This window comes from Helianthus annuus, chromosome 14 (assembly GCF_002127325.2).
Source record: "Helianthus annuus cultivar XRQ/B chromosome 14, HanXRQr2.0-SUNRISE, whole genome shotgun sequence".
Taxonomy (NCBI): Eukaryota; Viridiplantae; Streptophyta; class Magnoliopsida; order Asterales; family Asteraceae; genus Helianthus; species Helianthus annuus.
Window position 1 is genome coordinate 116,389,562 of NC_035446.2, and position 144,179 is coordinate 116,533,740.

Consider the following 144,179-nt stretch of genomic DNA (forward strand, 5'->3'; position numbering starts at 1 on the left):
CAAAAGATCCAAAATAATAAAGTATATGCTTAATTATCAGAAGGAGTAGAATCAAGAAGCTTGTTAAATCAGTACTGCATGCTTATACTGTGAGTCATTCTCTTTTTACGAAATTTATTTTCAAAATCATATTTGTTTAAAAAGTTATAATTACAGGGATTAAGTCTTTGTAGTCTTTAATTACAGCCAATATGAGGGGTTTTGTATACATTACTTGATAATCGTCACCATTGGACAACGGGTTAGCCAATGGGTGATATGACCATAGTCACAGAAACGAGTCGAGTGACAAATAGTGTTGGATAATTGGTTGATATAAACAATGTAATCGCTCTTAATACTATGGATTATAACAATGTGTCGTTTTAAATAATAAGAATGAACTCACTCAGTATTTCCTGCTGACAAAACCTTTTAAAACGCGTTTCAGGTAATTACAGTAGATTGGAGTAAGAGTGGGATACGGCACCAACAAGACTTACAGAAGTGGCTCATTTTATCAATTAAATTAAGATTAAGAAAAGTTATTTCATGTAATCGGGTTTATCCCATATTAAAAGCTACCTTTGTAAAACATGGGTTTATCCCCATCTATTTAAATAAATAAAAATCCGATGTTTTCTAAACTATGATATTTTTCCTAACTCACGATCCTGATGAAATTTCCGTTGCACTACTTTTTAAAATAACCACCGGTACCACTTGGCTGCTCGCGGGGCCCGATTCCGTCCAGGGTGGGATCGGGGGTCGTGACAGAAGGTGGTATCAGAGCCACTGATATAAGCCAATAGGTGTTGTGATAATAATACCTAAGCCTAAATAAAAGAGTTAGGAACTTGATATTATCAGGTAGCACACATGATAGCATTTAGACTTGAACCTAAGAAAAGATGCCTTAGTGTAAGCTAAGCTAAATACTTGTGTAAATAAAGTGTGATAGATTTTTGGTATGCCATGAGTGATAACTAGAACGTTGCAAGTATAATAAATAAGAAATAACACTTGACCACTGTTATTTCTTATTTATTAGTACTACTTTATTCTAGAATATGATCCGTCATGTGAAGACTAATTTGGTTAGTATTTGTTGAAAGTCATAATGCACTTTCCAAATCATGATTTAAGAAAAAAGTTACTATTTATGGGAAATATAAATTTCTTCTCCGACAAGACTGGGTATGGTGTAGCAGACTCTCCAGCTTATCCGGATATAATGAGATTACCTCTCCGGCAAGAACCGGATAAGACGGGGTATATAATATGTCAAACAAGTGACAAGATTTCCCTAAATAGTATCATGAGCTGATATCTGACTTGCTTTGAAAATATGAATCTGCTAAATACATTTAACCTTATGAAAGGTATATATATTACAGCATGTGAAATATATGATTATATAGATATGTATATCTATAAGGAATTCCAAAAGTCAATTAAGAATAAAGCACAAGCATATGTGCCAATAATAAATCTAGATTCCTTTATCAAGAATCTCTTGCATATATCTTTAATTCCGATATCAAACATTATTTCGTTTGATCATCTACCTCGTAACTTGAGCGACAATAATAACAATGGAAACCCATTAAGTTGGGACACCATCAAAAGTATAAGACTTTCCAATGCGAAGCATGTAAAGTTGTGCTAGTGCACAAGAAAAACACATGAAACTTAAATTATACGTCCACAAACGTCGAAGTATATCACACACGACTTTCAAGGCAAGACCTTTGGAAAATATAATTGGCATGACGACTCCAATGTGAATCCTGTCAGTGGAAGAACTACTAATCAAGCAGCACTTGGCCACGTGATCCTACAAACAACATGAAGCTTGCTGAAGTACGTTGGAACAAGACTTCACAACCATCGGTGCACAGTCTAATCAGAGTCATAAGTATTGACACTGCAAAAGAAGTCACATACCTTTGCAAATCCCCTATTTCATTTTATTCGACATTCCCTGGTAATGTCATTTAACAACGGTTATTACATGAAATTCCAGATAAAATTCTTAAATTTCTTTTGTTAAAATTTTGACCTCTGTGGATAGACTTTTGCATTGCTACTCCTCCTAATGGTCATCATACCATGAGGATTTCTTTCATAGTAGCAAATATTGACCTATTTCATTTCTTGGTAAATCCACACGTTACACATGCACTGTTTGTTGCGCACGTGAATTGTTTGATTTCTGTAGACCACTAGAGGGCTTCATTCCAATTTGTTGTTATTTTATCCAAACTCAAATATCGTTTCACTATACTTGATCTTTGTATTTGTGAATCGTGTTTTTACAAAACGATGACCCTTTGATATCAAATCGATGAATTTTCGAAAAACTCGATTTCTTTCGAATGGTATACATGGTTTTTGTTGTAACCATGTCAGAACTTCCTTATTAATACATGAACTCGTTTTGTTTTAACCAAGTTCAATTGTTTGAACTTACTCGCATCACGTATTCAATTCAAAGTCCCATATGATGAAATTGAAGCCATCATATTCGAAATAATCCCAACAAGCACTTCAATTCTCTTGAACCATAACATGCTTGTTTGGTCTTCGACTTCATTAAATTGTTTCTTTGATCATGATCACCTTATGGTGACGTTTCCACAAAATTGAAGCTTGCGCTAATCTCGTTGCTCATACCTTGTTCGAATTTAATTATTTAATTATTTATTGTGTATTGATATTAAATCCGCTTGTTCGATCTATATATTATCAGTCTTAATGCAATTGTGTGTTAAGATAATGGTACCCCAGTTCGTGTTAAATATTCCGGTGTACCTCTTAACTGTTCTTTTACCATCGAGCGAACATTTCGTGATATTCATTGCCTTTCCTCTTCACTCAAAAATACTGTTTATTCGTTCCATTTTCAGTTGTAGATCCTATGAAAATTAATTGAAACAAATATTCAGATTTACTTTGTGAACCCTTCGCTTAATTTTAAAACACGGTGATACTTGTTTGATCGCTTCTATTATTCCCTTGTTTCAATCACTACGACACCTTGTGGTGTTGGTATGAACTTGCAACTTGTGCTAAATTACTTTCAGTCATTTTTATGCGGAACTATTTTTGCCTTTCGTTTGCACACATTATATACGGACTTAATTATTTATTTGTACTGAATCCGCTTTGTTGGTTTATCCTATCAAAGCAATCATAACACAATCGTGTGCTAAGATAATGATACACAAATTCGTATCACATTTCAGTGTATCTCTTAATGATTCTTACATCATCAATCGAGCATTTCGTAATCTTTATTGCTTTATCATCTTTGATTGAAAAACATTATTCAATTATTTCATTTTCAATCAAAAATCCTACTAGATTCTTTGAATCAAACATTCGGATTTACTTCGTTGAACTTTCATTTGATTTCATGAACTCATTCAGTCACCGCTATTATTATTTCGATCACTACGACACTTTGGAGTGGCGTTTTCTTTAATTTGAAACTTGAGCTAATCTTCTTTTCACACGTGATGTACGGATTTATTTATTTATTTTCTGTTGGTTCATTATCTTAAACAATCTTAATACAATTATGTGTTAAGATAAGAGTACACAAATTCATATTATATTCCTGTGTACCTCTAAAGATTCTTTCATTTAAAATTCTATGATATTCATTTGGTCTTTTCATCATCAAATTGAAAGTCCTATTCGAAATGAATATCCAAATTTACTTCATTAAAACTTTCAGTTGATTACCCGGTAAATTTGTTCGGTCACCGTAATTATTAAACTATTTCGATCCTTACGACACCCTGCGGCGTCGGTATAAATTTGTAGCTTGGCTAATTATAAGCATACGAATCATTCCAAAACTATGTATTTCTTTTGCTTAACTCATCCTTGAAAGTGGTCTTAAGACAACAATGTATTAAGACATTGATACACAAAACTTTGTTGTATATCGGTATATGCTTATAATCCAATAAATGTCAACCCATTGATTTTTCTCATATCCTAATTCAATAATTGACAAATCATTTTCGTATTTCTATTTCATTCGAGCTTGTTGATTCCGAGTCAGTTGACAATCAAAGTAAGTTCCCTTTGACAATGACTTCTATTGTTTCTAAAGTCATTTACAACTTGTAAATATTCACATCTATTGATCATATATCTTTTCGAATTGAACCTAATCACCTTGGAAACTATATCATTTCATCTCATTCATTTGAACATCTCATCTTTTGAAATTTCCAGATTCGTTTCCTTGAAACTCTCAGTTAATATCGAAAACGGTGAATTTATTCAGTCACCATAATTATTAAATTCTTTCCATCATTACAACACCTTGCAGTGTCCGTATAAATTTGTAGCCTGTGCTAAACCCTATTCATACGTCATTCGTTTAATTCATCATTTTAATAGCCCTGACACAGTTGTGTATTCAGACCATGATACACTAAATTCTATTGTCCAGTGTATCCTTACCATTTAAGTAAGCGATATTGATTTTTGGGTTGATCATTGACAAATCATTTTTCATACTTCCATTCACAAAATAGAGATTTATCAATTCAGAATCTCCCTCAATTGATCAAAATAAGTTCTTTTCTGACATTGAATCCTATTGTTTCTACAAGTCCTTTTATTTCAAATTTCATGCCTATCAAATATCTTTTGATTCATGAAACTTAGTCAAACTTGTTAATGGTATTATTTCATCTCATTTGGTTAACATCAATTCCTGAAACTAAAACTTTAAAACCATTGAATTCCAAATATCCTATGATATTGATCTTTTGATTCCATCCCAGACACCATGATATATTGTTTTTATTAAAAGAAGTAACGTAACCCCAAGAAGATATCATAGTCCAAATCTCGAGGACGAGATTTAAAACAAGGTGCGGAGGATGTAACGACTTGCCCAAAAATGTCCTAAAACGCTCCGTAACTGAAAACCCGGACCCCTGAAACCCTAATGTACATGAAAAACCAAGAAAACAAGAAATTTGGGTTTCAGGCGGGCCGCGTAAACCATAAGAGGATTTTACGCGGGCCGCGTCAACTTAAAATCATTCCGGATAAGTATGAAAGCTTCACACGTGCCGCGTAGGTGTTTCTCCATGTTCACGCAGGCCGCGACAGCTCAACGATGAGCGAAAATCTGGTGCTGCCACGTGTCGGTGACTCAGCAACTTTCAATCCGACACATACTTTCTCGCGGGCCGCTTAAAGATTAAGTGTGAACCCAAAAATAAACTATAAAAGGCTAGTCCATGAGCTGTTCCCCTGTGTTCGAAATTTCAATCAAAAAACGAAGAAAACTGCTCAAAATTCGAATTTTAAAGTAGGGAGACGCTGCTCCAAATCCAGGGTATTAACTCGATCATTGCTACGTTTCAAACTGTTCAATTCTTTTCTTTCCTTCAGCTTTTATTACTGTAGTTCGGGATTATGTCCTCTAAATCCCTAAACTCTGCCCGTTATTAGGGTAATAACTCTAATCACTAGTATGATACTTTATCCGATCGATTGAAACTATCCGATGGATGTTTAAGTGCTGCTCAAACTCGGGTTATACTTTGTCATTCGTCGTGAATTCGATTAATGTTTAGGTATCGCACTTTGTCATTCGTTGTGAGGGTTTTTATCTCGTGATTATCGTTATGGTTGAATTGATTTAGTACACTAATACGAGTTCCCTCGTATCTAGAAATTAGAACTCGTAAGCAAAGAATTGCTAGAATACTTAATAGCTAAGTAAACTTAGTTGTTAAGGAAACTTAGCAGTTAAGCTAATTGAGTAAATTAATTAATCTGCTAAATAAGTTAAGTAATCAACTAAGCAAATTATAAGAGTTAAGATAAATTAATTAGTTAAATAGTTAATTAATTAATTAAGTTAAGAAAGGTTAATTAAGATTAATTAAGCTAAGCAAGATTAATTAAGCTAAGCAAGATTAATTAAACAGCTAAGTAAGTTATTTAGTTAAATGGATAAGTAAACTTAATAGTTAAGGAAACTTCCTAGCTAAGGAATGAATCTACCTTACCTATAAATAGGAAGCTTAGGATTCATTTTCTTTTGTTCATTTCTTCTATTCTTTTCTCTATGCGTTAGTGTTCTAACCAATAATCACCGAAGCGATGTTCTGTCCGATCGATTCAAGAACCAACTAATGAATGCCAAAGTGTTGTACTTTGTGAATTTCGGTAAACGGAATCCAAAGTGCTATACTTTGTGAATTTTATTAAGGTTCGAATCTCGTGACTACCGTTAGGTTTGATTTGGGTTTTACACAAATACGTATTCCATTCTTTTAAACTATATGTTTAACCATCAGAACACTCCCAACTATACGCTTACAATCAAAATGGATGCTTAATCAACACAAGATCCAAAATAATAAAGTATATGCTTAATTATCAGAAGGAGTAGAATCAAGAAGCTTGTTAAATCAATACTGCATGCTTATACTGTGAGTCATTCTCTTTTTACGAAATTTACTTTCAAAATCATATTTGTTTACAAAGTTATAATTACAGGGATTAAGTCTTTGTAGTCTTCAATTACAGCCAGTATGTGGGGTTTTGTATACATTACTTGATAATCGTCACCATTGGACAACGGGTTAGCCAATGGGTGATATGACCATAGTCACAGAAATGAGTCGAGTGACAAATACTGTTGGGTAATTGGTAGATATAAACAATGTAATCGCTCTTAATACTGTGGATTATATCAATGTGTCGTTTTAAATAATAAGAATGAACTCACTCGGTATTTCCTGCTGACAAAACCTTTTAAAACGCGTTTCAGGTAATTACAGTAGATTGGAGTAAGAGTTGGATACGGCACCAACAAGACTTACAGAAGTGGCTCATTTTATCAATTAAATTAAGATTAAGAAAAGTTATTTCATATAATCGGGTTTATCTCATATTAAAAGCTACCTTTGTAAAACATGGGTTTATCCCCATCTATTTAAATAAATAAAAATCCGGTGTTTTCTAAACTCTGATATTTTTCCTAACTCACGGTCCTGATGAAATTTCCGCTGCACTACTTTTTAAAATAACCACCGGTACCACTTGGCTGCTCGCGGCGCCCGATTCCGTCCAGGGTGGGATCGGGGGTCGTGACACCGACGGTGCATATAAACCTCCCTTTTTGTTTTCTTCATAACTTCTTCGTTTTAGCTCCGTTTTACTCACCGTTTTCGCCCACGTACTCGTAATTCAGCCCTCTATCATGCCATCTTTTAATATATTCATTTTAAATACATTAACATCACCCAAAACACATCCAAACTTCGTGATTAACTCGGTTTTGTTCATTTCACATCCCCGGTTGATCCCGAAAAGCTCCCGGTGGCCTGTAAAGCTCCCGAAAAGCACCTTAAACTCCATTAAACCTGCAAAACACAAATCTAATTAAAAGTAGGCTATTCGGAATAAAAAGTCAAGTAAAAACTCAAACTTAGACACAACTGAACACCGTTATTCGACCACGTATCAAGAACCTTACTAAACCATTCCCTTAACCCCCGACCAGGAAGCCAACATATCTCTATATAGACCGTAGAGATATGAATGGTGAAAATATTTTACTTTATATAGACAGTAAAGTAATGCCAAGACACCAAGGACAAATGATAAAGAAGTTTCACCTTCAACATAAGAAACTAGTTATTAAAGTCATTAATACAAAACCAAACAAAAAGTGCGAAAAGATTAAAAATCAAAAGTACTACATTAAATGATTGTCTTCACCAAGTGATGTAAGAGACTTGGCCAAACATGGCCTTTGATTGACAAGAACTCTTACGATCAATCTTGGATCCCAAGACTACTACACACACTCTAAGGTGGATGATGGATGATGGTGGTGGATGTGGGTGTTGTAGTGGTGGTGGAGAGGTGGCAAAGTGGGAGAGAGGTGGTTTGCCAAGGGATGCCTTTTGAAATGAGCCAAGCACCCCTATTTATAGCCTGAACAGAAGCCCGGCCACGGCCCCGTGTCCACTGGACACGCCCCCATGGCCATCCTTTTTCTCTTCCTTCATTAATTGCTCTTGTCTGCATTAGGCCCCACACGGCCCCTTGTTTGCTGGGCACGGCCTCGTGTGCAAAAGCGTATCTGTACTATCAAGATTTACAAGATTCTGCAAATCTTAGCGTTGACCATTCCCCGCGCTGAGCTGGGCATGCCCCCGTGTCGGGAATAGAAGCTTCCACAACTTTGTCCATTTCTGAAGCCACCTGACCACGCCCCCGTGTCCGCTGGGCACGGGCCGTGGTCAGCCTTCTGTTTCTTGTTTTTGCTTGGGGAGATGCTGTCGAGGGGTCGAGCATGCCACGTTTAGTCCTTTTCTTTGTATTTATGTTAGTTTTTGCTGCATATTTGTTCCTTTTGTTCATTTAAGCTCGTTTGGTCCTGACAATACAAAAGGAAGACAAAAGCACACTTTTTTCCAACATTAGTACTAAAAAAGGGTTAGTTTTATGCCTTAGTTGATGTAATTTATATGTTGCATTTTACACACATCAATAGCATCCACCCACACGGAGTCGATCTATGTCTCCAACATCCACAAAGACACTTTAACACATGAACAAAGAAAATAAAACACACCAAACCCAAATCGCCATTTATTTGTGACAGTTCTTGTAGTTTCAAAAGAAGAAAGAGACTGATGACACTGAAGATTTAGATGATAAATTGCTTATATTTGTTTTTTTTTTATTTTCTTTTTCTGTTGTTTGTTATGTAATTTTCAGCTAAGAACAACAAATACATTAATCCTATAATGAAAAATATAATAAAACGTCAAACGGGCAAATGCTTGTGAAACGCCATCATGCCATAAAACGCCCCAAAAACTTCCAAACTATAATAAAATTACTTTGAACAAGTACTATTATAATAAAGAGTAAAATGCACGGATAGTCCCTGTGGTTTTGCAAAATAACACCTATAGTCCCCAACTTTTGGAAATTACACCGGTACTCCCTGTGGTTTGACAGTTTGTTACTCGGATAGTCCCTGGAGTGGATGTCCGTTAAGTGTATGTGAAATGACAAAATTACCCTTCATCTTCTTCAATCTATAAAAACAAAACAACCCCACACACACCTTTTACCCCCACCGTGGATCTGATGTTTATATTGTAACCATTCTGAATCCATTTCGAATCATACATGCAACTTCACTGCAACCATTTCGAATCATACTGCATCTCCGGTTCACCATCATCATTACATCGCACAGACCACCAACATCCTCATAACTTCCGATCAACCGCTGCAACGTGCACCCCAACGTTCACCTCCAGTAATCATCGTCGTTCAAGCATCACACTAGTTGTCACTTCCGACGAAACCTGCAACTCCGATCACCTCTTTCTTCATATTCGAAAAAGGTTATCATCACAACATTTCGAATACAGTTTCTGATCAATTACAATTCGAAAACACATTCATCCGAAACAACTCATTCGAAACATCATCCGAAACAGGAATTTCCGAAACATCATCTTCATTGTTCTCCGATCACCTCCTCCGGTCACTACCTTCCTTCTCCGATCACCATCACCTTCATCATCATCATCATCATCTTCAAAACCACACTCCGGTCGACCTGCTAATCTCCGGCAACCGTTCACCATCAACACGGTTTGTGTAGAGAGAGAGAGAGAGAGACAGAGAGAGAGAGACAGAGAGAGAGAGACAGAGAGAGAGAGAGAGAGGCGACTAATCTTTGACAGTAGGGTTTTGTGTATGGTAAGAAGCTAAAGAGTTTTTGTTTTGTGACAGTATACTATCAGGAATAAGAGGTAAAATGAGTATCAGGGTGCTTTTGTTTTTACAGGTTGAAGAAAATGAAGGGTAATTTTGTCATTTCACGTACACTTAACGGGGAAAACTAACGGATATTCACTCCAGGGACTATCTGAGTAACAAACTGTCAAACCACAGGGAGCACCGGTGTAATTTCCAAAAGTTGGGGACTATAGGTGTTATTTTGCAAAACCACAGGGACTAACCGTGCATTTTACTCTATAATAAATCTAAAAAAAGTTTAAAACAATGTGCAAAGAGAATAAAACAAAAAGTTCAATCTTTATCTAAACGCCATTGGAAAACAAAACGCCATAATTACAGTCGCAAGATTAGACGCATTACACAATAAAAATAGATGAATTTGAAAATAAAATACAACAACCTTCGAGAAACACCCCTAAACGCTCCTTAATACACCTCGTGTGTGAAAAATGAACCCGAATAACATTAATATTAATAAAAATCAAGAAAAACAAATAATCTGGGTCGCTCGCGGGCCGTGACCCAGTTAACCAAATGTTTCGCGGGTCGCGACAGCCTGTGACTTGCTGTTCCCCTGTGCTGCTACGTGTCGGACACGCATCGAGACTAGAGTGCTGACTCCCAACCCTATGACCGCATTTAGATCCCTCGCGGGCCGCGAAGGAAGAAGGAGAGGCTCTCACGGGGCGCGAGAGACCTCTGTCTCAGCTATAAAAGGGACGAGATGCGGCATTTCCAATTCGTTCAGAATCTCAAAATCTCTCTCAATTTCTAGAGGCTGAAGCTATAGCCTAATGCCCCCTATTAGTTAAGCTCTGCCTCGTTGTAAGTATTATAATCCTGCTATTACCCTACACGATCGATCTAGAATCTCCGTAATGCATGTCAAGGCTCTGTCTGACTCAGTCGTTGGAAATTTTGTCTCGTGTTACACCCGATTGATCCAGGACTCCGTAATGCATGTCAAGGCTTTGCCTGACTCAGTCATTGGAGTTCTGTCTTAAGTTGTAAGGTTAATGTGATTTGGGTTATTTTACTAACACGTGTGCATTATATATATATTCTTAGAAACTCAAGGAAATAATAACCAGGAGAAACAACAGGAAACTATAATATTACCAGGAAACCTGTAGGAATACCTAGGTCTACAAATGTGAGTACATCTGCTTTTTGCCACCTTTTTGTAAATCTTTTTGTGAGTCAAAATGTTTTACCAAAACCTCAAATGTTTTAAATTACACTTAATAGTAATTTAGTATTTGTGATTCTACAATTTCTGCCGGTATGTTGGGGTTTTGTATACAAAATGTGCAAGACGTTACCATTGGACAATGAGATAGCCAATGAGTAATATGACCCACAGGTCAGGTGTTGACAGTACTTAATGAGTAATTGAATAGATATAAGCAAATGTAATTGCGGATGCCCTCAATTATGTAAAGTTGTAAAACTGTTTTGATTAAACTGAGATGCACTCGCCAGTATTTCTTGTTGATAAAATCTTTTTAAAACGCATTTCAAGTAACTTAGTGAGAAGCCAATAAAAGCCAGCTGGAGAGCACTGAAGGCTTAGAAAAGTGGCTATAAAAGTTACCTAAATAAAAAGGAGAATTGCTTTCAATAATTAGGGTTTATCCCTATAAATATATTACAAATGAAAATCGGGTTTGGTCCCACTTGTTTATTATAAATGTATTATTAACAAAACTCGGGTTTTATCCCATTTATCTATTCTAAACATTTTGGTGTTTAACTCTGATAAAAATATTTCCTAACTACGGTCTTGATGAAAATATCCGCTGCCAAATTAATAAACACCGATACCATCTGACTGGTTCGCGGCTCTCGCTCCAAGGGTGGGGTCGGGGCTGTGACATAAAACACGGTAACTGCAAACTGTAAAATGAAACGACGGAAACATAATTACTAACATTTATTATATTGAAAGCCAAATACTTGGGGAATTGAATTTATTTATCTTTTTCAAAACGCCATAATTACCTGTCATGCGTGGGAAAAAAAAGTCATTATAAAAGTAGACCGTGAGAACACAAACTCAAACACGCCAAAAACATTGCCTAAGACGCCACATACTGTCCAAAACGCCAAAAACTCAAAAAAAATGGCTAAAGTTATTGCATGTAGGTTTGAAGGGAAGGAGAGATGATTCATCATAAAGTTCTCTGATAGGAGAAGGGTGAAGGTAAGGACAATCAAAGCCATACTTGGTATGGATGAAGGGGTTCAGATGGATATTCTGCCCATTGGGGTTTCAATGGGCAACAATTGTGAAAGAACTCGAACTGTAATAAGAAGATTGAAGAGAAAATTTCCGGCAGAAGATGATGATGATATTGACGATACTCCTCTACTAACACTTAGCAGTTGGGTGATGCATGGAAACGCAGGAACGGTTGAAGTGACTTATCAACACGGGGTGCAATATTCGTTGCTAATGGAGGAAATGTTGAAGACAGGTATCAACTCATAATTTCATTCATGATTCAATATTGATTACAAATAGGTTTATATATATTCTACTAGTTACAATAATAACCCTCTAACTTATGACAATTAAATATTTGGCTTAACATTCCCCCGCAAGTTGAGGGCGGGTAACGACCTGCAACATGGATCTTAAAAATTCAAATCTTTGAGTTGATAACGGCTTCGTGAAGATGTCGGCAATTTGATCATCTGTTTTAATAAATTGAACTTTCAGATTTCCTTGACTGACTTGCTCACGAACAAAATGGAAATCTACCTCCACATGTTTAGTTCTAGCATGAAACACCGGGTTTGCTGAAATATACGTAGCTCCAAGATTATCACACCAAAGAGTGGGTTTATTCAACTTAACTCCCAGTTCTTGTAGAAGAGACGTTAACCAGATTAGTTCAGCAACCGTATCAGCAATAGCCTTGTATTCGGATTCAGTAGACGACCTAGAGACAGTTTTCTGCTTACGAGCTGACCATGATACTAAGTTCGAACCCAAGAAGATAGCATAGCCCCCCGTGGATCGACGGTCGACCGGGCAACCAGCCCAATCGGAATCCGAATATGCTGTAATAAGAACCAACCGCTCACCCCAATGTGAATCAGTAAAGGCATGTAATGTAGAGATTGAGTTCGATGTAAAACGAAGGCCCAGTTGAGACGTTCCCTTGAGATAGCGAATTATACGTTTGACAGCCGTCCAATGGGATTCGTGAGGTTCATGCATGAACTGACATACCCTGTTGACAGCGTAGGCAATGTCGGGCCTAGATAAAGTGGCATACTGAAGTGCTCCAACACAATGGCGATATCTTGTAGGATCGGACATAAGTGGGTCGTCCTTGGTTATCGTATCTGTTTTGGCATTTGTAGGTGTTGCAAGCGGTTTCGATTCTTTTAACCCGGCTCGATCAATAAGTTCCTGAATATACTTCCGTTGAGATAGGATAAGACCCGAAGAGGTGTGAAGAACTTCAATACCAAGAAAGTAAGTAAGACGACCCATGTCAGTGAGAGATACCTGCTGACCAAGTGAGGTAATAATGCAATTAACTGTGTTGAGATCGTTGCATGTAATAATGATGTCGTCCACGTAAACTAGTAGGTAAATCTGTGTACCCGAGCGGTTAAGGATAAATAACGATGGATCAGTTTTGGAACCATGAAAACCAAGATGTTGTAAGACGTTTGAGAGTTTGGTGAACCATACCCTGGGCGACTGTTTTAAGCCATAAATGATTCAATATTGATTACAAAGAGGTTTATATATATTCTACTAGTTACAATAATAACCCTCTAACTTATGACAATTAAATATTTGGCTTAACAACAGGGAGGCTATTTCTCATTGAACAACTCTGTGATTTAGCACCTTCGAACGATACAAAATCTAGGGTTGCAATGATATTCAAGAATAGGTTGCAGCAAAGAAGAGACGAGCTAATGGCGTTATACACCAATCTAAAATTTGATGATGATGAATCTAAAGAAAGTGATGAACAAAGCGATGGGTATATCTATGATGTAATCCCATCCACAGAATACTATTAGTTTATTTTGATTTCGTATTATTGTAATCTTATAAAATATTAATCTATGGTAATCAATTATTAACAAAGACCCCGAACGCAAAAAAAATGACCTGGAAAACGCCATAATGCTAAAAAAATTAACTATGTGACACAAAAAGAATTAATTCAACGAGACTAAATCAGGGAAAACAAGTAAAATGCTAAGTAATTAATGATTCTAGTTAACGCCAAAATTATCTTGCACGCCAAAAATGAAGCAGCATGTCACACGCGAAAATTGGAAAAAAAGAAGAATATTGAAAAGACAAAAAAACCCCTCAGATCCTGATCATGTCCTGCGCCACGTGTTGGCCCAGGATGTGTTCTCATCGTTCTCACACTTTTGAGCGTTTTCTTCTGATCCGTACCTTTAAATCATTGCCACATACCCTCTCTATCAATCGATATCTTAAATCATGTGAATTTCAAACCATAGAAACATATTTAATTATGATCTTGTCCAACAAGTTGCAACTAGTTATCTATTAGATAATCATTTCAAGATCCCGTTAATGGATATTCATTCTTCATTGCTTCACTCGTGATTTACTAAAAAACAAATAATAGTGACATGTGGAGAAGAGCAGTTAAATAAGGGTCAATATCGATAAATAATGATAGGCTGAATTCGAACGCAACTTATATATTTATTCGCATAAGAGATATCAATTCTAACTCGGGCATACATAAAATGATAAAATTGTGTAGCATGAACACAAATTTACAACCTAACTATTTAAATGAGTCAAACTTGTTGATGGGTTATAAAAGGGTCAAGTTGTTGTAATCAAGTTGTAAATTTGTTAAACAAGTTGTCATGTTACAATAAATAAGTGAAACTGGTTGACGCCTGACATCTTTACGAACTGTTTAATAATATTTACTCAAATACGACTTGTTTAATTACACGGGTTAATAATATCAACATATTTATTAAATGCCTTAGATAGTAAAATTTAAAACCTGATTATTTTTGTATTAGAAATTGAATCCAAGTTAAATATTAAAACTTAGAAAAAGAAGGTTAACATGTAACAACTTATCCTAGAAAAAAAGATAATTGGAATTTAAAAAATGGGTCCTCAAAACGTCCAAAATTCAGTCCCAGAAAATATCTTGCTACTTTAAGGGACTTAAAAAATACTTGACGTGTCCTTGAAAGACACTGCACATGCTCGTGAAGAGACAATGATTTTTGTTTTTATATTTTTTAAATGTTTATTGTTTATAATCTTTTTGATAGGGGAAATGTCACAGAAATGTAACAAAGTTTGTCAATTGTTCCAATTAAGTCATTCAAACTTTTTTTGTCTCTCTAAAGAACTAAACTTTAATTTAGTGTTCTAATAGTATGTAATTACCAGGTCATAAGGTTATTATTTTTTTTTTCTTATTTTTTTTTCATTTTAATGCTTATATGGATATTATATAGGGTAAATGAATTTTTTACAAATCAAAACATATTATTAACCCTAACAACCCTGGAAACTTTGAACCTTCAAACGTTTCAATTTTGTAATCGTTGATCAAACTGTGTATGAACGAAACGTCATCTTCAGCCTATGTAGTACTTCGACGACCAACGAAACGTTCAATCATGTCTGCCTAATTCGTTCGATTTTGTGATTTTGATGGAAAATCGAGATCGTCGTTTCCGATTTCCATTTTATTTTATATGAATCTGAAAAAAAACTTCGTTTCACCTTTGATTTCTAAGGGGTCTACTTCGATTTCGATTTTCGATTTCTAATAGGGCGAGTTTTGATTCTCATCGAAGATTCACAAAATTTCAATAACAGACTACGTAAATGCAAGATTCAAAATTGAAACTCGAAATAAAGAAAATAAAACCCACAAAAATCTTTAACTATTTTGCACTTTTGCTCGTTAAGGCTGAATCTTAAAAAAAATAGGCATGCTTCAATGCTTGCAATATATTTCCCCTGTTTGTAATAGCAAATTAGGATGAATAAAAGTGCTCTGTTTTGCTCGTTATAGTGAAGAACACACAACACAGTAAAAACACTATACTATACACACACTAAAACCAAAGGAATATTGGGTTTTATGAATAATAAATGCGTTTTTCTTTAATTTTAAAAACTAAAAAAATATAATTTTATGATTTAAAATATAAAAAAAGCAATTTTTAAACTTAAAACCAACTAAATACAAATGATTTTATAATTTATTAATAAAAAAAGTGATTTTTAATTGAAAAATCCATATAATTATTTATATTATATAAAAAATAAAAAAAAATGTAATGAAACCTGACACGTCATCATTGGTAACCTGATAATTACATACTATTAAAACAACAAACTAAACTTCAATGACTTTAGAGAGACAAAAATAGTTTTGATGACTTAATTGGAAGAGTTGGTAAACTTTGTTACATTTCTACAAAGTTACCCCTTTTTTGATAAATACAAGTTTATTAGATGTGGAAGGATATGAGAGGAGACATTAAGCAGCGTTACGTGTCAGCTACGTCAGCAAGAGAGCGTGATAAAAAAAAATACGGAGTGGAAGGGGCGTAAAAGTAACGTTTTAAATAAATAAATCAACAAGAACAATCAAAACCAACCAATAAAAAGTCACCACCTCACACTCTACAATCCCTTTACGCCGGTAAAAACTAACCCGCCCCCTCTCCCACGTCGCCCTCCACGCGAGCCTCGGGCCCGGCATGAAGTAGCTTTCACGCCACCATATCACGCGCACTCAGTATGGTGCTATGGTGTTACTATGTATATGGAATCTTTGACATAAAATGCTTCACTGATAAAATTCTAGTGTGATAAAAGTTAGTTACTTCATCAGCACATGTAATAACCTTCCCTTAATTTAATATTAATACTTTGAACTGAAAAGTGTCGGTGCAATGTGTCCATACATTAAAGGTGATTTACAAATTTAACTTTCCATAAACATATATTATATATAAATATACTGATAAAAATGCGAATTTCATTTTCCAATCAACTTGTTATTTTATTCCACCACGTTTAAAATCTTTTGTTAAATTATATAAAGGTGATTTACAAATTTAACTTTCCCTTAACAACAATCTATTCTTTTTAACCATGCCAATCTCAAAACTCGAACCCCCAATTTTATAAAAAACATAATTTAACATACCGAATACCACTATATCAAAGTCTCTTTGATCGATATTAGAATGAAAAGTCTCTTTGATCGACATTAGAATGAAGATGTTGCTTTCAGAAAAAACCTAACCTCTAGCTTAAGAAAAACCGGACTAAAAAATATTTATAAAAAGTTATATTATGTTATTAAATCAAAGGTCTCTTAACCGTTACCAAATCTGTCAATATCAAATTACGTAACGGCAAATACCCAAATTTCTGATATTCGTATGTATATATGGTTCCTTTACCTGTTCAACTTTCCCCAAAATAAGTATTATTTCATTCATCTCTCTTTCTTTGTTTCCTAAATCAAACATCATCCCAATCCGATCTCACATAAACCCTGATCACATTAAATCATCATCTCTTCTTCCAAATTTGACCCTCCATAACAATCAATGGGTTTGAAAGGATTTGTTGAAGGTGGTATTGCATCAATAGTGGCAGGATGTTCAACCCACCCCCTTGATCTCATCAAGGTCCGGATGCAGCTGCAGGGCGAAAACGCCCATGTACACGCTGCACCCGCCCAGCTGGGTGCCCAGATCCCCGTCTCCGGGCCTCCACGGCGCGTGGGGCCCGTAGCCGTGGGGATGCGGATCATCCAGCAGGATGGAGCCGCAGCGCTCTTCTCTGGTGTATCCGCCACCGTTCTCCGCCAAACACTTTATTCGACCACCCGCATGGGCCTTTACGATATTATGAAGACGAAATGGACGGACCCCGAAACCGGAACCATGCGACTGTGGAAGAAGATCGGGGCCGGATTGATCGCGGGTGGGATCGGTGCGGCTGTTGGGAACCCGGCCGACATGGCCATGGTTCGCATGCAGGCAGATGGCCGGCTTCCGGCTTTACAGCGTCGGAATTATAAAAGTGTGGTGGACGCTATATCGCAAATGGCAAAAAACGAAGGTGTTGGTAGCCTGTGGCGCGGTTCATCGCTTACTGTGAACCGCGCCATGTTGGTTACCGCGTCACAGTTGGCATCATATGATCAGTTCAAGGAGATAATATTAGAAAAAGGTGTGATGGAGGATGGGCTTGGGACCCACGTGACTGCAAGTTTTGCTGCAGGGTTCGTGGCTTCGGTAGTCACGAACCCTGTTGATGTCATCAAGACTCGTGTGATGAATATGAAGGTGGAGCCTGGAAAGGCCCCACCTTACGCAGGCGCAACTGATTGCGCGCTGCAAACCATTAGGACGGAAGGTGTAATGGCGCTTTACAAAGGGTTTATTCCTACGATATCCAGACAAGGTCCATTTACTATCGTGCTATTTGTCACATTGGAACAGGTTCGAAGATTGCTTAAAGATTTCTGAAAGAATTAATGGATGATGAGGTCATTTGGTTTTGGTAATGGCCACTATAAAGGTTGCCATGCTTTATTGCTTTCTCTATATTGAACTTTATGATATTTAGGAAAATGAATAGTTATTGTCATGTATTTTAACATAATATAATAATAAAGGCAATAATTTGTTTGGAGCATGGGCGAAGCTTTTAAGGTGCGAGAGGGGGCGGCCGACCCCCCGAACTTTTCGCTCAGTAATGGAGAGTATGTAGTTTTCGTATAGAAATTTTTGGGTATATACGTTTTCGACCCCCGGTTTTATAGAAATTTTTAGGTCCAGTTACCAGGGTCGGCCCTAAGAATTCATGTACCCTGTTCGAGTTCGAAAAAACGTGCCCTTAGGGCCGCCCAAAATTCATTTTTTTATTAGTTTATAGAAAATATTTGGATATTAGGCTCATTAACCTAATGGGCTAAATAGTTAAGCAATATGATTATTTTTAAGTGGGCCTATGTTAATATTTTTTTGGTTATACCCGATTAAAATATTTTTTTACATATATAATATCGGATTTTTTTTTTAAAAAATTGCGTGCCCTACGAAATCATGGGCCCTGTTCGGTTGACCTCCCGCCCCTCCTTAAGGGTCGGCTCTGCCAGTTACTTCCGCCCCTTCGATCGGAAATCTCAAGCTTCGCCACTGGTTTGGATTATAGTTTGCTAAATCAAAAAATGTTACTAAATCAAAAAATGTTATATTTTATTTAATTATTATTTGATTATGTTTGTTTGAAATAATGTTATTGGTTCTTACTCTCTGTTTGTTTTGATTTGTATAAATTAAAGGTCAATCAATTATCACAATAGTTGAAATTATGATATAATGTTGTAGCATCAATTAAAAGTAGTTTTAGTTGTAAAAGTAATTTTATTAAAATATATTTGATTAGCACATCATGCATTTCTAGTATCAATTAAAAATATTCTTTTGAAAGAATATATAGAGCGAGAGATATTAACACGTGGCTATTATCAGTTGGACTTAAACATATAAATATAACTAGCTTATATCCCGTGTTACACACGGGTTAAAAAAATAGATTTAGAACATATTAATAAACTAGGTTATGGCCCCGTGTGTTACACGGGTTGATTAGTGAAAATGATATAATTTATTACTTGTAAATACTTATTATTTTTAATCTACTCTTGATAGTTTTGATTGAACATACATGATAAATTCATAGGTTGTCATTAATAACATTGAATTTCGGGACAAACCTCTAAGAACAATGAATTTCATGGGATAAACATCCTAAAATTATAAAATAAAAAACAAAGTCATTAAAATTCACACCAACAAAACTTGGGAAAAGTTGAATTAAAGAAAGTAATATTGGATTTTAATAATCCTAACTATTCGTCGTTGGCCGCTAACAGTTCCAATTTCAAAAATGACCACTGGCCGTCCCAACTATTAACATATTGGCTTCCAGTAGAACCTGACTAACAGAACCGTAACGTTGTTAGTCTTCGATCGCCAGAAAAACGTTTTTAGCCAGAAAAAGGTTCTTAAAGGTCCGATATAAGGTTACAAAAAGGTTTGGGATGAATATGTTGAGTTTTCCGGCCAAAAACTTGAGTTTTTCGGACAAAAAGCAGTTTCCTAGCGATGAAAGAATTTACTGCGACCTTAATAATTGGGCCTTTTAGTATAAAAATCTTCCTAAAATAAGTAATAAGGTTACAAAGAGGTTTGAGAAAAAAAAAATGAGTTTTCCGGCCAAAAACGTTTTTCGGCGACCGGAAACTAACGACGTTAGGGTTCTGTTAGTCAGGGTTGGAGGTCAATATGTTAATAGTTGGGACTGCCAGTGTGGTTACTTATTAGGTTGGGACTATTAGCGGCCAACGACGAATAGTTGTTATTATTGAAATCCAATATTCCCTAAAGAAACATGCAAACTATTTTGATTCTTTTTACTCACTTTTACCACTTTGTGTGCGTTAATTGAAAACAAAAGTCTTGGTATCAATACATGCATCTCAATCCAATGGAAAATGTCCCCATTTTATTTCTTTTATTATATAACCTTGTGTAGTGTACGGGTTGGATAAATGTAATTTTATATACCAAATAATAAAAAAAAGCTATATCTTTAAAAATCCTATGTATTATACAAGTTGAATAAATGTAATTTTGTATATCATTAAAAATCCTTTGTGTATTAATTTTTAAAAAGCTCGTGTATTACACGGGTTGAATAAATATAATTTTGTATATGTTATTCTTTATTTGAATCTTATGAAAAAATACCCAATTCATTTTGTGTTCTTAATAGAATAAATTGATTAAAATAATAAAAATTACAAAAAAAAGTATATTAAACTGTTTTATTATTATAGTTTGTTTTATGCGATTAATAATTGATTTAAATAACAAAAATTACAAAAAGTATATTAAATTGTTTTATTATTATAAGTTTGTTTTATACGATAAATCTAGTTGTTTGGGGTAAAAGATAAAATTTAGGGATTAAAATAATATATTTTTTATTTAAATCTTATTAACAAATATTATCTATAGCTATTTATTTAGGCGGGAAAACATTATTGACATCACCTTATAGAGTGCCATGTGTCCCCCATGTGATTTACTTTATTATATGTATAGATATGATGTATGATTTTTTAAAAATCAAAATAACATGTAACCAACTAATTTAAAATAACAATATTTTGACACTTGTCAGTTCCATTTTCCATTTTCTATTATGAACAATTTAGTAAGTTGTTCAGGAAATATAAGTAGACATCCGTTTTTTAAAATGTTCTTATGAAATATTTGTTTTGAAGCATTTCATAAGCAGCTTGGTTCAACATACGTACACACCTTCATAATCAACCAACATGTATAACTTCATATTAACATACGTACACACCTTCATATTCAACCCAGAACAAATATAACTTTGATTTCACAGTGTGACATGGTATAGAGGTTTTTTTTTTTTTTTTTTTTTTTTTTTTTGCATTAAAGTCGACCAACACAGGCTTCTCAGCCTTTTCAAGTAAATCATTCAGGTATGAAATTGTTTGCTTCTTTGCTACAACCTGATTCATCAACACTCAACATCATTATATGCACACTGCACAACAAAGATGTTACAGTTTACATTTGAGTATTTTGGTCTCTTGGGAATAAAATTAATTCACTAAGTGCCCAAAAGTTAACCAAAATTAGTTGCTATTAGTTGATACACGTGTAAATTAGAAAGTTTAAATAGCAAGTTGCGGAGAATCAGCGGCGATATCTCCGACATCGGTTTAGATAGATCTGGAACATCGATCGTCCACTCCGAAAGCATGAGCATCGGAGCCTTTGAGCCACGCCGCATGACAGATCTTGTCCACTCCGAAAGCATCATCGTTACAGCAAGTCACATAGCCTAAAGTAAAAAAGTATTTCTCAACATTGAGGTTGGTTTTCAAACATCTTGCAGAAAGTAAATGATGCCATTTTATTTCATGGGCTGAAAGTATACAATATTATAACCATCCTTTTTTGATAATCGAATTCATATGTTCATACACGTAATCGAATTTGACAACAAACACGAAGCAAAAATCTATTGAAATCGTAATTATTCGCAACGTTCATAAATGTAATAAGCTGAATGAGATGAATAAACTAACTGTTTAGAAGACCACGAGTACATTGCCGCCACTCGTTTTCCTCGAAGAGAATTTAAACAATCTATTACATCTAAAGATTTCAACAAATTTTCACAAAAATCAGTCACAAAAAATTGTATACGGTTAGTCAGTTAGGTTATCATTACGGCTGAAAAGAATTGAAAAGTTTACCTCGAAGATCCAGTCCATCAGAACAGGAGAAAGAAACATTAACATGCGGATGCTCAAGCTGGCCGTTACGGCAGAGGTAGTAAACAACGGCGACTCTACGAAGTTTGTTAGGCTCAATCCAGACCTTTGTGCGTTCAGGACTGCGTTGAATTTGATCCTTCCATTTCCGAGACACGTGGCGGATCTCCGTCTTTGAAACCTCCAATGAAACTGTTAACACGCAAAAATTTGTATACAATTAGTCTTCAAAATGAAAATAAAAATCTACATTAAAAGATTCATACAAGAAGCCAATAGGTGAACACATAACCGAGTTTTAGCCAAGTAGAGTAGAGAGGCTGCAATATAATGTATATTAAGCCTGAAAAACTGTGGGGGTCAGGTAGGTTTCGCTAACGGGTCAAAACGGGTTCAAGTCAATGTGGGTTTATGAGCAAAGTGAGCCCGGGTAAAAGGAGGTCATTTTAAAAACAATGTCAATTTAGTTCGAGTCAAAACGAGTTAAAGCTAAAATATTGTTTTACAAAAAAATACAACCTAAGTTTACACACTATATTTTTATGGTGGCAAGTGGTGACGACGGGTTCGGTATCACCTACTTTTACATGATATCTACCAATTTAGCTTAATGCTCTTACAAAAAAAAAATCTAACATTTTAACTAAAGCACATAACGAATAAAGTAAATAAAGAAAATGGGTTTGTGGGCTGAGATTTGTGATGTCATAATTAATAAAACTCGGCCAATTGTAGCTTTGTAAAACACGAAAGAGAGAGGAGCATGAGACCTTTGCTAGCATAAACCAATAACACAAACATTCAATGGGAAGAGTGTAGTATCATAAAAACACACAAATCTGATGTGATTAAGTTCAAAAACGTCACAAATTCATCATCGTTTGAGCAAATCACATAAAACTCAATCTGTATTATCATACCTAATAATATAAACTAACAACACAACAATCAGATGTGAAGAATACAACATCATACCTAAGTAAAACTAAAAAAACGCACAAATCTGATGCGATTAAGTTCATAAACATCATAAAACTCATCACTGCTAGCGCACATCATATAACATTCAGCAAATCTGATGTGATTAAGTTCAAAAACATCATAATATTCATCATCGATAAAGCAAATCATATGAAATTCATCATATCTGATGCGATTTAGTTCGTCAACAACACCAAAATTATCATCATTTGTAATAAGATTAATAGATCTGAGATGAAAGAATCTTACGTGATGAAGAGGTGCTCTGCGGCAGCAGGTTAGTTTTTAGATTGTGTGGAAACCCTAGATAAAATATCTTATATGTGGAACACAAGATTGCAATGATTTTACCCCAAATATATCGAAATCAATCAACAGAAATCGAACCTCCAAATAGCTGTTAGATTGCGATGAAGGTGAAGAGTAGAAAAAAAAGCAGATCTTTCATGTAGGAGAAGACATTTTACAATTGATTAAGAACAAAGGAGAGAAGAAAAATAGAGAGGCGGCAGAAATTTTGAGGAAATGATTAAGGTTAGGAAGAACACATGGAACATAAAAAACCCGGTTCAGCAAGAGGGAGACGTGGATAGTGTAAATGATGAACACGATAGTAAATGGAAGGAGAGGTTGACACGTGTTTCAAATAAATATGGAAGGGACATGTGTCCCAACCTTTGTTCCTTTATTAAAGATAAAGATAAAGATTTTATATATATTAAATAAAAAAACAATATATTTTTAAAAACCTCATTTATTACACGTTTTGAATAAATATAATTAATATATTAAATAATAAAAAAAGAATATCTTTAAAAACATCGTTTATTGTGCGAGTTGAATAAATGTAATTTTACATACCAAACAATAAAAAATTTATATTTTAAAAAATCCCTATGTATTCATGAGTGGAAGAAATATAATTTTATATACTAACTAATAAAAAAGTTATATTTAAAAAAAAACTTTGTGTATTGTACCAGGTTGAATAATTCTAATTTTATATAGCAAATAATAAAAAATGTTATATTTTTAAAAACCATGTTTATTACACGGGTTTATCTATTGTTAAAAAATTCTTTAAAATTATATCTTTAAAAACCTCGTTTATTGTGCGGGTTGAATAAATGTAATTTTATATACCAAACAATAAAAAAATATATTTAAAAAAAAACCCTGTGTATTCATGGGTGGAAGAAATGTAATTTTATATACTAAATAATAAAAAAGTTATATTTTAAAAAAACTCCGTGTATTGTACGAGTTGAATAAATCTAATTTTTTATAGCAAATAATAAAAAAATGTTATATCTTTAAAAACCCTGTGTATTACACGGGTTTATCTATTGTTAAAAAAAGCCTTTCTAAATCAAAATGGATTTATTATTTTTTAAATTAGGTTAATACTATTTTAAATTTTTGGTTTGATTAATAAGTTGTTTAATATAATTTAGTTAACAATAATAATATTAACATTAACAATCTATAATATTTATATTTTGAGTGAAACAATATTTTTTAGTTTAGATAATACATTACGATTTGAAGTTAAGTTTATGCCAATAATTTAGAGTTCCCAAATTTAATAGTTTTCAATATTAATATACAAACGATTTTTTTCCAAACGTGATAATACTAAACAACATTCGATTATTATTGTATAAACTATTCAGACATTTTGCATAAGTAAGAGAATATTATATTCTTGTGAGGATTTGTGTTCACGGAAATTGACTTTACAGAATTAATTTTAATAAAAAAAAAAAGATAATGAGTCGATAAGATTTATGTTAATTTAATTAATATTTAATAATTTAAATTAAATAATAATTATCTATAATTAAGGATGGTCTAGAATATTGACAAGTGTCCCAATATTGGTTTATTTTATTATATAGTATAGATAAAGATGCTTAATATTGAAAAACCATAGGTTAGTAGAGCCGGCAAGACTTATGAGAAAATTCGTAACTCTAGTACATTCAAAACTTGAAAATGGAAACTCGGAACATTCAAAAAGCTATCAGAATGTGACCACTAGATCTTGAGTTCGAGTCTCACAATGGGGTTGTTTTATCTTTTGAATTGGTGTATAGACATTATAGTCTAGTGAAGATAGATATGATCAGATAGTTTCGCTCGTGACACGATGATACTCTAGTGATACTTCAGTGATTTAAAATTTGCCTTTCAAAAAAATTCAAAAAGCTAATAGAATGTGTATTTGAATACTAAGAACATGTATTCTATTAGTTTTAATTTATTTTATGGGTATGTTGTTAAGTGGATACACACTCTAACGCTCTGTTCCTAAGTCTCATTTAATAGGGGGAGGGGAAGGAAAAGAGATGAAAATATGAAAAACCATGTTTTCGAGTTTCATTTAACAGGGGGGGGGGGGGGAGGGAAAAGGGAAGAAAATATGACCAAATATGACCTTATATTTATCCTTCTAAATTGAAGAGATTAGAACAGAAAATTTTCCTTCCCATCCCCCTGTTAAATGAGACTCAAGAACATAGTGTAAGTCTCTAGTCTCGTCTTTGCTTATTACCTAAACTAGTTTACCAACATTGAAACCGACAATATAGAATAACTAGAATTGTGGTTAAGGATATGATATTTATAGATTTATAGTCAGTTTAGACGAGTAAGTTTGAGAAATTGACATCTCAACGGCTAATTTTTAAATACATAAGACCATCCTATGACCATAGGTATACCCACAAAACTGATGAATAACGAGTAATAATACTGCAAGAATAAAACCTCAAATAATATATACATTTTTTTATTCAAGTATAAACAAAACGCATATCATGTGTGACTTATTTTAATCGTTATTGTGATAGTTATTAGGTTTATCTAATAGAAGATCTTTTTTTTGTACTATTATGTTTTATCATGTTTAAGCTATCAATATTTTTCAAAACATTTTTTTGTAACTTTACTGTTATATATATAAACTATTTTTTATATATAACTCAATACAATATTGCAGATAGTTGTTTTATTTGTTTTTGTTAATAATTATGTCATAAGCAATTTTTAAAACACAGATACAAATATCACATTGTGTAAAGAAGTGTTAGAATTATATTTAAAACTGTTAGTTTTATATATAACAGAACTTCTTACAAAAAAATTAACCTAAGCAGGACACAACACTATTTTCTAATAAAGTAAAAAAAATAGTAGTGCTATATTTGAGATGCATAATAAATACTTTGTTATCTATGTAATAAACCCTAAAAAACACCCCACCCCTTTACCTTCACTTGCCCCGTAACATAACATCGGACTCTCTCTTTATCATATCATCTTTGTCACATGACCCTCATCCATACGTCAAAATCTTCTCTACCTCTCTCACACACAATGTTGTTGCTCCTAAATGGGTACTAATCAATGGCTTGGGTTTAGGGTTGACCAAACACACACATACATACACTCTTAATCGCTTTAGTTAAGGTTTTGGTACGTGTTTCTCATACATACATACGGATTTCTTGTTTAGGTTTTTTAATTTAGTTTAAGTTTAGCAAGTTTTGGCTAGGGATTTCATGTGTGAGGTTCGAAGGAAAAGGTGTTGGGACTTGGGCAAAACTGGTGTGAAGCGTTGGCCGGTGATGATGGTGGCGTATAAATGAAGTTTTCCTTTTGAAAAAAAAAACCCCTCAAATAGATCATAGTTATGTAGTATTATAAAATTAAAAAAGAAAATAAAAGAAAACACACATTATGGCGATTACACATCAAAACAAAAAATGTACATCCATTTAAACTAAACAACCTTTTTCTAATGACTTACTCAGATTTTATTTGATATTTGTTTTTTATTTTTATTATAAGTTGGATTGTATATGTGGCAATGTTTTCTAGCTATGACTTTTCTTATAAAGTATCATTTCCCACAAAATTTTAAATCCCAACAAGTGAATGGTAAAAGTTGACCAAAAAAGAGGTTTAATTTAATAAAGAGTAAATTACGTTTTTGACCTCTGAGTTATATCAGTTTTACTATATTGGCCCAAAATAAGATTTTTTAACAGATTTGCTCTCATGGTCCCTATAACTAACCTTTTTGGCCCCTAAATCTAACCAAACCCCAACTCAGGTTAATTTATTGGTCACATGTTTAGCACATGATGTCTAATTTGGTCATTTTACCTCCCTCTATAAATAAAACGCTAAACCCCTGTTTTTTCACTTCATCTTCTTCATTAAATATAGACACCCACCGCCGGCCATTAATTTGGTCATCTTCTTCATTTTACCTCTCTCTACCATCTTTCTCTGTACACATATACACACAACTGTATAAATATAGACACCCACCGCCTGCCATATTTAACAAGAACATACGTGAACGGGATTTGATGAACAACAGGTTTATAAATTAAAATGGCCACTGTCTTTTGAATCAAGAGCAGGTTCAACAATTAGGCAAGAAAGACACAAGAAAGAGACACATCAGGTCATTTTTTTTACTAACCACAAATCGGCAAGATCTGGTGGCGGATCTAGAGAGGGAGCGCGAGGCGACGGTTTGTTCTTCACGAAGAAAAATATCAACCACCACCGGAAGTTGCAGGTTTCGCCGGATATGGCTGGCGGTGGGTTTTTTGTGTCGTGGTCCGGCGGATTGTTGATTTTTTCAGCACAGTCAAATCCCCTTCACCAATCGTCGTTCTTGTTGATGTTTTTCAGCACAGTCAAATCCCGTTCACGTATGTTTTTATTAAATATGGCAGGCGGTGGGTGTCTATATTTATACAGTTGTGTGTATATGTGTACAGAGAGAGATAGTAGAGAGAGGTAAAATGAAGAAGATGACCAAATTAATGGCCGGCGGTGGGTGTCTATATTTAATGAAGAAGATGAAGTGAAAAAACAGGGGTTTAGGGTTTTATTTATAGAAGGAGGTAAAATGACCAAATTAGACATCATGTGCTAAACATGTGACCAATAAATTAACCTGAGTTGGGGTTTGGTTAGATTTAGGGGCCAAAAAGGTTAGTTATAGGGACCATGAGGGCAAATCTGTTAAAAAATCTTATTTTGGGCCAATATAGTAAAACTGATATAACCACAGGGGCCAAAAACGTAATTTACTCTTTAATAAATGATGGATTGAATTGGTAAGAGGCCTTAACCTATATGTAAAGGCCATACTCTTAGGAGTTAGGATTATGTAAATCTTTTTTTAATTATATTGGCAGATAAGAAAAATAATTAATATAATCTGAGTTATTATTGTTATTCTTATTAAAGTAATGTTCTTTTAAACATAATAATCTTCTAGTATTGGAGCCCGTGCTTTGCAGCAGGATCGTAGGAGGATACTGGTGAGGTGTATTTGCAGTTTGCTACATGATATATCGATGGGTTATTATTGACAATGCAGGCTTTAATAAAAATGGTAGAAAAAATAAGCAATCAACATGGTTAAGTAAAAATGCCTAGAGTTAAAATTTAGCTTTAACTATAATAAGATAAATAAAAATAATTAAATTTGTTACCTGACATATTGAAGGGTTAAGTTAGACCATACGTGCTTTAATTTAAATGACGTAAAATAAACAAGCAACGCAACTAAATAACATGTTTATAGTTAAAAGTTAGCTTTAGTTATAATAATAAGTTAATTATATACTAAGTAAAATAAACAACTTCACTAAACTAAAAAGGTCATATGATAACGAGTTCGTTACAAGGATGGACCCTGTGGTTTATAGTGAGTTTCGCCTATGGGTACTAACTTTTTTTTTAACTTGTTAAGGGCAAACGGGTATTAAGCCTCACGGCTGTTAAATTGAAACGGTAGAGGCCCTCACGTGCACATCAGTGAGGGCATTTATGTCTTTTCCACCCATTTATAAAATCCCCAGACCCTTCGAATTCATCAGAAAACTCCCTCGTTCACTAAAAATCCCTGAATCATAAAATCCTGGCGATTACAATTCTAGGGTTTTGATCGATTGTCATATAATGATTATCAACTTGCACATTAGGCAAGAAGATGATGATTATCAATTGGATGTTTATCGTAAGTTTTAGTCTGGTTTTTAAGTTGATCATCATCTCATAGCTTTGTTTAAAATGATTGATTTACTTAAATTTTGTTGCTTTGTTGTGTGTTAGGTGTCTATGAAGAACTTTTTTCTCTAAAAGTGCACCATGGAGGATGGTTTACACAATCTCCAGATAGGATATACAAGATAGGATATACAAGAATGGTCAGATTTGTTATGTAGACTCGATATATGATGGATGAGGTGATTGCGGTGATGGTTCTTATAAATGTTACGTAAACATAGTGAATGCCGTATTAGAGTTGAGAGTTGAACCCGAAAATAAAAATATAGAACCAATAAACATTCTACCCTTAACTTTTTTAGTTTAATAAAATAAATAGATCATTTACATTACATTAATTTATATTTAGTGAATTTTGTTAATTTCAGGATAAATAATTTTGAAATCTAATAAATATTTCAAAATATTATATTATCTTCTATTCGAATTGTTTAAATTTATATTAAATTAAATTTTATAATTATCTTTTAATTAATATTAATTATCTATAATTAAGTAGGAGAGAGAGATGAGAAAACTAAAACATATATGGCTCCAATGAATGATATGTGTCTTCTTATTGGTTTATTTTATTATACAGTGTAGATTCAAAAATCAATTATGTTTAAGTAGGCCTAATATATAAGGGAAATTCAAAGTGACATTTAAAGCATGAATTATGTATTTATGTTCGAGGAAAAATAAGAGAAATCTAATTAACAAATGTGTCGTGGGTTAATTAAATCCATTTTCACATCACCGCTACGTCGCTGTCACATAAGAACTTAACTATTAAGTAAATTCTTGTTAATAGTGTGTTGTGGATTAACTAAGACTACCCGTAGTGGTAGAAATTTCAGCGTTTATTTCGCCAACCACGCTCGAAAACGCCGAAGACCTGCCCCCTGGGCGTTTTTGCTCATTTTTTTCGATTTGGCATGTTTGAAACCACGCTTGAACAATTTGAAACCAACCAATAAGGCCGTTGCAACGGTCAAAAGCAACAGATAATTTTTATTTTTTTTTCTTTTTTCCTTTCGCACCTTTATATATATACACACTACAAATCACATTTTTTACAAACAAAAACCTATACAATCTCAAATATTAAACCATTTTAAGAAAAAATGGATTCCCCTAGTTCCTCATCCATCGCAAATTATTACTATAGAGAGTTTTTAGCGGATGAAGGTGAATCCACCGATGAGGAGGTCGAGCAAGAGGCGGTTAGAGTGCTTGTCAACTAGCGGTGCGATATATGAAGCATTGTAGCCGGCCTGAACGTGAAATTAAAACAAGAGATTATATTGAACGAGACCGACGTGCGGCAAACGATCGGTTGATGAAAGATTATTTCGATGAAGCGCCAACATATCCGAACCCATAAGTTTTTAGGCGTCGTTTCCGGATGAGTAAGCGTTTGTTTCTACGCATCGTCGAGGACTTTGAAAACAACTTCGATTATTTTAAACAAAAAGTGGATGCGAAAGGGACACTTGGATTCACCGGTATTCAAAAGTGTACGTCGTCGCTACGAGTCCTTGCTTACGGAAACACGACCTGTTGGAACCTGAAGGTTTATGCATAGAGGGTTATAATAGTTCAAGGGCTGATTATGTGATATTTTGTTTTGTTTATGGTTTGGGTCGAAAACTTGTATGTTGGGTCTAGAAGGTTTCGAGTGGGCTTTAGGGGTTTCGACCCACTTATGTTTAGTATATAAGTTCACCTCATTCTCTATAATGAGGTTGATCACTTTGTGAAAGCTTAGAGCCAGCCGAAACCTAGAAGGAGTCTTGTATCAGTCACCGTTTACCGTTGAATGCAAGATATTCTGGTTTGTTTTGATTACATATTGTTTCGGTTTTATTATAAGTCTTGAATCATCTTGTGTTTGTTTTCCGCACTCACACAAGATCAAGTTTGATATCATTGAAAGATCCCTACGGGACTTACACGACCGACATCAACGACGAGTATTTAAAAATGATCAAGAAAACAACGCAAGACACCTTGGAGCATTTTTGTCGCGGTACATTCCTATACTTTACTATAAACATTACAAGTATTTTTATTTTTTTAGCTTATGGTTGTATACGTTTGTTAAAGGTATTATAAATTTGTACGGTGCGCGTTATCTGAGAACGCCCAGTTGGTACGACCTTCAAAAGATTTACGAGGTCCATTATAATGAGCATGGTTTGCCGGGTATGATCGGGAGCTTGGATTGTATGCATTGGCGTTGGGATAACTGTCTGACCGCATGGCGAGGTCAACACACACTGGGTGACCAAAAAGGACCTACTTTTATTCTTCTGGCGGTTGCCTCATGGGAACTTTGGGTTTGGTTGGCTTACTTTGGCGTGGTCGGGTCATGCAATGACATAAATGTTTTTGAACAATCTCCGTTGTTAGAGGACTATATTTCTGGCAGAGTTCCAAAAACGTCTTTCTACTCAAACGGAAACTACTAACCCCATGGATACTATTTGTGCGACAGAATTTATCCTAGGTATTTGATTGTCGTGAAGACTTTTAGTGATTCGTTCGATGAAAAAAGAGCACACTTTAAAAAGGTTCAAGAGTCTGCGCGGAAAGACATTGAGAGATGCTTTGGGGTTCTTAAAGAACGATAACAATATTTGAGAAATCCTTGTCGTGCATGGACCAAGCAAAAAATGAGAGATGCTATGTACGCTTGTATAATCATGCACAACATGATTTTGGAAGACGAAAGAAAGGCGATATGCCAGAATTATGTACCGGAGGCCGTTCAGGAGGAGCATCTGCAAGCGTCAATGGAAGAAATAGTGAATAATGCACGAGAATTGCATTACGAAACCCACCATTCCGCGTTAACGGTTGATCTGGTACAACACGCATGGCCGACTCGGTATATCCGAGCTGAGGAAGACGAAGATGACGAGAATGACAAAAGCGAAGATGAAAATTAATGTATTTTTTTAAGTATGATCGTTTTTATTTTTTTATTTTTAATATTGTAATTTTTTTATTTAATGAAATATTATTAGTTTTTAAATTTAAAAAAAATAATGATTATGTAATATTGGTTGGGGCATTATTGGGCGTTATTCCACTACGCCCTTTTGTAAAAACGCCCAATAATGCCCCCTTGCAGAGCCGTTACAACGTTTTTAGAGACCCCAAACGAACTACGAAGTAGAGGCCCTTTGCAATATTTGTTCGGTCCGGTTCATGTTGGGTCGGTTCAGATTAGATCGCCTAATAAAAAAATTAAATCACTAAATTTAAAATGTATAATGAGTTGTCTTTTGGTCCAGTTTTCAATTAAATCAGTTTCGGACATGTTCAATCCAAGCTCGAAAACTACTAAGAAAAGTAATCTAATATATATTGTTAAGAGTTGCATTGATAGCCATTGAACTTTTACTTGGAACTAGAATGTTTTTGACCATGTTTATTTTTCTTGGACTCAAAGTTTTCCATCCATTTAATGGATGTTTAACCATCGCAGCATTGATGGCTTTGATGACTCCATTCTCATTTCAAGATATTTAACCGATACAAATTATAATAATACCTTAATGGCTTTTACTATTTCAGTTTTTTTGAGTTCAATCTCATCATTATTTGGTGAGTTTTAAATGCGAATTGGGCTTTGAAACTAAGCCTTTTTTTTTCCTAAACTATATTTGTTTTGGGCTTCTTTAATGAAAAGTTGGTTTAGTTTTACATTTGAGTTATTTATTTGGGTCTGATATATGTACTATACATAAACACTTTCTAAAAATTTGAAGACCCTTATATTTTGGTGACCCTAGGCCCGTGCCTAGGCTGGAAAGCTTATTGGGCCGGCCCTGCCCCCTTGCTGACTAGACTAACACATGGCAGAAAACGCCCAAGGGTGGGGACATTATACACATGGTCTAAACACCCAATACCAATAACTAAAAAAACTTAAAAAATAATAATAAATAAATAAAGCAAGACATGTGATTGGTTTAGATTGATGTTGACCGACCATCATTACCTTCTTCTTCCCATTAACCAAATGTCCATCAATGGACCAGGTTAACTTGGTGGGGCGGTGCGACGGCCGTTAATGGCTTACGTGACACCGTTAACAGTGCCTTAGTTAACCTACAACAACCAACCTAATAAATATTCGTTTTTAAAATTAGGTAAATAGCTAGTAGACAATTTAATAGGGTTTGTATTGGAGCATGAAGAAGCCAGTGATTAAAATGCAGGGACCCTCTTCAATGGACCATTTAACCACCTCATAAACTACATCAAGTGCCGGTAGGTAGGGTTGTAAACCGTCTAGTCAACCTCGGATCTAAGCTATTGTTTGATCAGCTTCATGACGTATGTTTCAACTCATCTTGAGTACGAGGAGCATTAAGTATGGGCTTGATTAAGGGTATCAATCGTGTCGATTAAAGATCAAAAGATTTTGGGTTAATGGGTTGAAGAGGAGAATCCAAACACAAATCTCATATATTTATTTGAAAGAATTTCATATATCCTCCTCTAAACATTTATCAGGTCAAAGACATCAACCACAATCCGCATCAAGTCAAAATCGTGTCACGTCCAAAACCACATTTGTTTATCTCGAATTTGGAGTGCCTTGAATTGAAATTTGATTGACCGAAATGGTGGACGAAGGCAGCGACCATGAGAGGCTTTTCTATTTTCTTTTACCAAAACGGGTAAAATGATTATCGTTCAAACAAAAAACCACGCAAAAACCAAACGCGCAAATTCACTTCATGGACAAAAAGGGTGACGAGTGAGTTAACAACCAAGACCAAATAACTAATTTCTCAAAAGCCAACTTAAGCCTTGATGAGTGGGAGAGGTAGCCGAATTAGGATATCACTACTGGCACGGACTGCGCAGGAAGTAATATTTTGACTTGCCATAATAACCATGTAATTTACTTTTTCGATAATAAAAACTTCTCTATAACATGCAAAAATTAAATCTATAAGAAAAACTTAAACCACAAGTCAAATACCCTTTTTATACAAGAAAACTAAAATGCAATCTAGACCGCTATGAGAAAGATGATTTCAGTATCTCAAACGTCAATTCTTTGATCCCAGAACTTGCTGCTTAACCTCTTCTATCTTTGATGCCAATTCATCTCGGTTTCTCTACAAAATGTAAAAAGATCAATATAATTTACCAAAATTCCAGCTACATAAAAAAAAATTAAATGAAGTATTTTTTTCAAACAGTCAACAAAGTCACACATCCATGTCTTTCTGGAACCTTTAAAACGCAATTCAGCCACAGCCCACTTGATCTTTGATTGGTTATGTTAACTTGCACTGATGAAGACATATAGCAGTAGGATTACATACCTTGAAGAGCAAGTAACGTGTAGTGAACCAGATACTGTAGCCAAGACCAACCAGTTCCATCAATTTAGGAAACTGTTAATAGAAAATAAAAAAAGAAGATAAAAATAAATTATAAGACAGGTTATGATATATTAAGATTTTAGTTTAGCAGGCACAGAAACCAAATAACACACCAAAGGTATACGATCAATGGATCCGACAATGTTTGCAGCTAACCAGAGGGCTGTAACGCCGCCTACACCAAGCAAAGCAATTGAAAAAGAATCTTCAAGATCCAACTACAGAACAAAAAACGACCAGGCATGTTATCATTGCATATAATGTAACTAATCATCTTTATAATTCAGAAACAAAAGAGTTATTTCTAGTTTGCAGAAAGCCAAAAGCAAATGAAGCTATGAAAGCCGGTGGTGCTCGTCATGCAGTACTTGAAGAGATTATAACAAAAGTTGACGTTGTCATACGATTGGCTGAAGAACAATGGGGTTGGAAAATGACTAATTTTATACATGGCCCTTATCAGTTATTTCTTGATGCCAATGTAAGCTTCATTAACTCTTCAATTTTCTTCTTACATTTATGTAACGAATTTTATTTTCCATTAGTCATTATTACATGTCGTGGGATATTACATAGACTGGCCGTTGTCCGTTAACGAGCATGGCCATTAACGTGCCAGCTCAGCTGTTAACGGACGGAACACCGCCCCGCGTCACTAATGGCGGCCGTTGGCTTCCTCAATAACCCAATAACGTCGGCTGTGCATATTTTGGACCGTGAGTTTTGAGGAAACAAGTGCTGCAGCTTGTTGTGGTTGTGAGAGAGAGAAGGATAATAAGAAGTGGCGGCAGTTTTTGTTTCAAAATTAAGGGTTTCTGCATCTTCATATGCCAGACAGAATAGAAGTCATAGGCCAGGATAATTTTCGCTGTGGGCTTCGTAATTTTTTAAAAAAAGGGGGGCTTGAGCTGCAAGTGTTTTGGTTAGTCCTTAGTTTAGTGCAATTTTAGTTTTATTTTAATATGATGTAGTTTTATTTATTTATATGTTATTTACATTTAAAAAATATATTGAATAGAAAGTCTAATGATTAAATTTTTAATGATTGCAGTGTAGTTATTCCACAACGCCAAATTATTGAACAGATTAGTTAATGGCACTCTGTTGACTTGGCAGCACTTTTTGTTAGTTAGTGGAATCCTAAGTTAATCCACAACACATAGCCTTATGTATGAGTCCATTTGGGTTATGTTTTAATCACAAATGGGTTAAATAGGCTAAATAAAACCTTTTGACTACAAGGGTACCGGAAGCGTATTTAAATACATACATTCCCTTCCCAACGATACTATACATGTCAATTTAGGTTTTTTCAACTCGGGGGTCTCAACGGAAGCAGCTTCTGTATCTTCTAGGATAGAGAAAATGTTTGCCCCCGTCCAACCCTCCCTAGACCCTACCATATGAGTTATGATTGGGATAAATAGCCATGAACAACAAAAAGATAACACACCTCCATTTTGAGTTTATTCAGGAATTCAAAGTGAGGGAACTGATCATCTGCAGCATCAGTAGCATCATCATCAACTTTGAATAGACCAAATCCTCCAAACCCGCTATTCTCCTCAGATTGACCATCGTTGACCGGCCCCTCATCCTCGGTTTCTTCTTTGACATGTCGATTTGCTTCATTTGATGCGACCTCAGGAGTTGTTGCTTCTGTAGATGAGTAACTGACAACGTCCGGTTCATCTTTAACATATTGGTTCGCCTCACTTGATGTTTCCTCAGAAGCTGTTGCTTTAATGGATGAGTAGTAGTTATAGCGTAAGCCTGTAAAGCAAAACAATTAGGAACCCATTTGCTTCCACAGATTGAATTGGCACTGAATGAACATCTCTGACAGTAACATCTAAAAAATTGTTGATCATACACTTATTGTGGAAACGAATCATACTACCTGAAGAAAAATGGATGCAAACTGAAAGGATAATTCTTACTCCAAATCTAGAACAAACAAAACTGCTTACCAAACAAGGCAAATTGGATTTAAATTATCCGAACCGGCTCTTTTTTCCTAACTCAGTTATTTACTCACAGTAGTCCGAACTTTTTCATTTTTGGCCGATAATAGTCTGCCGTTAAAAATATCTTAACAGAGTTAAGTTTTTTTTTTTTCGAATTACAAACTGATGTTTTAGGGCTTTTGATCAGAACTAGGATACGAGTCGATTAATGTAAAATCCACCTCAAAACGGTGCTCCAAACGGCTTAATTTTTGTTAATTGGAAGTTTAAACACCCGAATTGAAGCACAGTTTTCGTCGTTTGGGCAGTATTTCGATGTAAATTTTACATCAATCGAATCGTATCCTCGTTCTAATCAAAAGACCTAAAACATCGGTTTGTAATTCGAAAAAAAACTTAACTCCGTTAAGCTATTTTTAACGGCAGACTATTATCGGCCAAAATTGAAAATGTTCGGACTACTGTGGGTAAATAACTGAGTTGGGATAATTATCAGCCAAAAAGAAGCGGTTCAAATTATTTAAATCCAATTTGCCACCAAACAATAATCAATCACAACAAAAAGTATAACATCAAATTACACATTCCTAAAATAAACTATTCGAAGAAATCAAGCCCTAAATACTCGAAATTGAGAAACTATTCAAACAAATTCTAACAATTTTCCACTAATAAACTGTATTTAACAAATTTAACAGCAACAAACTCATACTCAACTAAAATTTGAACGAAATCTAGGGTTTATAGTTGCAACAAAAAGTAAATAGTTAAGAATGCGATTGTGCACCTGCATTATTGAGAGCAATCGAGTTCGATTTCAATGGCAGAGAGGATTTCCATTGCAGACTGCTGATTTGAGGGGTTAAAGATGTAAGATTTGATAGACGATTTGGGAGACAACGGGTAGAAGTGCAGAGCTCCATTTTTGTAAAAGATTTTAGGGTTTTAGGTTTCAGCTGGGTTTTATAGTTTGCACCGAATTTTCTAGATGATAAAAATATAACGGATAAAAAAGAAATGAAAATAAAAATATACTACTGGGTTACGGCGCGAGTTTTAATAAATTTTTGAGTAAATTTACATTTTAGTCCTTAAGGTTTGTTCTAAATTACCACTTTAATCCAAATAAATTTTTTTCTCATTTGGGTCCCTACTTTTCCCATTTTGATCCAAATTATTAACTCAGTCAAAAAAATCCCAGTTAGCTCAGGGGTATTTTGGTTAGTCTACAATTATTTTTTTCTTTTTGCCATTTTCATTAATCCCTTTTAAATATATCTTTTTTCTTTTAGCTATAAATTATTATATATTAATAATTAACTAGTATTTTCCCCGGCGCGCGTTATGGCGGCGCGCGACGGATGGAAACGTATAGTAAGACAAAATACGATTTGTAAAACTCAGTGCGTAAAAGACAATTACAAAAAAGTGTAAAACACAAAGGTAGACGCAAAGTGCAAAACACAATGTCTAAGACATTTCATAAACACAATACATTGGCATTTGCAAAAGTAGGAATTATAGTCTAGGGGTTACAATTGCAATTTTTTTAAAGTTTGGCGGGTCTAAAAATGGAGTAATAATGCAATGGGTAAAAAAACAAAGTCTAAAAAAGACAAAGTGTAAAAGTATAGGGGTGGTGGCGGAAATGTGTAAAAGATGAGGGGGTGTTGGTGGAAATGTAAAAGAATAGGGTTGGTGCGTAACTATGTAAGAGCTAAGAGGGTGATGGATGAAAACCAAAGTAGAGGGTTGGTGCTGGCAAAGTTTGAAAGATGAGGTTGTTGACGTGTTGTTTTGAAAATTCAAAGTATAATGTTTAGGGACTAAATTTGCCATTTTATGAAACTTTAAAGATTACATAGCTAAGGGGCTAAAATTGCAATATCATGAAAATATGAGAGGCAAGGAGGCAAAGCCGGTGAGAAACCCACCGACTTTGTCCTTTAAGATTGTATAGAATATATGTTTACTTTAATATTATTCTTTAAAACTAATGTTTTTAATGTAACTTTTTTTACAGTATATAATAAATTTCCTTTTGCTTTTACAAAGAGTTGGTCATTTCATATATACTAGTTTTTTTATATCGCGCGTTGCGACGAAGCCGAGCAAATGATAACGTAAAAAAAAACGTGATTTGAAAATAAAGCATTTTGTTTAGAAAGTCAAACCATTAGAAAGATTTAGTTTAACATTGTACTGTTTTGTTTTATAATACCAAATATATACTTTATTTTGAGTACAACTTTAGTTTTAACAAAACTTATAAGGGAATACCAGGGAAAGTTTTTAGAAAAAAGTTATAAACATAAATTATTAAAGAAGTATCAAATTAATCGATAAACTAATATGTGTTCAAAAAAAAAGAAAAAAACAATTACTAAAAAAAGGTAAAGGAAATATATGTTACAAAAAAGAAAAATACATTGTTAAAAGTAATAATAATAATAAACTATTATAATGTATTAAATAATAAAATAATAAAAAACTATATATTATTGTAAAAATAAAGTTACTATTCATCAATCCTCGTCAACAATATATATATAATTAAAGAAGTATCAAATTAATCGATAAATTAATATGTGTTCAAAAAAAAAGAAAAAAACAATTACTAAAAAAAAGGTAAAGGAAATATATGTTACAAAAAAAGAAAAATACATTATTAAAAGTAAAAATAATAATAAACTATTATAATGTATTAAATAATAAAATAATAAAAAATTATTATTATAAAAATAAAGTTACTATTCATCAATCCTCGTCAACAATATATATATATATATAATATTGTATATATACAACAATATCTAAATACATAAATTACAGCCCCTTTTTATTCCACCTCCACCACCACCATCATTTCCACCTCCTTCGTCGCCATCATCACCACCCACAACCATCACTACCGCTACAACCACCACCGGTTACCAGTTTAGTCCCACAACTCCTCCACAACACCCAAACCACCACCACCACCATCACTACCCCAAACCACCACCACCGTCACTACCCCAACCATCACCGGCTACCACTATCCCCATCGTTCCTCCTGCCTCTGTGCACCAACGTCACCACCACCGTTCAATTTACTCTTTTTTTTTACAAAACCATAAATCGTAATTCCCCATAGCCACCACTCCCTCCATTAATTCAACCTTCCCCCATTGATAGCCTGTAAAAAAACCTCTAAAAACAAAGGCAAAAAACAAATCCTTCACTCCTTCGTCAACTTCAATCAGATTAATGACAACTAAATTAAATCCTTCTCATTCCCACTCAAAATCCAAATAATTTAACAATCAAAATCACAGAACCAAAACATTTTAATTTGGGTAAATTACATTTTTCGTCATTTATGTTTGTATCGGATTGTAATGGATAGCCTTTAACTTTAATAATTACAGTCACAATCATTTATTTGTAAAACTCATTACACCCTACGTCCTTTGGCCCTAACCTAGTTATTTTTCATAGTTAAATCTAGTTATGTGGACCTTACATGAGGGTAAATTTGTCTTTTATCTATTTAACATATATATATATATATATATATATATATATATATATAGGATTAGGATCATGAGTGAACAACTTCTTGAGAGTGAACTGAGTGAACTAATTTTGGCCCTTGATCATTTTTTAGATTAAAAGGGTAAGATTGACATTAGCCAATTACTTTTAATTAAAATCCTTTAATTTTCTCCTCTATTAACTCTCTCTCTCTCTCTCTCTCTCTCTCTCTCATTTTTTATTATTTCTCTATTATTTTATTATAAGAGATTGAATGGCTAATGTTTTTTTTTAAATAAACTGTTATGTTCCTTTTAAAATTAAATATTAAACCTAATTAAATTATGACTTTTAACATATGTGTATACAGGTCAGTATATACAAGACTTATACACTTGTGTATTATTACATCTTGTTTTCACGGGTTAGTATAAACCAGATTTATACACTTGTGTATTCTTCAAGTACATATGTGTATACGGGTCGGTATATACCAGACGTATACACCTGTGTATTATTCAAGTACATAGTGTATACATGTCGATATATATCAGACTTATACACTTGTGTATTACTACATATTGTTTCCACTATACATCTTTTCATCAAACATTGATCTAATACATATATGTATGGAGAATGTAATTAAATATTTTTATTTGTGTTCTAGCTGGAACAATATTTGATAATGTTTGTAGCTTTTTTAAATTATAAAATATTAAGTTAGGTAATATGTGAGAGAAAAAAAATATAGAGAATGTAATTAAATATTCTTTTAATTGGAAAGAGAAATTTGGAGAGAGAAAAAATTAATTAATTAAATGAAGATAGAAATATACAATTATACCCTTATGTCTATTAAAGTACTTGTAAGTTACAAAAGATAATTACAATCTTGCCATTATAGAAAAATCTAGATCTACAAAATCAATGGTCAGGATAAGTTCATTTTGTTCACAAATAAATCATTGTTCACTCATGAACCCTACCCTATATATATATATATATATATATAGGAGAAGGATCCGTTAGGAACCACCCTTTATTGCGAGAACCGCGAGAACCAGTGTGAACACAAACAGTAATACCTAAAAAAATCTAAAAAACACCCAATTTTTTTTACTGTTTTTTTTTTTGTAAAAATCGCTATATTTCGTTTATAATAAAAAAAAATTCGAGTCACAGTTATCCATGCACATGTGCATTTGTATCATTTCTTTGACAAATTCCGTAATTCATTACAAATATTAGACAATTGCACTTTCATTTACACTACCACGTGTAATACACTACTTTTTACGTTAACAATATTATAAATGCATATGTGCATCTATATGTATCAACATGAAATAAGGTGTGTTAGTACACCACTTTCTCGTTCATCTATCATTCCATCCATAATACACAAACATGCACATGTGCATTTTTGTCATTTCTTTGACAAATTCCGTAATTCATTACAACTATTAGACAATTGCACTTTCATTTACACTATCATGTGTAATACAATACTTTTTACATTACTAATATTAGAAATGCACATGTGCATCTATATGTATCAACATGAAATAAGGTGTTTTGGTACACTACTTTAAATACACTTTCCCTTTCATCTATCATACCATCCATAATACACTACCATTACCTCCTACCATCCATAATACAATACCATTACCTCCTACCATCCATAATACAATACCATTACCAATATTTTCACTTTATTACATGTATGTAAACACCATTTATACCATCCAATCAACATATTACATCATAAATTGACAACTATAACCAAACCATCAACCACTAGATATAACTAACCAAAAAACTTGTATATGGGCCTACTTCTCCATTCAAAATCACAAACTTTTTGTTTCAAAACACGTTATATCATGGTTATACCTAATGATGCACATGTGCATTTTGAATATTGGTAATGTAAAAAGTAGTGTATTACGAATGGTATTGTAAATTAAAGTGCAATTGTCTATTCTTGATAACGTATTATCGAATTTGTCGAAGTAATGATACACATGCACATGTGCATGGATAATTGTTACTCGAAAAAAAAGTTTTTTTTTATGGTAACGAAATATAGCTATTTTTTTAAAAAAAAAATTTGAGTGCTTTTTTTTATTTTTTTTAGATTTTATTTTGTGTTCACATTGGTTTTCACGGTTCTCGCAATAAGGGTGGTTCTCGCATTAACCTTACCCTATATATATATATATATATATATATATATATATATATATATATATATATATAGGTAGAGGATCCTATACATTAATTAAAAGTGTGAGAAGGGTGAGAAATATTGTGGTGATGACACGTGTACTCAATTTAAATTAATTCAAAAGGGTAAACAAGTAATTTTCTTATTGATTTAATTAATTGATAACCTTCCATAACCGCCACCCTTAATTATAGGAATACGAATTAAGAATTAATCTACGAATTTGTGTCATCTCGTTCAGAACTGTATAGTGTTACATGTGTTACATAGTGTTATATGGTGTTATATAGTGTTTCTTTGGTGTTATATAGTGTTATATGATGGATGTATAGTGTTATATAGTGTTATATGGTGTTATATAGTGTTATTTAGAGTTATATAGTGTTATAGTGTTATATTTGTCTAATAGCATGTCTATGATAGATGTATAGTGTTATATATTGACAATATTGTTATATAGTGTTACATGGTGTTATACGGTGTTATATGGTGTTATATGGTGTTATATGATGGATGTATAGTGTTATATATTTCTTGTAGCAGTTACATATTTCTGGGTTTTTTAGAATGTCCGAATTTTAAAATAAGTTTAAAATTGAATCGCTAGAATTTAGGAGCGAATCGCTAGAATTTAGGAGATGTTACCTAATTTGAAACATATACAAAGACACTATTACCCCTACAATTTTCAAATCAGTCCAAATAATTAAAACACAATTTATAATTTGGTCCATATTGATCTCAACCATTAGATCAAAGATCTAATGGTTTAAAACACTTCTCACACTTTTAAATTAATGTACACTATCCCTACCCTATATATATATATATATATATATATATATATATATATATATATATATATAAACAAAAATTTTTAGGGAAATTGGCATGTAATAATCCCACCTGGACCTTATTGGCCATTAATAATCCCACCTCAGAATATTCCCCCCACCAGTCCCACCTTTCACCTATTTTCCTACAATGGTCCCCCGTTAAAAAAAACTTAACGGGGTTAAGCTTTTTTCCAAATTACATACAGATTTGGGAAATTGACCTGTAATAATCCCACCTAGACCTTATTGGCCATTAATAATCCCACCTCAGAATATTCCCCCCACCAGTCCCACCTTTCACCTATTTTTCCTACAATGGTCTCCCGTTAAAAAAACTTAACGGAGTTAAGCTTTTTTCCAAATTACAAACAGATTTTTTAGGGCTTTTGATTAGAACGACGATACGAGTCCATTGATGTAAAACTTGCCTCAAAACGGTGCTCCAAATGATGAAAACGGCGCTTCAATTCGGGTGTTTAAATTTTAAATTAACCAAAATCAAGTCACTTGGAGTACCATTTCGAAGTAAGTTTTACATCAATAGACTCGTATCATCGTTCTGATCAAAAGCCCTAAAAAATCTATTTGTAATTTGGAAAAAAGATTAACTCCGTTAAGTTTTTTTAACGGGGGACCATTGTAGGAAAAATAAGTGAAAGGTGGGACTGGTGAGGGGAATATTCTGAGGTGGGATTATTAATGGCCAATAAGGTTTAGGTGGGATTATTACAGTCCAATTCCCCTACAGATTTTTTAGGGCTTTCGATTAGAACGACGATACGAGTCCATTGATGTAAAACTTGCCTCGAAACGATGCTCCAAACGATGAAAACGACGCTTCAATTCGGGTGTTTAATTTTTCAATTAACCAAAATCAAGTCACTTGGAGCATCATTTCGAAGTAAGTTTTACATCAATGGACTCGTATCATCTTTCTGATCAAAAGCCCTAAAAAATCTGTTTATAATTTGGAAAAAAGCTTAACTCCGTTAAGTTTTTTTAACGAGGGACCATTGTAGGAAAAATAGGTGAAAGGTGGGACTGGTGGGGGGAATATTCTGAGGTGGGATTATTAATGGCCAATAAGGTCTTGTTGGGATTATTACAGGCCAATTCCCCAAATTTTTATTCTGTTTCACTGCTAATCCTTCTTCCCCAACCAGCACCCAACCGAAAACCCTAACTTTTTGAATCCAAAACTTCGTGAAACGCAGGTAACGAAACAACGAAATTGATTGAGGGTTTTTGTTTCCCATGTAAAAACGACAAGAATAATGTAAACAAAACGTATGGGTTGCGAGGTTTAAGCGAAGACGAACAGTTTCCGATGATGTACGAACTCTGGCGAAGCTCTAGTTATGCGGAAACGTGGGAACAGAGGAATTTCAAGTTACCCTAAATGTTTTTAAAAGGGGATCAGACCAACTTTCTATTGGCAAACCTTGTTACTAGCACCATCAACAGAGATTGTAGAAAACTGTGTTTCGGCAGCCTTATCCAAGGAAATGGAACCTACAGGTAACATATCTGCAGGTGATACCTGCAATATGTACGTAATAAGTATAAGCCTATTGAAAAGAGGAGAACTGTTAATATTCTATAGCTTATCAAACATTTAGATTGTTTTCCTAAAGCAATTATCGCATATAACATTTGATTGACTATTTCTGTGATTGTTGCCTTTAGCAGAGGTAAGCTTTTCTAAAATCAAGTTAAAAATAAATTATTTACTATCTACAAATTCGCAGGAAAGACATAATTAATTAGCAACAATATCCATAAAAAAATGAAATTATGGAGAAGATTGACTTTGATTTGTAATGTTTGATTCTGAAAATGGTGGTTGGATTGGGGTTCTAGCAGCTCCTAGAAGAATAAAGAGAGAAGATGACAAAGAGATTTAGAAGAGAGAAAGAGATATATATATTATAAGTTTGTAATTTTGTTTTTTTATTTATAAAATATTTTAATTAGATTGGTTAAAAGAGTAAACTGCCCTTATATGAATGGACTTAACTTAAAATTTTAACCTAGTTAGACCCAAAGGACGTAAGGTGTAATGGGTTTTCTAAATAAAGGACCGTGATTATAATTATTGAAGTTAAATGTCATCCGTTGCAACCCAATACAAACATAAAGGACGAAAAGTGAAATTTACCCTTTTAATTTAGTAAATTTTTAATAATTTTTTTCAGTTGTTGTTTATACTGAGTATTATCCCTAAAAACTATATTTCTCTCAAATTGCATTCCTAATCTTACTAAGATCTCATCCATTCTATCCCAACCAATTCCTTCATGTACGGAAAACAGTGTGATTCTCGTTCTCGCAATTTGTCTCGCCAGAACCTCGTGTGGTGGAATCCGGTGACCACGCCAACATCAAACTTATTAGAATCATTGTTGACGACTTCGTTTCAACTTCATATTGACAATATTCTTCTTTCAGTATCATAGACCAATCTGTAACGTTGACTAGCTAAGACGTCTTTGATCTTCGATTGTCGTTGAGGGTATAACAGAAATAGAAAAGTCGTAGCTATTGATTAGAAAGTGAACGACGGAGGTGAAGTTGGTGCACAGAGGTGGAAGAGAAAGGGGTTGCAATCTATGTATTTATATATTGTTATATATACAATATTAAGTATTAATATATAATAATATATAACTATTTTTTAAATAAATAAGATAGCATGATATATAAAATACTGGCCGAGTTACATCAATATCGCAGGTAAGCGGGCAACAAGCTGCGCCGCTACCCCTTTCTGAATAGCAAACCCTAGCCTATTAAAGGCAAACCCCTGCCCCCCCATATTGATGAGCAACTGCTGTGGACAACCTTTTGGACCCTAGTCAACAAACGGATAGCTTCTGGCTAGGGAGCCAAAGGTGTCGAAGGCGAAGGGGACAAATGCATGTTGGTTATCAGCACATGCTTTAGCATGTTTATCCACCTTTATATAACTAAAAGAAAAAAGATATATTTAAAAGGGATTGGATGAAAATGGCAAAAAGAAAAAAGAAAATTGTAGACTAACCAAAATACCCCTTGAGCTAACTGGGATATTTTGACTGAGTTAATGAGCTGGACCAAAATGTCAAAAAATGGGAAAAGTGTCAATTTGGGCCAAACCTCGGGGACTAAAGTGTCAATTTGGGCCAAACCTCACGGACTAAAATGGCAATTCACTCTAAATTTTAAATGAAAAGGTAGACGTAACAGTAAAAATAACGTGAATGACAGAAATTCGATTGCTATCAATTTGGTTTGTTACGAAGGGAGCACTCACTAAAACAAACAAAAGAAACAAAAAATAAATAAGTTTTTTTTAAAGAAGGGATCCATAACTTGATAATATTATTATGAAAACCCAGTAATAATACAATGTTAGTAAAAAAACAATAAATAGTTGAATTAACTACTACCAATGGGGTAGTGGTGGAGTGGTTGGGGAAAAATTTGGTGTTCTTTGTGACCTAGGTTCGACTCTCACTCTTCCCATTATTTTGTGCGCCATCCAGGTGAAGGGCGAATACGGGTGGAACGGGTTCGTCTTGGATGGAAGGCGAGGTTTTACCGGTTATTCCACTGTCGTGCCTTCGGGTGGGTGGAGGTCGGGTTTCCGCACATCTGGGAGAGCCAAGGGGCTAGCGGCGGTCGAGTAGTTGACCTTGGCCACAGCGCCCGGTTAACACGTCATTCCTTGCCGTTCAAAAAAAAAAAGTTGAATTAACTACTATTATTTACAAACAAAAACCTCGTGTTAGAGTGGAAGGAGTATAGTAAACTTGTAATTCATTTTCTATTTCTATTAGTCATTATCTATACAACCTAATAAAAGCCTTAATTAGGGGACACATGTCACCCATCTAGAGCCTCAAAATCTCATTTTCCCGCCATTTTCCTAATCTCTTGATTTTCCTTATGTAATACCCGACGCGGGATCCGAATAAGCAATTTGGGTCACTTATTGTTCCTTCCATCATACGTCTCTCTTCTCCATCTCTAATCTTCATTCACATCCTAGGGTTTATGCAACTTCATTCGCACCTATATCCTTCTCATCCAATCGCATCCATTCGCACATCATTCTGCCGACATCTTCCGAAACCTAATGGATCCTTCAGTCGTTCAATCTGTCGTTCCATCCAAGCCTATACAATCCAATGTTCCATCAGGTTAATCTATTCAAGTATCTGGTTAATTATATGTCGTTCTATGTATTTCATCCATAAACTTTTGTATCTCATCGATTTGATTTTAACAATTGATAATCAGATATGTTTTGCCTCTTTCAGTCTTCACATAAACCCTAATATTTACCTCTTAATACTCAGATTAGATTTATCTCTGTGTATGTTTTTTTAACATTTTTTGTTTATTTTGCAATCTCTAATAGCACACATCACTAGCAGGTACGATTCCTTTCCTCACAAAACCTAATCCAAAAAATTATGCTCTGTCTGAAATGTCGCTGCCAAAATCTTATCAAGGTGAGTTTATATGATTTCAATTACAAAATCATCGTCACAAATCTCTTGGATTTTTCTTAATTTAGAACTTTACAACGTTGAATTTCACCGTACATAACGCAAGATGGATTGAGATTGCTTAGCGAACAAAACCCTAATTCAGAGCTATGGAAGGTATGCACACACTTTTGACCAATTTGTTTAATTCGAGATTAGTTCAAGTGGATTTTCAGTTTTTGTTGTTGAATTGCTTTGATTTGGTGTTATTTTCAACTTATAATTTATATGAAAACAGTTATCATTGCATTGAAAATATTTATCAGCAAGAATGTGACATGTGAGAAATTGTTGTTAGTTTATGATTTATTAACAAAGTCCAGATCAGTTTTTGTTAGAATAATACTAGGTTTGATCTCAAAGATCCTTTTGATGTATATTGATTTGGGATTAAGGGGGTGTTTTAGTGCATTTCAGATAATATATCTTTTCTATAAAACTATGTTAGAACAATTATTTTATCATAATAACACTAATATGAATGTTTTTATAAAGTTATTTAGGAGCTTATATGCTTCAAAAGTAGACTTTGAGTGATTTTGTCCATTTGACCCGTTACCCTTCAAAAGTAGACTTTTATAGTGTTTATGCTCCCTTTTGGATTTAGGCTAACCTGCTTCTATTCCAATAGTTATGATTTCCAATGTCTTTTCTACATTAATTACTTTAACATAGTCTTAGCTTTGTTACTTCAATTTAAGCACATGAAAAGAGGCATTTGATACTGTCTTCTCAAAACCAAGTTTATTTTATCCTTAAGTGTTATAATTATTCCATAACACCAACTATTTTTTTGATATAGGGTCCTTTACCTGATGTTGGAAGGAATCTAATTTTGATGTTGCTAATTGGGGCTATAAAGTGTATATATAGGGGCGGTCTGGTACCTGTGATTTTTGGTTTGACATATTTATTTTCGTGATTATTTGTTTAGCATAGTGTTGCTTCTTTTCTTGGTGATTTGGAATTAGTAGGTGTCATATGAATTCATAAAGTGGAAAATCGATTGAGAGGGTTTGATTATGATTCTATCTACAGGTCATAAAACCCAAAATTGCAAGGCCTGGTAGGGTTCCCGTTACCACCTGCGTGTGGGATTGTGACGGGAAGTCAGTTGCACGTGGTATTGGTGATGACTCTATACAGGTATTCTGCAACGCCTTGATTATTCTTATTTGTTTATTATACATGTGTAGGTATGCTTATTAACTTTATTAACATACAGATATGGAGTATATAGCCTGGGAGGGAAAATCGACCAGACATTTATGTAGCCAGTGACTAAAAGAAATAAATTACAGTTGTATATCAACACCATATTTGTCTTTTGATGCAGGTTATTCTAAATCAATTTCGAATCGACACAAATACACCTTTATACATACATCTAACTAGGGATGGCAAAAATACCCGAGCCCGACGGGTATACCCGAAACCCGACACAAATGGGACGGGATACCCGATACCTGATGGGTATTGGGCCGGGTATGGGATTAGTTTTAAAAATTTTCACGGGTATGGGTCGGGTATGGGATTAGGTTATGCCCGACCCGATTACCCGAAACCACATACCCGTTTACCCGAACTATATACCCGATCATATACCCGATGTTTTTAGTTTATATTTTTATTTCCCTTTAACCCTTATCTATTAGTGATTTATTTTAATATGTTCATAACGTGAAAAAAAAAATTTCTTTTAGGATATGTATTTGATAATAGTATTTATATTTTGTATGTTGTGAAGTGTATAAATATTATAAAGTTATTATTAATTTATAATAAAATTATATGTATGTAATGTATATTTTTAATTTATAATAGTTGTTGCATAAATAAAATTATATAATAATTATAATAGTAAAAAATGTATTTGGAAATCTCAATGTATATCATTTAACAAACTTATGGGTATACCCGATACCCGCGGGTATACCCGATACCCGACGGGTAATTACCCGACAAATACCCGACGGGTATTGGGTAGGGTATGGGACACGATTTTACAACCGGGTATGGGTATGGGATTACCAATACCCGACCCAAACCCGACCCATTGCCATCCCTACATCTAACGCCCAATTTGAACAGCTCTTATATGGTACAAAGAGGTTACAAAATAGCTAAAAACTAATTATACGTTAATTACACATTATTAATGCACATTATTTGGGTTTTTAATAGGTTTGATATTTTTATTCATGATTAGGAAATCAAGTGCTATAGTTGAAGGTTAACAAGTAGGTTCCTCATTCGACAAAGGTATGTATCTCCATCAGATTACCCACAATGAGTTGCATCAGATTTCTTAGTTTTTTGATGTGCATTCACGTCTTTGACCCGTTTCAAGCATGTTTTGTTCTGTTTTTTGACGAAATAAATGCAACCATTACTTTACAGCTAATTATACTTTTCAGTTAATTATAAGATATGATGGATCACTAAACAAAACATATTGGAGTCAACTCTGTTAAATTTGAACAATTTGTTTATATGAACACAGGAACAACATGTTGGAAGGGTGCAGGATATTCAAGGAGCTCTACAAATGAGAAAAATGTACCTCCCATCTAGAAGTGAGTCTAATATGTTGATTAGGATAAACTATATTATAGGTTGCATTGAAGTTTCAACACAAAAGCAACAAAGGATGTAACAATGAACCACCATATGAATGGCAAGTTTACAAGTGAGCCTATCAAAGCAACAGTGTTCATGTGAAGAAGACTACCAACAGCGATCAAGAAGAGTAACAGCCAATGAAACAGCATTAATCAGTAGATCTACAATAGCGAGTCAAAATCGATTAAGCTGGCTCTGGTGTCCCTTTTTTAATCATAACGAAGCCAAAGAATATTGCAACTTGGTCAATTAAACAAAGTTGTACGGATCAATGCGCTTAGTAGACGTGGTGAAGACAAGAACGAATCAGAACCTATGTGGTGCGGAAGAAGCCTGTGTGAAGTCGAGCAATAACTATGTGAACAACACCTATTGAATATGTGTTATATTGGTTTGAGCCAAAATCAAGAATCCGATATGCGTGAAGAAATTAAATCCGTATGATAAGCGGCAACCTAAGTAAGTGGTCATCTATCCAATCTTTTGAACTAAGGTAATACTATATATAATTAACAATTTTTTTTGCATAAAATGATTTAGGATCTTTTTATGCATTTAAAGTAAAATTCGAGTTGCTGTCAACCCATTTTTCCATACCAGTTAGGACAATGAACTAAGGGGAACTTTGCAGTCACTTGCTTGTGGGAAAATCTGCGTCCTTCAAAAGGTATTTTATTAAAAGTTTATTTAATCAAATGGAGTTTCGTTACATTTTTTTTGCTACCATAAGGAGATATAGGAGATGCTTTGAATGTGAACATTAGAATGTGCACGTGTTAAGCCAACACCTGTTCAACATTCACATTTCTCATTGCTTGAGTACTCAAGTAAGATAATTCATGAAACTCGCTTTGCAGTTATAATGAATTTGGCTTGCACAGTAGACGTATATGTTTATTGCTATCAAAGTAGTGTAGTTTTTATGCGTATTGATCTGTCAAACCGGTGCAGATTTGTGTAGTTTATTGCTCCTGAATTAGTGCAGTTTTTAGGCATATAGAGCTGTCAAAAAGTACAGATTTGTGTAGTTCGTTATTGTCAATTTAGTGCAGTTTAAAACAATATTATTTTATTTCAAGCAAAGTTGTTCTAAAACTATGTAATCTAACATTTTCTAGCTATCATCTGAATGTTTTTACTAAGCAAATCCTAACGACCCATTGGCAGCAAATTGATTACTTTTTATAATTCTGTATAATGTATTTCTTGCAATATTGTTGTCATATTTTTTTATTTTTTTTATTTTAAGAAAAAATGGATTCCCCTAGTTCCTCATCCATCGCAAATTATTACTATAGAGAGTTTTTAGCGGATGAAGGTGAATCCACCGATGAGGAGGTCGAGCAAGAGGCGGTTAGAGTGCTTGTCAACTAGCGGTGCGATATATGAAGCATTGTAGCCGGCCTGAACGTGAAATTAAAACAAGAGATTATATTGAACGAGACCGACGTGCGGCAAACGATCGGTTGATGAAAGATTATTTCGATGAAGCGCCAACATATCCGAACCCATAAGTTTTTAGGCGTCGTTTCCGGATGAGTAAGCGTTTGTTTCTACGCATCGTCGAGGACTTTGAAAACAACTTCGATTATTTTAAACAAAAAGTGGATGCGAAAGGGACACTTGGATTCACCGGTATTCAAAAGTGTACGTCGTCGCTACGAGTCCTTGCTTACGGAAACACGACCTGTTGGAACCTGAAGGTTTATGCATAGAGGGTTATAATAGTTCAAGGGCTGATTATGTGATATTTTGTTTTGTTTATGGTTTGGGTCGAAAACTTGTATGTTGGGTCTAGAAGGTTTCGAGTGGGCTTTAGGGGTTTCGACCCACTTATGTTTAGTATATAAGTTCACCTCATTCTCTATAATGAGGTTGATCACTTTGTGAAAGCTTAGAGCCAGCCGAAACCTAGAAGGAGTCTTGTATCAGTCACCGTTTACCGTTGAATGCAAGATATTCTGGTTTGTTTTGATTACATATTGTTTCGGTTTTATTATAAGTCTTGAATCATCTTGTGTTTGTTTTCCGCACTCACACAAGATCAAGTTTGATATCATTGAAAGATCCCTACGGGACTTACACGACCGACATCAACGACGAGTATTTAAAAATGATCAAGAAAACAACGCAAGACACCTTGGAGCATTTTTGTCGCGGTACATTCCTATACTTTACTATAAACATTACAAGTATTTTTATTTTTTTAGCTTATGGTTGTATACGTTTGTTAAAGGTATTATAAATTTGTACGGTGCGCGTTATCTGAGAACGCCCAGTTGGTACGACCTTCAAAAGATTTACGAGGTCCATTATAATGAGCATGGTTTGCCGGGTATGATCGGGAGCTTGGATTGTATGCATTGGCGTTGGGATAACTGTCTGACCGCATGGCGAGGTCAACACACACTGGGTGACCAAAAAGGACCTACTTTTATTCTTCTGGCGGTTGCCTCATGGGAACTTTGGGTTTGGTTGGCTTACTTTGGCGTGGTCGGGTCATGCAATGACATAAATGTTTTTGAACAATCTCCGTTGTTAGAGGACTATATTTCTGGCAGAGTTCCAAAAACGTCTTTCTACTCAAACGGAAACTACTAACCCCATGGATACTATTTGTGCGACAGAATTTATCCTAGGTATTTGATTGTCGTGAAGACTTTTAGTGATTCGTTCGATGAAAAAAGAGCACACTTTAAAAAGGTTCAAGAGTCTGCGCGGAAAGACATTGAGAGATGCTTTGGGGTTCTTAAAGAACGATAACAATATTTGAGAAATCCTTGTCGTGCATGGACCAAGCAAAAAATGAGAGATGCTATGTACGCTTGTATAATCATGCACAACATGATTTTGGAAGACGAAAGAAAGGCGATATGCCAGAATTATGTACCGGAGGCCGTTCAGGAGGAGCATCTGCAAGCGTCAATGGAAGAAATAGTGAATAATGCACGAGAATTGCATTACGAAACCCACCATTCCGCGTTAACGGTTGATCTGGTACAACACGCATGGCCGACTCGGTATATCCGAGCTGAGGAAGACGAAGATGACGAGAATGACAAAAGCGAAGATGAAAATTAATGTATTTTTTTAAGTATGATCGTTTTTATTTTTTTATTTTTAATATTGTAATTTTTTTATTTAATGAAATATTATTAGTTTTTAAATTTAAAAAAAAATAATGATTATGTAATATTGGTTGGGGCATTATTGGGCGTTATTCCACTACGCCCTTTTGTAAAAACGCCCAATAATGCCCCCTTGCAGAGCCGTTACAACGTTTTTAGAGACCCCAAACGAACTACGAAGTAGAGGCCCTTTGCAATATTTGTTCGGTCCGGTTCATGTTGGGTCGGTTCAGATTAGATCGCCTAATAAAAAAATTAAATCACTAAATTTAAAATGTATAATGAGTTGTCTTTTGGTCCAGTTTTCAATTAAATCAGTTTCGGACATGTTCAATCCAAGCTCGAAAACTACTAAGAAAAGTAATCTAATATATATTGTTAAGAGTTGCATTGATAGCCATTGAACTTTTACTTGGAACTAGAATGTTTTTGACCATGTTTATTTTTCTTGGACTCAAAGTTTTCCATCCATTTAATGGATGTTTAACCATCGCAGCATTGATGGCTTTGATGACTCCATTCTCATTTCAAGATATTTAACCGATACAAATTATAATAATACCTTAATGGCTTTTACTATTTCAGTTTTTTTGAGTTCAATCTCATCATTATTTGGTGAGTTTTAAATGCGAATTGGGCTTTGAAACTAAGCCTTTTTTTTTCCTAAACTATATTTGTTTTGGGCTTCTTTAATGAAAAGTTGGTTTAGTTTTACATTTGAGTTATTTATTTGGGTCTGATATATGTACTATACATAAACACTTTCTAAAAATTTGAAGACCCTTATATTTTGGTGACCCTAGGCCCGTGCCTAGGCTGGAAAGCTTATTGGGCCGGCCCTGCCCCCTTGCTGACTAGACTAACACATGGCAGAAAACGCCCAAGGGTGGGGACATTATACACATGGTCTAAACACCCAATACCAATAACTAAAAAAACTTAAAAAATAATAATAAATAAATAAAGCAAGACATGTGATTGGTTTAGATTGATGTTGACCGACCATCATTACCTTCTTCTTCCCATTAACCAAATGTCCATCAATGGACCAGGTTAACTTGGTGGGGCGGTGCGACGGCCGTTAATGGCTTACGTGACACCGTTAACAGTGCCTTAGTTAACCTACAACAACCAACCTAATAAATATTCGTTTTTAAAATTAGGTAAATAGCTAGTAGACAATTTAATAGGGTTTGTATTGGAGCATGAAGAAGCCAGTGATTAAAATGCAGGGACCCTCTTCAATGGACCATTTAACCACCTCATAAACTACATCAAGTGCCGGTAGGTAGGGTTGTAAACCGTCTAGTCAACCTCGGATCTAAGCTATTGTTTGATCAGCTTCATGACGTATGTTTCAACTCATCTTGAGTACGAGGAGCATTAAGTATGGGCTTGATTAAGGGTATCAATCGTGTCGATTAAAGATCAAAAGATTTTGGGTTAATGGGTTGAAGAGGAGAATCCAAACACAAATCTCATATATTTATTTGAAAGAATTTCATATATCCTCCTCTAAACATTTATCAGGTCAAAGACATCAACCACAATCCGCATCAAGTCAAAATCGTGTCACGTCCAAAACCACATTTGTTTATCTCGAATTTGGAGTGCCTTGAATTGAAATTTGATTGACCGAAATGGTGGACGAAGGCAGCGACCATGAGAGGCTTTTCTATTTTCTTTTACCAAAACGGGTAAAATGATTATCGTTCAAACAAAAAACCACGCAAAAACCAAACGCGCAAATTCACTTCATGGACAAAAAGGGTGACGAGTGAGTTAACAACCAAGACCAAATAACTAATTTCTCAAAAGCCAACTTAAGCCTTGATGAGTGGGAGAGGTAGCCGAATTAGGATATCACTACTGGCACGGACTGCGCAGGAAGTAATATTTTGACTTGCCATAATAACCATGTAATTTACTTTTTCGATAATAAAAACTTCTCTATAACATGCAAAAATTAAATCTATAAGAAAAACTTAAACCACAAGTCAAATACCCTTTTTATACAAGAAAACTAAAATGCAATCTAGACCGCTATGAGAAAGATGATTTCAGTATCTCAAACGTCAATTCTTTGATCCCAGAACTTGCTGCTTAACCTCTTCTATCTTTGATGCCAATTCATCTCGGTTTCTCTACAAAATGTAAAAAGATCAATATAATTTACCAAAATTCCAGCTACATAAAAAAAAATTAAATGAAGTATTTTTTTCAAACAGTCAACAAAGTCACACATCCATGTCTTTCTGGAACCTTTAAAACGCAATTCAGCCACAGCCCACTTGATCTTTGATTGGTTATGTTAACTTGCACTGATGAAGACATATAGCAGTAGGATTACATACCTTGAAGAGCAAGTAACGTGTAGTGAACCAGATACTGTAGCCAAGACCAACCAGTTCCATCAATTTAGGAAACTGTTAATAGAAAATAAAAAAAGAAGATAAAAATAAATTATAAGACAGGTTATGATATATTAAGATTTTAGTTTAGCAGGCACAGAAACCAAATAACACACCAAAGGTATACGATCAATGGATCCGACAATGTTTGCAGCTAACCAGAGGGCTGTAACGCCGCCTACACCAAGCAAAGCAATTGAAAAAGAATCTTCAAGATCCAACTACAGAACAAAAAACGACCAGGCATGTTATCATTGCATATAATGTAACTAATCATCTTTATAATTCAGAAACAAAAGAGTTATTTCTAGTTTGCAGAAAGCCAAAAGCAAATGAAGCTATGAAAGCCGGTGGTGCTCGTCATGCAGTACTTGAAGAGATTATAACAAAAGTTGACGTTGTCATACGATTGGCTGAAGAACAATGGGGTTGGAAAATGACTAATTTTATACATGGCCCTTATCAGTTATTTCTTGATGCCAATGTAAGCTTCATTAACTCTTCAATTTTCTTCTTACATTTATGTAACGAATTTTATTTTCCATTAGTCATTATTACATGTCGTGGGATATTACATAGACTGGCCGTTGTCCGTTAACGAGCATGGCCATTAACGTGCCAGCTCAGCTGTTAACGGACGGAACACCGCCCCGCGTCACTAATGGCGGCCGTTGGCTTCCTCAATAACCCAATAACGTCGGCTGTGCATATTTTGGACCGTGAGTTTTGAGGAAACAAGTGCTGCAGCTTGTTGTGGTTGTGAGAGAGAGAAGGATAATAAGAAGTGGCGGCAGTTTTTGTTTCAAAATTAAGGGTTTCTGCATCTTCATATGCCAGACAGAATAGAAGTCATAGGCCAGGATAATTTTCGCTGTGGGCTTCGTAATTTTTTAAAAAAAGGGGGGCTTGAGCTGCAAGTGTTTTGGTTAGTCCTTAGTTTAGTGCAATTTTAGTTTTATTTTAATATGATGTAGTTTTATTTATTTATATGTTATTTACATTTAAAAAATATATTGAATAGAAAGTCTAATGATTAAATTTTTAATGATTGCAGTGTAGTTATTCCACAACGCCAAATTATTGAACAGATTAGTTAATGGCACTCTGTTGACTTGGCAGCACTTTTTGTTAGTTAGTGGAATCCTAAGTTAATCCACAACACATAGCCTTATGTATGAGTCCATTTGGGTTATGTTTTAATCACAAATGGGTTAAATAGGCTAAATAAAACCTTTTGACTACAAGGGTACCGGAAGCGTATTTAAATACATACATTCCCTTCCCAACGATACTATACATGTCAATTTAGGTTTTTTCAACTCGGGGGTCTCAACGGAAGCAGCTTCTGTATCTTCTAGGATAGAGAAAATGTTTGCCCCCGTCCAACCCTCCCTAGACCCTACCATATGAGTTATGATTGGGATAAATAGCCATGAACAACAAAAAGATAACACACCTCCATTTTGAGTTTATTCAGGAATTCAAAGTGAGGGAACTGATCATCTGCAGCATCAGTAGCATCATCATCAACTTTGAATAGACCAAATCCTCCAAACCCGCTATTCTCCTCAGATTGACCATCGTTGACCGGCCCCTCATCCTCGGTTTCTTCTTTGACATGTCGATTTGCTTCATTTGATGCGACCTCAGGAGTTGTTGCTTCTGTAGATGAGTAACTGACAACGTCCGGTTCATCTTTAACATATTGGTTCGCCTCACTTGATGTTTCCTCAGAAGCTGTTGCTTTAATGGATGAGTAGTAGTTATAGCGTAAGCCTGTAAAGCAAAACAATTAGGAACCCATTTGCTTCCACAGATTGAATTGGCACTGAATGAACATCTCTGACAGTAACATCTAAAAAATTGTTGATCATACACTTATTGTGGAAACGAATCATACTACCTGAAGAAAAATGGATGCAAACTGAAAGGATAATTCTTACTCCAAATCTAGAACAAACAAAACTGCTTACCAAACAAGGCAAATTGGATTTAAATTATCCGAACCGGCTCTTTTTTCCTAACTCAGTTATTTACTCACAGTAGTCCGAACTTTTTCATTTTTGGCCGATAATAGTCTGCCGTTAAAAATATCTTAACAGAGTTAAGTTTTTTTTTTTTCGAATTACAAACTGATGTTTTAGGGCTTTTGATCAGAACTAGGATACGAGTCGATTAATGTAAAATCCACCTCAAAACGGTGCTCCAAACGGCTTAATTTTTGTTAATTGGAAGTTTAAACACCCGAATTGAAGCACAGTTTTCGTCGTTTGGGCAGTATTTCGATGTAAATTTTACATCAATCGAATCGTATCCTCGTTCTAATCAAAAGACCTAAAACATCGGTTTGTAATTCGAAAAAAAACTTAACTCCGTTAAGCTATTTTTAACGGCAGACTATTATCGGCCAAAATTGAAAATGTTCGGACTACTGTGGGTAAATAACTGAGTTGGGATAATTATCAGCCAAAAAGAAGCGGTTCAAATTATTTAAATCCAATTTGCCACCAAACAATAATCAATCACAACAAAAAGTATAACATCAAATTACACATTCCTAAAATAAACTATTCGAAGAAATCAAGCCCTAAATACTCGAAATTGAGAAACTATTCAAACAAATTCTAACAATTTTCCACTAATAAACTGTATTTAACAAATTTAACAGCAACAAACTCATACTCAACTAAAATTTGAACGAAATCTAGGGTTTATAGTTGCAACAAAAAGTAAATAGTTAAGAATGCGATTGTGCACCTGCATTATTGAGAGCAATCGAGTTCGATTTCAATGGCAGAGAGGATTTCCATTGCAGACTGCTGATTTGAGGGGTTAAAGATGTAAGATTTGATAGACGATTTGGGAGACAACGGGTAGAAGTGCAGAGCTCCATTTTTGTAAAAGATTTTAGGGTTTTAGGTTTCAGCTGGGTTTTATAGTTTGCACCGAATTTTCTAGATGATAAAAATATAACGGATAAAAAAGAAATGAAAATAAAAATATACTACTGGGTTACGGCGCGAGTTTTAATAAATTTTTGAGTAAATTTACATTTTAGTCCTTAAGGTTTGTTCTAAATTACCACTTTAATCCAAATAAATTTTTTTCTCATTTGGGTCCCTACTTTTCCCATTTTGATCCAAATTATTAACTCAGTCAAAAAAATCCCAGTTAGCTCAGGGGTATTTTGGTTAGTCTACAATTATTTTTTTCTTTTTGCCATTTTCATTAATCCCTTTTAAATATATCTTTTTTCTTTTAGCTATAAATTATTATATATTAATAATTAACTAGTATTTTCCCCGGCGCGCGTTATGGCGGCGCGCGACGGATGGAAACGTATAGTAAGACAAAATACGATTTGTAAAACTCAGTGCGTAAAAGACAATTACAAAAAAGTGTAAAACACAAAGGTAGACGCAAAGTGCAAAACACAATGTCTAAGACATTTCATAAACACAATACATTGGCATTTGCAAAAGTAGGAATTATAGTCTAGGGGTTACAATTGCAATTTTTTTAAAGTTTGGCGGGTCTAAAAATGGAGTAATAATGCAATGGGTAAAAAAACAAAGTCTAAAAAAGACAAAGTGTAAAAGTATAGGGGTGGTGGCGGAAATGTGTAAAAGATGAGGGGGTGTTGGTGGAAATGTAAAAGAATAGGGTTGGTGCGTAACTATGTAAGAGCTAAGAGGGTGATGGATGAAAACCAAAGTAGAGGGTTGGTGCTGGCAAAGTTTGAAAGATGAGGTTGTTGACGTGTTGTTTTGAAAATTCAAAGTATAATGTTTAGGGACTAAATTTGCCATTTTATGAAACTTTAAAGATTACATAGCTAAGGGGCTAAAATTGCAATATCATGAAAATATGAGGGGCAAGGAGGCAAAGCCGGTGAGAAACCCACCGACTTTGTCCTTTAAGATTGTATAGAATATATGTTTACTTTAATATTATTCTTTAAAACTAATGTTTTTAATGTAACTTTTTTACAGTATATAATAAATTTCCTTTTGCTTTTACAAAGAGTTGGTCATTTCATATATACTAGTTTTTTTATATCGCGCGTTGCGACGAAGCCGAGCAAATGATAACGTAAAAAAAAACGTGATTTGAAAATAAAGCATTTTGTTTAGAAAGTCAAACCATTAGAAAGATTTAGTTTAACATTGTACTGTTTTGTTTTATAATACCAAATATATACTTTATTTTGAGTACAACTTTAGTTTTAACAAAACTTATAAGGGAATACCAGGGAAAGTTTTTAGAAAAAAGTTATAAACATAAATTATTAAAGAAGTATCAAATTAATCGATAAACTAATATGTGTTCAAAAAAAAAGAAAAAAACAATTACTAAAAAAAGGTAAAGGAAATATATGTTACAAAAAAGAAAAATACATTGTTAAAAGTAATAATAATAATAAACTATTATAATGTATTAAATAATAAAATAATAAAAAACTATATATTATTGTAAAAATAAAGTTACTATTCATCAATCCTCGTCAACAATATATATATAATTAAAGAAGTATCAAATTAATCGATAAATTAATATGTGTTCAAAAAAAAAGAAAAAAACAATTACTAAAAAAAGGTAAAGGAAATATATGTTACAAAAAAAGAAAAATACATTATTAAAAGTAAAAATAATAATAAACTATTATAATGTATTAAATAATAAAATAATAAAAAATTATTATTATAAAAATAAAGTTACTATTCATCAATCCTCGTCAACAATATATATATATATATAATATTGTATATATACAACAATATCTAAATACATAAATTACAGCCCCTTTTTATTCCACCTCCACCACCACCATCATTTCCACCTCCTTCGTCGCCATCATCACCACCCACAACCATCACTACCGCTACAACCACCACCGGTTACCAGTTTAGTCCCACAACTCCTCCACAACACCCAAACCACCACCACCACCATCACTACCCCAAACCACCACCACCGTCACTACCCCAACCATCACCGGCTACCACTATCCCCATCGTTCCTCCTGCCTCTGTGCACCAACGTCACCACCACCGTTCAATTTACTCTTTTTTTTTACAAAACCATAAATCGTAATTCCCCATAGCCACCACTCCCTCCATTAATTCAACCTTCCCCCATTGATAGCCTGTAAAAAAACCTCTAAAAACAAAGGCAAAAAACAAATCCTTCACTCCTTCGTCAACTTCAATCAGATTAATGACAACTAAATTAAATCCTTCTCATTCCCACTCAAAATCCAAATAATTTAACAATCAAAATCACAGAACCAAAACATTTTAATTTGGGTAAATTACATTTTTCGTCATTTATGTTTGTATCGGATTGTAATGGATAGCCTTTAACTTTAATAATTACAGTCACAATCATTTATTTGTAAAACTCATTACACCCTACGTCCTTTGGCCCTAACCTAGTTATTTTTCATAGTTAAATCTAGTTATGTGGACCTTACATGAGGGTAAATTTGTCTTTTATCTATTTAACATATATATATATATATATATATATATATATATATATATATAGGATTAGGATCATGAGTGAACAACTTCTTGAGAGTGAACTGAGTGAACTAATTTTGGCCCTTGATCATTTTTTAGATTAAAAGGGTAAGATTGACATTAGCCAATTACTTTTAATTAAAATCCTTTAATTTTCTCCTCTATTAACTCTCTCTCTCTCTCTCTCTCTCATTTTTTATTATTTCTCTATTATTTTATTATAAGAGATTGAATGGCTAATGTTTTTTTTTAAATAAACTGTTATGTTCCTTTTAAAATTAAATATTAAACCTAATTAAATTATGACTTTTAACATATGTGTATACAGGTCAGTATATACAAGACTTATACACTTGTGTATTATTACATCTTGTTTTCACGGGTTAGTATAAACCAGATTTATACACTTGTGTATTCTTCAAGTACATATGTGTATACGGGTCGGTATATACCAGACGTATACACCTGTGTATTATTCAAGTACATAGTGTATACATGTCGATATATATCAGACTTATACACTTGTGTATTACTACATATTGTTTCCACTATACATCTTTTCATCAAACATTGATCTAATACATATATGTATGGAGAATGTAATTAAATATTTTTATTTGTGTTCTAGCTGGAACAATATTTGATAATGTTTGTAGCTTTTTTAAATTATAAAATATTAAGTTAGGTAATATGTGAGAGAAAAAAAATATAGAGAATGTAATTAAATATTCTTTTAATTGGAAAGAGAAATTTGGAGAGAGAAAAAATTAATTAATTAAATGAAGATAGAAATATACAATTATACCCTTATGTCTATTAAAGTACTTGTAAGTTACAAAAGATAATTACAATCTTGCCATTATAGAAAAATCTAGATCTACAAAATCAATGGTCAGGATAAGTTCATTTTGTTCACAAATAAATCATTGTTCACTCATGAACCCTACCCTATATATATATATATATATAGGAGAAGGATCCGTTAGGAACCACCCTTTATTGCGAGAACCGCGAGAACCAGTGTGAACACAAACAGTAATACCTAAAAAAATCTAAAAAACACCCAATTTTTTTTACTGTTTTTTTTTTGTAAAAATCGCTATATTTCGTTTATAATAAAAAAAAATTCGAGTCACAGTTATCCATGCACATGTGCATTTGTATCATTTCTTTGACAAATTCCGTAATTCATTACAAATATTAGACAATTGCACTTTCATTTACACTACCACGTGTAATACACTACTTTTTACGTTAACAATATTATAAATGCATATGTGCATCTATATGTATCAACATGAAATAAGGTGTGTTAGTACACCACTTTCTCGTTCATCTATCATTCCATCCATAATACACAAACATGCACATGTGCATTTTTGTCATTTCTTTGACAAATTCCGTAATTCATTACAACTATTAGACAATTGCACTTTCATTTACACTATCATGTGTAATACAATACTTTTTACATTACTAATATTAGAAATGCACATGTGCATCTATATGTATCAACATGAAATAAGGTGTTTTGGTACACTACTTTAAATACACTTTCCCTTTCATCTATCATACCATCCATAATACACTACCATTACCTCCTACCATCCATAATACAATACCATTACCTCCTACCATCCATAATACAATACCATTACCAATATTTTCACTTTATTACATGTATGTAAACACCATTTATACCATCCAATCAACATATTACATCATAAATTGACAACTATAACCAAACCATCAACCACTAGATATAACTAACCAAAAAACTTGTATATGGGCCTACTTCTCCATTCAAAATCACAAACTTTTTGTTTCAAAACACGTTATATCATGGTTATACCTAATGATGCACATGTGCATTTTGAATATTGGTAATGTAAAAAGTAGTGTATTACGAATGGTATTGTAAATTAAAGTGCAATTGTCTATTCTTGATAACGTATTATCGAATTTGTCGAAGTAATGATACACATGCACATGTGCATGGATAATTGTTACTCGAAAAAAAAGTTTTTTTTTATGGTAACGAAATATAGCTATTTTTTTAAAAAAAAAATTTGAGTGCTTTTTTTTATTTTTTTTAGATTTTATTTTGTGTTCACATTGGTTTTCGCGGTTCTCGCAATAAGGGTGGTTCTCGCATTAACCTTACCCTATATATATATATATATATATATATAGGTAGAGGATCCTATACATTAATTAAAAGTGTGAGAAGGGTGAGAAATATTGTGGTGATGACACGTGTACTCAATTTAAATTAATTCAAAAGGGTAAACAAGTAATTTTCTTATTGATTTAATTAATTGATAACCTTCCATAACCGCCACCCTTAATTATAGGAATACGAATTAAGAATTAATCTACGAATTTGTGTCATCTCGTTCAGAACTGTATAGTGTTACATGTGTTACATAGTGTTATATGGTGTTATATAGTGTTTCTTTGGTGTTATATAGTGTTATATGATGGATGTATAGTGTTATATAGTGTTATATGGTGTTATATAGTGTTATTTAGAGTTATATAGTGTTATAGTGTTATATTTGTCTAATAGCATGTCTATGATAGATGTATAGTGTTATATATTGACAATATTGTTATATAGTGTTACATGGTGTTATACGGTGTTATATGGTGTTATATGGTGTTATATGATGGATGTATAGTGTTATATATTTCTTGTAGCAGTTACATATTTCTGGGTTTTTTAGAATGTCCGAATTTTAAAATAAGTTTAAAATTGAATCGCTAGAATTTAGGAGCGAATCGCTAGAATTTAGGAGATGTTACCTAATTTGAAACATATACAAAGACACTATTACCCCTACAATTTTCAAATCAGTCCAAATAATTAAAACACAATTTATAATTTGGTCCATATTGATCTCAACCATTAGATCAAAGATCTAATGGTTTAAAACACTTCTCACACTTTTAAATTAATGTACACTATCCCTACCCTATATATATATATATATATATATATATATATATATATATATATATATATATATATATATATAAACAAAAATTTTTAGGGAAATTGGCATGTAATAATCCCACCTGGACCTTATTGGCCATTAATAATCCCACCTCAGAATATTCCCCCCACCAGTCCCACCTTTCACCTATTTTCCTACAATGGTCCCCCGTTAAAAAAAACTTAACGGGGTTAAGCTTTTTTCCAAATTACATACAGATTTGGGAAATTGACCTGTAATAATCCCACCTAGACCTTATTGGCCATTAATAATCCCACCTCAGAATATTCCCCCCACCAGTCCCACCTTTCACCTATTTTTCCTACAATGGTCTCCCGTTAAAAAAACTTAACGGAGTTAAGCTTTTTTCCAAATTACAAACAGATTTTTTAGGGCTTTTGATTAGAACGACGATACGAGTCCATTGATGTAAAACTTGCCTCAAAACGGTGCTCCAAATGATGAAAACGGCGCTTCAATTCGGGTGTTTAAATTTTAAATTAACCAAAATCAAGTCACTTGGAGTACCATTTCGAAGTAAGTTTTACATCAATAGACTCGTATCATCGTTCTGATCAAAAGCCCTAAAAAATCTATTTGTAATTTGGAAAAAAGATTAACTCCGTTAAGTTTTTTTAACGGGGGACCATTGTAGGAAAAATAAGTGAAAGGTGGGACTGGTGAGGGGAATATTCTGAGGTGGGATTATTAATGGCCAATAAGGTTTAGGTGGGATTATTACAGTCCAATTCCCCTACAGATTTTTTAGGGCTTTCGATTAGAACGACGATACGAGTCCATTGATGTAAAACTTGCCTCGAAACGATGCTCCAAACGATGAAAACGACGCTTCAATTCGGGTGTTTAATTTTTCAATTAACCAAAATCAAGTCACTTGGAGCATCATTTCGAAGTAAGTTTTACATCAATGGACTCGTATCATCTTTCTGATCAAAAGCCCTAAAAAATCTGTTTATAATTTGGAAAAAAGCTTAACTCCGTTAAGTTTTTTTAACGAGGGACCATTGTAGGAAAAATAGGTGAAAGGTGGGACTGGTGGGGGGAATATTCTGAGGTGGGATTATTAATGGCCAATAAGGTCTTGTTGGGATTATTACAGGCCAATTCCCCAAATTTTTATTCTGTTTCACTGCTAATCCTTCTTCCCCAACCAGCACCCAACCGAAAACCCTAACTTTTTGAATCCAAAACTTCGTGAAACGCAGGTAACGAAACAACGAAATTGATTGAGGGTTTTTGTTTCCCATGTAAAAACGACAAGAATAATGTAAACAAAACGTATGGGTTGCGAGGTTTAAGCGAAGACGAACAGTTTCCGATGATGTACGAACTCTGGCGAAGCTCTAGTTATGCGGAAACGTGGGAACAGAGGAATTTCAAGTTACCCTAAATGTTTTTAAAAGGGGATCAGACCAACTTTCTATTGGCAAACCTTGTTACTAGCACCATCAACAGAGATTGTAGAAAACTGTGTTTCGGCAGCCTTATCCAAGGAAATGGAACCTACAGGTAACATATCTGCAGGTGATACCTGCAATATGTACGTAATAAGTATAAGCCTATTGAAAAGAGGAGAACTGTTAATATTCTATAGCTTATCAAACATTTAGATTGTTTTCCTAAAGCAATTATCGCATATAACATTTGATTGACTATTTCTGTGATTGTTGCCTTTAGCAGAGGTAAGCTTTTCTAAAATCAAGTTAAAAATAAATTATTTACTATCTACAAATTCGCAGGAAAGACATAATTAATTAGCAACAATATCCATAAAAAAATGAAATTATGGAGAAGATTGACTTTGATTTGTAATGTTTGATTCTGAAAATGGTGGTTGGATTGGGGTTCTAGCAGCTCCTAGAAGAATAAAGAGAGAAGATGACAAAGAGATTTAGAAGAGAGAAAGAGATATATATATTATAAGTTTGTAATTTTGTTTTTTTATTTATAAAATATTTTAATTAGATTGGTTAAAAGAGTAAACTGCCCTTATATGAATGGACTTAACTTAAAATTTTAACCTAGTTAGACCCAAAGGACGTAAGGTGTAATGGGTTTTCTAAATAAAGGACCGTGATTATAATTATTGAAGTTAAATGTCATCCGTTGCAACCCAATACAAACATAAAGGACGAAAAGTGAAATTTACCCTTTTAATTTAGTAAATTTTTAATAATTTTTTTCAGTTGTTGTTTATACTGAGTATTATCCCTAAAAACTATATTTCTCTCAAATTGCATTCCTAATCTTACTAAGATCTCATCCATTCTATCCCAACCAATTCCTTCATGTACGGAAAACAGTGTGATTCTCGTTCTCGCAATTTGTCTCGCCAGAACCTCGTGTGGTGGAATCCGGTGACCACGCCAACATCAAACTTATTAGAATCATTGTTGACGACTTCGTTTCAACTTCATATTGACAATATTCTTCTTTCAGTATCATAGACCAATCTGTAACGTTGACTAGCTAAGACGTCTTTGATCTTCGATTGTCGTTGAGGGTATAACAGAAATAGAAAAGTCGTAGCTATTGATTAGAAAGTGAACGACGGAGGTGAAGTTGGTGCACAGAGGTGGAAGAGAAAGGGGTTGCAATCTATGTATTTATATATTGTTATATATACAATATTAAGTATTAATATATAATAATATATAACTATTTTTTAAATAAATAAGATAGCATGATATATAAAATACTGGCCGAGTTACATCAATATCGCAGGTAAGCGGGCAACAAGCTGCGCCGCTACCCCTTTCTGAATAGCAAACCCTAGCCTATTAAAGGCAAACCCCTGCCCCCCCATATTGATGAGCAACTGCTGTGGACAACCTTTTGGACCCTAGTCAACAAACGGATAGCTTCTGGCTAGGGAGCCAAAGGTGTCGAAGGCGAAGGGGACAAATGCATGTTGGTTATCAGCACATGCTTTAGCATGTTTATCCACCTTTATATAACTAAAAGAAAAAAGATATATTTAAAAGGGATTGGATGAAAATGGCAAAAAGAAAAAAGAAAATTGTAGACTAACCAAAATACCCCTTGAGCTAACTGGGATATTTTGACTGAGTTAATGAGCTGGACCAAAATGTCAAAAAATGGGAAAAGTGTCAATTTGGGCCAAACCTCGGGGACTAAAGTGTCAATTTGGGCCAAACCTCGCGGACTAAAATGGCAATTCACTCTAAATTTTAAATGAAAAGGTAGACGTAACAGTAAAAATAACGTGAATGACAGAAATTCGATTGCTATCAATTTGGTTTGTTACGAAGGGAGCACTCACTAAAACAAACAAAAGAAACAAAAAATAAATAAGTTTTTTTTAAAGAAGGGATCCATAACTTGATAATATTATTATGAAAACCCAGTAATAATACAATGTTAGTAAAAAAACAATAAATAGTTGAATTAACTACTACCAATGGGGTAGTGGTGGAGTGGTTGGGGAAAAATTTGGTGTTCTTTGTGACCTAGGTTCGACTCTCACTCTTCCCATTATTTTGTGCGCCATCCAGGTGAAGGGCGAATACGGGTGGAACGGGTTCGTCTTGGATGGAAGGCGAGGTTTTACCGGTTATTCCACTGTCGTGCCTTCGGGTGGGTGGAGGTCGGGTTTCCGCACATCTGGGAGAGCCAAGGGGCTAGCGGCGGTCGAGTAGTTGACCTTGGCCACAGCGCCCGGTTAACACGTCATTCCTTGCCGTTCAAAAAAAAAAAGTTGAATTAACTACTATTATTTACAAACAAAAACCTCGTGTTAGAGTGGAAGGAGTATAGTAAACTTGTAATTCATTTTCTATTTCTATTAGTCATTATCTATACAACCTAATAAAAGCCTTAATTAGGGGACACATGTCACCCATCTAGAGCCTCAAAATCTCATTTTCCCGCCATTTTCCTAATCTCTTGATTTTCCTTATGTAATACCCGACGCGGGATCCGAATAAGCAATTTGGGTCACTTATTGTTCCTTCCATCATACGTCTCTCTTCTCCATCTCTAATCTTCATTCACATCCTAGGGTTTATGCAACTTCATTCGCACCTATATCCTTCTCATCCAATCGCATCCATTCGCACATCATTCTGCCGACATCTTCCGAAACCTAATGGATCCTTCAGTCGTTCAATCTGTCGTTCCATCCAAGCCTATACAATCCAATGTTCCATCAGGTTAATCTATTCAAGTATCTGGTTAATTATATGTCGTTCTATGTATTTCATCCATAAACTTTTGTATCTCATCGATTTGATTTTAACAATTGATAATCAGATATGTTTTGCCTCTTTCAGTCTTCACATAAACCCTAATATTTACCTCTTAATACTCAGATTAGATTTATCTCTGTGTATGTTTTTTTAACATTTTTTGTTTATTTTGCAATCTCTAATAGCACACATCACTAGCAGGTACGATTCCTTTCCTCACAAAACCTAATCCAAAAAATTATGCTCTGTCTGAAATGTCGCTGCCAAAATCTTATCAAGGTGAGTTTATATGATTTCAATTACAAAATCATCGTCACAAATCTCTTGGATTTTTCTTAATTTAGAACTTTACAACGTTGAATTTCACCGTACATAACGCAAGATGGATTGAGATTGCTTAGCGAACAAAACCCTAATTCAGAGCTATGGAAGGTATGCACACACTTTTGACCAATTTGTTTAATTCGAGATTAGTTCAAGTGGATTTTCAGTTTTTGTTGTTGAATTGCTTTGATTTGGTGTTATTTTCAACTTATAATTTATATGAAAACAGTTATCATTGCATTGAAAATATTTATCAGCAAGAATGTGACATGTGAGAAATTGTTGTTAGTTTATGATTTATTAACAAAGTCCAGATCAGTTTTTGTTAGAATAATACTAGGTTTGATCTCAAAGATCCTTTTGATGTATATTGATTTGGGATTAAGGGGGTGTTTTAGTGCATTTCAGATAATATATCTTTTCTATAAAACTATGTTAGAACAATTATTTTATCATAATAACACTAATATGAATGTTTTTATAAAGTTATTTAGGAGCTTATATGCTTCAAAAGTAGACTTTGAGTGATTTTGTCCATTTGACCCGTTACCCTTCAAAAGTAGACTTTTATAGTGTTTATGCTCCCTTTTGGATTTAGGCTAACCTGCTTCTATTCCAATAGTTATGATTTCCAATGTCTTTTCTACATTAATTACTTTAACATAGTCTTAGCTTTGTTACTTCAATTTAAGCACATGAAAAGAGGCATTTGATACTGTCTTCTCAAAACCAAGTTTATTTTATCCTTAAGTGTTATAATTATTCCATAACACCAACTATTTTTTTGATATAGGGTCCTTTACCTGATGTTGGAAGGAATCTAATTTTGATGTTGCTAATTGGGGCTATAAAGTGTATATATAGGGGCGGTCTGGTACCTGTGATTTTTGGTTTGACATATTTATTTTCGTGATTATTTGTTTAGCATAGTGTTGCTTCTTTTCTTGGTGATTTGGAATTAGTAGGTGTCATATGAATTCATAAAGTGGAAAATCGATTGAGAGGGTTTGATTATGATTCTATCTACAGGTCATAAAACCCAAAATTGCAAGGCCTGGTAGGGTTCCCGTTACCACCTGCGTGTGGGATTGTGACGGGAAGTCAGTTGCACGTGGTATTGGTGATGACTCTATACAGGTATTCTGCAACGCCTTGATTATTCTTATTTGTTTATTATACATGTGTAGGTATGCTTATTAACTTTATTAACATACAGATATGGAGTATATAGCCTGGGAGGGAAAATCGACCAGACATTTATGTAGCCAGTGACTAAAAGAAATAAATTACAGTTGTATATCAACACCATATTTGTCTTTTGATGCAGGTTATTCTAAATCAATTTCGAATCGACACAAATACACCTTTATACATACATCTAACTAGGGATGGCAAAAATACCCGAGCCCGACGGGTATACCCGAAACCCGACACAAATGGGACGGGATACCCGATACCTGATGGGTATTGGGCCGGGTATGGGATTAGTTTTAAAAATTTTCACGGGTATGGGTCGGGTATGGGATTAGGTTATGCCCGACCCGATTACCCGAAACCACATACCCGTTTACCCGAACTATATACCCGATCATATACCCGATGTTTTTAGTTTATATTTTTATTTCCCTTTAACCCTTATCTATTAGTGATTTATTTTAATATGTTCATAACGTGAAAAAAAAATTTTCTTTTAGGATATGTATTTGATAATAGTATTTATATTTTGTATGTTGTGAAGTGTATAAATATTATAAAGTTATTATTAATTTATAATAAAATTATATGTATGTAATGTATATTTTTAATTTATAATAGTTGTTGCATAAATAAAATTATATAATAATTATAATAGTAAAAAATGTATTTGGAAATCTCAATGTATATCATTTAACAAACTTATGGGTATACCCGATACCCGCGGGTATACCCGATACCCGACGGGTAATTACCCGACAAATACCCGACGGGTATTGGGTAGGGTATGGGACACGATTTTACAACCGGGTATGGGTATGGGATTACCAATACCCGACCCAAACCCGACCCATTGCCATCCCTACATCTAACGCCCAATTTGAACAGCTCTTATATGGTACAAAGAGGTTACAAAATAGCTAAAAACTAATTATACGTTAATTACACATTATTAATGCACATTATTTGGGTTTTTAATAGGTTTGATATTTTTATTCATGATTAGGAAATCAAGTGCTATAGTTGAAGGTTAACAAGTAGGTTCCTCATTCGACAAAGGTATGTATCTCCATCAGATTACCCACAATGAGTTGCATCAGATTTCTTAGTTTTTTGATGTGCATTCACGTCTTTGACCCGTTTCAAGCATGTTTTGTTCTGTTTTTTGACGAAATAAATGCAACCATTACTTTACAGCTAATTATACTTTTCAGTTAATTATAAGATATGATGGATCACTAAACAAAACATATTGGAGTCAACTCTGTTAAATTTGAACAATTTGTTTATATGAACACAGGAACAACATGTTGGAAGGGTGCAGGATATTCAAGGAGCTCTACAAATGAGAAAAATGTACCTCCCATCTAGAAGTGAGTCTAATATGTTGATTAGGATAAACTATATTATAGGTTGCATTGAAGTTTCAACACAAAAGCAACAAAGGATGTAACAATGAACCACCATATGAATGGCAAGTTTACAAGTGAGCCTATCAAAGCAACAGTGTTCATGTGAAGAAGACTACCAACAGCGATCAAGAAGAGTAACAGCCAATGAAACAGCATTAATCAGTAGATCTACAATAGCGAGTCAAAATCGATTAAGCTGGCTCTGGTGTCCCTTTTTTAATCATAACGAAGCCAAAGAATATTGCAACTTGGTCAATTAAACAAAGTTGTACGGATCAATGCGCTTAGTAGACGTGGTGAAGACAAGAACGAATCAGAACCTATGTGGTGCGGAAGAAGCCTGTGTGAAGTCGAGCAATAACTATGTGAACAACACCTATTGAATATGTGTTATATTGGTTTGAGCCAAAATCAAGAATCCGATATGCGTGAAGAAATTAAATCCGTATGATAAGCGGCAACCTAAGTAAGTGGTCATCTATCCAATCTTTTGAACTAAGGTAATACTATATATAATTAACAATTTTTTTTGCATAAAATGATTTAGGATCTTTTTATGCATTTAAAGTAAAATTCGAGTTGCTGTCAACCCATTTTTCCATACCAGTTAGGACAATGAACTAAGGGGAACTTTGCAGTCACTTGCTTGTGGGAAAATCTGCGTCCTTCAAAAGGTATTTTATTAAAAGTTTATTTAATCAAATGGAGTTTCGTTACATTTTTTTTGCTACCATAAGGAGATATAGGAGATGCTTTGAATGTGAACATTAGAATGTGCACGTGTTAAGCCAACACCTGTTCAACATTCACATTTCTCATTGCTTGAGTACTCAAGTAAGATAATTCATGAAACTCGCTTTGCAGTTATAATGAATTTGGCTTGCACAGTAGACGTATATGTTTATTGCTATCAAAGTAGTGTAGTTTTTATGCGTATTGATTTGTCAAACCGGTGCAGATTTGTGTAGTTTATTGCTCCTGAATTAGTGCAGTTTTTAGGCATATAGAGCTGTCAAAAAGTACAGATTTGTGTAGTTCGTTATTGTCAATTTAGTGCAGTTTAAAACAATATTATTTTATTTCAAGCAAAGTTGTTCTAAAACTATGTAATCTAACATTTTCTAGCTATCATCTGAATGTTTTTACTAAGCAAATCCTAACGACCCATTGGCAGCAAATTGATTACTTTTTATAATTCTGTATAATGTATTTCTTGCAATATTGTTGTCATATTTTTTTATTTTTTTTATTTTAAATATTTATTAAGTTTATTTTTATTTAAGTCTTTGACGGGGATATAAAATATGGCTATAGAATGTCCTAAAACAAGGTATGTACTTTGTCATTAATTTATCTAATACGTTACATTATTAAAGTTTATTTTAATTATACACTTATGAGTAACATTTATTCAACCCGTATAATACACGAGATTTTTAAAGATATAACTTTTTTTATGTGGCATATAAATTACATTTATCCAATCCGTTCAATACACGGGGTTTTTTTAAAGTTATAACTTTTTTATTATTTAATATGTAAAATTACATTTATTCAATCCATACGGTGCACGAGGTTCTTAAAGATATAACCTTTTTATAAATTAATATACAAAATTACATTTATTCAACCCGTACTCTACACGGGGTTCTTAAAATATAACTTTTTTGTTATTTCGTATATAAAATTACATTGATTATTCTACCCGTGTAATAAACGAGGTTTTTTAAAGATATATTATTTTATTAGTATATAAAATTATATTTATTAAACCCGTGTAATACACGAGATCGATAGATTTTTTGTTTATCATAATATGAAGAACTTAATACCTACAAAACCGGTTACTCTAACGGCTATACCTAATCATAAATGGTTTGTTATGGAAAAAATAGGTGAAAATATTCACATGATTACTGGATGGGATCGTATCAAACAAGACCTGTTAATCAAAGACATGATGTTTGTGGGTTGTTTTCACCTCACCCATTTTGACCGACATTAAAAATCAATGAATACTGACAGTAACCAGTTTGACCCGTTATTATATGTGTTTTAACCCCATGGTGCCACTTTTTAACCCTCATGTTCACTGTTTTAACTATATGACTGATTTGGCCGATTTTTGTTACCAATCTAATTGATGCCACTAAGTTTTACCTTATTTTGTGAAGCAGCCATGCCAGGTTCAAGCTGATAAAAATCCTAATGACCCTCAATCTATCAAGAGATGCATTGAAGTAATCGTTGCTGTGTGAATATGAATACTTTTAGAGGAACATATGTAATTATACCTGTGTGTAGATAATCCTTGCTGTGAGTATTTGTGGTGCATTGAAATCCTATACATGATCCATTTAGTATTGTCTTTTCTTCATTTGTAAATTATAATTGTAATTTAACTTTTTATGTAATTTCATTTATATTTCGTTAAGTGTTGTTAAGGGCTACAAAGTGATAGTTGACTTATAGTGTCTCAAGATTATTTTCTTCATTTACTTATCTTTTCGGTTTTGTTAGATCTATAGTACGATGTTTCGTTGTATTTTAATCCTTAACTTCAGATTTCCATAATAAGTCTATGCGTACAGTTTCTTTATGATCAGTATAAACTTTTTTTTTCTAAAAAAAAGAAACATATCATTTCTCAATACCGCGAAATTCGCGGGTATTAGCACTAGTATAATTATATAATACTCTAATTTGTAACATTTTGTTGCATTAGAGGTTGTACCCTATGTTTAATTAGTGTTTCTTTATAACTTGTGGATACCACTTCCTCCTTTTTACTCATTTTACCCTGAAGTCCTAAACTCATAAACACACGTTTACAGAGCGAAAGAGAGACGGAGAGAGCACGACGTGAGAGAGAAACAAATGAAAGGAAGTGGAAGCCGATCACCCCAATCCGTTGAAGGTGATGATGGCGACGACTCCGACAACCAGATTGGCAGTGATGGCAGCTAGGGTTCCAGTTTGGGGGTTTTGAAACCAGATCGTCAAGGTGTTGAGGACGTCTGCAATCTGGCTGGCGGCTAGGGTTCCAGTTAGGTAAGAGATTGTTGTTAATCTTGTGACTGGAAATTGCACACCAATTGTTTGATAAAATGCCTGAATGAGATTTTCGCGAATTAACATTGTGGTACATTGGTATTTTGGTACTGTGGTTGCTGATCAATTTTAAATGGGTTGCTAAAAAGTTACTAACTACTACTTGAAGGTCATTGCTAATGAACTGATTTGTTTTCAAATTTTGACTGTATTTCATGTGCACTAATCAAGTATAAATCTTTTTAAAGAGCGGATTATAAGTTTGCAATTAATTGGTTAACTGTTTTTTATTTGTGAGGTGTTGCAATCCTATCACCTGCTTATGTAAAAGTTGTATGCTTGGTTGGTGTATCGATTTTCACTAGCTACTAATTAGAGTTTAGAAGTTGTCCTTGCTATGGAAAGAAGATTATATAGACGGAAGGACACCCGTTATGTTCTTTTGTGATCAAGACAGTATATAAGTCCATCTAGATGCATGTAACTTGCACTTTTGTACATCTTCACATGAATTAAGCTGTGTTCTGTGCTCTTGTAGATATATGATTATCACTGGCTTGTAATATTATTCTATGTTGCCAATCTTAAGTGACTGATAATCACCATAAAACATTTGAATATCGTACTGGTTGTAATCAGAAAGCTACACATAAAGTTTCATTTTCTTTATCGATTTGTAGATCGTCTAAAGTCGTCTTGCTCGGAATTCGTGGGAAAGACTCCCTTTTAGTGTAAGTCATGGTGGGCTGGCACCGTCACGTGCAGTCTATACTTCTACATGTTGGAAAAAGAGCGGAAAACATCTATTATACTCATGCCACCTTTTCCACCTCTCCGTTGAAGTTCTCTCCGCTCCAAGGTGACTCATCATACTATCTTTCATGTTGTGTTATATGATATAGCCATTGAGTAATCAGTTTTCTTGTACCCAAAATTATTATTTTAGCAGAGTTTAACTTCGGTTACTATTTGATGTTTACTATCTCATTTACATGGCCTTTGTGTTCCACTGGCTGTCTCCAGACCTTTATATCACTATTTCCAGCACTGGTAATACTTCGGATCTGATTTACATTATCTAATTTGTCATCTTTGATTAAATGTTTTTTTATATAATGATGGCAAGGGTTTACTAGCACAAGAAGATTATTTTAGTATTTTATACATTTAGTTATTTATGAATGTTACTTCAAAACAAAAGCTAATAAGTGAAAACATGTCAAGGTGGGGCTAGCCCACTTGGTAGAGACACATGCATTTTAGACGAGATGCCAATGTGTGGCTAGCCCACTTAGTGATTGTTAATTTTCTTAATGTAATATTGTTTGAGCCATTAATATCTCATAAGGTGTCTTTGGTTTTTTCTGACGAGTTACAAGTGTCTTTTGGTCATTAAGACCTAATGAAATATGCTTTGGTTCTTTTAACCGATTACCAGACTACCAGTAGTTTGGATAGTGGTCATTAAGACCAAATAAGGTGTTCGAATAAATAAGATCTAATAACGTGTATTTGATTTCTTTTGACCCACTATGACTTCTTAAAAGTTGTCAAAACAAAGATAAATCACTTCTTTTTTTAAAGTTGTTTGTTTAATGTGTAGATAATTTCAAGGCTTAAACAGGTGTTGAGCCTGTTAGACGAGGTGTGAGGTTCAAAACTGAGCAAAGTGAGTAGGGTGTTAAACTAATTGTTGCTTTTGATTTGTGATCTTTGAAAGTGAGATGTATGCTAGATCGCCAAAGATTTTTGATCTTTGAAAGTTTTTATACAACTTAAAGGGTGTTAGACTAATTGTTGCTTTTGATTTCTGCAGTCATGGCAGGCGCTGCACCAGAAGGTTCCCAGTTTGACACTCGTCACTTTGATTCCAAAATGAACGAGCTGTAAGTTTAATTTGTTTATTTGATAGTTTTCACAGACGTCGGTAAATACTTTCTAAGAAGCAATCGGTCAAGTGGTTAAAAAACTTGCTTTTACATGCTGCTCACATTCTTTTATTTCTGTTACAGGATTTCTACTGATGGACAGGATTTTTTCACATCGTATGATGAAGTTTATGATATTTTTGATGCTATGGGTTTGCAAGAAAATCTTTTAAGAGGCATCTATGCATATGGTTAGTACATATCTAATTTTGTAGTTGGGTTAGTGTCATTTTTGTGGTATAATTGTGTTCTGTATTCTTACACTTTGTAATTTTGCTAAGAGTAAAAACGATAAACTAGCCAAGGTCAAAACTTTCTGTTTGTTTAAAAGGTATTCCTTTAATCATCTATACAACCATGATTTTTTGTCCTACTGCAGAAGGGTCTCATTCATTTAGAGCATTTATTTTGCTAAACCAGTAGTTCGGTTTGAAAAAAAAAGGTATAAAAAGAGATGAGTTCAAACAGGCTTCTGCCAAGTGCCGACTTCAATGCAGCAGGCTGCCAACATTTTCAGTTATTTCTCTATATTAAAGAGAAGTATGGGAATAATAATTGGCCATTTTCATTGAAACAGGTACAAGTTTTTACAGCAGTTGTGGGAGAGGATGCTTACAAACATCTTGAAGTGGATACATGGCAAGAGCTCTCCTTAGACTGGCAAAGTGCCTAGCATCAGTTTTGCTCCAGCTTATGTAATTAACTACATCGATGCGACATAGTGAGAACCGACTAAATCTCAATATAAATTTAGCCCCCGCCGCATCGCGGCGGGTTACATTTCTAGTTATAACTCTAATTTCTAACATTTCTAGGCATTGGGTGTTGTACCCTATGCTTTACTTATTTACCTTGCATTAACCTGCTTTTTGCTTTTTACCTGGAAGCGTGTAGATTTGGTTTGCTTACAGCAACACACACCTTCTACACCACCATACTGTAGCATTGCGACCCCTCTTTTCCTTTTATTTTCTTTCTTTTCTTTTCATTGTGGATGCCAGAACAATATCTACTTCACGAGCAAAACACAAGCAATCCTTTTCTCTTCGCTGTTGGAACCTTTCAGGTGGTGGAAGGAGCGTGGCAGTGGCACCAGCGCCCCTTTATCCCATGCGTTTTATTCCGTTTAAAGGTGAACAAATTTGGGGTTTGTTACTTAATGAACAAACACGTTTGTTTTTGTGTGATTTAGGGCCTTTGATTTGCTTTTATGTTTTCTTTCTTTTGTTTATGTTTGTTTCATAGCACAGGCTATGTAATGCTTTTTAGGTTTAATTGATTGTGATTTGGGGTTTTATAAGTTTTTTTAAGTGTTGATTTCACTTGAGAAATTGAATAGAGATGTTAAAGGTTGCCTACCAATTGTTTGTTGAAATGTGAGTAAATGAATTTTGGGATTTATTTGACATTTGTTTTCTTTTTCTAGGCATGATGTGAACTTCTGGCAGCATATATTGTGCCTGAGGAAAATGGATTTGAATCCACATCATTAACAACAATCATGGTTTGTTTTCTTACAAATCTTCATCCACCAGACCATAATCTTAACTTTACTTTCCTTTATTTCATAACTATGTTGTCTGTTATATTTTCTAATATGCTGTTTAATTTAAAGGACTTCTGGAAGCAAGCCTTTCGTGTTCGGACAGAGGTATGTGCTACAATCTATGTTAGTTCTGTGACATTGTGCATCAGGTTTGAAATTTATTTACTGATTTGACCAGCTTCATTCAGAATGCAATTACTTTTTACTCTTAGTTCTTAATTAGGTGTCTTTTGATAAAATGTCTTAACTTTGTATCATTAGATTACATTGATGAGAAGAATCCATAATCTTGATGCTGTTATATTATAATGATGAAAAGAACTAGAATTTGTTGGGCACCAGTTCACTGTCTTTAATTCTTTTAACCATTTGATTCAAATGACGAATAAAAATAATGAATCATGATGCTGTTATGATTTTTGTGGGTAACAATCAATTCTTCTAATTATTTTAGCATTGGGTTAACATGATATAAAGATTCACTGAATTTGTTGCTTTTATATTGAAATGATGAAAAATCAAGAATCTTGGATTATAGGCCACTTATTGGTTCTTGAATTATTATGTCGTTGACTCGTCGTTGTATATTAAGCTAAATGTCGACAAAAATAGACGTGTTGATTTTAATTTTACCTTTACTAAACATTTACAACTGTTTTGGCAGAAGTACCGTATGTATTTGGTGTTTGTTACTTCAAAGCAAGTACTTCGAGGGGCATTCGGTGTCACCAGGGCTCTGTACTTGGAAAGGCATGCGGTGTCTCCAGGATTTTAATTATAGATGATGTAAAGAAGTGGTGGATATGAGGATACTAGGTATCTCCGACCCTTTGATAGATGATGTAAAAACCGGCCCATAAATTGGTGTAAATTATGTTAATGTAGTAGTACCAAATAGCATATGATTTCGGTCAAATTGATATATAGCCAGGAAAATAAGAAATACCTATTGGTGATACGCGAAAATATAACTACCCTAAGCTGTCCAATGTAAAACAAAATTCAAAAATACTTGTGTATTGCAGTTTGATAATGACTTTAAGAGTTATGTTACGCCCTAACACGTTTTACCTTAAAAATATGACACAGCGGAAAAGAGCTTTAAAATTTCTTTCCTTATTAACGACATTACTTTCGAGAAGGTTCCAAAAGCTAAAATGTTAAACGTTCTATAAAAGAATTCACAACATTCATACTAAATTTTACATTTCTAGACGTTATATATTTCAACTATATGGTCGATCTATCCGTGCAATCCTTGCTCTTGACTCGATCTACGTCCGCTTCACTTCCTAAGTAGCAGAAGAAGTCCGTGTATCACCTGTGGGCATCACATACAACTTAGCCATTAATCAACGACAACATCATATAATATTAATCTCATATAATTAAGGATTGAATAACGTTCGGCAATTTAACATTAGTTCACCCAACTATCCTTACTCATCCTCTTATTCCGGGTTGGGCTTAAATTTCGTAAGAATCCGATGTACTCGTTCCTGCATTACATACCAACCTCAAACGCATAATTAGTAACATTAAAACTCTACGTATTTAAATCATGCACACGTACCATCTTACATGCATACATACTCCTCTACATACATACATACATACATACCTTTCTTACAACTTTACATACGTGCATACACTCATACATGTCTTTACACATACATACATACACAACCACATACGTACATCTCTTTCCTACATCCTTATATAATCATACAATATTTACATGGGACTTAGACTTAGATTTATAGCCCATAGACATCTAAGGAACCATCAAAATCATGTTTGGAAAGTTCACCGTAGTCCACGGATAACAAACCGAAGCCTACGATACATAAATCAACTTAAATAACAAATTTTTAGGTTTTTGAACTTGGGGAGGGCGTCGGCGACGGCCCTAGGGTCGTCGGCGACGGCCCTTGCAATTACCCGTAGCCAAAAATCCCCGTAGACAGTCAAATAACCCGTCAGCCAAAAATTCACTTTCTGGAGCCCGTCGGCGACGCCCCCATACCCGTCAGCGACGCCCTCTAGAATTTGCAGTTTTCTGCAGTTCCGTTTCGTCGTCCGTACGCACTAAAACGCGCATAACGTTTGAACCGTTTACCCGTTTAACCTCCCGTTTCTTCCTACATGCTTGTAAATTCACATTCTATCATATTAACTTAAAATCCTACTTCCGGATTAAGGAAATTCTTAACTTACGTGCATTCGACATATTATCATTTTCTAACTATTTGACCCGTTCGTGCATTTATCAACATACTCCGTTTATTTGACCTCAATCTCATATGAACTTTAATAATTTCATTGGCACCTATCATAAAAGATTAAATTCTCGGACGTCTTGCATCCTCTTAACCCATTTTCGCTCAAAAGCTTATTTTTGACCCGTTATGGGTATTTGCGCATTAAGTGGACTATGACATACAAAACCCTATACTTCGCTTTCATACTTGTCCAAGACATTACTCTAATCGAATAGCTCGTTTCCAAACGACTTCTAAGGTCGTTTGCCCGATATACCTATCAAGGGTATTTTAGTCAACTATGCTCTATCCTTAATAACAAAGGAATTCCTTACATAAGTAACCAATTCCACTACTTAGCTACAATTTCTTAATCACACCTACCTTTCTCGGATCAAAACTAAGATCCGTTTAATACTTCATTGACATCATACAATTCATTCCTATTTGACCTCAATTATCACATATAATTAAATTGCATATAACATTACATAAACAACTAAGAAGTGATTACGAAATCACTTACTTTGTGCATCCGTGTTCATACCCGCTTCCTTGCCTCATCTTGACCCGTTAGCCTTCCATGCTTGGTCCATGCTAGTGTGGTTCATATTCTTTCATGCCGTCATGCCATAATAATGTTAGTATTCATGCTCATTTATATTAACACACATTTTCCAACTCTTATCTACAATGACTTTCACTAACATGCATACGACATGATTTGTCAACCACATAGTTCAATATCTTTGAAATCCAAATTTGTTATCACACATAACACGTAATTGATCTAACACATATTCCATGATCTCTCGATTCTTATATTTGTGTCAAAATGCCTAACCATGCTATAAATTCTCTGTTGACTTTCAGAAAGTCAACCTTCTAGCATATAACTTCCAATTTCGAACACGCATTTATGTTGATATAATAGACCATATTAATGACATCATATTAATTTCATACATAATGTTGTATAACACATACAACTACATGATCACCTAGTCACATACACAATATACACATACTTATGCTTTCATAACTCTACATTCGACAACCGCATTGTTCAACATTCACTTAATCAAAATTATCATCTTACATACGTACACGACATAACTCCAACATTATCACTTATCAATAAACTATTCATTTCACATTCGTACACATTCACTCTTAATCACCATAAATCAAGCGCATCAATTACATGGCGAGCATCACACCATTGAAGCATAAAGTACAAGTTCCTAATGCATAATTTTACCAAACCATACATTCAAATCCGAATTCTCATATGGACTCCACCTTAAGCACACTTAACTTATTATTTTGCTAACGGCTACACCATAAGCACCTTCTATACATACTTACCCACAACTTTCATACAATTTCACAATTTTGCTCTCTTAGGCATTTCATCGAACACTTGGCGGGTGTACTACTAACAAAACATTATGTACAAGCATTCTTTGCATATTCTTACTAGTTCATATCAAGATCATCAAATTCCCCTAACTTCACCTAAATTTCATCCTAGATCAAGGTCATTAACAATAATCCATAATATCCAACTTCATATATATCAAAACTATATTTGGTTTAGCACATGCAACATCATCATCTTCATAACATTACTTCTACAAGTGGGTTTTTCACAAAAACCTCAAATAGCATCAAAATCATGTATAATTCGCATTCCATACGATAACCTTAACATATAATCATGCTCAATTTCACACAATTTCGAGGATTGATCATAACCCAATTCATACAAACATCATCAAATCCAAAATTACAACTTACCATGTATTTGTTAGGGCTAGATGACCAAGAAATCATTGACATGCATGAATACAACTACGATTAGGGCTTCAATTGGCTGAATTTCTTGAACTCAATTGAAGGAGAAGGGTTTCTCCTTTCCTGCCTTCTGTTCGCGACCCACAAGACCCAGAATTGGGTTTTTTCCTTTTTCCCCCATGTTTTTAATTAAAACATCTTTCCACTTGCCCCTTTTTAACCCTCTATAGTTTGTTCATTATCTTGTTTGGTCACAAAGAAATTCATTCTTTGTTATTGAAGTTACATTTTAACTAAACTAAATAACTTGGTTACCTCATATTAAGCTTTAGCACAAGGGATCAAGTTATCAAATTTAAATTCGGATTTTGGGGCGTTACAAGTTATCACTAACAATTGGTATGTGCCCCGCCTTGTCTTTTGGAATTATTACCGACGACAATTGGTATGTACAGTAGATCCCAAAATCAATCCGGATCATAATGGTTTGATTGTTTAGATCCAAACACCTATTGATTAGGTGCTTGAACTTGCAAAAGTTAAGAAAAATCAAAAGATGAAGATGAAGCTTTTGGTTTGATGATTTACAACAAGTGTTGTATTGATTCCAATCTGACATAAACACTAACAAGCACCTGGAAATTCGGATAAGCACAATCACAAGATCACAAAAGCAACAACACAAGGTTTCACCAAAGAACTAGCCAAAAAGCTTGGGCTAGGGTTTCATATCATTCACTTACATAGAGTCTGACCTGCCAGCGTATTTATAATACGCTGGTAATACGCCAGGTCAGAAATACAAGTTACAAAATATTACAATTTAGACCCCTGGACTTATATAAAGCTACAAAAACATAACTAAAACAATCCAGAACAAGTATCAACGATCTCAAATGACTTAACATGTACCCCCCGCAACGCGGCAGGTACTTCTACTAGTTATAATCTGAGTTACACGTAAAAGTAAGTAGCAAAACACTTACCACAATGTTGAAACATATCATATATAACGGGTCTCACTTCATGGCAAACAATACCACAAAACATGAGGTGGACACCGAATGAGAAAAAATAATTCTTTTGTGGTAAGATTTTGGGGTAAGACTGGAACTCAATTAAACCTAACTGTAGTTAGCAAGATGTGTTTTAATATATATAATACTTTGTTTTAAAAACCTTTCACCAAATTTTACTAATCATGTATGAACTAAAAATGTTATAGTTTGTCTTGTGTTGAATTTTCAAAAAAAAAATATATATATATACTTGCATTACTAACTAGGCTACGATATATGAGTTTTTAGTTGGCATCAAATTGTGGGCGACAAAGTGAATTTATATATAGCTGAAAACAAAACATCTATTTGTATACATTATGATGGTAATGCTAATTTGACAAATACGTCTTATTGCATTTTAAACGTTGATTACTAAATCATTGTTTAAGATGATGTTGTTTTGGTATGATACATATTTAAGATGAAACAAGTTAAAACGATAAGATTATTCTGAAGATAACACTAGATGTGAAGAATGAAGGTAATCCTAACATGTTTTAACATACGTTGATTCAAGTGAATGAACAGGGGGTTACGTGCATTGAATAAACAAAATATTTGCGTGAATCATGCATAACAGAGATGCATGTGATTAACTGATTAAGGATCGAGAAAATATGAGAGGATAGAAAAAAGAGAGTGATGCTATATACGATTATATCGAAGCGAAAAGTTACGAGTGATGCTTATACGAATATACCCTAACCCAGCACTTAATGATTAAACTTCGAAGTGATATATTGTTGACTTGTACAAATGGGCTTTTAGCCCAAACCAAGTAAACCAGACTTACTACCAGAGTACTGGTCTACCAGACAAATAAAAAAAAATTAGAATAATTTGGAAATAAAAAATATGTAGCCCATATTGAATATTATACTAAACAATGTAACAGTACTGGCATTAATCAAGTTTATATTACTATTCATTGCATCAGATGATTGGCTATATGCTTAGTGACCGATTGTGTAGTTTACTCTACTTAAGAATTACCGTTTTTGAAAGAAAGGGATGTTACTTTCGTAAAAAAATCACATATTACCTAACAAAATATTATATTGAGCGATTTTGTCCTGTTTTCTCACTATCAGTACCATGTTGGAAGTATAATAATCTATTTATATTCTCAGTTAATACTTATCTGTCATACCTGACATATGATAATTTAATACTATGTATTCTTTGACACTCTTCGTTGTTAAAAATATATGATTAACATTCAAAACTCCAAATTTTGAATTCACTTCATGTTTTGAAAATATGTACATTGCATTTGTAATTCCAAAGTGTTTGTAGTCTAGCGGTGCAATGGTGGATACATATGTGGATTTAGAAATAGAATTGGAAGAGTATTTGAGTTAGCCGGCAAAAAAAGTAACAAATCACATTTCTCGTTTGTATTAATATATAAGATCAAAACAAAATCTAACAATTATACATAAACTTTAAATCTATGCAACCACTACTACTAAACTACCATGCCAGACATAATAATTTTGTAGTTACAAGAACGTCGTCTTCAGTTATGTCAACAATTATAATTTATGTAATTATTGCTGACATACCTGTCATATTTTATTTTATATTACACGATGATATAGCATCTTTCAAACTTCGATTAATATACACCCAGTCATACTCTTCGTGGCCTTCACCATAAATTCTTCAACACAAATGTATGTGTAATTGTGTATGTATACACACCCGAGTAATTTGTATGATAGGACTAACAGTGAAGACAACTAAGTGGCATTTTAAGAAAATTCTTGAGAAATAAATTATTATTTTCATTTACACTCGATTTTGTCGCATCGCAGGAATCCGCCGACAGTAAAGGACAAAATATTGCCCTGTTTCCAAAATATTGGTAGACAAGGAGTTTTTTTTCCAAAAGGTGTAGTTGATAAAATTATTTATCAAAGTAGGTGTTTTAGAAAGTATTTATCAAAATGGGTGAAATGTTAAATTTTCTTTTATTTTTAAAAAAGTTTATTACATAAATTCTCCATCTACCCTGTTTGAGTATCTATCCACCCATCTCCTCCGCTTGAACTCCGATGAGTTTCTGGCGACCAATTTCCGATCACCACAGAATGAATCTAAACCACTATCAATAAAAATCGATTATCCATGAACCAATTAGTGTTTCTTCTATCATAATTTTCTCATCTAGGATCACAATTCTTGAGATTATAATTTCATGCTATAACGTATGGTTGATATCAATTAAAAATCATCCATTATTCATTTTAACGGATTCCACGTTTGCCGTTAGCATCTCCTTGAAACGTTTAGTGCCAGCGTATTTTCACTGACCGAGCGTCCATCCGGCTCTCGGCGGAGAACACGACTGGTACCAACTAGGCAACTGTGAAGGACTCTTATATGGCTGTTGTTACCAATTCATAGATGGACCTTGCTAAATCATGAGACAAATCAATATTATTTAAGTGTTCATGTGAATCTTTCTAGTGATGTAGGCTGGTAATTAGGGAAGATGATGTGGTGGTGATGAAACAGTGGTTAACCAAGAGAGGTTAATTCACTGGTCTCGTCAAGTAGGGTTAATCTCTTCTTTCCGAGGATCGGTGGCTGGACCATCAGCTGGGCTGTCTCCTGCACAAGGAAAACACACCGTGACTCGTAACAAGGAGGATGGGGTGGGGGGTGCTCCTTGTTACCACTCTCCGGCGTGAGAATCAGTAATTTGCTTGTGAAACAAAGTGTGTGATAGTAGTAGTAGCGAGAGAGTTGTGAAGAGATACCTCAAACCTGGTTTGGGATGGGTATTTATAGCCGAGGAGTGAAGGAGGGTGGTTGAGGGGACAGACTGACGATGTGTCGCCCTTATGCAGGTGTGTCAGGCTTGTCGGTTGTGGAGGTGAAGCCACGTCCTACTGCAGTGTCAGTCTGTTGCTCACGTAAGGGCTAACAGGTGACTGTCATTGGTGCCACTTGCTCTGTGGTGTCAGTCCCACTTGCCTCGTGGGCAGGATGCGGTGCTGCGCCGCATCGTTGCCTGCGGTAACTGCTGTTGTTTTCGCGTTCTCATTCTGACGAAGACAGCGGGATTCGGTGCCAGGCCGTATCGCCACTTGCGGTAACTGTTGCTGTTGTCCAGATCTCTTGTTGTGACGAAAATGTTCATAGGATGCGGTGCTAGGCCGCATCGCTATGTGTACACCCATTTTCATACACAAGGTAAGTCTTGTTCCTATCGCTTGACCGATTGGATTCGACTGCTGTGTTCGCGCGTGCCCGCACGGACACATATAAGTTCTTGCTGGTGGGGGTTTTTTGATAAGGGTAATGGTCACTCGCGGTCATACTGACTCGAGATCTGGGACCATACTCCTTCAGGTGGTTGTTAATTCAAATTCAATAAGAAATATTTAAGTAGTTTATCATCAAGTTCAAGAACTTTAAGCAAGATGGGCATGAATCCCATCTTCAATCCAGTGGCTCCATTTATTCAACCAATAAATCGAATTTGTAATAGCAAAAAAACTCATCAGAATCATGACCAAATGTCGTTCTGTGGTGGTCGCCGGAAAACTCGCCGGAGTTACAGTGGGGAAGCGGGTAGGTAGACAGTCAAATGGGTGAACATAGAAATTTATGTAATTAACTTAAAAAAAAAAGATAAATAAGATTTCACCATTTTGATAAATAGTTTCTAAATCACCTATTTTAATAAATAAGTTTTTCAATTACACCCTTTTTGAAAAAAACTCGTAGATAAGCTTTACTACACAACTTTTTATCGGCACATGTAGAAAATAATATATGTTTTGATACTTTCTTTTAATATGATTAAAGCTAGATTATAACAATTGTGTTTTTAGGTATATTTTAGAATTTAATCATACAAAGTAATTGACTAGCAATTTTTTCATAGTTTTAGGAACATAATATAGAAAGTTAGATGTGTTAAAAAATAAACGCAAAACTCGAATTTTCAAAGTTGGTTTTGAAATAATTTCATTTAGGGGTGTCAATCGTGTTAGATTGATGGAGTGACGGGTATTTTAAGACTCGAACTTGACCCATATTTTTATTCGTTTAAAAGATTTCAACCATGACCTGGGAATACATAAGTTTGGGTCGACCTGAACACGTCATGTTTAACTAGGGATGAGCAAATGGTACTGGTTATCGGTACTGAATTTTCCGAACGAAATATTTTCGGTACCGACTTTTGGTGTTTTTCAGTACCGGTATTTACCAGTTTTTACCTTCAAATATCGGTACCAAACCGTACCGTACCATGTATTCTCAGTACAGGTACCGACACCCATTTTTTGGGATTACGGTACCGGTTAGTGCCGAGCTCATCCCTACGTTTAACTTGAATCTAAACTTTTCATTCAAACCCAGGATAAGCTAGTATGGTAATTTTTTTTTCATATTAATAAACGATGATTTTGTTTTTATCAAAGAAACCGAATTAGACTACACGGGTATTGATTTGTTACCATGGATGAATAACGTCTCATGATCACAATTAGGACCACAGTTTGCTTGTTTAGCGATGTTAAATGATATTTGTACATAGATACTTAGATTTTTTTTATTGAATCGTAACACACTAGTTCTTATGTAATTGTATGGTCGAGTTAATCATAATGGAAGTTGTAGTGGATTACCTAATTGTGTTAGTTCTTTCATAGTTAGCTTAGTTAAGATTATGACAATGGTTGTGATTCTCCATACCAATGCCCCAAATTACAAGTGATGTTTATATGATTATACCTAAGCCCAGCCCCTGATGATCAAAGAGATATAGGCAAAAGATCAAATACAAATAATCTTAACATACTAAACATACAAATTGAAGGAAAACCCAAAAAGACAAGGTGGCATTTTTGTAATTACCACCAACTATCAAAGTTACAACCAAAAATACCTAAAAAAACACAAATTTTTTTTTAACATTTTTTATTAAAAAATCGCTACATTTCGTTAGCAAAAGAATTTTTTTTTTTGGCTGCTACTAAAAGTAGCGATTTTTTAATAAAAAATGTTAAAAAAATAAAACAAAATAATTTGTGTGTGTGTTTTTTTTTTTATTTTTTTAGATTTTTTTAGGTTTTTTGGGGGGTTTAGTTTTTAGCATTTTAGCTTGGGTTGGGGGGGGGGGGGGTTAGGTTTTTTTTAGGTTTTTGGGGGTGGGGGGTTAGGTTTTTTTAGGTTTTTTGGGGGGGGGGGGGGGTTAGGTTTTTTTAGGTTTTTGGGGGGTTGGGGGGGGGGTAGGTTTTTTTTAGGTTTTTGGGGGGTGGGGGGTTTAGGTTTTTTTTGGGGGTGGGGGGAGTGGTTAGGTTTTTTTAGGTATATTTGTAGAGTAACTTTGATAGTTATTGATAATTACAAAAATGCCACCTTGTCTTTTTGAGTTTTCCTTCAATTTGTATGTTTAGTATGTTAAGATTATTTGTACAAGAACTTTACCCAAGAGATATATCGTGCCATCGACCATCGTGGCCTTGTGGGGTTGTGGGGTTGTGGGTAATGAGGTGGGCTTTTTAGCCCAAAACAAATAAACCAAACAAAGAAAAACAATTAGCTTAGCTAGTGCCGTATTTTGGAAATTTAGCATATAGGCTATAGCCCATACAATTGATTAAACAATAAGCTGAATTTAATAATAAACAATTACATATTAGTAGTAGCATTAAGACCGTGTATTGTGGAACCTAACGAGGTGTGGGGCGGGCGAAGAAGGATCTGATCGGTCGGAAATAAGGGTAGGGGGTGTCAATCACCATAACAATAGATTTAGTGACACATACTATTCGTTACATCAAATGATTGACTATATGTTTAGTGACCAATTGTGTAGTTTACTCAACATAAAAGATTATCGTTTTTTTAAAGAAAGAGAGATTACATTCGTAATAAAGCCACATCTGACGTAACATAATCTTAAATTGAGTGATTTTGTCCTGTTTCCCCGTTATCATTACCATGTTGGAAGTATAATAATCTTGCAATTATGACATCTTTGTCTTTATTTATGTTCTCAAACAAAAATTATCTGTTATACCTGACATATGATGATTTAATATTATGTACTCCTTGTAGCTCATCGTTAATAACATATTTGATTAGGAATAGCAATAACTAAAACAAACATCAAGAAAATGATCTACATTATGTTAATTTGACAAAACATCATTTGGATTTCATATGCTTTTAGTTGAGATTTAAAATTCTGAAGCGTTTTACCTATAACAGCATCATACACATTTTTTGATATAAGATCAGCTAGACTTAGCTAGACTTATTTAGGACATGTTTGTCTTTGTATGTATTTAGTTATTAATTATAACTAATATTTGTATTTTATCTGCCATATGGCAACAAAATAGAATTTGTTTCAAAAAGTCATCAATAGTATAATAAGAACAATAAGGGTGTTAGGAGTGGAGTCGGCAAAGGGACTAAGAGTGTAATTCTGAAAAGTTTGGGATTAAAGGTGAAATTGCACCAAACCCCAGGGACTATCCGTGCATTTTACTCTTTTACTTATTAAAAATTTGTTTAATTGTTGGATTGATAAAAAAAATTGTTTAATTGTTGGATTGATAAAAAAAATTGTTTAATTGTTTTATTATGAGTAACTAAAGCGATAGTGATAAAAAGAGTCAATAGGTAATCAATGAAAAGTCTTGACATATTACACTAATTTTGACATATTTAAACTAATTAACATCCAAAATTCCAGATTTAAAAGTGACTAAGAATCCATGCTTTCTATATAAGTGTAGTGTATTGTTACTTCTTCCATTTGTTCCCTAACAATCACATATACTTTTTTATATGAATCCAAATATATTAAAACAAAATTTAATGAATTTACATATATCTACTACTACAAAACTACAAACCAGATATGATAATTTTGTAGTTACAAGAACACTATCTTTAGTTATGTCAACAATTATAATTTACGTAATTATTGCTGACATGACTGACATATTTTAAAGGAATCTTATAGAATGATATAAATTTTCAATGAACTTATTTTATAACACTAATTAGTACGGAAACAAAAATAATTAGATTGTTAATTGCATACCATATGATGAAGCATCTTCCCAAACTTCATTTAATATGCTTTCAAGCATAGTACTCTTCGTGGCCTTCACCAATCACCATATATTCTTCATCACATCCACATATGTGTTTATGTATACATAGATACATATATGTATGTAAAAATTATTACAAATACATAATTTTATACGAGTGACTTTGAACTTCCGTTGTTGAGGGTTCTTCAACGAAGTTTGAATGATAGGAGTGAAGACAACGAAGTGGCATTTAAGAAAATGATTTAGAAGAAAAGTTGATAAAATAAATTATTATTATTTATACACTCGATCTTGTTGCAGAATCCATCCGCCGACGGTAAATGACAAAACATTACCCTGTATGAGGTGAGCTTTTTAGCCCAAAACAAATAAACCAGACAAAGAAATTACAATTAGCTTAGTTAGTGCCGTATTTTGGAAATTTAGCATATAGGCCCATACAATTGATTAAACAATAAGCTGAATTTGATAATAACCAATTACCTATTAGCACCAGCATTAAGACCATGTATCGTCGAACCTGAAGGAGTGTGGGGCGGGCGAAAAAGGTGATTTTGATCGGTCAGGGAACACACAAAATAAGGGGTAGGGGTGTCTATCACCATAACAATAGATTTAGGGACACGTAGGTTACTAATAGATTTAGGGACACAAAATAAGAGGTAGGGGTGTCAATCACCATAAATATAGGTTACTATTCATTGGATCAAATGATTGAGTATACGTTTAGTGACATATTGTGTAGTTTACTCAACATAAAGATTACCTTTTTTTTAAAGAAAGAGAGGGTGTATTCGTAATAAAGTCACATCCGGCGTAACATAATCTTATATTGAGTGATTTTGTCATGTTTCCCGTTAACATTACCATGTTGGAAGTATAATAATTCTTGAAATTACGACATCTTTGTCTTTATTTATGTTCTCAAACAAAACTTATCTGTTACACCTGACATATGATAATTTAATACTATGTACTCCTTGTGATCGTTAATAATATATTTGATTAGGAATAACAATAACTAAAACAAAGATCAAGAAAATGATCTACCTTACGTTAATTTGACAAAACATCATTTGGATTTCATATGCTTTTAGTTGAGATTTAAAATTCTGAAGCGTTTTACTTATAACAGCGTCATATACTTTCATTTAAGATCATCTACACTTCATTAGGACATTTTTGTCTTTGTATGTATTTAGTTATGCATTATAACTAATATTTATATTTCATCATTATTATATTATAATAAAAACAATAATGTGTAACACCCCGAAAATATAAAACTTTATATTAGAATTATAAAGCATAAATAAACAAGAACTAGTTAACTAGGAAAAATTTAACCTAGTTAACTACAAGGCTAACAATAACTTGAAATAGGGTTAAAGAACCAAAACTAAGTGTTAAACAAAAGTGGAGGGACTAAAGTTGTTAAAAATGAATCTTATGTTACTAATAGTAACAAAAACAAAACCAAACACCCCATTTGGGGGTCCTGGTCGATCAAGAACAAGCAGGGGAAAGTTTCCCCACCTTCAAACCCTAATATCCAGAAATCTCTTAAATTGGAGGTGCAAATCCAATCCAAAACGAAATCCGAGCTTAGAATTGTGATCCTCATTGCAAGAGGATTAAGAGGTATGTAAAATTTGATGAGAATTCTCTACTTGAAATCCTTATGAATTTAAGAAATCTGAAATTCGTTGATGCATGATAGTAATTTAGTTAGATTAATGATGATATAGTGTCAAGGAGTAAAACCTAGACAACTACATGTGAATTCATGCCCAAATTCAGGAAATTCCATGAACCCATTGAAGCTAGGTTATGGGTTTTATAAGATGATGATGAACACTAGGATTTTGAATAATAATTCTAGTATAATTTAATCATAGGAAGTAATTCCTGTAATATTGATGCTAAGATATGTGTAAGGTTTACTAATTAAAGTGAAATTTGAGGTTAATTGAAAGTCATGAACTTGGTAATGATTGTAGAAAAATCTGACCCATTAGGTGTTCGTTGAAATGCCTAAGTGAGGATTTTTATGTTAAATTTGGTGGAAACGCAGATTTTGATCATGTCTCATAAATGATGTGAATATAGTCATGAAAAGAATTCTAAACAAGTTAAAAACTGAATTTTCTAGGCAAAGAGTCCGGATCATCAAGCGGACAAGCCGGAGGGAATTCACGGGGAAAAAGTGTGCTCTAAAGGTACGAAATTTATCGTTTCGTTTCATTATGTTAAATTGTTAGTTTTGTGTCGACATTTTGAACATGATAATCAAGATTTCTAATGTGTCATGAATATGACTAGTATCTTAAACAAGTAAAACGGGTCAAGTAAGTGATAAACACGGATTTCGAATGCCCTTAATGGTGCTTAATTCAGCATCCAAACGGGTCAAAACAAGTCTTGTAGTAATCATTAAGCTAGACACTATTGCTTAAAGCATGGTTATAATCATTTTTTAAGCCGTATGTTGGACACGCTAAATTAGTTGCGAAATCTAACTCCTAATACAGGAGTTAAGATTTTGATTTGGTAAACATGTCAAGTATTATAGTTTGACAAACACGAAGCTTGGATTTGAACATGTAGAATTTTGCGTAACCAATCCCTCATGGGGAAAGCATAACATGATAGCGGGTAACTACCGGAACATGAGTAATTAACCTTGGTTAGGTGATGGACATGTTTCAAGACTAAATTCTGCAAAAAGGGGAATAGAATGACAAAAACAACAAAGCAAGAAAACATGTACAGAGACCACCGTAAGTTACGGTGGTACCGTAACTTACGGTGGCTACCAAGTTGCTACGGTGGGAACTATCTGCCTTACGGCAGATCATAAACTTCCAGGGGCCACCGTAACTTACGGTGGCTACCGTAAGTTACGGTAGCGCCCAGTTTTAATGTGACTTTATTTTCAAAATTTGATTCCTTGAATATGTTTTCGGGTTCAGTTTCGATCATAATAAGTTTCAAGGATCATAAAATTAATGCTTGACTAAAATGTTCAGTTTTTCAGGTATTCAAGTAGAAGGATGATGATCAAGCATAAGTATCCGAACCGAACACTCAAACAAACGCTTTCGTACTTGATATTTGGTTTTTTAAAACTATGTAAAAAAAAATTGTAGTTCCTGTTTTGTATATGTTTTCGTAGGATTAACATGTTGATGTATTATCTAGTTAACATTTCAAGTCTTGAAAGTTTTTGTAAACTCCAAATTTGGTATAAAATGCAAGGTCTTATGTATTATATGCATGAAAAAAGAGTGGGTAAGCTCACTCAAACATAAGAAATGCATGAAACAAGAATGATTGAATCAAGTTATGAACTTGATTGAATCAAAACAAGTAAAGCATATGTTATAAATGAAATGTTTAACAGTATATGTAAACTTTTCAGTATTTAAAGATGGCGGATGGAGGTGATGACGATGCGGTGCCAAGAGTCACCGAACAAATGAGAGTAGTGATTGCCGAAGAGGTTGGAAAGGCGATTGAAAACAGTTTGTCGGGCTTTATTGATAAAATTCAAAATACAGTTTTATCATTAGTAGAGGAGAGAATCAAGAAGTTAGAGGATAATACAAATCTAGCAAAGGAAAAACCTGGAGGACGAAAGCCTTGTTCATACAAGGAATTCATGGCATGTAAACCACCCATATATAATGGAGAGGTTGATCCAATTGTGTGCCAACGATGGCTAAGCGACATCGAAGGGGTATTCGAGAGAACTCATTGTGATGAAGATGACTACGTAGCCTATGGTACGGGTCAATTAAGAGGTGAAGCGAAAGACTGGTGGGATAACAATAAGAAAGAAATTGGAAGTGAAACGGCTAAGGCCATGTCATGGGAGGAGTTTAAGACATCGTTCCTTAAACACCATAGTCCTAAAGCGGTCATAAATCGAATTAAGGAAGAGTTCATGCAACTCAGACACAAGGGCGAATCCATAGACAAGATCACGAGGATGTTTATGGACAAGATGAAGTTCTGTGATGATTTGATAACAAATGAAGAACAAAAGGTCTACTACTACCATAACATGCTGAGTGCGGAGTATGGAGAATTTATAACCCTTCAAAGTACGAGACCCTTACCGAGATCGTCAATGCTGCTCGGGAAAGGGAGATCGAACTGAAAAAGAGCATAGAACGGGGTGAACGAAGGGCACAAGATGTGAATCCAAGCCCTAACAAGAAAGCACGAATGAATGAAACAGCGAAGAAATCGGATACAAAAGGTAGTACACCAAGTTGTAAAATTTGTGGGAAGAATCATAAGGGCGAATGTCGCTTCAAAGATAAGCCTTGTCCCATATGCCGAAAAACGGGACACATGGCAATATCATGTCCGGAGAAAGTGACTGTCTGTTACAACTGTTATCGAACGGGTCACAAAAGATTGGAATGCCCAGAACTGGTTGGAAAGAAAGATGGGCAAGACTCGAAAGGTGAAGCCCCGAAGGCAAAAGCAAGATCTTTCCAATTGACCGCTGCTGAAGCAAAGGTCGAACCTGACGTAGTCTCAGGTATATTTACTGTAAACTCAATTCCTGCGCGTGTGTTATTTGATACGGGTGCGAATAAATCCTTTGTTTCATATGGATTTATTCGGCATCCTTCATTTGTTCTAACAAAATTACCTATGCCTTTAGAAGTAGAGATGGGTAATAACAAAAGCTTTATTGTTTGTGATGTATGTGAAAACTGTAAAATGAACATTGATGATGAAGTATACACAATAGACTTGATTCCGATGTCGATGGGAGAATTCCAAGTGATAGTGGGGATGGATTGGTTATCCCGTTACCACGCGAAGGTGGTTTGTTTCCGAAAGGAAATAAAACTGACGTCTCCTAGCGGAAAGCAAGTTACGATATACGGTGAAAAAGGAGGTAACCCGGTGATATGCTCAATGCTAGAAGCCCATAAACTTATGAAACATGGATGCAAGGCTTATATGGTATATGCAAGCGAAACGGAAAAAGAACCCCTCAAAATTGGAAATGTACCAGTGGTACGTGATTATGAAGATGTGTTCCCGGAAGAACTGCCGGGGATACCACCAGAACGAGAGGTAGAGTTCGGAATCGAGTTGATTCCGGGCGCAAAACCCGTGGCCAAGGCGCCGTATCGACTTGCGCCGTCGGAGTTACAAGAATTGATGTCTCAAATCCAGGAATTTCTCGACAAGGGATTTATCCGACCGAGTGTGTCTCCGTGGGGCGCACCAGTCTTATTCGTGAAAAAGAAGGATGGCAGTATGCGCATGTGTATCGATTACCGAGAGTTAAACAAACTCACGGTGAAGAATCGATACCCACTCCTAAGAATTGATGATTTGTTCGACCAGCTACAGGGGGCAAGTTGTTTTTCCAAGATAGATCTTAGGTCGGGTTATCACCAATTGAAAGTCAAAGAGGAAGACGTACCGAAGACAGCATTTCGTACGCGATACGGGCATTATGAATTCCTTGTAATGCCCTTTGGGTTGACTAATGCACCCGCGACTTTCATGGATCTCATGAACCGGGTTTGCAAACCCATGCTAGATAAATCGGTAATTGTATTTATCGATGACATATTAGTATACTCGAAGAATGAAGCTGAGCACGTGTGTCATTTGCAAGAAATATTAGAGACACTCAGACGAGAAAAGTTGTATGCAAAATTCTCTAAGTGCGCCTTCTGGCTAAGAGAGGTGCAGTTTCTTGGGCATATCATTAGTACCGATGGAGTACTAGTGGATCCGTCAAAGGTAGAAGCTGTGTCAAAATGGAACCCTCCAAGAAACCCTCGGAAATCCGAAGCTTTTTAGGGCTCGCGGGATATTATCAGAGATTCATACAGGATTTCTCCAAAATTGCCTTGCCATTGACTAAATTGACTCACAAGGAGGAAAAGTTCGTATGGGGCGTTAAGCAAGAGGAAGCCTTCCAAACGCTCAAAGAAAGGTTGACCCACGCTCCGGTGTTAACATTACCGGAAGGGACTGATGACATGGTGGTTTACTCGGATGCTTCTCATTCGGGGCTCGGATGTGTTTTGATGCAACGAGGCAAGGTCATCGCCTATGCCTCGAGGCAATTGAAGATTCATGAAAAGAAATACCCGGTTCACGACTTGGAATTGGCGGCGGTGGTGTTTGCCTTAAAGATATGGAGGCATTACTTGTATGGGGTAAAATTTACGATCTTTACCAACCATAAAAGCTTGAAATATTTATTCGATCAGAAGGAAATAAACATGAGGCAAAGGCGGTGGTTGGAAACGGTCAAGGATTTTGACTGTGAAATACATTACCACCCCGGGAAGGCCAATGTAGTGGCTGATGCGTTGAGCCGCAAAGCAGATTATACCCCGATACGGGTACGATCATTGCAACTCATTGTGACTTCGAGCTTACTAGAACGAATTCGAGAAGCACAAGATGAAGCTGTAAAGACGGAAAATTTGAAAAAGGAAAGGATTATCGGCCAAGTTAAAGACCTCAAGATAGGCAGTCACGGCTTGAAGACTCGTTTCAATAGAATTTGGGTCCCTAACACATGTGGAGTTAAAAAGCTTCTACTTGATGAAGCTCATAAATCCCGTTATTCCATTCATCCGGGAGCGACCAAGATGTATAATGACTTGAAACAAAACTATTGGTGGCCCGGAATGAAGCGAGACACCGCGAGATACGTGGAAAAGTGTTTGACATGCCTACAAGTCAAGGCGGAACACCAAAAGCCATACGGTAAACTCCAACCGTTAGAAATCCCAGTTTGGAAATGGGAACAAATTACAATGGACCTATTGACCAAACTGCCTAAAACAAGCCGTGGTTTTGATGCTATATGGGTAGTCGTGGATAGGTTGACTAAGAGTGCTCACTTCATCCCGATTCGTGAGACCTATACGTCTGAGAAGATGTCGGAAGTGTACACCAATGAAATCATAGCACGACATGGGGTACCGATATCCATTGTGTCAGACAGAGATACTCGGTTTACTTTGAAATTTTGGCGTGAATTCCAAGAACAAATGGGGACTAAATTGTTCCTTAGCACTGCTTACCATCCACAAACGGATGGGCAGAGTGAAAGAACAATACAAACGTTGGGAGATATGTTGTGGGCTTGCATTATTGACTTCGGAGGTAGTTGGGACGTCCATCTACCCTTGGTCGAATTTGCATATAACAATAGCTATCACACGAGTATTAAGATAGCCCCGTATGAACTGTTATATGGCAGAAAGTGTCGAACTCCGGTATGTTGGGGAGAAGTTGGTCCACGAGGGCTAGCACCTACCGATATAATCCGAACTACGAATGAGAAAATCGACATAGTTTGGGCACACTTGAAAGCGGCTCAAGACCGGCAAAAGGCGTATGCGGATAAAAGGAATAGACCAATTGAATTTCAGGTTGGCGACATGGTTATGCTAAAAGTTTCCCCATGGAAGGGCATTATTAGATTTAGAAAAAAAGGGGAAAACTAAGCTCAAGATTTATTGGGCCATTTAGAATCACTGAACGGGTTGGTAAAGTAGCCTATCGTCTTGAATTACCCGAAGAGTTGGGTGGGATTCATAGCACATTCCACGTGTCACATCTCCGAAAATGTTTGGCCGATGAAACTGCTCATATCCACTACGATGATATCGAGGTGGATAACAACCTCAACTATGCAGTAAAACCAATTGCGATTTTAGATCGTAAAGAGAAAAATTTGAGGAACAAGGTAATTAATCAAGTCAAGGTCAAATGGGAGCACAAAAAGGGGTCAGACACTACGTGGGAGTCCGAAGAGGAGATGCGACGTCTCCACCCTACAATATTTGGTACGTACTTCGGTTTCGGGGACGAAACCCTTTTTAAAGGGGGTGGACTTGTAACACCCCGAAAATATAAAACTTTATATTAGAATTATAAAGCATAAATAAACAAGAACTAGTTAACTAGGAAAAATTTAACCTAGTTAACTACAAGGCTAACAATAACTTGAAATAGGGTTAAAGAACCAAAACTAAGTGTTAAACAAAAGTGGAGGGACCAAAGTTGTTAAAAATGAATCTTATGTTACTAATAGTAACAAAAACAAAACCAAACACCCCATTTGGGGGTCCTGGTCGATCAAGAACAAGCAGGGGAAAGTTTCCCCACCTTCAAACCCTAATATCCACAAATCTCTTAAATTGGAGGTGCAAATCCAATCCAAAACGAAATCCGAGCTTAGAATTGTGATCCTCATTGCAAGAGGATTAAGAGGTATGTAAAATTTGATGAGAATTCTCTACTTGAAATCCTCATGAATTTAAGAAATCTGAAATTCGTTGATGCATGATAGTAATTTAGTTAGATTAATGATGATATAGTGTCAAAGAGTAAAACCTAGACAACTACATGTGAATTCATGCCCAAATTCAGGAAATTCCATGAACCCATTGAAGCTAGGTTATGGGTTTTATAAGATGATGATGAACACTAGGATTTTGAATAATAATTCTAGTATAATTTAATCATAGGAAGTAATTCCTGTAATATTGATGCTAAGATATGTGTAAGGTTTACTAATTAAAGTGAAATTTGAGGTTAAATTGCAAGTCATGAACTTGGTAATGTTTGTAGAAAAATCTGACCCATTAGGTGTTCGTTGAAATGCCTAAGTGAGGATTTTTATGTTAAATTTGGTGGAAACGCAGATTTTGATCATGTCTCATAAATGATGTGAATATAGTAATGAAAAGAATTCTAAACAAGTTAAAAACTGAATTTTCTAGGCAAAGAGTCCGGATCATCAAGCGGACAAGCCGGAGGGAATTCACGGGGAAAAAGTGTGCTCTAAAGGTACGAAATTTATTGTTTCGTTTCATTATGTTAAATTGTTAGTTTTGTGTCGACATTTTGAACATGATAATCAAGATTTCTAATGTGTCATGAATATGACTAGTATCTTAAACAAGTAAAACGGGTCAAGCAAGTGATAAACACGGATTTCGAATGCCCTTAATGGTGCTTAATTCAGCATCCAAACGGGTCAAAACAAGTCTTGTAGTAATCATGAAGCTAGACACTATTGCTTAAAGCATGGTTATAATCATTGTTTAAGCCGTATGTTGGACACGCTAAATTAGTTGCGAAATCTAACTCCTAATACAGGAGTTAAGATTTTGATTTGGTAAACATGTCAAGTATTATAGTTTGACAAACACGAAGCTTGGATTTGAACATGTAGAATTTTGCGTAAGCAATCCCTCATGGGGAAAGCGTAACATGATAGCGGGTAACTACCGGAACATGAGTAATTAACCTTGGTTAGGTGATGGACATGTTTCAAGACTAAATTCTGCAAAAAAAGGAATAGAATGACAAAAACAACAAAGCAAGAAAACATGTACAGAGACCACCGTAAGTTACGGTGGTACCGTAACTTACGGTGGCTACCAAGTTGCTACGGTGGGAACTATCTGCATTACGGCAGATCATAAACTTCCAGGGGCCATCGTAACTTACGGTGGCTACCGTAAGTTACGGTAGCGCCCAGTTTTAATGTGACTTTATTTTCAAAATTTGATTCCTTGAATATGTTTTCGGGTTCAGTTTCGATCATAATAAGTTTCAAGGATCATAAAATTAATGTTTGACTAAAATGTTCAGTTTTTCAGGTATTCAAGTAGAAGGATGATGATCAAGCATAAGTATCCGAACCGAACACTCAAACAAACGCTTCCGCACTTGATATTTGGTTTTTTTAAAACTATGTAAAAAAAATTGTAGATCCTGTTTTGTATATGTTTTCGTAGGATTAACATGTTGATGTATTATCTAGTTAACATTTCAAGTCTTGAAAGTTTTTGTAAACTCCAAATTTGGTATAAAATGCAAGGTCTTATGTATTATAATCTGGGTCTTACATAATGACTAAACATTAAAACAAATAATAATGATGCAGATTATGTTAATTTGACCAATCATCCTTTTAGTTCACTTGTATATACTTTAAGGTTTTACTTAAAAAAATATGTTTATTAATAGATTATAACTAACTAAAGCGATAGTATACAAGTGTTTAGTATATATGCATACTGTATTGTTACTTCTTGCATCTGTTGCCTAAAAGTCATATATATGTTTGGTATGAATCGATACAAGATCAAAACAAAAATAAAGGAATACATATATACTTTAATATTTTTTATTTTACCACTACTAGTAAACTACAAACCAGACATGATAATTTTGTAGTTAAAAGAATATTGTCTTTAGTTACGTTAACAATTATAATTTACGTAATTATTGCTAACATAACTGACATATTTTAATCTAGTATCATAAGATGATATACTTTTTCAGTTAACTTATTATAGAGTTAATTACACAAATGGACCATGTGGTTTATAGCTAGTTTCACCTTTAGGTGCTAACTTTTTTTTAACTGGTTCATGTTTCATGGTTTCAATTTTGTAACATTTTCAGGTACTAACACCAAACTTAGTTAGTTTTTATTTTAAATTTCAGTAAAATGACTAAAATACCCTTCAATTTTAAGAGGACCATTTATGTCAGTACTCTATTTTTAATTCAAAGAACCATTTATGACATTACTCTATTTTTTAGTTTTTAGAACGAATATGTGACTAAGCTATTTATATTTTTTATAATTTTCGTTAACTTATAAAAGATTAAATGCGTGATTGTGTTTAATTTTTTTTTGTCATTCTTATTTTGTTGAAAACAGCGTTATATTCGAAAAATAATATTTCTTTTCAATTGTAATCGATAGCGATAATCAGTACCGTGACGAATCAAATTGATACCAACCGAATAACATCAGTTCATGGCTTTATTTTTGAGGTCACGTCATACAAATATGGTTCTTTTACACAAATAGTTTTGAATATTATCAATGCTCTTGCCGTAACACGTCCTGAACTTGCTTCTATAAAATAAAATTAATTACATTTTTTACTATATTTTGATTTCTCATTCTAAAATCCTCCTGATATATGAATTATGAACACTATGAAGAATAATAAATCCAGATATTAATTCATGTTAATCAACTCTGACGCATAATATTTCAGTTTTCAGTTTTCAAATTAAATGAATCGATTTATGCAATGAAACTACAGGCGTGTTCGAATTCTAACCGATTGAATTACAACACAAAATCATGAGCTAAAAGCCTAAAATAAAGATTCAAACAGTTGAATACTAAACTCGAATATCAAATATTAATCAGCTTAATCGCATACTCGTTCTAATAACTAAAAATAGAGTAATGACACAAATGATCTTTGGAATTAAAAATAGAGTAATGACATATATGTTCCATTTAAAATGGAAGGGTATTTTAGTTATTTTACTGAAATTTACCATTAAAATTAACTAAGTTTGGTGTTAGCATCCAAAGATGTTACGAAATTAAAACTATGAAACATGAATCTGTTAAAAAAAAATTAGGACCCAAAGACAAAACTAGCTATAAAGCATAAGGTCCATCTGTATAATTAACTCCTTATTTTATAACATTAATTAGTTCCGAAACATAAATAGTTATATTATTTTTGCATACCAAAGCATCTTCCCAAACTTGATTTAATATGCTTTAAAGCATTGTACCCTTCGTGGCCTCCACAATCCACATTGAGGGAACTAATCCATTAAATCAGGGATATCCTAATTTTTTTTACAATGCAATCATACAATCTTAGAAAAACGACAATAAATAAATAAAGTAAAACAAATACATAATAGATTTGTCCTCTTCTTTTTTCATAGCTTGAAATCACTCCATCACATCGTCGTCTTTTACCTTATGAAAAAAATCATTTTCGACCGCACAAACCATGACATTGTTCAAATGGATTATTGTATTATTTTGGCATTATTAGTTATTACAATTTCGGTTTAATTATCATAAAACTAATTATTTGGGCTTAGTTACTAAAGGTTTTGGGCTTAATGAATAATATCAAGTTTCATAATCTTCTCTTAGGTGTATCCTCGTATATGTTTAGGGGTATCTTGTGTATAAAAACCGAAAAAATATTACACTGCGAATGCGAATACGGGGTTGAGCCGTAGCCCGTGCTACGGCTAAGTATACATTGGTTCCGCCCCTGGGCGTCCACCAATCACCATATATTCTTCATCACACCCGCATATGTGTGTAAAAATATCACAAATCCATTATATGTATACGAGTGATTTTGAACTTCCGTTATTAAGTAGGGATGAGTTTGATATAGGTATTGATATTGAAAAAATATCGATCTCAAAAATTGTCAAAATTAGGTATGGGTACCGGTACTAAAAATAATAACAATAATGCAGATATTGTTAATTTGACCAATCATCCTTTTAGTTCATTTGTATAAACTTTAACCTTTTACTTATTAAAAATTTGTTTAATTGTTTGATTTATAAAAAAAGAAGGCAAATTGGATTTAAATAATCCCAACTCACTGTTATTGGCCAGTAATAATCCCAACTCATTTAATCATCAATAATAATCCGAACTATTCACTTTTGTTTGTAAAATACTCCCAGTTAAAAAAACACTAACTAGGTTAAAAAATTGCTGATGTGGCTTGCCACGTCACCTGCCACATCAGCTGCCACGTCATCAAAATATGCCACGTAGACTGCCACATCAGCTGCCACGTCATCAAAATATGCCACGTGGCAAGCCACATCAGCAATTTTTTAACCTAGTTAGTGTTTTTTTAAATGGGAGTATTTTACAAACAAAAGTGAATAGTTCGGATTATTATTGGTGATTAAATGAGTTGGGATTATTATTGGCCAATAACAGTGTTTTGGGATTATTTAAATCCAATTTGCCAAAAAAAATTGTTTAATTGTTGGATTTATGAGTAACTAAAGCGACAGTGATAAAAGAGCGAATAGGTAATTAATGAAAAGTCTTTAACACATACTTACACTAATTAACATTCAAAATTCCAGATTTTAAAATTGAAGAATTCATACTTTGTATATAAGTGTACAGTATTGTTACTTCTTCCATTTGTTCCCTAACTAGTGAATGCCACCGTCCGCGTTGCGAGGCGATAGCCGAATAATTCTCAATCAATTAAAAAAAGACTATTATAGTTTTCTTAGGGAAAAAAAAACTAAAACGATGACAAAACCGTAGTTCTAAGCTCAGGGCAAAACTGTAGTTTGTAAGGATTAATGAGCGACTTTTAGGAAGCTCTTTGACACGGGAAAAAATTAAATCCAGTCAACTAATAAAAAAAACACTTTTATAGTTTTGCTAAAAAACTAAAACGATAGCAATACTGTAATTTGAACTGAGGGCAAAGTTGTATTTGTTGACTTGGGTAAAATCGTAATTTGGCAAAAGTTAAAGTGATGACAATACTATAAATTTGAACCAGAGACAAAATCGTAATATAACTTTGCACTAAGGACAAAATCGTAATTTTAAGCTGGGGAAAAAACTATATTTTTAGTTTGAACTGGGGCAAGATCAAAATTTTGAACTGAGGGTAAAATCGTAATTTTGAATAGGGGCAAAAGCATAGTTTTATTTTGAACCGGGCAAAAACATAATTTTAAACTGAAGACGAAAGCATAATCTTTGAAATGGGGCGAAAATGCAAAGTCGTCATTCTTAGTTTGGGGCAAAAGTAAAAATTTATTTTGAACTGGGGTCAAAATTGTAATTGTAATATGGGGATAAAATCATAATTTTGAACCGATGGCAAAATCGTAATTTTGAGCGAGTGATAAAAATATAATTTTATTTTAAGCTAAAGGCAAAAACGTAATTTTATTTTAAATTAAGGATGAAACCGTAATTTTAAAACGAATATAAAACAATAAAATTGTTGGTCGAATAGGGAAGTGGCACGCAGCTGCGTGCCACTATTCCCCAACTTGAGTTTTGTCAATTTCAGTCGATAGGATGGAGCGAATGGTATAAATTTGTAATTATGTAACTTTGTTTTGTTGTTTGTTGGTTGCCGGCCCGGTCTTCCACGCAAATAAATATATAATTTTTTATATTTGGATTCAATAACTAACGTTAAATCAAAGATAATAGATCCATCATGAATGCTCTTACCAGTTTTCTCCATAATCATGTGTTTGAAAAAGTAAGCTCATACGATTATCATACAAAACATATAATAAAAAAAACAGAACATAATTAAATTATGCATATTAGTTAAAACAATATATAAATATAACTATATATATATGAAATGAACTATTGATATAAAAAAATTAACAAAAAACTAATTTTAACTGTATCAAAATGTTGGTGTTGGATAAAACTTTGTCATTTAATCTTTCTAAGTGGTGAAAATCTAGTGTTAAGAAAAATAAATGTATTATGTGAAAATGAAATTGAGTATGGAATAAGATGAACCGAGTAATATAATCGACAAAGAAATTAAATGAATCATTACTATTACATGATCTTCTTTGGTTATCAAGTGAGAATGAAATAAATTATTACCTTGTGTTGTTTGGTTAGCAAGAAAAGACGAAGGAATAAAATGGGCGGTGGGTGGCGGCGGCGGCGGAGGGTGGCAACAATGATGGTTGGTGGCGAATGGTGGCAGGTGGTGGCGGTGGAGGTGGCTTTGGCGAATGGTAGCGGCGGTGGCATTGGTGAGTGGTAGTGGTGATGGGTGGCGGTGGTCGACAGTGGCGGCGGCGGCAACGGGCGGTGGCGGCAACGCCCGGTGGTGGTGATGAAGATGATAGAGGGAATGGAATAAAAAAAACAAGGGTGTGGATTGAATGAATTTGAAGTTTTTACATATCAAAGGTGATTCCATTAATTTGACCAACCAAGCATGTTTTTTTCATTCTCTCATAATAATCCATTCTATTATGCCTCTCATTCTACATATCAACCGTACAAAGTTTATGAATTTTCAGTTAGAAATATACATTTATAGTCCTGAGATGTTGGTCCAGTAGAGACGCAGATTCGTTCCCGCTTAAGCCATTTTCGAGGGACATCTTTGTGAAGGGATGAATCAGGGCTTTAATCCCGGGTTCGAACCTGACGGGAGGCGAGGGTTTATGGATTCCATCTGGTTCTCGCACATCAGAGGGGCATGGTCTCATGAGAATCGAGGAGTCGTCCTTGAAAATAGCCCCAAATAAAATGGGTTTACACGTGAGATTTTTTTCCGTCTAAAAAAAAGAGAAAAATGCAATTTGCGTCCCTGTGGTATGTCCCAAACATCAACCTGAGCCCCTAAATTAAATTTTTGGTTTTTTGAGCCCCTGACCTTATGAATTCATAACACTTTGAGTCCCTGCCGTCAGTTTGACTGTTTGAGGCAGTGGTAAGACTGTCTTTTGACATATATTAATAACACTTTGTGTCCCTATGGTATGAGTGAAATATCAACCTGAGCCCCTAAATTCATTTTTTGCTTTTTTCTTAAGAAATCTAATAATTCAAATTAACTCTTTTATTTTTAAATAAATGCAATATAATAATTAACTCTTTTTAAATAAATGCAATCTAATAATTAAATGTATACTATATATAACAAATTATTAAAGCCTAAATTCTCTTTTATTTTTAAATAAATGCAATCTAATAATTAACTCTTTTTAAACAAATGCAATATAATAATTAAATGTATACTATATATAACAAATAAGCAAATTATTAAAGCCTAAATTCTCTTTTATTTTTAAATAAATGCAATCTAATAAATGCAATATAATAATTAAATGTATACTATATATAACAAATTATTAAAGCCTAAATTCTCTTTTATTTTTAAATAAATGCAATCTAATAAATGCAATATAATAATTAAATGTATACTATATATAACAAATTATTAAAGCCTAAACTGTATATTAAATGTAAACTTTTAATACATACAATACAGAGACAAAACGTCATACCAACTTCATAGACTTGATGGAACTTACAGACTCGATAACAAAAGACGTAACATACAATACAGAGACAAAACGTCAAAGATCCACAAGCAATTGTGGATCTTTACTGAGGGTGCTCTTCGGAATGTAGCAGATATGAATGAATATAACCTCAGTGTAGGTAATTACATATCTGCCACTCGTAATTATATTTTGAGCCGGGGTGGGGGGGGAATCATATTTTTATTTTGAACTGTGGGAAAAAACGTAATTTTGAGCTGATGGCAGATTCGTAATTTTAAGGTAGAGGGAAAACCAAAAATTTTTTTTAATTGGGTGCAAAACCGTAATTTTAAACGAAGGGCGAAACCGTAATTTTAAACTGTGAACAAAACTAAAAATGAGTTTTTGAACCGAGGGCAAAAGCGTAATTTTGAACTAGGGGCCAAATTATAATTTTATTTTTAGCTGGGGGGCAAAAGCGTATTTTTAAGCGAAGGACGAAATCGTAATTTTAAACGAGAAATAAAATTAAGTGAAAAAAATGTTGACACTAGTATGGAGTGTAGGGAAGTGAGGACCATAAAACTGCGTCACTAGGTTCTTGTTACAGTGCCGGGAAGTGCCTAAAACGCCGCCGCCCGCGTTGCGGGGCGATGGCCGAATAATTATCAATCAATTAAAAAAACACTATTATAGTTTTGTTAGGAAAAAAAACTAAAACGATGACAAGACCGTAGTTCAGAGCTCAGGGCAAAACTGTAGCTTGTAAGGATTAATGAGCGACTTTTAGTAAGCTCCTTGACATGGAAAAAAATTAAATCCAGTCAAGTAATATAAAAAACACTTTTATAATTTTGCTAAAAAAACTAAAACGATAGCAATACTGTAATTTGAACTGAGGGCAAAGTTGTATTTATTTACTTAGGTAAAATCGTAATTTGGCAAAAGTTAAAGTGATGGCAATACTATAAATTTGAACCGGAGACAAAAGCATAATATAACTTTGCACTGAGGACAAAATCGTAATTTTTAATTTGAACTCGGGCAAATTCAAAATTTTGAACTGATGGCGAAATCGTAATTTTGAATAGGGGGCAAAAGCATAGTTTTATTTTGAACCGGGCAAAAACATAATTTTAAACTTAAGGCGAAATAATAATTTTTGAAAGGGGCGAAAATGCGAAATCGTCATTTTGAGTTTGGGCGAAAGCAAAAATTTATTTTGAACTGGGGCTAAAATTGTAGTTGTAATCTGGGGAAAAAATAATAATTTTGAACCGAGGGTAAAATCGTAATTTTGAGCGAGGGACAAAAACGTAATTTTATTTTGAAGTGGGGGCGAAAACATAAATTTATTTTAAATTAAGGACGAAATCGTAATTTTAAACGAATATAAAACAATAAAACTGGTGGTCCAATAGGGAAGTGGCACGCAGCTGCGTGGCACTATTCCCCTACTTGAGTTTTGTATATGTGGAGAATAATCACATATATTTTTTATATGAATCCAAATATATTAAAACAAAATTTAATGAATATACGTATATCTACTATTACAAAACTACAAACCAGATATGATAATTTTGTAGTTACAAGAACATTTTATAATTTACGTAATTATTGCTGACATACCTGACATATTTTAATTGAATCTTACGTAATTATTGCTGACATACCTGACATATTTTAATTGAATCTTATAGAATGATATACTTTTTCAATTAACTTAACATTATTTAGTACTGAAACATAAATAAATTAGATTATCATTTGCATACCATACAATAAAGCATCTTCCCAAACTTCATTTAATATGCTTTCAAGCTTAGTACTCTTCGTGGCCTTCACCAATCACCATAAATTCTTCATCACATCCACATATGTGATATGTGTGTATGTATACATACATATATGTATGTAAAAGAATATTACAAATACATAATATGTATAAGAGTAATTTTTAACTTCCGTTGTTGAGGGTTCTTCAATAAAGTTCGACTGATAGGGGTGAACACTACGAAGTGGCATTTAAGAAATTTTTTTAGAAGAAAAGTTGATAAAATAAATTATTATTTGTGTACTCGATCTTGTTGCATTATCCATCCGCCGACGGTAAATGACAAAACATTACCCTGCAACACCTATTTGCTTTATCAAACTTAATGAGTGGGTTATACCCGTGTGGAATAGCGATTCGGTTTTAAATAAAATTTGTATCGAAATCTAGATAAAAAATTGCATTGTAATAGTATATTTAGACTTTTCTAAAACATTATATTTGAAAAGAAAAAAAAAAGAGTAAAATGCCACAATGGTTTTGAGTTTAGGTTAATTTTGCAATTTCATTCCAAAGATAAAACTTTTTGTATCTGAGTCTCTAAGGTTTTATTTCTGTTTTCATTTCCATCTAAATCACAAACTCAGTTAAATTGTATTGTTAAGTCATAGACGATTTTGGCAATTCCCAAATCCCAAGGATGATTTTAGTAATTTACCCATTTATTCTTTTATTTATTTTTTATCTTAAATAAAAAACAAAAAATAATGAGTTAATTGTCAAAATCGTCCCTGAAGTTTGGGCACATTTGCTATTTTCGTCCAAAATGACACTTTTGTACCATTTTGCCCCCCACGTTTGTAACTTTTGCCATTTTTGTCCAAACCACTAACTTAGTTTATTTTTTCTGTTAAATTGAAGGATATTTGGATGAAAATGGCAAATATAAACCATAGGGACGATTTTGGCAATTTAATAAAACTCTTTTAAATTTCTTTTATTTAGTTAATAAAATCATAATTCACTGAATAAGAAATAAATAATATCATGTATTATATAATTCATTGAATAGATATAATTAAAAAGAAAAACTTAAAGAATTATTAAAATAAATAACAAATAATTCATTCAGTAGATAAAATTACGTATTGAATAAATTCATTGAACAAATATAATTAAAAATAAAAACTTAAAGGATTCATTCATGTTAAAAAGATAATAATTTTGTTTTTTAATAAAAAATTTATAATAAATTCATAAGTAAATAGCATATTAAAGTTCATTTTTTAAATACATATTTTGATGATTGTATGTGTTAAGTGATTAAATTATATTTATTCATCCCGCGCAAACGCACTGATCTTTTGTTAAGATTTGACTTTTTTTTTATTATTATAGTATATAAATATAAAATTATATCTATGCAACCCGTGTAATTCACGGGTATTACCCCTAGTTATTTTTAATAAAGCTAAAATGTGAATATATTATATGCTACTTTATGAGATAGTTGCATCAAATACTTAAAACCAACAATGGTAATAATTTACCCAGATCGGTTAAGCTTTCAGTTTTTAAGTGACTTTTATACCTTCATTAAAATTAGTCACATGTTTTTTTTAAGTAAGATTAAATAAATCTAGTAAGAACAAACAAAAATGATATGGTAAACTAGTAATAGGGTAAAATATTGTTTCTTTTATGAAAAATAAAACAATAAAACATTGTTAGTATTGAAGAGAAAATTTTGTAATTAGTTGTTACATCTAAAAAAATAACATGAATCATTTAAGTTTTTATTTTTAATTATATTTGTTCAATGAATTTATTCAATACGTAATTTTATCTACTGAATGAATTATTTGTTATTTATTTTAATAATCCTTTAAGTTTTTATTTTTAATATTATTTATTCAATAAATTATATAATACATGATATTATTTATTTGTTATTCAGTGAATTATGATTTTATTAACTAAATAAAAGAAATTAAAAAGAGTTTTAGTAAATTGTCAAAATCGTCCCTATGGTTCATATTTGTCATTTTCATCCAAATACCCTTCAACTTAACAGAAAAAATAAACTAAGTTAGTGGTTTGGACGAAAATGACAAAAAGTTACAAACGTGGGGGGCAAAATGGTACAAAACTGTCATTTTGGATGAAAATGGCACATGTGCCCAAACCTCAGGGACGATTTTGGCAATTAACTCAAAAATGATTATAAAAATAATATATATACATACACATATTTGTCTATACACACTTATTTTTTTAATTTTCCTTTTTACCTTTAAAATAAAAATAATAAATTAACCATAATATATATACATATACACACACATTTATAATTTTATATATATAAACACATAGGCGAAGCTTTATTGGGTCAGAGGGTAGCCCGATCCCCACCAATAGTTCGCTCGTAGTGATAATTTTAGTGTAAAATATTGGATTTTTAAGAGTCCGATCCCCGCTGATTTGAATTTTAAGAATTCGACCCCACTGAAATTTGTTCAAGCTCTGCCATTGTATACACACACCATACACACTCTTTTTCTTCTATCATTCTCTCTTCTCCACCATCAACACTGCCGCCGCCACAACAACCCTCTCTATATTGGCACTTGTACCTCATCTCTCCTCGTCGACCCGTCGTGCCAAACATCAATACCACCCGTCTCTTCCGTCGTATCAAACATCATTAATTTATTATTATTATTTTTTATTTAAAGGTAAAAAAGAAAATTAAAAAATAAGTGTGTAAATATATAAATGTGTGTATATGTATATATTTTATTTATAATTATTTAAATTTTTTTATTTAAGGTTAAAATATAAAATTTAAATTAAAAAAACAAAAAAACAAATGGAAAAGTGCTAAAATTGTCCCTAAGGTTTGAGAATTGCCAAAATCGTCCATGGGAGTTAACGATACATTTTAACTGAGTTTGTCACTTGGATGAAAATGATAACAAAAATGAAATCCCAGGGACGCAGATGCAAAAAGTTTCATTTTTGGATTGAAATGCCAAAAGTGACTTAAACCCAGGGACCATTTGACATTTTATATTACATCGATCAAAAACCATAAAAACGAATACCGACAACGATGCTAACGTTGTTCTATCAATATCGGTTCAGTTTCTTTCAGTATGGTATAGGAAAAAGGTACAATTTACGACATAAAAGATACATTTGTAAGAGCACAACCCATTATGTTACGGTAATAGTAGTGGATATAGTTTATGATACAAAAATAAAGTTCATCTAGAATAGTTTCATTACACAAAAATGTTTAATGTAACCCAAGAAATAAAGTTCTTTACCCAAAAAGTAAATTCATGTTTACTTTGATTGAAAACACAAAAACAAATATCGAAATCAGTTCCGATAACACCGACACTTGTACTGATGTGTGTGAGGTATCGTTTTCAATCGCCACACTATTGATATGGTAACAACACTCGATATAGCCCACATTACTAGAAAAAGACTCTATTTCGAACACATCTTCGTTTTCAACTAAATTTATACCAGAATATCGAGAAAAAAATAAACACAACTGCATTTTTTTTACAAAAGTCAACGAACGCAAGTTATTAAAAAATCAAATTAGTAAAAAAAAAATCAATGGTTTAAAGATGTACACCTATATCCATACCATATTATAATGCACCAAGCATGAGTATCTTAAAATGTAAGTAGTACAACTATACTTGTTTTTGGTACATGTCATGACACATATGTTAACAACTTTTAGGAGCTAATATGTATTAACCTATATATTAAAAATTGAATGGAATTAACAGTAATAAATATATATTATAAACAATTAACTGTAATAAATATATATTATAAACATAATGGAATGAACAGTAATAAAAAATATAATTGAATGAATGGTATCGGATACTCGTACCGGTATTAAATTTACCAAACCGGGTTATATTATAAACAGAATTGAATGAACAGTAATAAAAATAGAATTGAATGAATGGTATCGGGTACCGGTATTAAATTTACCAAACCGGGTTATATTATAAACGGAATGGAATGAACAGTAATAAAAATAGAATTGAATGAATGGTATCGGGTACCCGTACCGGTATTAAATTTACCAAACCGGGTGTATTTTCGGTACCGGTTCGGCACCGGTATTCATCGGTTTTTACCCTCAAATACCGGTGTCGTACCAGTACCGACCGGTACCGTATCAGGTATATTCGGTACCGGTACCCACTTTTGGGGATTTCGGTAACGGTATTTTCGGTACCGGTTGATACCGAGCTCATCAAATCCTATAGCAACGTAGCAATGCAAGTAATTGCACCGTTTAGATTACGTTTCATACATATAGTAAATAACTGTATTTCGTTTGAATGAGGTTTTATATACACAACAACTTATTTTGCTTTATTTTTTGCCTTTTTTCTGTAATGAATGAATTGTAGCATATAAAATTAACTTGGATATTTAGATTATTGATGAGCAAATCGTATCAAATCCTATAATCAAACCGGTATCGTATCGGTACCAAATTTACTATACCAAATCATTTTCGGTACCAATTTGGTACCCACCTTTTGGCGTTTTCAGAATCGTTACTTTCGGTTCGACACCAGTCTAGCACCATACATGTATTTATTGATTTTTACCTTCAAATACCATACCATATTGTACCGAACATTTTTCAGTGCCGGTACCTAATTTCGATGATTTTCTGGATCGGTACTTTCGTTGTCGTTATCGGTGCCGAGCTCATCCATATTTTAACGTGTTAGAACCGTAATAACTGAACTGAAAACAACCGAATTTCCAACTTGTAGGACGTGTGGGTCCTAATATTATATATTAGGTTATTTAAAATCGTTTTTTTTTAGAACGGAGTGACTATCCTTTTCACAACATTTTTATTTATGTTTTGATATTCGGTATCTGCTTGCCGTTACTGACACGCGTTTTCCAATCATTGAGTCCCCGCCGCAACGCACGGGCAGAAAATCAACTAGTTTTAAATAATACTTACACCTTTGTTCCCAACTTTTGTTTATTTAAATAAGAGTTGCACTTTGCCTCCTTGTTTTAAACCAACTACATGTGATTTTAATTTTTCATAACTTTTTGATTCTATAATATTTAAAAAATATACCATGAAAACTAACATTTTTTCTTTGTTTAATTTTAATATAGTATTGCTATAGTTATATGAATTTTGAAAATTTAAATGTTACGTGATTAATAGTGTTTTTTTTATCCTCGGTTAGCTAAAATTAACCGAACATAACTTAATCATTTATATTTTATATATTTCTATCTTTTATATATCTATATCATGTTTTACATCTTCATTTCATGGTTTATACCTCAATTTCATATATTTATACATCAATTTCATGTATTTATACATCCATTTAATGTATTTCTAAGAAAATAAATTTAACAAAAGTTTGATGTGGTTATTAATCGAAAGTAAACCGAATATAAAGCTGACTACCAATCCGATTAAAAGAAAACTGATTGGTTAGCAAAATTAATTAACTGGTGATTTCAGTTTTGATTGAGGCTAATAACCGAATCATGCACACCTTTGATAGTTTCTGTGTTCCACGCCACATCACTCAAACACCCTTCTAGAATATATGAAAATAAGAGATGAAAAAATATAAATTTTTTAAAACATAGTTACTATTTACGCGTTGATAGTTGTTACATACGCATATAATTGGTAAATAAGTTTAAATATTTTATTTTAATCTAGTTAAGTTACTTATATCTATTAGAATCTAATCATACGAACTAATTTCTGAGGATTTATTTCATCGTTTGTGGAATTTAATTAACATTTTTTAAAAGGGGTTTTCTACGATGCAAGAGGGGATTTGGGATTCTGGTAATGAAAATATATCAAGTCATAATGAAATCACTTACCAAGAGATAACTAGATTGCACATATAATTGCCCTTTTTTAAGAATATTAATTTATCGATTAATTTGATACTTGTTTAATAATTTATATTTATAATTTTTTTTTCTAAAAACTTAAGTACGTAATTGTTCTTGATTTTTCCCTAACATTCTATTATAAGTTTTGTTAAAAACGAAGTTGTACTCAAAATAAATTATTTATTTGGTATCATAAAACGATACGATGATAAACTAAACCTTTCTAATGGTTTGCCTTTCTAAACAACATGCTTTATTTTTAAATCACGTTTGTTTTACATTATTATTTGCTCGATTTCGATGCAACACGCAATATAAAAAGAACTAGTTTGGATAATTGGGTCATGGGATACGTACAACCCTTCTTTGTTCTAAATCTTAAAGATTTGAGAGATTGCATAAAATGGAGACGTTAGACGCATTAGCTTCATTCGGTTCAATACAAAATTATTACAAAAGTCCTTGCAATGAATTCTTAAACTATGCGTAGTGGTTATGGTGGATAATGTCCCACCTATGGGCGTTTTGCGCCACATGTCGTCCTTGTCAGCAAAGGGGCGTTTCAAGAAATGGACGTAGTGGGATAATGCCCCCACCCTTGGGCGTTGTTCGACACTTGACACTCCCATAATTAACCAATTAATATTTTTTTTAATTTTTAAAACAAATAATATTCTATTGGCCATCAAACCTCCTCTCCGACGTTGTTTTTAAAACGCTCCGGGCGTCGTGGGGCGTTCTTATCGAAAACACGCCCAAACAACGAATGACTACGCATGATCTTATGAGTAATTTCGGTTATTTGTGAAGTTTAATTACATTAGAGGGAGAAACCATATAATTATTGCTTGAGCTTCAAAAAGAGAAGATTTTTTTTTGATAAATAATCCGATTTATCACACATGGAATTTCTTCTGCTTATGAATGTGATGGGGGCTAATCTAAAATGGAGAAACTATATTACAAGTGTCTTAATCGTGTTTACATTTGTCCTAGTTGATATAGTTCCTCAACCTCAGTTTTTAAGATTAAAAAAAAGGTTTATAACAAGCGACCCATTCCCAGGGCCGTTCTTACGTTTTTAGAGACCCTAAGAGAAATAAAAAGTGGAGGCCCTTTTGCAAGATTATCCTTTTAAACATAATTTAGTAACAAAGCCCTTCTCCTCTGCCTGGGCTTAGGAATGACAATTATAGACTAAAAAGTTTAAAACAGGCGAAGTTAAAATTTTTACGTTATCCCAGTCCAATAAGTAACATATTAAGATTTTTACTTTATGCAAGTCTTATACATTAACATGCAGATAAATGGGTCGTTATATGGTTACACATATAATGACCATTTTATACAAAATGGTTAAAACAATATCATGTATACACAATACAAACTACAATTCTCCACTTGAAATTAACGTACTGAACATGCTTTATCAATATCATCAAACCCTAACTACAACATGATGTGCCAAAAAGTTGCCCAATGTTATGCTAGTAGGTGTGTTCACAAGGACATAATCAGTTAGATCAAACTAGAACCAAAGCTTGATTGATGCAAAGCCGGTTCCAAAACCAGGGCCGACCCAAAGCGAGGTAAAAATCCGGGCCGTTTTTCAGTTTTTTTAGTTCGTATTTTCGATTTCTACTTGGCACGGAAATTATTAAGATTAAGTTATTTAGCTTTTAATGTATTTATAAAGTAGATGGTTTTCTTAACCAAATAAATCTGATTATCTAAAATACAAATCAAATCAAAGTTAGTTAAGCATTTCTTATTGTTTAAAGTTAAGTAGACAAAATATTTACTTATTAACTAGAATTAAATGTTTCTATGTACTTTGAGAATAACAAAAACATGGATAAAATGTTATACAATTTTATTAATAGAATCAAAATTATATATATGTGCTTAATAAATCAGAAAGCATCCATGGAACTTGTATTTCAAGGTTTATTAACCAAAAAAATGGGTGAAAAGGGTGGCTTGAGGGACTCGATCCTTGCTTTCCTCAAAACCATTATGGTCGTAATACCACCACACAACTATAGGGCTGTAAACGAACAGAACGAACATGAACAAGGCTATGTTCGTGTTCGTTCGTTAAGGAAATTTGGATGTTCGTGAACTGTTCGCGAACACATGACGAACAAAAGTTTGTGTTCGTGTTCGTTCGTTAAGGAATTTTGGTTGTTCGCGAACAGTTCGTGAACACTAACCATGAACGCAAACGAACACAAATGAACTTTAATTTTGAAAATTAAAAAAGGCACCATTAATCTTAAACATTGTACACAATGAAAGTAGTTAAATATACCCATTTAAAGATTGAAGGGATGGATAATATTGGGTTCAATCGATTGGAGATAAACTGAATGAAGGAGCGTGATATCAAAAGTGGGAGAGGGCCAGAGAGGGAAATAATACATATGGGGAAAGTAAAAAATTAATAAAACATTAACAACTTTTAGAAAAAAAAAACATAAAAAACCGAACATGAACGGACGTAAACGAACGAACACGAATGAACATAAACGAACATATTACCGAACGTTCACGAACGTAGTCGAACGAACGAGACCTTTGTTCGTGTTCGTTCGTTAAGCTTATCGAACGAAATTTTTTGTTCGTGTTCGTTCGTTAAGCTTATCGAACGAATATAAACGAACTTCCCGCCGAACGGTTCACGAACTGTTCGCTGAACGTTCGGTTCGTTTACAGCCCTACACAACTATGATGTTTCTAATAAACCATCTCTTAGTATATTTAATATACAAAGTTTCTTTATATATACATTTATAAAAAGAAAACTGGAGGCCCTATTTTTCGGTGGCTCTAGGCCCGAGCCTTACCAAGTTGTACTGATGGGCCGGCCCTGCCCATTCCCTTGTTTTCAATTAATTTTGGTAATGAAAACCATACATATGACAAATTTTAAAATACAATTAAAGACACCAAAGCTAACAATCAAAATATTCAGCTTGCCTATGAAGCCTTTACTATAGGTTTTTAATAAATACGAAAAACTCTCGCATGCTTAAAATTTTTTACATAGCTTCTGCCCAAGGTGGGTGTTAACCCCTCGAGGTAAAAAGATATCATGACAACCTCCTTAACCATATTTCACTTATCTTGGTATTCTCGTTTGTGCTAACACTCGATAATATATAAGTTCCACACAATAATATCTTATTTAAAATAAAAAAAAAAGATATACCTTATGGTGGAAGGCTAACACCTTTGATAGGTTCTTAGAGCCGGTCTTGGAACTATATTTCTATATTTAAAGTCTCTTTAAAAGTTTTATGCACATTATTAGCTTTAAATGATACGTTAGGAGGCTTGAACGTGGATCAACTATCCAGGTACTTAATCTGATTTTCACTCATTTGTGCTAGCACTTGCAAATACCGGCGACAGGAGACTAACGGTGTTAGGGTTCTGTTAGTCAGGGTCCATTGAAGGCCAATATATGAAAAGATGAGATCGCCAGTAGGAATTTTTGAAGTTAGGACCGTTGCTGGCTAACGGACAATAGCTGGGATTATTAAAATCCATTATTTCTTCTTTAAAGGATGTAGAAAAAAACATTATATGGTAAACAATATAAGTAATCTTTTGTTAATATAATCTAAAGTTTTATTTTTAACAAACTTTTAAACCTCTACCTCTTTCACTTCGGCCTTGGGTATACATATGGGCTTGTGGGCACAAAATGTTGGAAGTGATATTCCTAAGCCCAGCCCTTAATGATCAAACTTGATATAACGTGGGCTTGTGGAGTTGTGGGTAATGAGGTGGGATTTCTAGCTCAAAGCCTCAAACCAAGTAAACAAGATAATAAAAAACAACTAGCTTAGTGCCTTAGTTCGGAAATTTAAAATATAGTCCATACAATTGATTAAACTGCATATTTGTATAACAAAATATATTGAACTTGAAACAACTAGATATCAGTACTAGCATTAATTATTGATCACACTGAATCAAATACTTGGCTATATGTTTAGTGACCGTTTGTGTAGTTTACATAGCATAAACAAAAAGAGTTACTTTTGTAATAAAGCCACATTTTTCGTATAGATGGCATTCGAATAGAATGCCAAATTGTAAAATTAGTTGGACCGAGTGGCTTCAAAACCCACTTCTTTTCTTGTAATTGTTTTTAATGGCTGGCTAGAGCCTTGCTAGTTGTGCCGTTTTGTTTATAAAATTCCGCCGTTCCAAAAAAAAAAGCCACATTTGACGTAGCATAATATTATAATAAGTGATTTTGTCGTGTTTCCCCACTATCATTACTTCATTGAAGTATAATAATCTTACATTAAGACATTTTTGTCTTTATTTGTGTTCTGAGTCAATACTTATCTGTCATGACTGACATCTGATAATTTAATACTATGTGCTGATGTGCTCCCAAAAACTCACCGTTATTAAAATATATATGAATTAGAATAACAATCATTAAAACTAAGAACAAGAAAATGATCTATATTATGTTAATTTTATAAAACATCCTTTAGATTTCATATGCTTTTAGCTGAGTTTCAAAATTTTGAATTGTGTTACTTATTAACATCATTATGTACATGTTTGAAATAAGATCAATGCTAGTCTAGCTTTCAATTAAGACATCTTTGTCTTTGCATATGTTCTATAACTAATATGTATATTTTTATCTGCAATATGATAATATAATATAACTTGTTTCAAAAAGTCATCATTATTATTTTATAAGAACAATAATGACTAAACCTTAAACAAATAATAATGATGTAGATATTGTTAATTTGAACAACTTGTATAAACTTTAAGGTTTTACCTATTAAAAAACATATTTAATTGATAGATTATAACGATCCTTATTTATTTAAAGAACAATTATAATATAAACATATTAACTACCTAATGCATCATACATAATTTGAACCCACAATAGGAGATATAGCTTGCCACCAGGATGTCCCTCAGACCATTGGCGGTCCAGTCAGCTTTTGAGCATTATAGGCATTATCTTATAACGGGTGTAGTGGTATAACGGCCATGCAACTATTACCCATTATTATTTTTTGTTTTTTAATTAAAACTAATGTTTAAAATGGGTGTAGTGATATGATTGGCCAAGCCCAACAAAATTTTGAAGAAAAATGCCCCTGGGGCGGTAGAGGGGCATTATGGGGTTTTTTTTGTGGTGGGGGGGGGGGGACACCAAAAAACCCTGACTACGGGTGGTCTCAGGGGCAATAGATTATAAACAACTAAAGCGATAATAATACAATGTCCAAAAAAAAAAAAAAATTCTTTCTCACCATACTCTAAGTAACATTCAAATACCAAATTTTGAATTGACTAATAATTCATGTTTTGTAAATATGTTGTAATTGTTGCCCTCAGATCACATATATTTTTGGTATGCATCTATACAAAGATTAAAACAAAATCTAACCAAAATACATATACTTTAATATGTTATATGGTCTACCACTAGTATTAAACTACACACCAGACATGATAATCATGTACTTATAAAAACACCGTCTTTAGTTATGTTAACAATTATAATTTACGCAATTACTGTAGACACATCTGACATATTTTAATTTAATATTATAGGATAATAACATTAGTACCGAAACATAAACAATTATAAAATTATTTGCATACCATATGATGAAGCATCTTACAAACTTCTTTTAGTAAGCATTCAATCATAGTCTTCGTGGCCTTCACCATAAATTCTTCAACACATCCACATCATGTGTGTGTATATATAAATAAAATTTTGAACTTCCGTTGCCGAGGGTTCTCCAACAAAGTTTAAATGACAGTAGTGAAGACAACGAAGCAGCATTTAAGAAAATTCTTGAGAGGAAAAGTTGATAAATAAATTATTATTATTTTACTATTTGTGTACACTAGATCTTGTTAAGGAATCCGCCGACGGTAAACGACAAAACATTGCCTGTTTCCAATTATCACTCGATATGTGTTTGCCTTTTTAGTTTTTTTTTTTTAAGTTGGTTGAAGGGAGGACATTGAGCGTTACTATCACATTAACGGTGTGGGTTTTCCCCTTCAAACCTCAATCAAAGTAAACATAGAAATGTTTATTAATTAAACCAATAAACAACAATTCTACTAAAACAAATACATAGAATTAAAATAAAAATTACATATTTAATTATCATGATCGTTGTTTCACGGAAGACTCCAAATATGTTCAATCAAATTCGTTCGAAGGTTGTGATATGTCTGTTTGCTAAAAATTTGTTTAGTTCTCTCGCTTCATCACTGGTGTCTTCCTTATTTGGTTGCGTCTTTTCCCCATAGTACTTGCAAATTGTGTGCCCTTGATCTTCCAAAATCATACTGTGTCAAATAATGCACGCGTAGATCACATTTATAACTCTAAATTTTTCCATAATCCTACATGGCATGCTCAAAATGCGCCATCTTTTATGCAAAATACAAAAAGCTCGTTCAATACCTTTTCGTGCCGCCTACTAAGCCACATTAAACTTTGTTCTATTTTCATCTAACGTTGTAGCCCGTGTAAATGATTTAACAAACACACCATATTCAGGTTAAATTTCATCTGCTAGATAATAACCGTATTTGTACTCCACCACTTTTACGAAAAAAGAGGCATTCGGTCCAACATCGATTCTATAGTCGTTGAAAATAGGCGATTGATTTAAAATATTTAAATATTTGTCCGAAGTGGCCACACCAAATAATGCATGCCAAACCCAAAGATCTTGTAATGCAACCGCTTCAAGCATCATAGCCGGTTGTTATGATATCCACTCGTGTGTTGGCCGCGAGACGTAGTTGGTCAAACTTCCCACTCCCAGTTCATACAATCTATACTACCGATCATCCCGGGGAAACCGTGTCGATCTTCATGAGCCTCCAAAATTTGTTGTACGTCACTAAAGGTCGGTTTTCTCACATATTTTTTTTTTAAGTTGAAGGACATATTCACAAAAATATTATAGACTTTCCCTTGCCACTCGTTTGAACATTTTTAATTAGTCATCCATTATGTCTGAATTAGTACCATAAGCCAATTCTCTAATTGCGATCGTGACTTTTTGGAATGTGCTAAATCCCATACTACCACGCGCATCGGGTTTTTGTTAGAGATATTCATATTTATTTTGTAAATCGTTTGCTATTCTTAGAAATAAACCTTGACTCATACGAAAACGCCGCCTAAAACTCCTACATCATTTGTTGGGTTGGGTGAAAAATAATCACTTACCAATAATTCATGTGCGACGAACCGATCTCGTATTATATATTTCCTCCTTTTGGGTTGTGAACTCCATTCATCTTTAACTATACATTGAACGACTTTCTGAATCGATGATATTATTAGCTCTGCTCCCTTGTCAGATGATGATGATAATAAAATAAACTTGTCAACCAAAGATGATGACGAAGAACTTGAGGATTACATTTTGTTTAGTGAATGATAAATTTGAGATAGAAAGAATGTGTTTGTATGGAGAAATAGCTTGAATAGGTTGTATGTGTATGGTCCATGGCTTTATAGGTTAGTGGCATCGTAGGGGTGGGGTAAAACTTTGGGACTAATAGGTCCTGGGTTCGATTCCCACAAGGGGGGTTTTTCCCATATTTATTGGGTTTCCTCCAGAATTGGTGTATAGGCATTATGCCTAGTGGAGATGGATATGATCGGGTGGTTCCGCTGGTGGCACGATAATACTCCAGTGGTCAGTCAGTAATCCAAATTTTCTTTTCAAAAAAGGTTGTATGTGTATGGTCAAAAAGGTTGTGAATGGTTATTTTATATGGTTTTATTTGAAAAAATGTATATACATATTTTTTAAAATAACTAGCCGTTCAACGGTTAGTTTTTTGGAGACCTAATTATCGTGTGCCACGTTGACAACCCAAGGAGCCCTACATCGTGTGAGAAATACCACGCCACCCCCACGCAACCCCGGAGCACTGTTCCCGACGTTGTTGAAGTCCCCATGTCGTCCCACGCCCTCCACTCCACATAGTCTAACGATGAGAAACAATACATATAAAAATAACCATTTAATGGTGTATTCGGAATTTAATAAAGCGTTTCGTCTAACAAAAAACAAAATACCTTAAATCGATTGGAAAAACATAAAAACAAATAAAGACACCAATATCGGGTCCCGATATTGTTTGGTCGGTATCGGTTCGGTTTACTTCGTTACTTGTACGGTACCGACATTTGCTATAGGTTAAGACACAAAGTATAATTATTCTGAATACAAATCAGTTCGTTTGGTACCGGTTGTTTGTAAAGTTTAAAATACAAAAAGAAAGTTTATGTACAATCGTTTCATTACACAAAAGTCATATGTTGTAAGTCAAAAAATAAAGTCGTGGACCCAAAAAATAAGGTCGTAGTTAACATCGATCAAAATCCATAGAAACGAATACTGATACCGACTTCGAAAATACAGACACCAGTACCGATGTTATTCAGGTGGTATCACTTTCGTTCGTCATGGGAATCAACATTCGATATAGTCTACACAATTTGTCTAAGATAACTTCATCCATCATTAGAGGCTTGTCTAAGATGCAAGAGGCGGTTTGGGATATTGGTACAGACAATATATTGAGACATAATGAATTCATTTATCGGGAGATAATATCAATAGGGATATTATTTCCTCTTTTTAAGAATTTGGATGATTGTGTTATGGGCCATGGATTGGAACGTTATTTCCATATAGGACCATTAATTAAATGGTACACCACCCCCTCCTTGATTGATGGTTGTTTCTATGTATTAAACCACGATTACGACCCTCCCATTTGATAATTTTAAGACAAAAATAAATTTAAAAAATAAAGGAGATAGTGGTTTGGGTCATGACCACACCCTTAGGGTAGTGGTTTTGAATGGTGGATTAAAGATGAATGACATGGCACCTATGTGGAGGGTCGTGGTGGTCAGAGGGTCATGACCACACCCTATTGCCTGGGATGCATACAACCCTTCTTTGTTCAAATCTCAAAGATTTGAGACATTGTTTAAATTGGAGACGTTAGATGCGCTAGATTCATTGGGTTTTATATAAAATTATTACAAAAGTTCTTGCAATGAATGTTATTAGACACAATATAATTATGTAATACTAGAGGGTATACTTTGTTAATATATAGTGGGTATAAATACCTATACGGATTTTGTCAACATGGCGCGGTTACATGCTACAATGCTCGCCTTGTGGCTAAAAGATTTCATGAACAACCTGACATTTGTGACACCTGTGTCACTGTGACCGTCAAACAAATGCCAAACCAATGATATATGTGTTTCATACTTGGGCTTTGTGAAAATATGTGTATCATTTGCACATATCAATTCTTGTTCGATTTCGGGCTTTAAATCGCTTTCTGGAAAGTTATACACGATCTGATGCGTAAATATAAACAGTTTAATGCAAAAAACACTACGGAATAGTGAAATAGGCTTAACATACCTTAAATAACCTTTACATAACTTAGAAATAAGTTTTGGATGATTTGGTATGCCGAAATCAAGTTTATTCGCTTACAGGGACTAAATTCGACAAACTGCGAAAGTATGCCGATTTGTACTGTAACGAACAATCCGGAACTTGAATATAAGGTAAACACACCTTAAATATCCTTTACATAGCTTATAAATAGGCTTTGAGGGGTTCGGTGTGCTAAAATAAACTTTATGCTCATTCAGGGACTAAAAGCGTCAAAAAGTGCACAAGTTTGCATTTTCGCGCATATCTTACGTTATGAATACATCCGGACATCCAAAAATTTATGTAATCATTAAAATATTATATTTTAGTGATTGGCATGATAAAATTCCATTCGTCGCTCAATTTGGATCGTTTTTGCGTTCGTTACGACTTCCGTCGTAATTAACCGAACAACGCAACCGTACGACCAAACAAACCGACATCCGAGATATTTTTAGCACATTTTAAGTTCCTTATACTTTAACTTCATTTTAGAGCTTTGAAATGGGGTTAACGGGGCTTAAACGTGTCAAAAATGCATCGAAAACCAAGTTTGGGGCTTTAGGGGCTAAATCTGTCATTTTTGAAAGTTGCTGGTCTGCAGGTCCCTTATGGTCGGTATGGACCTTTGCTTACGGTCCGTAAGCAGTGCCTAGCACATCAGAATTGCAGAAACATTGAATCTGACCTTTCCCACCTATTCCCATGGTTTTCAACCCCTGATTTGCACTCTATGGGCTGGTTTGTGTGATGAACAAGTCCCCCAATCTTTCTTTGACATTTGTATGGCCTAGATCATTCCCTCTTCTCCAAGAAATGATCCTAACGGTTTGCGATAAACTATATAAGGCCATGCTTTCATTCCATTTTCCTCACATTTGGTCTGAGATTTCTCTAAGTGGTTGTGATTATTCACTACCTACCTGAGAATACTTGGAACCAAATCTATTTGGACCCTTTGTAAGTCCTCTTTCATTCTTTTATCGCTTTTCGAGTGTGAAAGTCAAACTTTGTTTGACTTTCAGCTTTGACCACGAGATGGTTAACGCGAAGTTCATTTGAACTTCGCAACGTGAGCGTAATCACGATGGTTATAGTCCCTAGTGACTATACCTACTGATTACCACGTTGTTTAGGTGTAGTGACGAGTCGTAGTTTCGGCCAAAATGCGTGTTTATGCGTATTTTGTAACCAAACTACTCTTAGGTATCAAAACCGTTTGTTTTGATATCCAACTTATTTTCAAACTTAGTTAAGCATGTTTAGAGTCGTAAGTCAAGCGGTCTAAACCACCGCTTAGACTTTCGAACTCGACCCGTTTGGTCGATCATTAGGATCCGACCAAGCATGATTAGAGACCATAGTTGCATAGGGAATAACCTCCCGAGGTTATACCTTATGGTCACCTAGTTTAAGTAGTTGTATGATAGGTAGTTTATATGCCCTAGGTAAATTACCAAAATGCCCTCTTCATGCATAATTGGATTTTAAGCATATGTAACCTAAACTTTTGTCACATAACTGATTATGCAACATAATTAAACATGTTTAGGCATATAATACTTGTCATAGGACTAGTTAGACGTCTCGAACGCGTTTTACGTGAACGACGCGTTAAAGTAGCGTAAGCTACCTAAACGGGTCGTAACGGGTCGAAAGCACTTAGGTTAGGTTTCAATTTAGGATGTAGGCTTTGTTAAACCATATCACATGAGTTCCAACACTCATTTGGTTTACAAGACCTCATTCTATCTGATCTCCCGATTTAGGCCCGGTTATTTACATAGTTACCTACATGAGTTCCAACACTCATTTGGTTTACAAGACCTCATGCTTTGCTTGGTTGTTGTTCAAGACTTCTAAGCACCCTCAAGTGAGTACATAGTCCCCTCTTTTACTGTTTTCAAACTGTTTTGGGGTGGAACACATGTGCCTTCTTGATACTTTCATGTTTCCCATGTTTTTATATCATATACTTACTATGATCAATAGTACACTATAGTACATGATTTCGTTATGTTTTGCTATGTATGTTCACTTAACATGCTAGCACATTGATTTCCATATACTACATTTTGTCGCATATGCTCATCCAGCATATGGACACATTGTTTTACATTTTGAACCGTGGTAACCGTTTGATCATGTGAACCGTTTGTGATCACTTGACTAGGTGAACCGTTTGTAACCATTGAATTATGTAAACCGTTTGTAACCGTTTGATTATGTGAACCGTTTGTGACTACTTGACTATGTGAACCGTTTGTGACTACTTGACTATGTGAACCGTTTGTGACTACTTGACTATGTGAACCGTTTGTAACCGTTAATTAACATGAACCGTTTGAAATCTGTTTGAAACGTTGGGTTAGGGAAGTGATTAGGTAACGGAGCGGGTGTAATGTGTTAAAGGCATGGTGGATACGCCGCTGGTACTTCCTATATATAAGTGCTTTTAACACATTATATATCGTTGCGTTATCTAGATCACTTGGGCAATGGTTAACAAAACAAAGTTATATTACAAGGTTTTTCCAACGATATATATATATATATATATATATATATATATATATATATATATATATATATATATATATATATATATATATATATATATATATATATATATATATATATATATATATATATACTATTCGAGTTTTTATTCCAAAAACGATTTCCAATCTGAGTTTAAACAAACAAATGTTTTGGAGTTAAGAATCATGGCTACGAGATTTTATAAACTGTAACCAATTTGATTTGAGTTGGTTAATTATGTCGCGATACTATACTTTTCAAAACAAGGTTTTTAAATAAGTATTGCAACATGTAAAACGAGCCATGAATCTGGAACTCATACAAAACCTATGTACTCGCCGGCATTTTTATGCTGACGTACCTATTTTCACACGTGTTTCAGGTACAATAATTGATGATGCTTGATGATGATATTGGTGTATGCTCACATAGGAATGGACGAGGCCTTAGTGACTTAATAACAATGAAAGACTATTTGTTTATGTTTTGTTTCAAATTCTAATGTAATGTAATACATTTAATTCAATAAAACGAAACTGTTTAAAACCATGGTTATGAAACAATGATTCTGTTACAACACTCCCCGATATTTCCGCCACGTTTTGTTGTTTTACGTGGTCGGGGTGTGACAACATTGCCTTTAATGACACCTTCGTCAGGTGGTCAAATCCACTACCATCTGTGTGGTTCTCTCTCTTATTGTTACCAAGCAATGGCCACTTCGTCAACTCGTTATTCAAAACTAATTCTTACATGGTGTTCTTACAGAGATAGTTTACCTCAAACAACCAAAAGGATTCATTGATCCTAAACACCTGAATCTTATCTGTCTCTTACACAAGTCGTTATACGGTTTCAAACAAGCCCCACAGGCTTGGTTTCATTGTCTGTCACCGGCTCTTCAATCTATGGGGTTTCATTGGTCCAAAATCGATCCTTCCATCTTCGCCTACAAAAATGGGAAAACACTTATAGACATTCTTGTTTAGGTGGATGACATCATTAACACCAGTAACAACACAACTACAGTCAATGCGTCATTCTAGGGATGAGATTTTGTGTCACGGCCCCGACCCGGGTTGACCCGTCTCCGGAGCCGTGAGACAGAAATCCCGTGATATTTGTTTAATTGAGTTTAGCAGCGGAAATTTTTAAAACATTAGGATCGTTGTAAAGCTAAATATTTTTCCCGATTATTTTTATTTCACAATTCGGGATAAATCCCCGATAATTTACAATACATAAGTTTAGTGATAAATCCGTATTTCAAACCATCGTTATTTATTTTATATTGAGCCACTATTTTAAGCTTGAAATGCTCCTCAGCACTTTTTCCTGATTTACAGCAGATCACCTGAAACATGTTTGAAAAAGATTTTTGTCAGCGGGGAAATACTGAGTGAATCATTCATTTTACCGAAAACGACACATTTGTTATAATTTACAGCATTAAGAGTTTTTACATATGTTTATTATCAACCAACATTCAAGAATAGGTATTTGTCACAGACCAGCTCTGTGACTGTGGTCATATCACCATTGGCTGTCCCAATGAGTGACGTATATCACTTACTTTTAGGCTCGCCCACCTAATGTGATTAAAACAATAGTAATACTGTGCACAATACCCCACATACCGGCTGTAATTTGGTGATTACATAAACTTAATCACTGTAATTATAACTCTGAAAAATGATTTGGAGTATTGTAAAATAATTGATAAAAAGAGAATGACTCACATTGCAGATTTAAGACTGACAGAATATGATTTTATCCCTGTTAACCTAATTTCATAATAATGCACACAAAACAGAGTTAGTGATCAATATAGCAGTTACGATAATTTCCCGAGATCAAATTCTCACAGTGAATGACCAAGTGCAATACTTCAACTCATTTATCAAAATGACAAACGACAAAGTATAGTACTTCAACTCATTTATCGAATAATCGACAAACGACAAAGTACAATGCTTCAACTCATTTATCGAATTATCGACAAACGACAAAGCATAGCCCAATGTGGGCGGCACTTAGACATTCCTTGGATATATTGATCCCGGAAATGAATCGTAATAGCGATCGAGTAATTACCCTGTTCTGCGGCAGCACCCCGTGGGTGTGGTGTGTGTTAATTGTGATATAATTGCTCGAACTCGAGGTACAGAACGATTTTAATCGAACTTTGAACACTTTCAGTCGAATGCCAAGGTCGGCTATTTATAGCTCGAAAATCGACTCGCATACGGACCGTATGGCTTGACCTTTACGGTCCGTAAGGGACCTGGTTAGCTTACGGTCCGTAAGCCACAACCCTTACGGTCCGTAAGGGGTGCGTTTAGGCCTGTAGACTAGCCTTCTCAGTAGCCTAGCTTCGGTGACTCATAACTTAATTCGAAATTTCAGTGTACAACGAGTTTTAGAAGATAAATATTAAACAGGGTTTAGCCCCCCTGAGTTTTAGGGGCCCTAATCCTGATTCCGATTATTCCGGAAATTTCAGGGTTAGTGCCAAATCATTTGGGTGTCTCAATTAGGGTGTTCTTATTGACTAATTATCATTCTAATTTATTAATTTTAGTGAGAGTTGTTACATCCTCCCCCCCTTAGGAAAAATCTCGTCCTCGAGATTCACTGAAATAGATAAGGATATTTGCGCTTCATTTCTGACTCCAGTTCCCAAGTGTATTCTGGTCCTCTCTTGGAATTCCATTTGACTTTCACCAGTATAAGTCGTTTGTGTTTGAGGAATTTGACTTTTCGGTCTTCGATTTGTAAAGGTTTTTCTATAAATTTCAGTTTCTCATTTACCTTTATGTCTTGAAGAGGTACTACTAAAGATTCGTCTGATAAACATTTCTTGAGATTGGATACATGAAATACATCATGTACTCCAGCCAATTTTTCTGGTAATTGTAACCGATAAGCAACTGGTCCGATTCGTTGAATCACTGAAAATGGTCCAACATATCGGGGACTCAGTTTTCCTTTCTTACCGAATCTGACTACTCCTTTCCAAGGAGATACTTTCAGTAGTACTTTGTCTCCTATTTGGAATTCGAGTGGTTTGCGACGATTGTCTGCATAGCTCTTTTGGCGATCTCTTGCGGTTTTCAATCTTTCTTTGATTTGAGTTATCTTGTCTGTGGTTTCTTGTACAATTTCTGGACCTGATAATTGACTTTCTCCTATTTCTGCCCAACATACAGGTGTTCTGCACTTGCGTCCATATAGTGCCTCGAATGGAGCGGCTTCAATACTTGAATGATAACTATTGTTATAGGAGAATTCAATTAATGGTAAATGGTTATCCCAATTACCTCCAAAGTCAATTACACATGCTCGGAGCATGTCTTCCAGAGTTTGAATTGTTCTTTCACTTTGTCCGTCGGTCTGTGGATGATATGCGGTACTTAGATTGAGTCGGGTTCCCATTGATTCTTGGAAACTTGTCCAAAATCGGGAAGTGAAACGACTATCTCTATCCGATACAATGGAGAGCGGGACTCCATGTAAGGATACTATTTCATCCACATACAACTTGGCTAACCTTTCCATGCTAAAGGTTTCTTTTATTGGCAGAAAATGAGCTGATTTGGTTAATCGGTCCATGATTACCCAAATTGCATCATTACCTTTTCTGGTTTTGGGTAACTTAGTAACAAAGTCCATTGTTATGAGTTCCCATTTCCATACCGGCATTTCTAACTGTTGTAGTAAGCCTGAGGGTTTCTGGTGTTCTGCTTTAACTTGTGAACAAGTTAAACACTTAGATACATATTCAGCTATGTCCTTTTTCATTCCTATCCACCAGAAATTCTTCTTTAAATCTTGGTACATCATATTATTCCCTGGGTGTACAGTATACCTAGATTTATGGGCTTCTTCTAAAATTTTCGATCTTAAATCTCCTTGTTTAGGTACCCAAATTCTGCTTTTGTGGAATTTCCAAATTCCATCATTTCCTTGTTCCAATTCTTTTAGGTAACCTTTCATTCCTTCGGCATCGTCCTTGATTGCCGTTTTCTGGATTTCCTTCACTTGTTCTCTTAAATCTACTTGTAGATTTATTCTAAGAGCACGAACTCGCTTTTGTTTGTCATGATACTTACGACTTAAGGCATCTGCTACTACGTTTGCTTTTCCTTCGTGATATTGAATATCACAGTCGTAATCACTCAAGACTTCCATCCATCTTCTTTGCCTCATGTTTAATTCTTTTTGCCCGAATATATACCTTAAACTTTTATGATCTGTATAAACAGTAAACTTACTTCCATACAGATAATGTCTCCAAATCTTAAGGGCAAAAACTATAGCTCCTAGTTCTAAATCATGAGTCGTATAGTTTTCTTCATGCTTTTTCAATTGTCTGGAGGCATACGCAATTACCTTCTTGCGTTGCATCAACACACATCCGTATCCTAGTTTTGAAGCATCGCAGTATACTTCAAAATCTTCTGTTCCTTCTGGTAAGGCTAAGATTGGCGCATTGGTTAATTTCTGCTTTAAGATTCTAAAAGCTTCTTCTTGTTTTGGTCCCCATTCAAACTTAGTGGCTTTACAGGTTAGCTTAGTTAATGATATAGCTATCTTGGAAAAATCCTTAATAAACCGTCTATAATAGCCGGCTAAACCTATAAAACTTCTAATTTCCATTGCAGTTTGTGGAACCTTCCAATTGGTAATTGCTTCAATCTTAGCAGGATCTACGTGAATACCTTCGTGATTCACCATGTGGCCTAAGAATTGCACTTCTTGTAACCAAAATTCACACTTTGAGAATTTAGCGTACAACTTTTCTTTTCTTAACAAAGTTAAGAGTGCATGTAAGTGCTGACAATGTTCGACTTGACTTTTGGAATAAATGAGTATATCGTCAATAAACACGATTACAAATTTATCCAAATATGGTTTACAAATTCTGTTCATCATGTCCATGAATGCAGCTGGGGCATTGGTTAATCCGAAGGGCATGACTGTAAACTCATAATGACCATACCTAGTTCTGAAAGCAGTTTTAGGTATGTCTTCCTCTTGAACTTTCAACTGATGGTATCCGGATCGTAAATCGATTTTAGAGAAATACCTAGCTCCTTGTAATTGATCGAAAAGATCATCAATCCTAGGTAATGGGTATCGATTCTTAATTGTAACTTTATTTAATTCTCTATAATCAATACATATTCTCATTGATCCATCTTTCTTTTTCACAAACAACACTGGTGCACCCCAAGGGGATGAACTAGGTTGTATAAATCCTTTGCTTAATAATTCATCTAATTGCTTTTTCAATTCTAGCATTTCGGTAGGAGCTAATCGATAAGGTGCCTTGGCTATTGGTGTAGTTCCTGGAATTAGATGAATCCTAAATTCTACCTCTCTGTCTGGTGGTAATCCAGGTAAATCTTCTGGAAATACATCTGGGTATTCTGAGACTACAGGAATTTCCTTGAGTTCTTTGCCTTTAGTACAAATGATTACTGAAATCATATATACTATTCCTTGGTTCCGTTCATAATTAGCAACTTTCATTACTGATATGAACTTTAATGGTTTCCGAAGTTTATCTCCTGAAATCTTAATTATCTCTCCAGTGGGTGCTTGGATTTCTATAGAATTTCTATCACATATGATTTGAGCATAGTTGGCTATTAACCAATCCATTCCTAACACAACATCGAATTCAGCTAATTTCATAGGAAATAGGTTTGCAGTAAATTTATGACCTAAAAGTTCTATGCCTACTTTTTGCAAAACCTGATTGATTTCAACTGAATTCCCATCTGCAGTTTCGACTGTAAAGATCTGCCTAACGGTAGTTAATGGTAACTTAAGAGCTTGACAAAACGAAGTATTTATAAAACTTTGGTTTGCACCAGAGTCAAATAATACTTTGGCATAGACGTTGTGAACTAAAAACGTACCGGCGATCATATCTGGAATAAGTTCTGCTTCTTGAGTAGTCAGCTGAAATGCTCTAACATTCTTCTTAGTAGTTCCTTCAGCTGCCTTGGGTTTGTTGTCTGCTGGGTTAACTAATTTAGGACATTCTGGTTTGATATGTCCGGTTTCTCCACAATTGTAACAAATTATGGATTTCTTTCTGCAGTTTTCTTCCCGATGTCCGGTTGTTTTGCAAAAATTGCAAATTCTATTACATTTTCCCAAATGTCTCTTTTTGCAAAATTTGCAGAATGGCACAGTTGAAGATTGCCCTGTTCCTCTTTTCTTGAAATTACTACTATTACCCATCATGAATCCTTGGGTAATTTTCTGAGCTAATTCCTTCTTTCTATCTTCGTCTCGTGTGCGTATCAGCTCATCAGTTAAAGTGTTAGCTAATTCGACCGCATCGTCAATAGTACGAGGTCTCGCAGCTTTAACGATATTGCGAATTTCGCTAATTAATCCCCAAATATATCGAGAAATAAGTACTGGTTCTGGCGAAGCCAGGTTAGGTACCACTCTCGCATATTCGAAGAATGTCGAAGTATAACCACGACAATCTACCCCGGTCATTCGATGATTTAGGAACTTATTTGCCATTTGTTCCTTCTCATACTCAGGACAAAATTTTCTTTCGACAAGATTTTTAAATTCGTCCCAAGTCATAGCATAAGCCACCCGTCTGCCTTTTGCTTGCAGCACTGTGTTCCACCATTCTAGTGCTCCTTCTTTAAACAGGTTTGAAGCATACATGACTTGATCTTCTTCAGCACATTTACTTATTGCAATTACTGCTTCGGTTTTCTCTAACCATCGCAGCGTTGCAGTTGCTCCTTCGTTGCCTGCAAATTCAGCGGGTTTACAAGCAAGGAATTCTTTAAAAGTGCAACCAGGTGTTGCAGCTTTTCGCTTTTAGGACGCTGCGTGTGCTGAGATTCATTGTCATGATTTAGGTGATCATTGCCCCCATTTATACTGTTACTGAAATTATCTTCGATAGTATGTTTACTAGGAACGATATGTTGCGGATCGTTTGGATTTTTCATAGCAGCAACGAACATTGGAATTGCGTTGGCTATTCCTTGGGCAACCATATTTTCAATATCTTGTTTGGTCATATATTGATCTTCCGGGTGTTGCTCCGATTGATTAACTTCATTTACTGGTTCGTTATCATTATTTGCCATCTGATGATAATTTATTATGAATAATTAGCAATTAACAATTTATACAGATAATTGAACAATTTATAACACATAAAGTCAAAATTATCGATTTCTCGATTTCATTTTATATCCGTATAGTATGCATCAATACACACCGATATTTTACAACGTTTTATTTGTTATGTTACAACTGGTTTCACTATTTACTTTTGCTATTATACAAAGATAGTTTCACCATTTTCCTACTTGTCATTCTAAAAACGGAGTTCCCTCTCGTCATACTTCCAGGCAATCTGTCCCCCTATTTCCCTAATTCTATTCCCTGCATCCATCAACTCTTCACCAAAATGGCGAAGTTCTGCCAGGTTTTCATTGCTCATTGGTGGATTAGGTAGGGGTTCTGGGTCAAATTGTGGAAGAAACGAGTAAGGGCTATTGACAATATTTTGGAATTGCCAATCGTTAGTCCACCATTCTTCCATTTCCACAGGTTGGTTATGGACTATTGGTTCAGTGATTGTTGGTGCAAAATTCATAGGAATTGGGTTTTCAATAGGATAGGTAAAGATACCTGTGTTGGCGGGTTGCATAGTTTCACATTTTTCTAGTAAAATATCTATCTGATCCTGAAAAGTAATTCTCTTGTTTTGATTAGAGCTCTCTCCGACTTCTACCTGAGTTGTTCTAGACCCTTGTCCTATTTCTATTTCTATTTCCTGAGAATACTGATCAAACTGCTCCTCCATTTGCCTAATCTCGGTATTGGCTTCAGTTTCTTTTTCTTTTTCTTGCTAATTGGGGTTTTCCTGGATTATAATCGCTTTTCCTTTGTCTAAAGGTTTACTAGTTCTAGGAGGTTTTATAACTGACTTTTTCTTACGTATACGGCTTCCCCATACATAATTTTTCTTTGGCCTTCTTTTTGGTTTGGTCACTGGTGGAGTAGGGAATTTTACAGATTGATCCACATCAGCAAAGTATCCCGTAAGTTCATGAGAAACTTCGATATTTTCTGGGTACAGATTGAGGTTCTGAAAAGCTTCAGATATCTCGTTCATGCTGTGTAGCATATATGCAAAATGCACAAAATATCAAGTTAAAACTTTGGAACAAAGTTTAACAGATAAACACAGAAGTTTTATTGCATACTATTGGTACAAAATACAGGAAACACACTCAGATTTATTTCACTTTTATTTATTTATTTATTGAGAAGTACTGCTTGCAAATTTTAGGGCATCTTTAGAGATTTGCATGTTCTGCCACAGTGGCTAGCATATATAAATTTGCCCATTTTTCATCAAGTTTATCTTCCCAAGGTGATTTCTTAAGTAACTCAAAGGTTTCCTTTTTAATTTTCTTTTCTCTGATTTGCTCCTTACTTTTCTTAATAATCATACTCCTTTTTCTAGGAGAAAGCGGATTTTCATAATTCGCTTTTTGCACAAAGATTCCTTCTTCAGGAATTGTAGGGAGCTTTGAAATTTTAGTTTTAGACGAACTTCCCTCTTCGTAAATTGATCTATCTAATTTAAGATAGATATCTTGCAACTTTTGCTTACCCATACTGTAACTAACAAATAATCAGTTAAAATACTTAATTAGCTTAACTCAGTGGCTCTGATACCACCTTGTTTCTGTCACGGCCCCCGACCCGGGTTGACCCGTCTCCGGAGCCGTGAGACAGAAATCCCGTGATATTTGTTTAATTGAGTTTAGCAGCGGAAATTTTTAAAACATTAGGATCGTTGTAAAGCTAAATATTTTTCCCGATTATTTTTATTTCACAATTCGGGATAAATCCCCGATAATTTACAATACATAAGTTTAGTGATAAATCCGTATTTCAAACCATCGTTATTTATTTTATATTGAGCCACTATTTTAAGCTTGAAATGCTCCTCAGCACTTTTTCCTGATTTACAGCAGATCACTGAAACATGTTTGAAAAAGATTTTTGTCAGCGGGGAAATACTGAGTGAATCATTCATTTTACCGAAAACGACACATTTGTTATAATTTACAGCATTAAGAGTTTTTACATATGTTTATTATCAACCAACATTCAAGAATAGGTATTTGTCACAGACCAGCTCTGTGACTGTGGTCATATCACCATTGGCTGTCCCAATGAGTGACGTATATCACTTACTTTTAGGCTCGCCCACCTAATGTGATTAAAACAATAGTAATACTGTGCACAATACCCCACATACCGGCTGTAATTTGGTGATTACATAAACTTAATCACTGTAATTATAACTCTGAAAAATGATTTGGAGTATTGTAAAATAATTGATAAAAAGAGAATGACTCACATTGCAGATTTAAGACTGACAGAATATGATTTTATCCCTGTTAACCTAATTTCATAATAATGCACACAAAACAGAGTTAGTGATCAATATAACAGTTACGATAATTTCCCGAGATCAAATTCTCACAGTGAATGACCAAGTGCAATACTTCAACTCATTTATCAAAATGACAAACGACAAAGTATAGTACTTCAACTCATTTATCGAATAATCGACAAACGACAAAGTACAATGCTTCAACTCATTTATCGAATTATCGACAAACGACAAAGCATAGCCCAATGTGGGCGGCACTTAGACATTCCTTGGATATATTGATCCCGGAAATGAATCGTAATAGCGATCGAGTAATTACCCTGTTCTGCGGCAGCACCCCGTGGGTGTGGTGTGTGTTAATTGTGATATAATTGCTCGAACTCGAGGTACAGAACGATTTTAATCGAACTTTGAACACTTTCAGTCGAATGCCAAGGTAGGCTATTTATAGCTCGAAAATCGACTCGCATACGGACCGTATGGCTTGACCTTTACGGTCCGTAAGGGACCTGGTTAGCTTACGGTCCGTAAGCCACAACCCTTACGGTCCGTAAGGGGTGCGTTTAGGCCTGTAGACTAGCCTTCTCAGTAGCCTAGCTTCGGTGACTCATAACTTAATTCGAAATTTCAGTGTACAACGAGTTTTAGAAGATAAATATTAAACAGGGTTTAGCCCCCCTGAGTTTTAGGGGCCCTGATCCTGATTCCGATTATTCCGGAAATTTCAGGGTTAGTGCCAAATCATTTGGGTGTCTCAATTAGGGTGTTCTTATTGACTAATTATCATTCTAATTTATTAATTTTAGTGAGAGTTGTTACATTTTGTACTGAAATAATAGTACCATACCGGTACCGTATTGATACCGTACCATACCGATCATAAACAGTACCGGTATTAGATTTTTTGAACTTCGGTATTGGTACTGGTATTTTTCGGTAAAAACCGGTATTAGTATCGAATTTTACTAAGGAATTTCAAGAGTTTTTTTGCCACTATTTAAATAAATTTATCCTTCAATATATATTTTAAATAATTGTAGATGGGTTAACTTGGGTGATGTATTTTTTCTTATAAACCAATTGAATATCTGTTTATAATTAGTTTAGTTATTTATTGTTTTTGTAAACTAAACATACAAGTGTTTGAATAGTTTGTGAATGAACAATAGGCGGATACTAGATAATAGTTGCATGATTGGGTTGATTGATTAAAACAAGTTATGGATATGTGCCAAGTTATCTTGTACTCATTCATTATTAATTTTTCATTATATTATATTGTACTTTTCTATTTAGATCTGAATTCCAAACCAATATCCTATCTCCATGGTTTTTCTTCTAAGTTGTTCATGGAATATTTATAATCAGTAAAAAAAGCAAAATCATGGCCTAAGTGTACTCATTTCTCGTATCTTCTAGTTTGATAATTTAAACTTATTTGTAATACAGTGGTTCGTATTCATAAGTTATGGAGATTAGATAAAACAATGGACAACACCAAAGCGGTACCAATGCGGTAAAGTACCGAAAAACTGGTACCGATTCCGGTACGAAACCAATATATGCGGTACGGTATTCGGTATCCACTTTTTCTTAATTTCGGTATCGGTACCGGTATGGTACCGATCTCATCCCTACGTCATTCAATTGCATAACTAACCATTTATTGTAAAAGATCCTGGTTCACTCGATTACTTTCTAGGGATCGAGCTTGTTCCCCAATGCAAAAATATTCTTCTTTCACAAAATAAGTACGTATCAGAGCTCCTTCAATGAATTAGTTTTGCCGCCTGTTAACCAAATTCCTCCCTGATGAGCACCTCATATTCCTTGGCTCTAGGTAATGGTCCTCTTATACCAGATCAACTGGTTGGGGCCATACCATATGTCACCTTATCTAGACCTGACATTACGTATGTTGTAAACAAAGCATGCCAATACTTGCACGTTCCTTCAGAAAATCACCGATCTGCTGCCAAATACATACTCAAATATTTGAAAGGCACAGTAGACCATGGGTTGCTTATTCGTCACAACTCGGGCTCTTGTTTTCAAGCTTATATTGATGTTCACTGGTAGGGATCCTCATCCCTTTGTGTCACCTCATCTGCTAGATTGAACGGAAAAAGAAAACAATCCCTCGATCATCTACATAATTGAAATACAAGGCCATAGCTAATATCGTAATTTCGTTAGAGGCTCTTTTGAAGGAACTTGGGGTAGACATAACTTTTGTTCTGATTCTCTGGTGTGATAATCTCGGCCAACCCAATCTTTCACACATGAACAACGCATGTTGAAGTTGATTTTCACTTTATGCGAGAAAAGGTTGCTCAAGGTAAATCATGTCACACCCCAACCGATGGCGGAAACATCGGGGCGCGACAATAAGCAAATCAGATTACTCAAGAGGATCCACAACACTATTTGCTTCGATATAGATTAATTAGATTTCATAACAAGCATCAAATGTCATACACAAATTGATCAAATAAATTGTATCAAAACATAAGTCAAAACATGTTTCAGAATATTGTTTTCTCTAAGATGAGTTTCTAAGTTCATCCTAGCTTGTTTTCTTGATTTCCAGCTACTATCAACCTGTAACATGTATTAAAATAAAATCAACAAAATGTTAGCGAGTATACAAGTTTGAATACATAGCATAATAGTTTAAATGAATAAAACTCATATCCAACATGAATAACATATCACAAGTTTCAACATGCTAGTTAACGTGGTTCATATGATAACCCAAGTCTCCAACGCGTTAACGTGCCTTTCTTACTTCATCGCAACAAAGAGGAGGTAATAGAATCGAAACTTAACAATACTCCCCAAGACTCAAGGAGAGGTTCTTTATCCCTATAGCGCTATAATTGCTAAGGCGAGCTACACATAAGTATCAAACGTTCACATAGCATAAAAGTCTCAAGTATCACAAGTATCATGTTTTCATGTTTAATACGGATAGAGTATGTTTCAAATAAGTTTCAAGTGTCAATTGTCTTGATATAGAATACATGTTGCATCCCAAAAGTGTTTAAAACAAAAAGGGATCGAGTATACTCACAGTGGGTGCTTAGAACCAAACACTGCCTAATTGGATCGAAGGGAGCGCTGGATCAGCCTGCGTGCGGGGAACAGAGCATAAGTCTTCTAAGTGCTGACCCGGTCGGGAACAATGTGTCGAGTAGTGCGAAAATCGAGTTAAAGTGTCTGGCTGACTACCTGAGCGGATGGTCATCCGAACGGATGGTCATCCGGACGGATGGCCATTCGAACAGTGGGTGTTTGTGAAACGTTAAAGTTTTCGATGTTTTGATCATAGTGTCTTGTAAAACAAACAATAAGTGTTATCATAATCAGAACATCTGGACGGATGGTCATCCGATCGGATGACCATTCGAACAGATGGTCAGTGGGTGAAGTGTCGTAAAAATCCATAAGTTTTGAGTTAAACGAGATGGTGTGACAACGTGTTAAACAACAGAAACATACCAAACCCAGCTCGTTCGATCGGATGGGTATCACCCCTTTCGAACCGACGAGCTGTTTCCGATGAAGTTTCATGCTTGGACCCGCCAATCGGCCTGTTTTCCGGTGGAATTCAGTTTTCGAGCCGACTCTTGACTAAGGAACGAGTCGAGAGTCTGTTTGAGTCCGATTCTACCAATGTTTTGTACAAAAATTGAAGAAAAGTTCAGGAATCAGTGGTAAAACGTGAAGTTTATCAGATCCGAGCCGAAAACATGTGAAATTCCGTTAGATATGGTATAAACGTGTGATAATCCTTTAGATCTTGTATGAAAGTTGTGAAAATCCACTAGATCTAGCACCAATCTTGGTTAAATGGTGCTCCACCACAGCTCGCATAAGCAACTAAGTGGAAACCACCTTCAAGAGGTCCGAATCAGTTGGTTTTCGGGAAAAAGTTAAAGTGTTCGTGTGATTTTGATGAAGAAAATGGTGTACAAGTGATTAAAAATGAAGGTTGTACAATATTTGAGGTGAAATACTTACGGAATGGCCTTGAATCTCGATTAAAGGGACTGAGAGTACGTGTGGTCGGATGGCAGAGTCAAAGGTGAGAAAGAAGGGTTAAGTTCCCTATTTATAGGTGATAGTGACAGGGCTAGTCGGTGGAGAGGTGCAAGGGATCGAATGGCCTTCCGATCGAATGGCCATCCGGTCAGATGGTCATCCGATCGGATGTCCATTCGGACAGCCGATTCCTGTTTGCTAGTTTTCCGACTTTGGTTCGTTTTGCGAGCTAGATTAAGTGTTGCGTTGCGTATTATTGTGAGTAACCGTTGCATGTAATATAAGTTTCACTAGAAGTTTCCGTGTTTCAAGTTTGCGTTTAAGCTAGTTTCTCGCTTAGTAAGTATCAAGCATAACAAGTGTCAAGTTTCTAGAGTCATCACAAGAGTCAAGATTCACAACGTTCATACATATAAAGCATCACAAGAGTCAAGATTCACATTGTTCATATATAAGTATCACAAAAGCATCACATAGTAAAAGTCTCACATATTTTAATTAAAATTTAAATAGTATCATTTCTCATTGTGATCGTTTATTTTGAGAGTAAAAGCATCACATCAATAGGAAGTATGGTGAGACTTGCCGAGATACTAAAAGTATCGAAACGCTGGGCGTTACAAATCACATGTACAAGTTATATATACTAAAGATCAAACTGCATACATCTTCACAAAGTCGTTATCAATAGGAAGATTCATGTTCATGTTTCAAGCTACAGGTCGCTCCCCAACTTTAGCTTGCAAGAGAATATTAGACACAATGTAATTATGTGATATTAGAGGGTATATTTATAAATATATAGTGAGTTAAATTACATCTATGGAAACCTAGTCTTGTACAACATTATTTCAATCAATACAATTTATCCTTTTGAGAATTATTTAATCTCTATGAGTAATTTTGGTTATTTGTCAAGTTTAATTATACATTAGACGGAGAAACCATATATCTTATGGTGTATGTTTGGGATTATTGCTTGAGCTTCAAAAAGAGATGGAAATTGATTTTTGTTGACAATGCATTTGATTCATCACAAATGGAACTTCTTGTGCTTATGAATGTAATGACAACTAATCTAAAATAGAACAGTTATGTTACAAGTGTTTTAATCAAGTTTACATTCGTTTTAGTGAATAGTTCTCAACTTCAATTCTTAAGATAAAAAACATTAAGGATAAGAGACCGATTCCCTTGTTTTTAATTTATTTTGGCAATGAATTCCATAAATATGACAATTTTAGAAGCCAAAAACAAAATATAATTGAAGACACCAAAGCTAACAATCATAAAATTCAACCTGCATACAAAGCCCTTACTATAGGTTATTAGAAAGTATGAAAACCCTCTATTACGTATGTAAGTGCTTTCACATGGCTCTCTGTATTCATTGTGGGTGTTAAGCATCTTAAATTTAAAAGATATGTTACTATCCTAGATGAATGGTCTTTAGAGAATAGGATTAACTCTCACATAATTAAAAGTTTTCACATAGATTTTGTCCAAGGTGAGGTGTTAAGCCCTAGAGGTGAAAATATATACTTAGATAGTAACACTCAATATATCTCGATTAATCGTAGCAATACATGTCCTAGAACATTAAGGGGTTAAAGTTGCCAATGGATCAACGATGGAAGTCAGAGGACTAAAAATGTCAAAAGTAAAATATTGTGTCTTATAGACTGTAAGAGGAGCCTTGGTTTCCTCTGACAGTCTATGAAGACCATCGGTGGATGGCAACTACTTATGGTCCTTCATGGACCGTAACACATAGCCTGGAGAGCCTTCACAGTCCATAATGGCCCTTTGACACATTTGAAATGCGATGGACGCTGCTACCGATCCTTCTCGTTATGATCCGATATAACTGATCTAATACCTTCATCTCATCTCTTAAAATTACATTCTATGCATATATCATATAACATTTAGTTCTTGTTTTGTTATCGCAACAAAACTACTATTTCATAGTCACATATACGCGCTTAACTCCAAGTTGACATCGTTCTATGTTTCCTATAGTTATTTGTACTATACATGCTCTTACGTTACCTTCAAATCATCCCATTCCTTTTACATTACCATTACTCCCATATCATGCATTACTTATTCTTCTTAAGTAAATGTGCCGTTCTAGTTCATCATTCGAGGGTTTAATCAATACCCGACATTTCCGTTCAAACTTTTGAGATTTACTTTTTAATGTTATAATTTTCTCCTTTTGTTGACTGTTAAAATTCAAACATCACATACCATACTCTACCATACCTATTCAACATGAGTTAAATATGTTACTAACCTCATTTTCATTTCACAACTCAACGATCTGCTTCTTCACGAGTATTAACTGTACCAGGCCAGCTTTCATTCATCCTTGTAATGGGCTTCCACTCATGCACATTCTTTCACCAATTCGATTGGTTTCATCACATTCATAATTCTTCCAGTAATATCTATAAAATCAGCGGTTAGCACCTTTCATTCAAACATTCATTACATCATTTCCGTATTCTTGCCAAAACTCACTCTTCCCAATCATACTTAGACTATTGTCTGGGTCGTAGCCCGTCATTCATTACGACTCCTAAGAGTCGACTACTAACACATCTAACACATAACTTGTTCAAAACTTCTTTCTTTCGTTTTAAAATTTAGGTTTGCGAGCCAATTACGATCATTCTTTTGTTCATTTGCTTTACATTTACTTATATGACTTGTTTGACGCAAACATGGTCAAACCATCGACGCATCCTGAGGTGGGCTAATTTCATCTTTTTTGTGTTTTAAATCCATCTCGCGGATTCAAACGTAACATCCCTACCCTTCATTCCTTCTATGTTTGAATTCGTCTAGCAGTTTCAAACATATCATTCATATCTTCCATTCCTTACATATGTTGAATCCGTCTCGCGAATTAAAACATGTCATTCATACTTCATTCCTTTCATGCTTCGAATCCGTCTCACGGATTCTAACACATCATTCATACTTTCAAACTAACAGAAATTAATATTTCTGAAATAATAGATATGAATCTTTCTGGAAAACCTAAACATTACACCTCAAGAGATCAACAAAGGTTAAACAAGAAAAAGGGTTACAGTTCTGGTTCAGGTTATCGAAAGAAACCAAACCATAACGGTAATTTCAAAAAGAAAGGATTGGGTTTTATTCCACCGAAAAATCATAAAAATGAGAAAACTTATAAACCAAAAACTGTTTTTGTTTCAGGATTAAGTTCGAAGGAAGAAGAAAAGAGTTCATTCTGGAAGCAGACAAACAAAAAATTCCTTGCAAAGAAGCAAGAAGAGTTGAAGAATGTATTTGTTCAAAAGAAAAAGGAGACGAGAACTTGTTTCAATTGTCATGAAGTTGGGCATATTGCCAGAAACTGTTTAAAGGCAACCAACACACAACAGGGAGTGTCTCTTAAACTGAAAGAAAAAATTGTTGAGAAAAATAAATCACCAACCAAAAGATTTAAAGTTTTTGAAAACTCAACATTTGAGGTTGGAGAATGTTCATAAAGGATTTACAACAGGAAAGTTAAACTTGACAATCGCAAGTGGATTGTTAAGAAATCAGATGAAAGGTCTGGCGATGAATCTGATTCCACAAAATCAGAGGAGCCACAAGTTGTTATGAAAGAAGAGAAATCAGTTCCGCCTTTGGATGATGCAAATTTTCCACCATTGCGGGCTGAGAATTTGAAATCTAAAATTGGCAAAGTTGAAATTTTCCACCACTGTTCAAAACATTTTTGGAAAAATGATTAATGGGAAGGTAAAGGGGGTTAAAAAATTTTATGAGAAGAAATCGAAGAAACCAGATGATATTGGTTCATCCCGGGTTAGTAACTGGGATAGAACCTATCACGACGAAACTCTGGACTTGCCGGAGCTCCCAAGTTGGTAATCGTGGAGCATGAATCAGCATCATTCTTGAAAATGTTTGTTTGAGTGAATCTACAAGTGGTAGAAAAGTGGGTTTTCACCTACAAGTGGTTAATCAAGGACATTAAATTGAACTTGATTTAACTTTCATATAAAGTGTTTGTAAAACAAAGTGATGAGTTTATCCCCTAACCTACAAATCGTTTATGAATTCAACAAAACTTATTTTCCGGAAAAACCATTTTGAGTAAAACAATCTTAAGTGTTTTGAAATCATAATGGGGAAATAGTTTGTTGTAAGGGGAAGTTCTGATTGTTTACGCCAAGTGAATGGCGAATTGAAGCAATTCACAACAGTTGTCATTTTATTTGTACAGTTTGTTTTCAAATTTTCCCGGAAAATCAAAATTGAAAACATATTTTGATTTTAGGGGGAGTAAAATTTTAAAAAAATTAGAAAATTTGAAAAATCCAACAACATGATAAAATCCAAAAAGCCCAAAAACATGAGAAAATAAAAAATGAGTTTCGTTGTGAAAAAGAGGAAATGATAGTACATCAGTGGACTATCACAGCACGCTAAAGATTTGGAAAATCAAATGTGATAAACGGTCTCACTGAGGATGTGTCAGTAGGTTTTTATACATTCAGTAGATTGTTTACGAGATATAAACCTAAATATCAAGATTTGCTTATCTCGTGGGGAACATCTCTCGGATATATGGGTATCCCCCGAAATCTTGTTTGAAAAACTTTCTA

The 144,179-nt window shown here is 34.2% G+C and overlaps 5 protein-coding genes and 4 long non-coding RNA genes across 66 annotated transcripts; 5 read left to right on the forward strand and 4 right to left on the reverse strand.

Annotated features, from left to right (window-relative positions):
- Positions 1-17,269: 17,269 nt before the first annotated feature.
- On the forward strand, positions 17,270-18,520 carry LOC110909106 (mitochondrial uncoupling protein 5). Its single transcript, XM_022154114.2, has one exon. The coding sequence runs from the start codon at positions 17,425-17,427 to the stop codon at positions 18,349-18,351; it is 927 nt and encodes a 308-aa protein (XP_022009806.1). The 5' UTR covers positions 17,270-17,424; the 3' UTR covers positions 18,352-18,520.
- A 2,875-nt stretch (positions 18,521-21,395) lies between these two features.
- Positions 21,396-23,729, reverse strand: LOC110909105. 2 transcript variants are annotated; one of them, XR_002575143.2, is made up of 4 exons: positions 23,439-23,729; positions 22,191-22,400; positions 22,020-22,089; positions 21,396-21,772 (listed from the first exon to the last, which is right to left on the reverse strand). It is a non-coding gene; the product is annotated as an uncharacterized LOC110909105 (long non-coding RNA). The 2 variants fall into 2 exon arrangements; XR_002575144.2 differs by lacking the exon at positions 22,020-22,089 and having other exon boundaries at positions 23,439-23,726.
- A 10,441-nt stretch (positions 23,730-34,170) lies between these two features.
- LOC110909104 (protein CURVATURE THYLAKOID 1D, chloroplastic) lies at positions 34,171-37,621 on the reverse strand. Its single transcript, XM_022154113.2, has 5 exons — positions 37,436-37,621; positions 36,135-36,454; positions 34,795-34,899; positions 34,622-34,693; positions 34,171-34,411 (listed from the first exon to the last, which is right to left on the reverse strand). Exons 1-5 carry the CDS (start codon positions 37,569-37,571, stop codon positions 34,343-34,345), a joined length of 702 nt encoding a protein of 233 aa, XP_022009805.1. The 5' UTR covers positions 37,572-37,621; the 3' UTR covers positions 34,171-34,342.
- Positions 37,622-47,084: 9,463 nt separating this feature from the next.
- Positions 47,085-53,566, forward strand: LOC110909100. Of its 26 annotated transcripts, none has more exons than XR_002575127.2 (11): positions 47,085-47,414; positions 47,636-47,729; positions 47,833-47,882; positions 48,568-48,648; positions 48,804-48,911; positions 48,991-49,101; positions 49,975-50,027; positions 50,269-50,846; positions 50,928-51,054; positions 51,686-52,546; positions 52,624-53,566. XR_002575127.2 is itself a non-coding variant. In XM_035982791.1 (8 exons), exons 1-6 carry the CDS (start codon positions 47,351-47,353, stop codon positions 49,993-49,995), a joined length of 402 nt encoding a protein of 133 aa, XP_035838684.1. In that variant the 5' UTR covers positions 47,085-47,350; the 3' UTR covers positions 49,996-50,027; positions 50,269-50,880; positions 50,988-51,465. The 26 variants fall into 26 exon arrangements, 3 of the variants coding, with proteins under 3 accessions (XP_035838684.1, XP_022009799.1, XP_035838685.1); XR_002575123.2 differs by having other exon boundaries at positions 47,652-47,729; positions 47,795-47,882; XR_004878732.1 differs by lacking the exon at positions 48,568-48,648 and having other exon boundaries at positions 47,795-47,882.
- A 1,852-nt stretch (positions 53,567-55,418) lies between these two features.
- LOC110909099 (protein CURVATURE THYLAKOID 1D, chloroplastic) lies at positions 55,419-58,869 on the reverse strand. Its single transcript, XM_022154106.2, has 5 exons — positions 58,684-58,869; positions 57,383-57,702; positions 56,043-56,147; positions 55,870-55,941; positions 55,419-55,659 (listed from the first exon to the last, which is right to left on the reverse strand). Exons 1-5 carry the CDS (start codon positions 58,817-58,819, stop codon positions 55,591-55,593), a joined length of 702 nt encoding a protein of 233 aa, XP_022009798.1. The 5' UTR covers positions 58,820-58,869; the 3' UTR covers positions 55,419-55,590.
- Positions 58,870-68,307: 9,438 nt separating this feature from the next.
- LOC110909102 lies at positions 68,308-79,086 on the forward strand. Of its 32 annotated transcripts, none has more exons than XR_004878753.1 (18): positions 68,308-68,637; positions 68,859-68,952; positions 69,056-69,105; positions 69,791-69,871; positions 70,027-70,134; positions 70,214-70,324; positions 71,198-71,250; positions 71,492-72,069; positions 72,151-72,277; positions 73,781-74,654; positions 75,335-75,513; positions 76,258-76,323; positions 76,471-76,540; positions 76,667-76,773; positions 77,160-77,714; positions 78,009-78,086; positions 78,198-78,233; positions 78,793-79,086. XR_004878753.1 is itself a non-coding variant. In XM_035982793.1 (4 exons), exons 1-4 carry the CDS (start codon positions 68,574-68,576, stop codon positions 69,908-69,910), a joined length of 312 nt encoding a protein of 103 aa, XP_035838686.1. In that variant the 5' UTR covers positions 68,308-68,573; the 3' UTR covers positions 69,911-70,020. The 32 variants fall into 32 exon arrangements, 1 of the variants encoding a protein (XP_035838686.1); XR_002575138.2 differs by having other exon boundaries at positions 68,875-68,952; positions 69,018-69,105; XR_002575135.2 differs by having other exon boundaries at positions 68,875-68,952.
- A 138-nt stretch (positions 79,087-79,224) lies between these two features.
- Positions 79,225-82,396, reverse strand: LOC118486389. Its single transcript, XR_004878764.1, has 3 exons — positions 82,190-82,396; positions 80,916-81,003; positions 79,225-79,627 (listed from the first exon to the last, which is right to left on the reverse strand). It is a non-coding gene; the product is annotated as an uncharacterized LOC118486389 (long non-coding RNA).
- Positions 82,397-92,522: 10,126 nt separating this feature from the next.
- On the forward strand, positions 92,523-93,609 carry LOC110905788. The gene is made up of 2 exons (XR_002573414.1): positions 92,523-92,560; positions 93,371-93,609. It is a non-coding gene; the product is annotated as an uncharacterized LOC110905788 (long non-coding RNA).
- A 4,881-nt stretch (positions 93,610-98,490) lies between these two features.
- On the forward strand, positions 98,491-100,246 carry LOC110905787. The gene is made up of 3 exons (XR_002573413.2): positions 98,491-98,618; positions 99,131-99,197; positions 100,008-100,246. It is a non-coding gene; the product is annotated as an uncharacterized LOC110905787 (long non-coding RNA).
- The last annotated feature ends 43,933 nt before the right edge of the window (positions 100,247-144,179 follow it).

Excerpts from the sequence above, each read along its gene's own strand:
- LOC110909104 (XM_022154113.2), bottom strand. The coding sequence starts at position 37,571 with ATGGAGCTCTGCACTTCTACCCGTTGTCTCCCAAATCGTCTATCAAAT. Across the intron at positions 36,455-37,435 it reads GATTGCTCTCAATAATGCAG|GCTTACGCTATAACTACTAC; the intron begins GTGCACAATCGC and ends TTTGCTTTACAG. Across the intron at positions 34,694-34,794 it reads CCATTGATCGTATACCTTTG|TTTCCTAAATTGATGGAACT; the intron begins GTGTGTTATTTG and ends TTCTATTAACAG.
- LOC110909106 (XM_022154114.2), top strand. The coding sequence starts at position 17,425 with ATGGGTTTGAAAGGATTTGTTGAAGGTGGTATTGCATCAATAGTGGCA.
- LOC110909102 (XM_035982793.1), top strand. The coding sequence starts at position 68,574 with ATGGATCCTTCAGTCGTTCAATCTGTCGTTCCATCCAAGCCTATACAA. Across the intron at positions 68,638-68,874 it reads ACAATCCAATGTTCCATCAG|GTACGATTCCTTTCCTCACA; the intron begins GTTAATCTATTC and ends CATCACTAGCAG. Across the intron at positions 68,953-69,055 it reads GCTGCCAAAATCTTATCAAG|ATGGATTGAGATTGCTTAGC; the intron begins GTGAGTTTATAT and ends ACATAACGCAAG.
- LOC110909100 (XM_035982791.1), top strand. The coding sequence starts at position 47,351 with ATGGATCCTTCAGTCGTTCAATCTGTCGTTCCATCCAAGCCTATACAA. Across the intron at positions 47,415-47,651 it reads ACAATCCAATGTTCCATCAG|GTACGATTCCTTTCCTCACA; the intron begins GTTAATCTATTC and ends CATCACTAGCAG. Across the intron at positions 47,730-47,832 it reads GCTGCCAAAATCTTATCAAG|ATGGATTGAGATTGCTTAGC; the intron begins GTGAGTTTATAT and ends ACATAACGCAAG.
- LOC110909099 (XM_022154106.2), bottom strand. The coding sequence starts at position 58,819 with ATGGAGCTCTGCACTTCTACCCGTTGTCTCCCAAATCGTCTATCAAAT. Across the intron at positions 57,703-58,683 it reads GATTGCTCTCAATAATGCAG|GCTTACGCTATAACTACTAC; the intron begins GTGCACAATCGC and ends TTTGCTTTACAG. Across the intron at positions 56,148-57,382 it reads TGAATAAACTCAAAATGGAG|TTGGATCTTGAAGATTCTTT; the intron begins GTGTGTTATCTT and ends TTTGTTCTGTAG.